A 144,179-nucleotide genomic window follows, 5' to 3' on the forward strand; every position below is an offset into this window, starting at 1 on the left:
TCACTCACTAAAACACGTTTCGATTTCTTAACCAATCTCCGGAAGAGCATACGCACTCTCTCTCTCTTTTTCTCTCACGCTCTTGGGTGCTGCTGCAATGTATCCACGGATTTAATCCACGCACGTACACACTCGAATGACAGCTCACGTCACACCCGAGAGCACCGGATGCTGTTGCTGCTGCTGATGATCGCAGATCTACGGCTTGTCAAAGCGCTGTGCTTCCAATCAATCGCTCGGGACGCTCACTCGATGACGCACGACGGCACTCACACGCATTCCGATCTGGTGATCTCGAGTAGGGGGCGCACAAAAAAAAGCCGACACGATAATATTCCAACAACCGCCACACCGCAAAAAGAGGGGCCCACAAACAACACCAGCTGCTGCTGTTGCTGCTGCTGGGTTGCTACCGGCGACGATGGACAACCGATCGCGGCTACGGTTGCTTTGATAGTGTGCGCGAGGGACACGAGAAAACGGCCAAGAAGCGCGCGCGCGCGCGTGTAATTATTATTCACTGGTGGTTCGTCCCCCCCTTTTTCTGGGCACAAACCCCCTCTGTGGGGGATTGTTCGCTGCTCGCTCTTTCTTGCTCACGTGCTTTCTATCGACGTCGTCGTCGTTGTGGGTTGCTGCGCTCTCTCGCTCTCTTTCTCTCTTACGCATGCAGACTCATTCACGCGCGTTCATCAAACCATAAAGCGGATCAGAAGGGCGACGCGGAATCACCGGACCACCAATCGAACGTGGAACTACACACGCGTCACACACACACACGTTCCCCGCCGAAGCAGCAATGATGATGAATGATGCTGATGATGATGACGGCGGCTGGCTCCGGTTTTGTTTAGGAACGAAGGGGAGAGAATAAATTTGCCTATTTACGACCAGCTCCGGTGGCCAGTTATCGGAGGCACATAACTCGTGGGGGTTGTTCTTTATGTTTTCGGTTGTTTCCTTTTGGCTTGCTTTCTTTTAAAAACTGTCCGTCGCACACACGCTTGTTTTCGTTATGCTTCTGCGATCCCGGAATCACGGGGTAACATTAATTCCAATCGGTCGTTATTATGTATCCGCTGCACACACACGCCAGATAAGCAAACAATCCAACAGGAACAGGAGAAAAGAAGGTGCCGTGCCGTGTGTTTGTATTTTTTTTCTTGTTTTAGGGCGTGAAAAATAAACCACTCTTCAAATCACCGCGCATAAATGAAGCACCATAACCCACTAACGCACGCAATTGCGACAATTCCAAAGGCTACGTGGATGCGAGAAGAAATCACAAAAAAAAACTCCCCGCACGCAGGATAAGACAATTCCCGCTCGAATAAACGCACAACACTATTTCTCTGCTGAGACGCGCCGCGCTGATTCACGCTCACTCATGTGGCCCTTTTCGAAATACCACAGAAAAAAAAACCTTTGCACGAAATATGCACCGAACTCGTCCGCGTCGTTTCGCACGTACACCGCTCGCTCTCTCTCTCGCTCGCTCTCCTACGCACCCGTCTGAATGGCAAACGACCAAACCGCGCACCAATAATGACAGCAGCAACAAAAACAACAACACGCGCTGTGGTCACTCACTCGTGTCGAGTATTTGGCGCGAGCACCGTGCTGCACGTGTATGTTCGAACGGTTCGGTTTCTGGTGCAAGACTGCGCGATCCGTTTATCACGCGGAAACCCCCTGGGCTGGTGGTTGCAATGCCACCCAACAGACGACGACGACGACGACGACGACGACGATGATGACGACGACGGCGGGCGCCGTTTCAAGAAGAAGAAAGAAGGCAACACCGTGTGTTGTCCTGTCTCCCGCGACCGGCCGTTCTCAATCGCTCGCTCGCTCGCTCTCTCACTCACTCACGCTGTACGCACACTTCCGTTAGCGGTGCAACAAAAACAACACGCCACCTCGGCGAGACGACGGCGTGCTTTGATGAGCACGTTTCGTGTGCGTCTCGAGTTAATACTCGCGCTCGTGTTCGCGCTCGCTCACACGCTCGCTTTCTCGCTCACACAACGGAGTATCGCGAGGGTATCGCGCTCTCTTCCGGAGGCAAAACCAAAGCAACGCGGCAGACGGCGCGGGCCGCCACCACTTTTCTCGGGGCACTTATGTTTTTGTTGCCGTCTCTCGCGCGTGTTTTGTTTACCTGCTCACTCGAGCTCTCTCTCTCTCTCTCACGCGCGCGCGCTTGCTGGTGGCTCGCTCTTTTGCTTGCACCGTGCTGTGCCGCTCAACTTGACTAACCTTTCCCAAATCGCTACAACACCATTAAAACCGCACACTTTTCTGCTCGTTGATAGATTAGATGCACTCATTCGCTCTCTCGCTCTCTCTCGCGCGCACACGCTCTCTCGCTTGTTCACACGTGCACGCGATGAAATCTATCCATCTGCCGCCAAGTACTGGAGTGTGTACGGCTCCTGTTTCTGTTTTCTGTGCCACACATCGGCTAAGCTGACCAAAAGAAAAAAAAAAGGCACCGTCGATGACGATGATGATGATGCTGATGACGGTGCCAGATGGTGCTCTCTCTCTCTCGTGTTTTCTTACTCTCACGCGTGTTGCACCAGCAAGCGGATTGTTCTTAGGCGACATGCAGGGCAAGGCAGGGCAGGGCAAGGTTGTTTGTTTACTCACTGCCTTTTTTTCTCCTTCTTCTTTTCACCACCTCCTCTCTCATGGACCGTCCCTCTCTCTCTCTCTCTCTACACCCTCACCTCTTGCTCCTGCTTCTTGTATTGTGTGTCGCGCGCGCGTCAGTTCCGCTCACGTCTTTGCCCACCGGCTCTTCCTCTCCGCCTTCCACCCGATTAGCCACCCTCCGTACGTCTTTCCAACCCCCTTTCGATGACGGATGTCGAGATGCGCTCGTGGTGGCGTTTTCTCTCGCACCCTCCCACCCATCCCACCCACCCTTTGGATCTTTTGAGACGATTTCATTTTAATCGCTCTCGCTCTGGCGCATAATTCGGTCGCCGTTGTTCCCGTTGTTCCGATCACACTGCAACAATAATGAAGCGCTAAGGTGGACCGCCTCTCTCTCTCTCTTTCTCTATCTCTCTCACTCTTGCCCTAGGTGTACACGCCGGACATCTCACAGCCAATACATAACAAGGCCACGGGTGCGCTGGTGGCGTTTGTTTCTTTTTTTCTTCTTCTTCCTCTTTTTCTTGTTGCTTTCTGTCGCTTCTTTATCGCCGACGAGTCACTGGAGACGCCGTTCAAAAGGCGCACACACACACACACACACGAGTGCGCGGTTACACGCACTTAACCGATGGGTGTGATTTGCACCGTTTTCATTGCCCGAAACTGGATTGGGCTGTAGATTTGCGCTTTTGCATACATTTATAAGCTTCTTTCGTGAGCAAACCCTGACGTCATGGCCTACTTCTTCTTGCTCTTTCGGCCATTACACGCCACACGCGCTCGCATTGTTTTCAGCTCCCTGCTTGTTCTTTTCGCCAAACTCGACGTGAGTTTCCCTTTTTCGGGTTGTGAACGCGCCCTTCGAACCACACGACAGCAGCTGCATCGCGGGCAAGGGATGCACCATCACCTACTGACCTCTCACTCACGCTCTCGGTCTCCCTCACGCGTGTGTTGCTTATCGCGTACGCGAAGGATGCGCTTGAAGGACGCGCTTCCTTTCGCGTATGCTTCCGTGCGTGATTGAGCTGGGTGGTGGTGGTCCCACGGTGGGTGGGTGGTCATAAACGAACACCACTACCGATACACGGATCCGGTGGTCCTTTTTTTTTGTTGTTTGCTCGAAACGGCCCGTTTTTTGGCACGCGACTCAGGACTCTTGTGTCTGTGGTCGAGATTACCCGCGATCGATTTTAAAGTTAATGCGCAAAACAAAACCACCCCTATGCTCGACCTCGCCCCTTCGGGGTGTTTGTGTGTGTGTGTGGGTGTGTACGTTGGATCGCTTTATTGTCTGCTAATGACGAGTATTCACGCCAATTTCGAGAGGGCAAATAAAAATGCACCATGAGTAAGAGCGGAAAGTACGCCGTTCAAAAGGTTATTCTTTTTCTTTCTCTCTCTCTCTTTCTCTCGGTCTGTTTTCTTTTCACCCCATGCCAGGTCCATGACGGCGACGGTTCCATTCCCCTTTTCCTCTCGCTGACCCTTCGAGACACACCGCTCTCGTATCGATAAATGAACAAAACGACATCTCGCACACAACGCTAAAAATCCTCCCGTTTGCGACGTGTATTTGTCGCCGCAGATGGATCGGATCGCCCCTGATGATCACAGCAGCCTTTGGTGGGCCTTTTTTTCTTTTTCCCATTGCCTTGTTTTCATCCCTGCGACTCTCTCTCTCTCACTCTGTCTCATCCCTGCCTACGGTGATTCGTGAAGACGAGAAAACGAGTCACACCAAATAATCCAAGCAATCACTTCATCATCAATGCCGCGTCGAACGGCGGGCTCTTGTTTTCACGCGCACGCAAATATGCAGCACGCTTCCTTATGGGGCCTCGCTCACGCATACACGCGCACGCACGTATGTGACCGCACGCAGCATTACATGTTTTGAGCTAATTGATGGCGGAACCCGCGCGCGCGATGACGCGTCAAAAAGGAGCCATTTGGGGGTTTTTCTTTCCCGCAACCGGGCATTTCTCTCACGCTCTCTCACTCTCTCTCTCTCTCGTTCTCGTTTTTGTGGGTTAACCGGGAGGAAGAAAATTCCTTAAACGCGGGACAAACACGATGGGATCATCACCACACACAAACACACCCGGGTGGGGGAATAAAAGGGCAATGAAAAAAAAGAATAGAAAGAAACCCTCCCCAAAAATCATGTGTCAAGGCAGTGTTGCCAAATTCGATTAGTGTCGTTCAACCGAGATCGCATCCGTCATATTCCGTTTACTTTTATTTTTTCTCTTCCGTTTGTTGGTGGGCTTGTTATTCGGTGTTTGCTTTCTTGCGTGTTTTCTCGCGCCGTGTTGCTACGCCGTGTCTTTCTTCGCGCCGAGATTGCTTCATTTTCAACCTGCACGGGTTTTTGGGGGGTTTCTCTTTCTGCCTCGCTTCGGGAATGGAGAATTTGTTTGAGGTTTTCTTTCATCGCCGTTTCGTGTCCATCTTCAGCCCCGTGGCCTTCACGGGGATGGGGAAAACCCTCCTCCCCCCCCAGCGGCTTCCTGGGGCGCCATTTCCAAGGGCTGCTCGAGCTGCACACATTCTTACCCCGTTGGCAAACAAACAAACAAACTTTCCACCCGCTCGAAGCTCGGGGACAGCCCCGGGGGTGGAATTCCGCAATTATATGAGGGCGAAAAAAAAGCACCAGAAATGAAAGCATAATAAACTATACTAAACGGGTTGAACCATGCGTGTGTGTGTGTGTGGTTTACCAACAATTCTGAAGGACGGTACTCCGTGGGTGGGATTCAATCAAGAGTGAGAGAGGGAGACAGAGCACCTTTAATGGTAGAATTAGGGAAAAACCCGGGTGCTCCTCCGGTAGCATGTCGTCCTGCCAAAGAAATCGTATCTTAATTTTTTACCCCGTCTAATACCCCTTATTCCGAAGCGGTTTTCTATGCTACTTTGAATTCCCCCACTCTGAACGGAAAAAACGGCAGTCAAAAGCATCGACTATGGCGCACTTTCACGCGCTCTTCCATCGCTCGGCAAAAGGCGCAAAAACCACCATTTCCCCGCTGAGAAAACCGAGCAAACCGTTGCCAAAGATCAATAAATAGATAAACCGTTAACTCTATGCTCTATGCCAGACGACCCATGTTTAATGCGAGCGAAGTACCACCACTACCACACACACACATATACATACGCATGCATGCGGGCTCGCAATCGCTCATTTTGCGTACGTGGTTTTTGTATCTATATATATTTTTCTTTTGCTCACTTTTCGCTCCGCTTCCGGTTGAGGAAAGCAATAAACTACCGCATACACAAAAAAAAACAAACAGGAGAAGAAGAAGATGTTAAAACAGTAAAATACATCACCCCATCCACCGACCATCTGGTGAGGTGAGGAGCAGCTTGGTGGAAAACAATTTTCCAGCTGACGGTAAATTTTCAGCAAACACGAGCGATAAGATGGTGAAATGTTTCTTCACGCGGACGCCCCGAAAAAGGGCGCCCAAGAAGAGGAAGTGGAAACGTTCTTTTTACGCTACGTTTTATCAGGTGTGTACGATGAAGGGTGGCGCTTACGCTAAACTACTCGCGTAGCGCGTTCGAAACACACGCATACTAACGTCACTGCTCGGCTCGTGAATCGTCACCTACGCGTGACGTGCGGCAGAAAATGTGAGCTGTTTGTGCTAATTTGTGCTCTAAATAGTCCACTTGTGCGGGTAGTAGCTTTTTTTTTATGGTTTTGTTTGGGACGATAAAAGAAACGATATGCTGCGAGAAGGCAACACCGTAAAATCCTCCGCAAGAACATTCTGTTGGCTTTTGATTTAATTCGTGGAACAACTGCTCGGAAGGGGAAGAACTCTGATGCAGTTTCTAACTGCAACGATCTACATGTATCGGAGAAGCTAGAGAGGCGTCAGTTTTTGTGCTATGCTTGCTATCGACAGCTGTTGATTTCTGCGAACGAAAACGGGAAATGATGACTTCATCGCATATTCTATGTTCATCGAATGAAAAGAAGATCTTTCTCCACATAAGCATGAGATCAAACGTTCATTTTTTCTTTACCATTATACAAGTTAAAATGGATACAAGACGATAAGAGCTCATGTCTCTGCTGCACGAGTTAAAAGGAATGTTAACAACACGTATTAAAAAGGTTTACAAAACACCCTGCTCATAGATAACTCTTCCATGTGAATTTATTCGCTTTTTTTATCTTATCCACAGCGCACATTTACATAACTGCGTGTTAGATTGTCTCGCTTAATGCCCTCTTATTCCGCGCCAAGCGCATACTCATCCGGCACTTGCAATTCCAATGAGCTGCTCGTCTGAAATTGGCTAAATCAATTTAGGGGGTGCCTATTTTTAAACCGCAACTCCCGGCCCAGTTGGCACCACCACCGGGGGGATTTTTTTCTTCTCCGTTAGTTCATCCTGCAACCACTGCGGCACACTTAAATGCGCCACGTTCAACATTCATCATTAATCTCGGGCTGGTTTTAACCGCGGTTGTAACGAGCAAACCGATGGTGTAAACCGATAGTGGGGTTTTGTAACATATTCCGCCTGCCTACGCCGGTGTGTGTATTTGTTGGGTGGTTCAAATAACGAAAGAGAGAGACGTTCGATTTTCTTCTTCTCGCCTTTTATCTTCACTATGTAACTAATAATCGGTTCATGCGAGAGCCGCCCTTAGCAACAGAGGGCTCACTCCCTTCTTATCGTTCGTTCTCCAATAGGCCTTCCTGGAAACGAATGCCCACGATAAAGCAATGCTTCGGTGCTCTTGGGATTTTAGTCGCGGTTTTATGCTCCCCACCACCGTGGGCAGGTTTTATGCTGCAACTTTTTAAACATTCGTCATCGATCGAGCGCCTTTTCGGCCATCGGCTTTGGCACTCAAAATGTAGATACATTTTAGCACAACATTCGTCATGTGCTGTGGCGTCCTTTGTGCCGGAAACAAAGCCCGATGAGTCGTGCTCGGGGTGACTCATTGGATTGAAATGCCATGCCTTGGGTGCGAGAACGGACAGACGGCTGCCAGAGAAGCCAGGTGACATAATCGTCTCATTTAGGTCCTGTTCGCTGGAAGCAAGATATTCGCGTCAATCGAGGTAGGATTTTACACGATTGAGAAGGGAAAAACACGACGACATCGTCAGCGGAATTAGCTTGCGTTCGGATAAAGCACCCGGAGTCGCGAATCGGGGAGCAAAAAAAAAAAAGAAAAAAGATGGCTGACGTGGAAGCTGGCGGAGATTCCTAGCGAATCATCCGCTCACGTTAATCATCCCCTACCTGTGGGGGTGGGCTGATTTCAAGGAAAGAAATCTCTCGGTAGTGGAGCGTAATTTGCTGCTTAACAAAAGAATGGCAAAAAACACACACACACACACACACCCACACAATGAGCCAACGCGCATCAATCGATTCGGGCACGTCCGAGGTTGGGTAAATTAATTCCACTCTAAAAACCTGTTCGAGGGCGCGCACCATCCACGGCCAGGGTGGTGTTGGTGTGGCGATTTACAACCACCCCACTCAACCACCCACCTACCCGACCGGCGCAACCTGCTCGATATACATACATGGTGTCGAGGTAATAAAGAACAAATCGAACCGCGAACGCGTCTGAAATCGGTTTCTTGTGCACGCGAAACCGACAAGGCCATCGAGGGGGTGGTGGGAGGGGGGTGGTGCGAGGGTGGGTGAGAAATTGAAACAAAAAAAGGAAGAAGACCCCATACACTCGCTCAGGAACGCGGGGTCACGAAACGGAAATATCACCCCGGAGAGGAGAGAAATAAGAAGCAGAAAAACGCGTCCATCGACCGAAGAAGAAGAAGAATGTCGTCACGAAAGGTAGATCCGGTAAAGGGTTGCGAGGGTGGAAGGGGAGGGGGGGGGGGGGTCTGTGGATGTGATACGACACGGGAGTAGGAGCAGCAAAAAAACGACACCTTTCCGCAAAGACCACCCCTTTTCGGCTACACCTTGCAAATGGCGAGAGCAAAATTGACCCGCGAGAGCTGCTAAAAAGAGAGAGCGAGCGAGAGAGCGAGTGAGCGAGAGAGAGAGAGACTGACCGAAAGGACAGGGAAAAGAGAATGTCCGCAGCATAAAATGGGAAGATGGGGCGACATTCCAAACATCAATCATTTCACCTTTTCGATTTAGCCAAAGCAAGCTTCCCTTACACGCGACAGTATGTGTGTGTGTGTGTGAGAGTCTGACAATCGATGCTCTGTTGGTGGGTGGCGGCATTGAGATTTAAGAGGGAGGGGGGGGGGGGGAGGGAGAGATGTCTAGAGGGTGACAATGAGCACGACGTGGAGGATGAAGGAAAAACCGGCAGGAAAGGGTCAGCAATTCCGAGCAAAACTTACCCACCGAGCGGCAGTGAGTCTCGGTTTTATGTGACACCTGTCAGTCGTAGGCGACCTGCGATAAATGACATCACCTGTGACAATTACAGCGGGGCGAAGGAAATCCCTTACCGGAAGGATTCGTTTTGTACGCGTGTTAAATTGCTCACGGTGTGTTGATGGAGTTGGGCTACGTTACGATTTCAACTATCAAAGGAGGCGGCTTGGTGTAGAAGAAATTAGACACAACGTTAAGTGCGAAAACTGCTCATATTCGCTTTACATCTACGAATTTGAAGCCATGATCCTTACAGGGCAGAACGAAAACAGCAACGTTATAAGAGAAAACCTAATGAAGCTATTAATCAAGGCATTTTATTGCAACGAGTTGCCATTGTTTGTTTACGAAGCAATGTCATTTTTATCTTCTTTACTGGTCCGCTCACAATTGAGCACGTCGTAATGACATGGCCTACCTTTCTATGCTTAGCCAAGACTTTCATGACTTTCAATTACTCGTAGCTGGATAGTCAGTCCTGAATGTCATTTTATTAACCTAATTCCTGATGCTTGTTTAATCCTAAAATTCGTTTCTCGAAGGGTTGTTTCTCGATTTTGAACAGTCGCTAATTGCACCGAGAACATTTATTCGTTTTACTTTTCCTTACCTTACACCTATACTAAGATAAACTTAAAAAAATCATCCCTTACCCAACAAGAAGCCCTCGCTGCAGACGAAAATGGGCACCTACTGTGCATCCAGTAGTACGGGGCTGCTAAGTTGTCATAACATAGCGGCATAACTCTTCACTCCTGTGCCACCCGGCCTTGCCTTTCATCCCACCACCCCACCGCCAACCCCTTCGCCTTTCCACCACCCTCTCTCTCGACGCCTGGAAGGAAGGGGAAAATCAATGTTTGCTCCCGCTTCACAATCGGCCAAACCTTGTCACGGATATATACATTACCAGCGAGAGAACGAGGATAAACCATGCCATCCCTATCCAATCCATCTCCCGGTTTCAGTTCCTCCCGGTTCCACTCTCTTCCCCTTTCCCGACCCGACCGGTTGGATCCGTCATCCACCACACACACAAACACACGGTGGGAGTCTTTCGCTAGGCACCCGCTCCTTCCCACCGTGACAAAGTAGTTTCGCAAACTTCCTCCCTGCGTCCCTTCCAAAACCCCCCACTTCCCCTGGGGAAGGGCCACACTTTTTGGCTGCCCGTTTGGGGGGGGGCGGGGGCTTCCATCGCGCGCGCACAGGTTCAATTCTTTTCTGGTCTCTTTGCTGGGTTGTCTGAGGGGGCCGTGGGGAGTGGGACAAGAAAAAGGAGCTGCGGAAGGGGGCGAGCCCTCCCTCTGGTGGCCCGGAAACGGGAACGGAATTTAATGCGCTCAACCTTTCCCGCGCCCGCGGTAGGCCAAGTTGAACCATCGGCCATCTCTTTCCCTCAACCCCCCCCAGTGGGTGAGGGGGGGGGGCCTTGACACCTCCCTTTTCACTCCCCCCCTCCGTCCACCATCAACGACCGGGTATGCTGACTTGTTTTACATTACGACCCCACCGAAGAAGCTGCAGAGGGTGATTTGTGGATGGAAGCCTCCAAACGGGGGGGTGGGGGGGGCGTAGGGCGTGCGAGTGAAAGAGAAAGAGGATAGCAAATTGGGGCCACTAAGAAAATGAAGGTGGCGGCTCACACGAGCCGCGCTTGTGATGTGGTAGTGTGCCGTATCCGATTCCGATCAGGTTCCCGCCGCGTTCCGATGTCATTGGTGGTGTGGGCGAAGGGCGGAGGGGTGCGGGAGAGGGTGGTGTGTGTGGGGGGGGGTGAGTTTATGGTTAAGGGATGATAGGTCAGCATTACAGGGGGGGCTGCTCTTATGCTGCTGGAAAGTCCCCCTGCGTGTGTGTCAACGCAAACCGCAAAAATAATGCCACCCCAAGTGCATCTTTCTCTCTCGCTTTGTAGCTCTCACTCTTTCTCTCTCTCTCTCTTTCTTTACATCTCGCTCCATCTCTCTTTCTCTCCCTTTTGGGCGGTAAACGGCCAAGGGATCGGGTCTCACTTCCTGGAGTGTGTGTCCCCGCGCGCGACGGTGGAGGGTGGTTTCATTTATTTATCTATTTATTTATTTATACCCCCGGTGTGTTTTCGTTTTTTTCCTCCTTTCCGGATCCGGGAAATGATTTCAGGGCAAAACGGGTCGCATTTAACGCGAATGCGCGTGGCCGAACACTTTTTAATCATCCACCCCTGGTGGGTGTTGTGTTTTTCTTTGGTGTTTTCCATTTGTTTCTCTCTCTCTCTCTCTCTCTCTCTCTCTCTCTGGAGTGTTCCTTTTGTATTTTTTTTTCACTAGGGAAATGAAGGAAAGCATTATGGTTTTTTTTTGCATGATTTAAATCACGTCCATACACACTGTGAATTGGGGACAAAAGTGGGGTGATTTTGCTTCCCTTTTCAGCAGTAGTAGGAATACGTATAATTTCCATACGTTGCTCTCTATTTTCTCGTTTCCTTAGAGGCTCACAGATAACCAAGGGCCAGAGTGCAGCAGCCCCAAACCACCGCAACGGACTCGATGAACCGAAACACGAAAGCGGCAGGAGAAAAGAAACAAGAAGAAAAACCCTCCCGTCGTCCAGTTGGGGCTTTATTTATCATCTTTTCTTGCTCCCTTTTGCGCCCTATCGTGTGTTTTTTTTTTCTGTCTCTTCGTTGCACCTAACGCCTATTTTACGTTTCATCTTTTTTGTTGTTGTTGTTGTCCTCGAATGCAGCCAGGGGGCCGATTTTTCCTTCCACTTACCAAAGCAACCTGTGCGAAACCACCACCCGTTTTTTTCCAACTCCTCTCCCCTGAAGCGTTCCTTCTCACTCTGGCGTGCTGCCCTTCGAGCGATGGATCCGAAGCCATCCCCATTCGATGATGATGATGATGATGATGATGATGCTTTCCGCCTGTGTGACCTTCTTCCGTTTGTTCGTGGCGTTGTTGGTGCTTTTCTTTCTCCCTGCGGTTGGTGGCCTTCTTCTTCTCGCCTTCTGCGCCCTTTCCGTTCACCTTTTCGATTTTGCTCGAACCGACCGGAATCGGATGCGGAATGCGCGAATGCTTCTTATTTTAATTTGATCGAAGCGCCTTTTTTCATTCGCTCTCTTTCGCTCTCGCTTTTTCCCATTCCGGGGGGTTGGTTGTTAGAGTGGTTGAGTCGAAGCTGTGTGTGAGAGAGAGAGAGCGAGAGAGTAATGAAGGGAATAAAACAAGAACAAAGTGAAAAAGGAAGGTGAATGGCGTGTAGCGGAATGCCGACACGAAATGGCAAGAAAAAACGGTACATTATTCTAACGAACGCTGGGCGTTATTGATTATTATCTTGGGCGAGGGCACATGAAAGAAGAAAAAAAAAACGCAAGCTAATTTATGGAAAATTAATTTTATTGCGAACGAAACCAAACCGAACGATCGGCAAAAAGGGCTCCCAGATCAAGGCAGGCGGTGGTTTCTAGTGATGGTCCGAGAACAACAGGAGAAGGAACAAAAACACAAAAATGTAGAAGAAACCGAAGAACCCAAGAAGCTGCAATCTTCGTACACACGTTAGCAGGGAAATTACGTTAGCTTTTTCCCAAGCCACCCACCCCCGGGGCTTGTATTTTCCGTTTTGCTGACCGGCACTTGGGTTGTACAAAAAGTTTCCCACACCCGTGTGCCACATGGGTTTATCTGGTCTCCGTTTTTACCTCCTTTTTTCTCCTGACTCGCATCTTCGCAAATCCTGAGGCCCTTCGCCCCCCGTAAATCGTGAAGAATCGCCCTTCACGAAAGCGGGAGCCGTATAATTTTTATTATCACACTTTTTCCACAAGTGCACGCTCGTCGGCGCCGCCACACTTCTCGATTCTCGTGGGGTTCTCTTTCCTTTCCAGAACCAGGCAAGAGCGAAAACGAAACAGAGAGAGAGAGAGAGAGAGAGAGAGAAAAGGGAAAAAACCCACCCTTGAGCGGGGAAAAACCACCCCCATTTATCCACGGCGACGGAAACTACAGGAAATCGGTGGCAGTAAAAATGCCTACCCATTTTGTTGCAGCAGGCGCCGTTGCTCTTGAGGAATGGGAAAGTTTCGCATCCGGGTGGGCGGAAATCACGCCAGCAAGCGGGTGTGTGTGTGTGTGTGGGAAAGCCACACTTTGGGAATTTTGTTCGGTCAAACCGGGGAAGAGCGCCATGTGGCCAGGAAGGACTTTCCCGTTTGCTGCTTCCGTGGCGTGCACAAATTAAACGTTTCAACCCGATAAGCGCCTTCCCGGAGCCGGTTAGATGAGGGTTAGAAGGCAAAAGGGGAAACAACCGAACATCACACACACACACGCACAAATAATCAATTCGATCGGGCACGCAAGCATAACTCACTACTTTAATTCCCATTATTCGATAGGGGTTGGGCTTTTTTTCTTTCGGGTTTGATCCCACAAATCGGGAACTCTATTTTATTTTCCGCTTCCGAAGTCCCACTCGATCTCTCTCTCTCTCTCTCTCTCTCTCTCTCTCTGTCTCTCTGTCGGCGAGATAATACAACATACCACCGAGACAAAAGCTGTGTGTGAGATAGAAGAAAGCTAGTCGGGCAAAAAAAAAAAGGTTATGCCTCTCGCTATTTATTGTGCCGTGTTCTGCTCCTTCGTGGAGCAATTTAGTGGACCTTCCTCCCTTCTCTTTGGGGGTGGGGGTGGCAGAAAAAAGTGAGGCACCCATACACACGCGAATCGCGCGACCTGGTGTAAAAAAGGTGTACGAGCGAGATGGTGTGAATATGCGCCGCGGAAAGAAGATATGGCCAGCGTGGTCGTGTTTTTCGGGGTGGTTTTAAAACAAAACGGAAATGAAACCGTTTCTAACGATTCCACCTCTTCCTCCACCCTCCTGTTCAAGGGGGTGGGAGGGGGAGGTTAAAGGAGCCGAGGGTGGCTGGGGGATGATTTGAACCACCAAATGGGGGTTGGAGGGTTGATTTCGCATCCACTTATGCATGCGAGCGCGGGCACATTAATACACGCTCACATGCACACATTATTTCCCGAGACCACTCACCGTTCCGGTGCGTCTTTTCCCTCCCCCCCTCCCCCACCCTTACTTCACCCCACCGGCGGGGGGGGGTTGCGTGTGACGCGAACGAATCACGCATACCGTGACAACAGGCGCAAAAGAAGTACACCAAGAAGCGATCGGGAAATCGACACATAAAACACAAATTAGTTGGCCATGATGCATCTCTCTCTCTCTCTCTCTCTCTCTCTCGCGCGCGCGCGCGCCTACGGCAGGTTAAAACAAATGGCTTGCGTTAGAGGGGATGGATGGTTGGGTGCACGCAACAAACAGGAAAAACAAAAAAAACAGGACGCTCGCGTGCTCCTCTTCGATTTGTACGCAAAGAGAGCGCAACCCCTGGTGTCGGGAGAGCACGCTTACTGATTAAGGGTGCAAAAGTGAGAGAGAGAGAGAGAGAGAGAAAGGTAAGATAAGATATGAACGACCCGCTGAAGGTGGGATTCCGGGTTACGGGACACCCCGCGGGGTGAGTAAAAATATGTATGCAAAGAACACCACTAAAACAACGCCAACACAAAGAGGACGATGTTGGGAATCAAGTTTTAACGTTCCATGCCTTCCGCCCCTTTGCGACGCGTCTAGCCTTTGTCATCATCATCATCATCAACACCGTCATCATCTTCATCGGCGCCGTCGTCGTCGTCGTCGTCGTCGTCGGGATAATGTGGGAGAATTTCCCTGTAAGTAGGTGGAAGGGGAAAGAGAGCACCACCTACCCGTTAAATCCGCCTGGTAGCAATTGCCGGCTTCCCGTTGCCCTGCGGCCCTTTTCCATTTACCCGTGAGCGAGAGAGAGAGAGAGAGAGAGAGAGAAAGGTGCGAGTAAATTACGGGAAGAGGGAAACACAGGTATACTGTGGGACGAGAAAAAGAGAGAGAGAAAGAGACCGTGTCGGAGCGAGAAGGAGAGTGATTTCCCCGCCACATCGAGGTGGAGATGAAAATGCGCGAAAAACCAGAAGATATGTATAAATTGGGCTGTACATATTGGAAGCATGATGGGAACGATCGTTCCGTGCAGTGGCCGAGTTAAAGTAGGCGCTTGTGGGTTTTACGGCAGGTCGGTCGTTGTTGTATTCGAACCCTTCGGTGCCGGGTGTCCTTTTTCCACGGGGATGGGTGTTTTCTGTCGTTTGGGTGGAAGATTCTTCTTGAGTTCTTGTTATGTTCAAGTTAAAAATGCTCAAGAATCTTCTTAATTTGACTAAACTAAAGAAACTGTTTGTTGTAATGTGTGTCCTGATGACACATTTAAAGAAGAACCGTTTAAAATTTTATTACGAAGCTTTTTAAACCGACATGATAAAAGGATTATAGCTTTGCCTTCAGAATTATTAAGGAAACATGTTCACGGAACATCAAGATGATTTAAAATCTTTTGGATCTTATATTTGAAACTTGTAATTTTTACATAAAATTATGCAAAATAAATTCGGACATTTAGAAATAATACTTTTGATTTTTTTATCTATATCAAGATGATTTGAATTCATTTGGATCTTATATTTGCATCATATAATTTTTAAATGGAATTTTGTTCAATAAATTATTCAAATGAATGAAATGAATTGATTTGATACATTGAGAAAGAATAATTTTAGATCTTATATTTGTATCTTATAATCTTATAATAAAATTTAATTATATATGTTAAAAGAATTGAATTCTTTCGGATCTTATATTTCTATCTTGGAAATTTTAAATTAAATATTACTCGAAAAATTGTTCAGTTGAATTGATTTGAAAATTAAGAAAAATGCTTTCAGATTTTTTAATAAGTCTTAAAGTTAATAAAAGTAATTTTCCGTTCAATCATCTCTGTAAGAATCGTGTATCATGACAAAGCCCTAACCACAAATTAGCAAGTAAGTGGCTCTCTATTTAGCAGTTAACATCAATCAGATTATCAATCTACATCTGTTTGCCATTTAACGGCAATAATCGCAGCACTTAAAATGAGTCACAATCCATCTGACGAGGTTTACCGGCTCATTCGTATACAAGAAATTACTTCACTTTAATCCCTTCACCGAGCGTGATTCACGCCAACCAAAGTCTTTAATCTACGATGACGATAGCGCGATACCAACCCCAAGCATATCTCGCCATGGAAGCAAAATAAATGGACCACCAATGCGTGTTGTAACCCGCACGTTAAGGGTTTACCGGCAGGGAAGATGCGAGAGAGGCCACCTTGGGAGAAGTCCGAAAACCGGGGCACATTTGAATAGTGCGTGGACACGATGGAACCGATCCGAATTTGGATTTTGAATTTGCGACGAGGTTGAACCGAGGAATGCGTAATGAGCTCACTTGGGAGAGAGAGAGAGAGGTAGATAGTGGTTGAAGGGGGTTAGAAGGGCATGTCCCTAAACCACCCCACCACCCTGCGCGAGAAACAGAACCATTTCGCATTGTGGCGTGCGCAGCTGTACACGCCAACATCGATACGCGTGCTTTTCCCGTGCTTGAAAAGTCATGCTTTTTATTGGTAGCATTTATGCGCACTTCGTGTGTCATGTGGCCCGCCTGGCCGATGGTGAGAGGGTGCTCTAAGTGTTGGTGTACTTCCTGGTGGCCTCCCCATGTCCTGCCCTTTCCTCCTCTCTACCACTAGGCACCCATCCAGCAGCCCCAGAAGATGACGCCGCGGTTGCTCTTCCGATTGGCTTTCGGACAATCGGGAGAACACCACCACCCTATTTTCACCCTCCCCCCCACCCACCACCCACACGCCCTTTATTTTTCCCTCTCTGTCACACGTTCGACAACGGGATGCCAAGGTTCTCTTTTCTTGCGTTCATATCTCCACAAACCGTTCACCCCCCACGAAAAGGTTGTGCCGCGGGAAGTGAGCGACTTATGATGGACTGCTGGAGTGGGTGGGTGGGTTAAGGGTGCGACTTGTACCTTTTTCTCTCACTCTCTCCCTCTCCCTCTCTCTCTCTCTCGGTGTGCCTTTTGCATGTCCCCACGGGGTCGAACGATGGCCACACGAATAAAAGCCCACTCGCCTGGGGCTGCACAATTGTATCTCCAGCGACTTGGTGGCCCTTTTTCTTTCGCCGCCGCCTTCCGCAGGTCGCTGGTTTTTCTCATCGAGATTGTTTTAGTGTGCAAGTGTGTGTGTGTGTGTGACCGGGTGTGCACGAGAGAGAGTGAGAGAGGGAGCGAAGGGCTGTAAATGAGCATATCGAACAGGAACGTTATTTAGCTGTTTATGCATCTGTTATCCGCTCGTGGGAGCAAACCGCCTGGGAGGGAGTGGGGGGGAATAGGTCCGGAGGGAACTTTCGAATCCATTTTCAATTCACCCATCCCTCCGCTCTAGGGAGGAGGGGGGGGGGAGCGTGCAAATAATTTTGTGTGTGTGTTAAAGAAAAGGTAAAAAGAAAGATACATAACCCCAGCGGCAGCTCATCGCAAAACGGCTCCCGCCTGTGGGGTCTTCCTTTGGGGTAAGGGAATCCCGTTCGATATGCCCCCCACACCACACACACACACGTATACATATTTTGTGTCACTTGTCACGTTTCGCTCGTGGCCCTTTTTTTGGTTGCGCGCACAAAATTTCGCAAGGTGTGCACGGGCGCGCGCGCGCGCGGGCAAACATTTGTCCACCGAAAAGGTTGACGTAAATTATGCTCAAATTTCAGCACCTTTGTGGGTGGGGGAGGACTTGATGCTGGATGAAAGGGGAGAGAAATGACGGGGGGAAGGGCACGCGTGATAAGACGATGACGCAGGCGAGCAACTGATAAGGAGTTGTGGCTTCTCGAAGGGAGGTTGCTAACGCAATCACGCTTGCACTATTTAAACGTCATCTCCCGCCAAGGTTAGAAACGTCGAGTGTGCGCGTGTGTGTATGTGTCGCATAATAGGTTGGCTTGTTTGTTAAACTTCCCGTCCCTCCCATCTCGCTCTCAAACCGATGTCTTAACCTCGTATTGCACATTAAATTACGCCCATTTGCAAAACAAAACAAAAAAAACCCGGTGCAGCGCTCTCTCTAAGCAACCGTAAAATCCACCCTAGCAACACACACATCCACCCGCTCGCAGTAGGCTGCTTATTTAGTGCTTCTTTTTTTTTCTTCTTCTTCTTCCTCTCGCCATCTTTTTTTCGGACAGCCCAATGCCACGTTGGGTTTCTCCTGCCCGCGAAGGGTGGTTTCTTTCTTTGTTCATCTCCAGCCGGCCATTGGAGCTACTTTTTCAAATCGATCCCAACATCAATCTCATCCTCCCCTCCCTCTTCTTCCTTCTTCCTGCACCCCCGCCTCCCTCGTTAGCGCTACTTATGTGTGGGTATGCCTCGAGAGACACGGGAGCGAAACATAAAATAAAATCACTACCAACCTGGGGGGGGGCGAGTTCAACGAATTATGCCGCAGGCGACCGCAGTCCCACCTAAGAAATCATCCCCAAAATCGTGAGTGAGCGAGAGAGAGAGAGAGAGAGAACCCTCTCGCCTCCACCCACTTCTTAGCTCCTGATTCACCTGACCGGTGTGTTTCTTCTGCACCCCGCGAAGTAGGGGAAAGTTTTTGCAGTTTGCAACCCACCAACAATGCACGCTCACCTGCACGGGTGCATCGCGTGAATATATCCTACTTTCGTGTGTGTGTGTGTGTTTGCGTGTTTGTGGACATATATATGCATGAGATTGCCTTTGTCCGCGTCGTGCGCATCGGCAGCCGAGCATACATCATGCTAACATCCCCTTTTTGGGGTGGTTTTTCTTTTAATCGCGAAAAGAAGCGCGCACCGGACGGGATTTCGGGAAACGGCACATCCTGGGCACGACTATCAACGCACAAGAGCGTGTTGACTCCGTCCGGCACACGGCACAGGGCACACTAGAGCGCTGTTTCGCTCGCACGCACGCAAAAACACACCCGCGACAAACGCAGCGCGCGCGAGGTCATCGCGTGAGTGACATAGTTGCGAAAATCAGGCGGCCGTTTGTGTGGTCTCGCGCGCGCACACACCAACAAAAATAAATAAATAAATACCACCCGCTCCGCAGGCCCACAGGAGCTGCTGCTGCAGCGGAAAACAATGCAACCGCACGTACGGAGCGAGAGAGAGAGAGAGAGAGAGAGCGCTCGAGTGAGTGAGTGAGTGAGAGCGCGCGAACACGTTAAAGGGTAACTCAAAGCATGATGAGTGCTGTTTTAGCTCGTTGCGTTTGTCCAACACAACACTCAACAAGCCCCAAAACGGCCAGTTCATATATTTATAGCCCCATTTACATTTCGCTTCTCCGTTTCCTTTAATGTACTAGCGCTGCCCTTCTCGCTCTCTCGCTCTTGGCCTCTCTCTCTTTCTCTCTTTCTCTTTTACGCTGCATTCTGCGAGGCCGCGGTCGCTTTTTGTGGTGCATTTGTTTCGCCTGCATGCCCACTCGAAAAACCAACTACCGAGTGGGGTTTTTTTTTTTTATTTTCGCGCATTTGCCGCAAGAAGAACGGAGCAGGTATATCGGCTTGTTGGGAGAGAATTTTCCCACCCACCGTCAGTGCGCCTCCCTGCATACCTCCCCCCCCCCCACAACGTTGCATTTTGAACCCCCGTCAAACGGTGGCGGTGGCATTCGCGTTTCTTGCGCGATCTTTTGCGTCAAAATGGCGCCCACCACCCACCCTTCTTTTGGTGGGCTGAATTTGAATTCGCTTTCTGCTCGCGTTGTGTTTCCACGGGGGTTTGGTGCCTTGGGGCGTTAGTGTTTTTTTACGTTCGTTTTTTGAAACTTTACTCGGCGTTCAATTAAACATGATTTGATTATCGATTTATTAAGAATACGTATAATGCAGGTAGCTGGAGACATTTTTCAGCGTACACAAAGAAAACTGTTGCCAAAGTGGGAGGTCCTTCAACAACAGGGAGATTTTGGCGTCATTTTTTCCCATCCTTCTGATGCTTGGAATCCGAACGCATTTAATTGGATAAGAAAAGATAGCAGACCACAAAATACTACATCTTTAAGTGAATTATAATTGCTGTTGAATAACTTTTCTCAGCTCCCAATTTTTGATAAAGAAGTATTATGTTTTGATTGCCGATAGAGAGACGAAAAAGCAAGAAACTAACTCTTACGATCTACGAAATCTTGAAATAAATCAATTCTAAATCAATCCTATTATAGCAGTCTAGAGTTTCCAATTTCAGGAAGCTCCGATAAACCTATTTCAACCATTTTTGTTTTGCTCAATTATATGCATCAGATTACCACCTTTTAATCGCACGACACGAGTGCATGGCTTTTTAATTTCCCTTTTTCACCATCGCGCTCGGTTTTTTGGCGAATTAATTTTAAAATAGATTCCAAACCCACGCCGGTGTCTTTCGCTCGCCGTGGATCGATTTCTAAATAAATTGTCTTCAACGCTTGAACGCGCGTTGCGAGTACCTAAAAATAGTGCGCACACCCGCGCGTCCTCCATCGTCCCTGTCATCGCCATCATTGAACATCATCATCATCGTCATCATCATCATCTTCGGGCAATGCGCGGTCAACGCGGTATCGTCCTCTTCCAACCGCCATTAACGACACAAGTACACTGCAACCAGGAAAACTACGGGCCATCGTGAGCCATCCACCCTGTGGGAGGTCGGATTGGGTGGGTGGGTGGATGGGCGGTGGAAAGCCAACTGTCTTTTCCACGCTGAGGGATTAATGGCTTTGGTGTGCCCACGGGCTTAAGTGAAACAAGAGTGAACTAGGCACATAAACTACGAATTGCCACTTCAAGGACAGTCCGCATGGTTGTCGGCAGGGTGAAAGGGGTTGGGGGTGGAGGGGGTAGTGGGAAGACACAAGCATCCAAATTGCACCTCCCTTCGCTGATGTGCCATCATTGCGTTTTGTGTATCCAAATGAAGGCTAGCAAAAGAAGGAAAAAAAAGACGGAGTACCACATTTTATCGAATCAACATCGCATCAACGGAGAGCGGTTTAGAGGCTATCTATGGCAACGTTTTTCTTTCGAAACCCATAAAAAACATACACACACACACACACACTTGCACGCAACCTTCGAACCCATAATGCGCCTCATTCGTAAAGGTCACGTCTCACGGCAATTAAACCCAGAACGCTGGAAGCTCGTCAAAAACTGAACGAAAATGAATAATTGCTAATGTTAATGCGAAATGTTGATGGTGATAAAAATAGCAATATCGTTTATAATAACAATAGCAAAAGCGTATAAAAGATAATGCAAAGAGAAGCGAAGGTCTTGAATTTAGATGCCTTCTGAGGGGCCGAAATGAAATGACATGGGGGTGTATGTACTTGGGAGGTTTAATAATTCATGTTTTAACGATTTAGTAGCTAGAATTTGTTCATAAAAAACTCCCATTTTCTCGCGATGCGCAACCAATCGCTTGACACGTAGCCACCGCGTCACCGACGTACTTGTTCCCAATACCTTCCTTCGTTTCTTTTTCTTCTTCTTCTTCTTCTTCTTTTTCTCCCTCGTGTCTCACTTCACCCCATCTCCACCCCACCGAGGATGGGGCCACGCGGCAAATTGGCCGCGATGCGCGCGCTCTCATTTGACTCCGATTCGATTGCGGCTCTCGATTGAGTGGCACCCTCCCCGCGTGTCCTTCCACCCTCCCCCACCCGCTTCCAAAACATCCACCAAAGGGTGTGGGAAAGGTGTCCGGAAGGGCGCGGACCGTTTTCATTTCGGATACAAACACAGCTTAATGGAATTTACACGCATACTCCAATGCACGATACAAAACACGATAGCCGCTCCGTTTTTCCGTCCTTTTTGCCCGTGCTTAGCTGGTGCTATCGTTCTCTCTCGCTCTCTCTCTCTCATCCGCTCTCTCGCTTCGTGACGTACGGTGGGGTCTTTAGCGGTGCGGTCATTATTGCTGCTATTTATTTTTCCACCCTACGTCTTACGGCGATGTGCCCCCTTTGAGGGCCATTTTCCAGGCCATTCGTCTGAGGTGCCGTTCCCTTTCGGGGCATTCATCTCGGGGGTCCATCAGCGCGTCATCGCTTCTATGCAAAAACAATAACAGCAAAAAAATAAACCAGAAAGAAAAAGAACTACTGCCCGCTGGTGATGAAGCGCAGTTTTTATCGACGAGGGCTGGATACGCTCGAATGGGCATAAATTATCTCTTCCTCCTTTACCACCCACCCCGTGTATGTGTGTGTGTGTGATTAGACAAAACGAGAAAGGGAAGAAGAATGGAGAACCAAACGCAGCGCATTTAAGAACACGAAAACGCGAGGGTAAAAGGCATTCGAACGTGCGCGCGCGCTACCCATTAAACCCCATTTCCGATTGCTGGTGCGCCATAATTCGACTACCAATACAAGCGCCAAATCGAAACCGACCAAACTTCCTGCTCTCGTGCACTTCACCCCCCACCCTGCGTTGCATCGAAAACAACAGAAAAAAACCCTCCCGCGCCAGCATAACAATCTCGCGAAGCATGAGCACACGGCTAGCGTAGTGAGCTGTTTTGTGTGCGCTTGCCTTATTAGTGACAGCGCGCGATAGATTTCTCGAAAGAAGCTCCCCTATCTGGTGGCGAGAGAGAGAGAGAGTGTGAGAGAGCGAATGAGAGAGGCGAAAATGCGAGGGCACGCGCGCGATCGGCTTTCGGTGGCGAACAAAAGCAGCCGTCGTCACGGCTTTGACAGTAGGAGGTGAGAAGTGAACGTAAACATCATCTCACCTATTCATGCTTTCACGCTCACGCCGGATCGTTTAAAGTGGCCGCTTCAAGTGCGCTTCTGATGGTGCGAGCGAGAATGGCAAACGTGAGAGAGAGAGAGAGAGAGCGAGTGAATGGAGAGGATGAAGAGGTTTTCCGGAGGCATTGGAAACGCAGCGGGGCTGATGTTTCTTCCCATCAGCGCGTATTTATCGCACGGGCGGCCTGGTGGTGAGTGAGAGAAGCGCACGGAGCATCTGGAACCCTCCGTTGTGGATCGTGGAAGGCGATCTTGCGCTTGATTAATAAAGCCATCGTCCTCGTGGTTTGTGCGGAGATGTGCGGGTGGCTGTCTGGGGGCTGGGGCACGTGAGCTTGGCGAAGGGAAACTTATCATCTCACGAGGCGAGCGAGTAAGTGTATCTCCCTTCTGTCACTTGGCGCCAGAAAGAGACGGCTATTGGCCGCTTCAAAATCGCATCTTCTGCATCGCGAGCCGTTGTGTTTTATTTGCCTTCTTGATGGCTTGGAAATTATTTCACAACCACGCGTTAAAGCATGAAGAAAATCACTTTCCTTTGCTCCATCAGCCATTATCCGACGGCTACTGGTTTTTTTTGGCCGCTCGTTGCAGAAGGGTCAAAAGATGATTGCATTTCCTCATAAAAAAGCCACCCGCCTGCATTTTGAATATCAAATTGATCAGGTGACGTATGATTTTCTTTCCATGCTTTTTTTTGTTTTGCTCGAGGAAAATCCCATGCGCCTGAGAAATGTAAACAAAAGTAGCTCACCAGACGGCAGGTCACTCACCGTTATCCCAGCTCTCACTCTCTCTCTCTCACTCGCGCGCGTTTGCTTTTCTCTTTCTCACACACGTTTGCTCTTTCTCGGTTGAGAGCGATGCAAGTGAAGGAAGAAAAAAATGAATGAAATCCTCTCGCATTCCTGTACACACAATATCAAGGACTGGGGCCTGTTAGAAATGATACATTTTACATTTATCGTGCTTCAACAAAGAGAAATGTCAATCAGCAAATGACACATGCGCTTGTTAGTGTACTTCATGGTGGTAATCAAAACAAAACGCTTGCTTAGATCGCCCATTTTCAGAAAATAGAATGCCGTTTCGATACAATTTTAACCTTTTACCATATCGAAAGAATAGACACACGATCGTTTCGTTTTCTTTCCCCTCACTCGCGCTACCATTTTTTTTTGCTCCATTTGCGGGCCTGAGCGAGGTTTTACGGCGATTGTGTACCGCACGGGGCGGCCTTCCTTTTCGCGCGTAAACCCCCCGCGTACCTGTTGTACCGTCGCTAATGTTGCTGCTGGCGTGGCCACCCAACATAACGGGGACCTCGTAAAGTGTGGCTCTCTCTGTCTCGCGCACGGGCCACCAAACCAGAGGACGCCCGTTTGACCTATCGGTCGGTGCTCTTTTCGCAATCCCAATCGCCGTGCAACTCCTTAATTAGTTGGCGCGCGAAGATTACGAACGAGTAATGGCCGCGCGCGAGTGGACCACGTGCGTGAGAGAGAGTGAGAGAGCGTGCGCGCGTGTGCATCAGTGGCGTTGTTTTCGCCTCCGGTTAGACGGATTGGACTCCATTTTGGCGGGGAAACCATGCTCCCCCCCCCCCCCCCCCGAATCTTCGTGCCCCATGATTTCCCTGTGAAACGGTTTTCCAGCGCTTTTCGAAATCGAGTGGCGCGAATGCAAGCGCCCACATTAAATATGTTACTCTCGTTCTCTCTCTCTCTCTCTCTCTCTCTCGCTCGCTCTCTCGCTCTCTCGTCGCCTTGCATACGCTCCGTTGCAGCGGAAGGGAGCGATCCCAAAGACACGGGCGGGGTGGAAAAAGATTTTCCCACTCGGACCCATGCCGTGTTCTCTCACTTATGTGTCCCATATCCGTGGTGGGGCGGTTGGTTGGCGGTGGGTGGAAAAGTGTACTTTGAAGGCAAAGGCGCGCACACACACACACACACACATTTAGCCATTCGCAAAACCGTGAAACGATGCACGGAAAAATCGATAACGAATTGAAAGTTTAACGCTTAGTGAGGGGGGCGAAAAAAGGAAATTTTGCAAGCGCTCGAGTTTTAGCAACGCTTTGTTTTCTTCTTCTTTTTCTCTTCGTGAGTCATGGAGAGTGGTGATGATCTTGCGGAAGGAGGGTGGGGGGTGGGTTCTTTTACACCTTCAAGCCAAGCCGAGTGGTCAATCAATCAGCGTTAAATTATAAACGCCAAGGCGGCGCATCCGAAACCGACACTTTTAACTGTGTTGGTGTTTGCGGGGATAACCAGGGGAGAGGGTATCGGAGGATGCGGAGGTGCCCGGAAAGAGGTCACGCCGCGTCACATCCTGCCCGTCCAGGCACGTCCCCTCCAAAACGTCCCATGGAACGCCGGGCAGATGAGCATTCAGTGGGAAGGAAAAACCCATAAATTTCCTTCCGAAAGCATCGCGAAGAAGAGCCACCACAGTGTGAGCGAGAGAGAGCGAGAGCGAGAGCGAAACAAAAAAGGACGAGAGCATTATGCACACGCTCTCTCACCACATGCTGCGCGCGGGCACAAAAAAAAAAGATGGTAATCGAATCGAAGTAGCCCACGAGATGGAACCGGATAATTAGACACCGTGGAAGCTGATCTGGGAGAGAACGTAAAACGGCGTGACGATCTCTCTCTCTCTCTCTCTTTCGCACTCGTGCACGCGCGCTCTCTCTCTCGCGCGCGCTTGGTTATGTTTATCTAGCCGCCGCTTTTGCCGCCACTTGAGTGACGTTTTCGTTAAATGTCCGCGCTTTGAAAGCGCAAAGCAACACTTCATTTGAGAGGGGCGCATTATTTGCTTGCCGCGCCCCGCTCGCCTCAGCTTTCCCTTCCACCTGCCCCAACGATGGGCCCTTTTACGCTCTGGTCTGATCATTGAACGGCGCGCGAGTTGCACGTGTATGTGTGTGTTGAATGGGTCGGAACAAAGGCAGGCCAAAACAAAAAAAAGCACACTGGGAATAATAATAATGATATGGTTGGCTCGTAACCTTGCCTTCTTCTACCGCCCTTCCTTCCACCCTCCTCCCCCTCCCACCCGACATCTAACACCCGGCCACTGCACCCGCGGGCGGGCTGGGAGAGCGACCTATCGAAAAACCTACATTTGCAGCGGGTCGAATGAAATCCCGCTCCGGGAAAAAGTCGTTGTTTGTATCGGTTAAGAGAATTGGTTTATTATTGGCCGCCATTCGGGTGGTTTTACTGTGTGTCGTCGTGTTAGCGCAGCGCCTTTATGCTGAACCGCTGCGATATGAAGCGAGCCAGCCGCGTGGTTTCGGTGGCGGCCATATTCTGGTGGCCGCTTGCGCTAATTGTATTTTATTTCTTTACTTTTCTTTTTTTTTGCTCAATCCCCATTTTCCGCGCTTTGGTTGTACAAAAATCGATACTCAAAACGATAGCGTTGTGCTTCAATTTTTGGGGGTGGTGGGGGTGTTGATTTGGGTCGTGGGGAGTCGATTATGTTTGGACGGGTCCCGTGGGGAGGGTTTGGAAAACAACACAACCACTTCGGTTGTTTTAAGTCAATTAAATACGTTTAAATGCTTCCATGCAGACAGGCCGGTTTGTTTTGTTAATCTAGTGCATTTTTGTCAGCTCAAATCAGGCCGTTGAATATGATATCACAGCACGCAAAACGTACGCTAAATTGAATTTGTCATCTTGATCATCAGCTTTTTACGTGCGCTATCTCACACATCGAAAAAAAAGGCCCACTTCGCGCAAGCAAGCAGCGCTCATTTGCGTGACTAACGTAAATATTTGATTAACGACCATGCCACACCATGCGCCACTACCACCAGCGGTCTAAAAGCGCCCGCACACGCACACACCAGTGCGCGATTTCTTTATCTTTTGCCACCGAAAACCGCCACCGTGGCAAACATGTCGTCCCCCTTGACGGGATCGCCATCAATGCCATTATGAAACGATGATGGTTTCCTTCGGCGATTTGTGTGTGAGGAAACGCGCAAAAGGGAGTTTGGTTGCGCGCACCCTAAAATGGTGATTAATTGCACGGTGAATCACTTACACGTTGAAGCCACGGAGATGGGCCACCATATTTAGGCACCCTCTAGGGTTTTTTTTTCATTTCGGTTTAGCCACAAGTCGCATCATAGCCGCCGTTGGGTAATTCGACGATTGTCCGCAGCGATAAGGGGTGGGAATTGTTGCTAGGAAACGGTGCTTTCGGTGTGTTACAAAACCAGCATGCCTCCGATGGTGTAAAACAACATGACGTGTGTTTTGCGCTTTTTCTCTCTTACACTCTCTCTCGCGCTTTCTCTCTCTCTCTCTCTCGCGCACCGCACAACTTCGGAAGCAAAAAGAGGTGGTTGCTTTTTTTATTCTTCTGCCCCCTTTTTGTTTTTTTTTGTACGTCGTCAGGTCAAGCGTCATCGGCGATTATTTTAATGTGTTCATTTGCGTCTTTGGTTTCACAACGTTAGTTTCGATCGCAATTTACGTTGGGCACCTCGTCGCGAAAAGGGTTACGTATTCGGGGGAATTTACCTCGCGTACTTTTAACTCCAAGCAAGCGACGCCAAATGCAAACGATAATGTGATGAAATGGACAGATTTTTTATTCCACTCCCTCTTCGCAAAATGCATCCCACTTGCATCAGCCGAGTGGGACACACACTTTCCGGATCGCAAAAGAGTATTTTTAGCTTGCCGGAGAAAATAGAATTCTCACTCCCTTCGACAGGCTCACTTAACATTTTCCCTCTTTTTGGGACGGAAGTTTGTGTGCTCTCCCGGCCGTGCGGTCCTTTTCGCACAAGGACTCGCATCGGGGAGTGCATAATACACCAGGGAACGCTTCAGTTGCCCTTCGTTTTGGTTAGGGGCAAAGGGGACAACCATTGTATGATGACGATGATGATGATGATGATGGTGATGATTCCACACGGGTTGCTTAGTTTGATGTGCTTGACACCACCGAAACAAGCCATGAGAAACAGGGAAAACTGCCGCTTTATGAGGGGTTCCAGAGTGTAACTGGGTAGTTTAGCTGATCCGTTTCAATAGGGGACGCTTACGTTTTGACTGCGAAAGTGTCCTCGTTAATTGGGGTAATATTGAGCGAGAAGCTAGTGCATTATAATACAATTTGCCACATGTTCTTTGTAAATGTATGCGTGAAGCGTTTTGTGATACTAGCTGATTACATGCGAGTCACCCTTCAATTTTTAAATCCTTTACATTGTGACCTGATTATTGTATCGGCTACGGGTTGGTTTGAATTGCGTAATATGTGATAAATGTAAATATATGTTTCTTAACAGTTTCCTTGAACATGTGGTGTGTTTTTGTTTTTATCGTAATGCATTTACATAGAATGCTCCGTGATATTCAAATGTGAATTAGTCGAACAAGGATTATTCCATGAACAATTTGAAAATAGAGTCATAATCAGTTTTGATTTACTAAAAATTGGTCATATTTTAACATTAATGTGGGATCATGTATAACAGGGATGCTCGATTTGTACTTACCGAAAAAGTCTTTTATTCCGTATAAAAGTTAAAAAAATGGAAGTATTCTTGAATAACTGATACTTTAAATGAATTACAAGCAAATATAAGTAATGGCGCCATATGTTGAATAATCTAAGAAAAAATCTAGATTAAAATACGCGTGGAAACATTATCTTCCCTCCATCTCCAATTCTAATTCTTATTCTCATTCGCAAGTTAGCCCAGAATAATCATGGGCTTACAGAACAAATTTCTAAAAAAAAATTTATAAAAACAAAATTTAAAAAATTTTACAAAGTTTTTTTTAGTTTATTTAGCCCTCAATACTCAAATGACCACAATGTAACCTATAGTTATGAACAAACGCGTAACGCCTTGCAGGGGTGCTTCAAACCCTAGCAAAGAGATTCGTTAGCTTTGTTTGGCGATAAATAATACATATTATTTATCTCATTTAGTTTAAAAAATCGCATAAAATTGCTATTGATTATGACATTTCTTATCAAAAAGGATTCAAAACATCCTCTATATATCTTAATTTCTTGCTTGCGTACTACGGTATTCTTTGTTGAATGCATTGTCGATATATGAATTGTCATATCAGTATGAATTTGAATAGGACACGTGTAAAAAAGGCCCACGATGTTCATTAATCTCGTTGCTGTTACCCGCTCTTACGACTTAAAAAAACAGATTGAGCAGAAATCCAATGCAGTTATCATTAAAACGTGTAGTGAGATTTATTCATAGATCATCTTTAGCTGGCATCAATTATTCTATGGCTTATGCAACTATATTTGATAGAGCCGCAAAGTGAATTAAAATTGCAATCCTTGTGCGATACAATAACCAATATTATGGTGGACGATAAAACAGATTCATTGTTTCTATAATGGATGGCTCCAAATTGAGTTTTCACATCACTTCTAAGGATACAAATCCCTAATTGCTTACAGTTCTTCGTGAGTTTTTGATGCACTTTTCGATTTAGCTGTCGGTTTTTCTGGCGGGAAGGCCCAAAAGGATGAAGGAAACCCGCTAACATCGCGCTCTCGTTTCACAAAGGCCGAATAAGACGAAATGCAGTTACCGATAAAGTGATTCGATCGTGCCAGGATCGCCAGGTCTAGATGAGGATTCGCATCCGGTTGACGCACTACCGTTACGTCCATGCGTTTCAGTGCATCGTTCAAATCTGCCAGCATGTGATTACTATCGGAGGCTACGAAAACGGCTTTTATCGGATTGTCTGGTGTTGTTTCTCGCTGCAGCTTAATACGACGCTTGAGCTGTCTCACAATGGTGTCTTTCGATGGCATGCACATTTCCCCCGTAAGCTGACCGTGTTCATTTCGGTAGCCCAGACATTGTGGAGACGAGAAGAGATTAGAGCTCTCCTTTACATGCTCACAGGCTCTCACCCAATCGATTCCATTGCGCAAGTGAATTCCGATAAAGGCGCCTTTGGGCAGCGCGTCACGAATAAACTGCCTGGCGTCGTTTTCGTACTTCACGGACCATTTTAGGTACCTATGAAGTTCGAGATTTTCCTGCTGCGCTGGAAAAACCGCAGGAGCTCCGGTAAAGGCGATTACTGGCCATTTATCAGCCGGATACTGTTCATTCCATCGATGAGCCATTTTGCGGTCGTGATGAATGTCATAATTTAACTTCGGACCAAAGAACTCCGAATCGACGAAATCAATTTGAAACGTGTCCCAGAACGGCCCGAATGGGTTGCCGCTTTTTGCGTTACATCCGTGACCGGGGCTTCCGTCCAGACTCATACGCTCGGTGTAGCAGAATGAAACACGCTCCTCCGGAGGCCACAGAGCAGGAGCAAGTTTTTCCATAAAGTTTTCCATCGTTATAACGGGATGAAAATCTTGCAGCGGGCTCACTTGAAAGTAAGTATCAAACGGTACCTGGGTCGATCGGGTTTCGCCTTTGCGGTATTCTACCCATGGCGGAAGAACGAGTGTTCGGTTCAAGCCCTTCGCAAATCCCAATGATCCAAGGAAGTGATCGGCTTGGTTACCAAAACGACCTGTTCAAATGAGGATACAGAAACGATAGAATAGTTGTATTGAAACTGGTAAGAACTCCTGTTTTTACGCCAAACCTGCTTGCAGGCTAGCTGTTTTTACGGTGGATTTCACAAATATTTCACTTACCCATGCACGGACAGTACATTACGTATCCATTATCGTCTACAGTGATAGATGTAACATTTCCCAAAAGGTTGAACAGCAATCCTATAAAGTAAATAGTTCCAACACATGCTTTTACACGCCGGAAAAAAGGGAGCATTTTAAAACGCTGGCGTACAATTTGAAAACTTCGCGTAAATGCTACGCTTCTGTTTGTTCTTTTTCTACTTTTCTTTTGCGCAAGCCGGTATCAACAAAACAGTTGGTTGTCAAGCGAAACCAAAACAACGTCAGCCGGTCAGCACATAGTGTTGCCAGTTGGTTCGTCCGTTTTCTGGTATTTAATTATTTCTTTCATGTTTATATTCTTTCACAAACAATATACGATACACGAGCCACGATGAATTATAGTACGCGCTATGCCTGCGTTGGTTATCTATTTATACCTCATTATAAATATCGCTTTGACAATAATAGAAGTAAGGAATAATTTTTATAATAAAAATGCCTGTAGCGCTAAAAAAAACAAGGATAACTATACCACAGCTTTCGGGAACTTAATTTAGCCCTGGAACCAAAACTTCCTACACCGTTTCGAGCCGGCCAGAGCAGCAGGAGCAATGCTGAACCCCACTGCCGTAAGGAATATTCGCCTCCTTGATGTCGGTCAGAAGCGAAAGGATGCGGCCAGCCGTTTCGGTTGGTTTTATGTGCACCTTTGGTAGCAATGGCGAGTGATTCTCGCCACCGTTTGTTTGTGATGTTGGCGCAACATGATGTGCAGCAGCGTCACTATTCGGCGCACCACTTAGACTAGTATTACTCGCAACAGAGATGGCTTTCGTGTGGTCATCCCCACTGGTGCTGTTGACACGTGCCGGCTGGTGATGGTGAGCAGCATCACGGGGGGTACCGCCTTGTTCGTGCACTAACCGATGCACGAGATAGTTCAGCTCCTTTAGCTTGAGTCTCATCATTTCACGATCGTCGGCTAACTGCTGCAGCTGAAGATCGCGCTCCATGTCTTTTTGCTTCAGTAGCCTCCTTTGCTGCTGGTAGAGCGTAATATATTCACCGATGGTTTCGGTTTCGCCCTGCAGCTGCATCACCAAGTGTTCCAGTCGTTGTTTTTCTTCTGTTAATTCCGCCACCTCCAACATGGTACGCTTGAAGCGTTGCTGTAACTTTTCCATTGCCTCTGCGGTGGGGATGCTGCTTACAATGGATGATTGCTTATCGACTGGACCACAGGACCCCTGAGAGGTTCCATTTGGCTCTCCTCCAGCGTCCTGGGAGCGATCTTGCTGGAATTTGTTCAACGCCTTCAGCAATTCTTCCTTCTCCCGTCGAAGTGTTTCGATTTCCTGTCGGTAGTTAGCATAATCGGACGGGTTTGAGGCCATTTGATCACCATTTACTACCACGTGTTGCTCGCCAGGGACGGTTGCATCGTGCAATTGACGACGAAGATCTTCTGCCGTTTGTTTCTGTACTTCCAGCTCCCGCTGTAGCGTGGATGCATCGTTCGAGCGGGACTCGTAGTACCGTAATCGATCGATTTCCTGATTCTGCTGATAAATTTGCTTATTGAGCTCGGTATTTTCGTGTGTCAAGCGAATCATTTCTTCGTCTTTGAAATGCAATTTCTCACGAATAGCAGCTAGTTCCGATTCCAAGTTACCGTAGTTAGCTTTCATTTCCTTTCCAAGGTGAAGCTCGGTTTGCAGTTTGTCAGTTAGGTTTAATTTGTCATTGCTCTGTAAGGGGAATAAGGGGAAAAATCTCATCACACAATTGAAAACATAATTAACATGAAATCGAGTAGAGAAAAGAACTCACAATTTGCACGAATGCACGCTGCATCTCTTCGAGTTGGGATTTTAGTTCCTGGTTTTGTGTTACTGCGCGAGATGCTCCAACTCTTCCGCTTTCGATCTCTGCCAGTAATTTTGCGACGTCTGGCTTATCCAATTGCAGTCGCTCTACGGTAAGCTGCAATGTTGCTATTTGCTCCTCGTATTGCTTGAGCTGCATTTCAAAGTTAATTCGCTGTTCTTCCTTCGAGGAGTCTCCTTTCTAGAAAAAAAGAGGTCAATTAATCTCCTAATAAAAAAGAGGCTTATAAAAAAATGGCTTTACCAGTAATTCCGCTTTTTCGTGTTCCAACTCATCGCAGAATTTTCGTACAGCTTCTAGTTCCGCTTTTAGCTTTTCATGTTCATCCAACAGTTTCGTTTCCTCCTCGCTGGGATTAGATTCATGCTGAGCGGCATAAACTGACTGCTGTTTCAGCATTTGCTGCTGAATTTGTCGCTCCAGCTCGTTCGCAAACCGTACGGCCGTTTCTTCACTTTTCGCTAGCCGGTTGTTTTCGTCGGTGAGCTCCTGAATTTTCTCAGCCAAATTCGTGATCTCTTTATTCAGGTGCAACACGTAGTTTTGGTACTGTTGGTTGCTTTGATCCCTCTCAGCTCCGATCTGCTTTACCAGCTCTTGCAGATCCTTAATCTGCTGCGCTTTGATTAGGTTCTGCTGTGTGAGTGATTCGATTTTCGCATTAAAATCCTGTCCATCATCGGAGGTCAGCTGATCAATACGTATCTTCGCCAGTCCCAATTCGGAGCGCGTTTGTTCAAGCGTTTGCTGCACCTTTTGATATTCGTCATTTCGCACCGTTAATTTTTGTCGAAGTTCAGCTATATCTTCCTGTAGGTCATCGCGCAGCTTGCGAAAACCTTCTGCTTCGCGTTGACATTCACCAACCTGAGAATTGATCGTCTCTTCCAGCTGTTGAAAACGCTGGCTCTGACTTCTTTCGCTGCTCAATTCCTGCTCTAGCTTACGTATGGCATTGCTCATTTCTTTGAGGCGAATTTGCAAGGCGTCATTTTCTGATGCACGCTCCTGGATGAGTTGTTTGCATTTTGCCAACGATGCGGTGAGTTCCGCCTTTTCACCTACAAGTACCCCTACCGCTTGGCTTTGCATTTGCAGTTGCTCCTGTAGCGGACCCAGTTCCGCCGTCACACGTGTGCTATTTTCTAGTCGAAGTTTATCAATTTCGATCTTCGATTCATCCAGGAGAGATTGGTTGTTGCGTAATCGCAACCGTAACTCATCGTTTTCTAATTTTTCTGCGTTTAATTGTCGTGCCAGATCCGCCTTTTCCGATTCCAATTCGAGTATCGTATTTTGGGGCCCAAGGTCAGCACTTGCATTGGCGATGAGATTGCCTATTTCATCGGATATTTTGTTGATATTATAGAGACTGGCATCGATTGGCGGGTCCGGCTGGCGTGCTTCCAAAACCGGCGCTGCCGGTGGTACAACTGACGATGAAGTTGATGTACGCTGTGGGTCGCCACTTTCGAACAAATCTCCCACATCCGGTAGGTTGGAAAAGGTTGTAGCACTGTTGTTGAAATAGTTGGAAATCGAAACAACCGATCCATCGACTGCTGTCGTATTCGGCTTTTGTTTATCGAAGTCCTCGGAGGAAAAAACATTTCGATTGAAATCATTTTGGAGCGGTATGTCCGCATGAAGATTATTGTTAGTCAAGGTCGGCACCAAAGACATGGGTTGGGTGGTTGGCATTAATGATGGTCCGGTGTCCAATGCGTGTGGCTGACTGCTTGTTTCCTGTATCTGGCTAGGATCATGATCTCGCTCCTTCTGCCGTGCCTGATACTGCTTGAGCTGAATTTGAATGATTTTGTAAGAAACAAAATACTATCATTACTCCAAGCTGACGTGTCAGATTGTTTGCATCTGATGTTACACTGTCATCAAACGCAATTTCGCACGAAACAAAATAACATTATCTGTACGACTCAGTTTTGAAGCTATACAAGCTCCTGAGTTGGTACAGCTTTCACACGATCGTGAGGAAACATTTCCATGTAATTTTCGTTAATTTGCAGGCCTTGTTTACCTTTTTTCGTGCAGCAGCGATTTTCTCTGCCTTGTCTGCCATATTTACACACTTCTATTTTACGTGTTGACGTTTTGGAAATTTTTGATATTTTGCTGTGGCCAAGGTACTTGTAACGAGATGCACAAAAGTGTATCTTCTATTTTGTTACGCAGCATTAATGAAAAATGGCTATCATGTAAGTGATTATTATTTACATGAACCGAACAAAAGTTAAATTTGATGTTTTACGAACACTGCAAAGTGGAGGAGAATATGGTTAAAAATAAATAAAAACCCTTCGGTAACTAGACCGGACGGCAAAATGATAGTAATAAAACCAGTCGCATAAATACGACCCTGGATAATTGGTTGTCAAAATGTGTACGTCAACCGTGGCATGCAATTTATCTGTAGCGTAAAAAGAATATCGTTTTCTAAACCGAAGGTTTTCATTAAAACAGCGGTGTATTTCATCATTCTTGAGCTTGAAAAATGAGATAAAAATTCAAATTAGTTTTTTTTATCTTTCAATCGCGTCTCATGAGTTAAGTTCGAAAGAGAAAGAGATCAATTCGATGAAGAAAAAGTATTCGCGCGCAGTGTACATGCGTTCATGTGTATGTTCCAATCAGCAGGATTTCGCGTAGCAGAATTTTGCATCTTGTGCTGAATATTGCCGATGTTGATAGTTTGGCGGACAACATCAACGTGGCGAAGAACGGTCAATCTAAAGAGTGCGGTTCAAAAAGTTCCAAACTATAGTAAACAAGGTATCGCTCATCTATTTTCCCTGTGACGCAGTGTGAATCACCGATGAGTGACCGCTACGCAAAGGAGTGAATAAAATATTGATGATAACACACAGATTTCGATTGCAAAGTCTACGTAATCCACGTGCGAATTGCGCCTAGCACCGTTACCAGCGAGTCGATTTATTTGCAGCAAAAAAAGCCGTACTACCAGTGAAGTGTAGCGGCGAGCGTCCCACAACCCCCTCTTATCCTTTACTCTCCGGATATAAGTGTAGTTCCGCGTCCACAATCGCAGAGCGGGCGTGTATGTGATGTGAAATTATGTAATTTTATAGCTTCTTTTCTTCGCTCTATCTTTGCTCTCGACACACCGCTCAGCTGGTTGTTTGTAAAAGTTGAATGTACGCGTAAACTGCTAATTGCGTGTGTGGCTGGGGGGCAGGCTGGCGGGAGTGTTGTGCACGGTTTATCCTCCAGTAGTGTAGTTGACGATCCGAAAACGTGTCAGTGAAGTACACGTTAGTGCAGATTGTCAGTTTGAACGCCTGGAGTTGTAGCAATGTTGTTTTGGCGGCACAGCAGCGGTTTGCAGAGCTACCCATACTGATAGCGTTGTAATAACTATCGCAATATAGGAAGTGCGCTTTGTGTTTTGTTTGTCACGCCAGTCGTATTCAGTGTGGTTGACCTATTGGCAAATGTCAAATTGCGCTCTCCACGCCGACAGTCCTAACAAGGCTCATGTTTACAACCGGATTTCGTTAGGAAAGTGATCCGCTTTACAAAAGCGACGCCTGATCTTGCCATTGTAGCTTAATCAAGCCTATCAAAGTGCTCTAGTGAACGAAACCGCGCCGAAAAGGTGTATGTGCTAAAAGCGGCAGCGTAAAAGGATTGCATGCCGTGGGAGAGCAGCCTGCAAAATAGTGCGTATGTGAACGTCGGTCGTCGTTCTAAAATCCAAGTAGCCTCAGTAAACTATTGCGCAACGTGGTGATGTGCTGCAGCATTTGCATTTAAATGGATCACACTGACGGCTAAGTGCGGCTGGATGCACTATTAACACCGGTACGGTTGCATTTAATTGGATACCATCGGGTATAATGCCGAATAAGGGTAGATCGCACAAGAAGTTTTACGAAGGAGTGGCGATTACTAACGACGAACGGGGCGCTGAAGGGAACAGTTTATGTTTGATCGCTGGCAGTGGTTTTGGTTACACGCTTCACGCCCGCGGCGTTGAGCAGTGATGACAAAACGTTTCCCACTTGTTTCGAACCCGTGTATGTACTAGCGCTTGAACAGCATAGAGAAGCTGGTTAAAAAGAGTGTATTTATATCGTATACAAAGTGTGCAAATTTTGTGAGTAGGTGAAGGAGCACACTCACTCATCCGCTGTGTACCGTTTTGCAACATGACGGCATCGGCCAGTACAGAATCTTTGTCGCCTCCCGGCGCAGAGCGCATCAACAATCACTACCACCATCAGTACCACGGCTCGTCAACAACACAACAGGACACATCACAGCAGCCGCAGAACAACCATCAGTCACCGGTGCGATCGCAGCAACCCAACGTGCCACAGAAACTTCCTGCCGGTATGTCTGGTGGCTTTGCCCAGCAACATCCGGTGTTGTCGGCCAACGCCATGAAACCACCACCGCGGCCAACGGCGGCATCAACAGCGATGTCCGGTGGTGGAGGCTCTAGGACGAAACAGTCCGATCGCACCTCGACTACCTCGCTACCGTCGCGTGTTTCACAGATGTACTACAAACATGGGCTGTTTTTGTCCACTTATCCCACGACAGCTACTAGTTTTGCACTTGCCATCATCATCTTTTGCTGGTGAGTTTGAACGACATACGTGTAAAATGGGGATAAATTTCAACATACATATAAATCATTGTGCTTATAACATACAATTAAACAGCGAACATACTCGACTAAATTGCAGATGAGATGATACTTAATTTTGGAATGAAACTGTAAACTTAACATTACTTCATCGAAAAAAAGGATGATTTAGTACCAACTGATAACTAAGAGCAATAATCATTTAATGTTTGAGGACTCACAGCATGTCCTGCTCCTAATGGAATCAACCTGATCTTTGAAACAGAGCGTAACAGCAACGATTTGTGTGCTTTCTATAAATTTGGGTTTTGATTTTCGAACTCATAAGTTTCATGAGTATAAATTATCGCTACTGCATGATCGCAGAAGCTTTCGTAACATTGTAATTTTGAGTATAGACTTTTTGACACGTTTTTTTTTCGAAAAAAGGCAACTAAATATTTTCCTCATATTTCATGATTGAGCTGTACTTGGTGCGAATAATACTACAATATGATATAAAGATATTTTATGTTTTAGGATGAATGATTGAAATAGTTTACAATCCCAGGATCGTTTAAAATCGCTCCAAAAATGCTGAGTTGTCAACAGCACCTTCTCATAGGGCTTGTTAAACTGTTGTTTAACATTTAATAGGCGTAAAAAATGTGTCCCACGTGGTTTGTATTGCCACTGCTAAAAGAGGCGATATCAAATTTTTACACATATACGCCCGTAAATGGCCATGTTCGGCATGATTCAAAAAGAGTTGCGCGATAAGCAGTGCAAATGTTTTTGCAATGTTTTCGAGTTCTAGAGTTTTCCAATTACGGAAGATTTTTTATTCGATTTCGATACTTTAGTATGCTCTTGCAACGTACGATAAGAGAAGTTGTAAAACATAGGAAAAATGCCGTTAAAAATATTTTTAGTTTTTCGTTTGTTTTAAGCTGCATATTCAACAAATATGATTTCAAAAACCATGTGCAAGAACCGCCTGCAAGATTACCTAAACGAACCTGAGCCAGAGAGCGGTTATCAAAGAGATACAGTACCATTTACGGAGTAGTACCGGTACTTTGTTTTGGCTTTCCTGCTAGTCTGCCATCGTTCCTGTGTGTCGGAAGGAAGAAACCTGCCACTGCTATCACTGAACACCGTCACGTTGGTTCGACTTTTGCCACACGTCAAACGTGCTGACATTCGAAAGATGCAAATTCACCCCTGCTTCCTCCTAGCACGGTCGTGAACTGAAAGTCTGCGCTCAGGAAGGAGTGAGCCATTTGCATGCTAGTTTTGCTGCACCTAGCATATCAATCTAACGTGCAATCAAAATGGAAAATATGAAAGCACACACAGTATTCCGGAATTCCTTTAATAGGCACTTTACCATATGTGTTGTATTGTGCTTTATTCCCACTTAACGTTTGATTGTGTTTGATCATGTAAGATCATTTACGAAAAATCTTAAAAAAATAGAGAAATAATATATATACACTGTTTAAACGAGACATAGCTCTCGCAAACTTTTTATTAGCATTAATGAATCGCCACCTTTAAAAGTTATAATGGCTGTAATTCTCATAAGCAACACGATTGAAGGTGGTATCTGATTATCTGCATTTGTGTCTGTGATGTATTTTAGCATTTCTATTTGAATTGAGTGTTTGCGCAAAGCTTCAGAGCACGTGTGCGGAACTTTAACCATCTCACATGCCAAACCATCTGCTTGCAATATTACATCGTTGTTCTTGTTTACTTTACCGACCAAACAGTTATGTTAAACATAGCAAACAAAACGTGAAGTTGAAAGTGATTCGTTTTTTTTGTTCAATTTGCTTCACACAAACTCACGTCCCATCTTGTTGTTGATGTGTTCGCCCTGCTGTATAGTGACTAAATTGACCACACTGAAGGAGATAAGATGCCATTGCCATTGGGAATATCTCAAACACATTTTATTTATTTATTGTACGATGTTTTTTTTGGTTTGTCTGTCAAAATGATAATGGCTCCACGGACACAATTGACCTTGGATTTGTTTCCGTTTTAGGCGAAAGGTCATCCTTCCGCGAAAACTAGATGAAATTAATGGACTTGTGTTACAGGCGTTCACAATCTTCGAACACGACCATGGCCATGACCAGTCACGACTGGAAAACGTTGGCCGGGTTGATGTGATAAAGATTATTATGAAACTCTGTTGCTGTTTTTAATAGTTTTTTTTTGCGTTGACTTTCTCTAGACTTTCCGTTACATATATTCTTAGTTGTAGAAAGGAACTAACTGTTACATATTGCTTCAACTTAACAGAATCGTATGATATAATCGTAGGCGATTTACAGATTGCAACATCTTTTGACATACTTTTTTACTCATGTATTCATTTTTTATATCTACTTTTTTGCAATTTATCTGTTTATCTTTTTTTCTATGTTTGGTAAAGTTTTTTGGTAAGGACATTCAAACAATAAAAAAGTACCTTCATGGAAAACAAAACAACTATTTTCGCTCATGCTAAATGTTAATGTATGCCAATGATGTAATTTTGTTTATTGGCAGTTGATCTGAAAATAATTTCAAAAGAATGTTATTATTATCTCTTAATTATAAGAAGTTATCATCAATTCTCTTATTATATTTTTTGTTTGTTTATTGCAGTTATCCACTCTTAAATATTCCCTTGCCGGGAACGATTCCAACCAAAGTGATATTCCCCTACACTGAAAGCATCAGCGATAATCTGCACCTTAACAACGCGAATCTAACGAACGAGTTCTACAATCCGTTCAGCTTCTCCAGTGGCAACATGTTCAACATCTACAACATCAGTATGGAAACGCAGTTTCCCTGGGCCCGAATAGATCCGTTGCTGTATGTGCAGCAAATCATATTGCGTACAAGTGTCGTCCCGTGGGAAGACGATCTGTTACTGACCGACGCCTTCCGTGGACCGCTGTATGAAGTGTTCAAGTTGGTCGAGATCATCCGTAACCACGAGGATGACAGCAAAACCACACTGGGAAATATCTGCTTGCACGTGGAAAATGTTAAACGTTCCTCACAACAGGCTCTATTTCCTGAGTACAACTGTTTGCTACTCTCGCCGGCTAATCTATGGCAGCAAAACATGCAAAACTTCAACAAGGATAGCAATTTGCTGAACACCGTCTTTGTCAATCATGTAAGTTGTTCTTTATACTCCAAAACAAGAAATAAATCATGTTTTATGATCATTTTTTCGTGCCTTTATTTTAGAATCTTCAAAAGTCAAAAGTTTCGAATGCAGAAATGCTGTTTGGTGTTCCATTACGTGACACTGGCGTGAAGCGATATCCTATGCGAGTGCGACCGCGAATAATACAATATGCGGTCACACTGATTCTCCGTGAAAACAACCCGGCTTACATCGAATCACTAAAGAAAAGGCTGACAGAGTCATACCCGCTGCATCAGCAGGAACCGTCGGTTGATGGTGACAGTTCTAGCACGGGTTCGGCTTCACAACCGCATCCACAGCAATCGATCATGTACATGTTTTATCCAGGCGAGTTCAACTGGAAGGAGGTGCTACCCCAGTGCATCGCGTTTTGTGTCCTGTTCATTTATGTGTACTTCTCCGTACGGAAAATCGAAGCCATTCGATCGCGCATCATGCTGGCATCCTGCGCCGTGCTGACGGTCCTTGGCAGCTTGCTGATGTCGCTGGGATTGTGCTTTTTCTTCGGACTCACCATAAGCTTCCAGTCGAAGGGAGTATACCCGTACCTTGTCATATTGGTTGGACTGGAGAACGTGCTCGTCATCACAAAGAGCGTTCTCACGACTGATAACAATCTCGATGTAAAGATACGAGTTGCCCAAGGACTGAGCCGAGAAGGTTGGTCGATTACCAAGAACTTGTTGACAGAAATCACCATACTCACTGGCGGGCTGGCAACATTCGTGCCAGTCATTCAGGAGTTCTGCATTTTCGCGATGGTTGGTTTGGTGTCGGACTTTCTGCTGCAGATGCTGTTCTTTGCCACCGTACTGGCGTTGGATATCAAACGCGTTGAGTACAGTGCGGAGGTGCGCCGATTGCCAAAGATGTTGTATTTTAACAGTGATTTACGGCGTGGAGCCGGTGGCAATGGTGGAGGAACGATGCCCTCTCGAGATGCTAGGAATGGTGGTGGATCAATTAACCGCTCCCGGTCTCACCCTAAGCTGACTGGATTGGATCAATCCTCAGGGCACCAGAAGAACGGATCCGGTACGGGGAAGGATGTAAAAATTCCTAAGCGCCTTCGAATCGTCAATTTTTGGGCAAGGACGCGTTTTTTCCAGCGTGGATTTATGATTTGGATGGTTCTGTGGATTTCAAACATTATCTACAACGCGGGTCTGATAGAGGAGTTGTTTGTTATCGACAAAAATCTCACCAGCCACGAGCCTACGTCTTTAGATGGATCATCTCGGTTTGATGGCGTCCGTGTGGACGTCCACGAGCTTGGAATTGCAAGCACAGAATCCTACGCTGCCCGGGCGCTCGAGATGGATCGATTAAACTATCACAAACTTCCGGATGCCAGCACGCTGGGTGGTGCAAATGGAGCCAGTGACAAGGGAGGAGAACAACGACCTCTCAATGTAACGGAGCAGCTGCATCGTTTGAAGCATCCTGATTATGAAACGGTGTATCAACTATCGAACTTCCACTGGGCGTCAATATTGAAGCAGTACAACGTGTCTCTCAGTGGTCGGTACGTCACCGTTCTGCCAGCTATAAAACTGTCCCACGCCGTTAGTCCTCAAACGGCAATTCAGCTGCGAAATGCGGAGGAAAAAGCGCCACATCATTTCCAGTGGAAGGCACTGGCCGTAGCGTTAGATCCTTTGGACTTTAGTGATACCGATACGGGAGACGGATCGCATATGCCCATCGGAAATGCACCGTTCTATCCAAAAACTCCTATGGAAATCCTGCTTACCTGTCTACTTCTCGGGGTCAGCACTTTTATGGTAACTTATACGATGATAGTGCTTTACCGGTGCGTTTGTACTCGCAACTATGCCGAATGGCGGGCAAGTTGGCACGAAAGTGACAGCGAGACGGATTCAAAGCCGGAACAATACTTGTTGGAAGGAGTCCCAATTCAAGTGAACGGTCACGCGCATCGAGTTGAATGTCTCGTTACGGATGGTAATATGATCGCTAGTTCGTGCCTTCAGGGACAGGTTAAGGTTTGGGACATCACTAACGGAGAGCTGATGGCTGAAATAGACAGGCAGCACTACTTCGAACTCCAGCAAGTTCGTGTAAGCTCATCATCACCTCAGACACCTCCATCGCCGTCCACGACGAGCACTCCACTGGTTTCATCAGGTGTAATGCTGCGTAACGACCATGCCGACCACATCACGGGAGTACAAGAAGTACTTCAGGCTGAAGCAAACGCTCCCAACTCCAGTTCACTATCAAGCGCAAACGTCGGATCTGCTTTTAAGTTGAAGAAGAAGCTTCACTTTAACTTCTCCAGCTTGGACAACCCGGCAGCGAACACGTCATCGGCTGATCCGAAACTTTTTGACTTCCAGGCGCAATATGAACGATTTTTCACTTCCTGTCCACCGCCAGCGGCGGGTAGAAGATCTGTTAGTGGTGACTACTCGTCCATCGGAAGCCTTGCTGGTGGATCCGACCTTCGGAATCGCTTTGCCCCGAACGGATCGATATCTTCGTCGTGGGCAACAGAATCGCACACCTCGCTGGAAGACCCGTCTGCGAACAACCACTGGATGGCTCGGCCCACGGCGTTATCCAGCGAATGTCCACGACCACCCGGAAGTCCAAAGCAAACCCATCATTATGTGTCGCCCGTATGGTGTCTGGATTTTCTCGACAATCTCATCGTCATTGGGTGTGCGAATGGGCGGTTGGAATTTTGGGAAGGAAGCAGTGGTAGTTTTAAGGTAAGCACATACGAGAATAACCCCAGGTGAAACAATGTTACTAACCATGCTGATGAATTTTAGTGCATTCATGAGGCCGAACCTTTGCACAACAACGGAGTGACCAATATCAAGCTGACTGGAGATCGCGTTATAGCTGCCCGGTTGAGTGGACGAATCGATTTCTTCCGGCTGGAAACGTACACCCAGGGAAGGCAAATCGATTGGGGCTTCACGTCTGCCTATCGCAGAAGTATGAACAAATGTTGCAGGATCATTTTCAATAGCATCTATTAAATAACATATTTTTTTCTTAATTTTAGCTCACATCCGTACTGGTTCAGCTGGTAGTTTGGGTTCATTACAAGCAGCCATGGGCACAGTTGGGACTGGTCCCCATTCCGATTCAGAGGAATTACGTTGTCTGCTAGAGTTCCAGCACTCGGGACATCAACAGCCGGTAACTTGTTTGGAGGTGGCAGGAAACACCGTCATGACAGGCAGCCAAGACCATACGCTTAAAGTGTACCGTGCCGACAACCATCTGCTGTTGTATACGCTACACGGCCATTGTGGACCCATCACGTGTCTTTTTATCGACCAGTGGCAACCTGAGATGGCCGGATCTGGTTCGCAGGATGGATTGCTTTGCATGTGGGATCTCACTACCGGTAAGGAAGAAAAATCTCCATTCATTCTTTTCAATATTACAATTGTGTCCTTTTTTTGCAGGTGCTTGTATGTACAAAATTCAAGCGCACGATGATTCAATCGTTGCTCTCGTTGGTTCACCCAGCTACGTGATATCGCTCGGATTAGACGAACGAATTCGTGTCTGGGATCGGTTCCAGGGTCATCCTTTGAACACCATTGCTGTGTCACATGCATATTCTGCTCTGGTGATGTTAACACCTTCTCTACTCGTAACCGGCAAACCAGGTATACATTTTGAGCGAAGGTTATGTGATTTGCATTTTCCTTTCAGTGCATGTGCTGGCAGAAAATCTACAATGTCAATTCTTACATTTCAGGAGCACTGGTTGTATGGGATGCTCGTAGTGGTGAGGTTGCCCGGGAAGTTAAGTTAGATTGCTCCAACATGCAGCTTTGTCCAAAGGTTATGCTCCCGGCATGTGGTTCGGTGATATGCGACTATGGAAGCCAGATGCGCATTGTCAGGTTTCCACTCGTCGCCGCCGATAAGTGCGACTAATGTGACGAATACGTACCGTCCCAGCTTACAAAGCCCCCCTTACAAACAAAACTCACATTGGGGGTGCTACTTTAACACGTTCCAAAAAAACAGCAACTCTTTTTTATGGTCTATTGCGAGTGTGTGGCTCTCTAAACTCTTATGTTCCTTCGGAAAATCTGTCCCAGCCATTGTTAGCACTGTGTCTACAAAACACGAATGCACCATGCGTATCGTTATATTTTGCTTCCCTGGTTTAGGATGCACATAGATTATAAGTCGATTGTAAGACGCTTGTTAACCTTTTTGCTTCAGCGCTATCTGTTCACATGGCTCGACAAAATCGTTCAAATTCTCTTGCTGTAGGCAGTTATTTTTTGGCGTTGCTCAATCAAAGTTGTTTTGCCGTTCGTTTGATATCTAGCAGCTCAAACACATGCTTTAAATATCGAAATATTTGAGATTTCCTGGTTGATTGCTGTTTTAAGGCTAGACAATATGCTAGTAGTTTAAGATATATTTTATTTTAGCACAAGACATACACTCACCTACACTTGACCTTACACTCAAAGAGCATACGTCGATGCAAACCAATGATACACGGACACATGTGTAGAAAGTGTTCGAACGACAGCTTTCCATAATTATAATCTATAGAACGCGAGAGGCTGAGTGTTGCCTTTTAAAAAGGCACAAGAAATGTAGCAAACCAAACAAATACAAATCATTGTAACGTGAGCGTGATAAGAATAGATGCCTTTTGCCTAGTGGCCCGCTTCTGCCTTGTAAGCAGGGAGGGCTTCAATTACAAACGGAAATTGGTAAGCTAAATTGTTTAGTGATAGCATGCTCAAAGCACCTGTGTGTGTGAGAAAAAAAACAAGAGTGAGTGCAAGGATGCGTATTTGACGAATCGGGAAGCCAAAAAACAAGCAATATCGCAAAGGCAGCGCTAGTAGAATAGCACTCAAAGCAAGAACAACGGAGCGCGAACAGGATTGGGTGGAACGTGATTCAAATACACGAAACAAAAGAGAGATTAGCACTATTTTCATTAAATTATTGAATGCCCTCGTACTAAGTAATATATTGTTTAGAATACAGTGTAAACAACACGATCACATAAAGGTACGGATAACAAAACAATTAAGCTTGGAAACAAAACGACCAAACATTTGCATACATCAAAACAATGCTAATAATATGAAATAAGAGAATACAAACTTAAAGATGTCAATATTCTTATAAAAACAGCTAAAATTTGTGTTTTTTCTGCAAGAGAATATCTGAAATTATGAGATTTTATGTGCTTCCTGCTATTGTGGTAGAGGATTATAATGAATTAGTAAAAAATCAGGTAACTGTGCATTTTCACGAGTGTATTAAAGATTTTTACATTTTTTTGTAATCTTCTCAGTGAACAGATAATTTATTTTATTTAATTCAATTTAATCTTGAATGTTTAATAACGGCCAAATAATGATAGCAGATGAAAGATAGTTTGAAAATGACATTAATTTGATCACGAACTGGCACAAAAGTGTGGGGAAATGTTACATTCCGATGTTACAGAGGGAGACAACTCAATCAAGCATCCGAGCGCCTCTTCTGTGACTCATAGAATATAATCGTTCAATCCTAACCAACGGGTTAATGGGTTTCCGATGTCAATACAAGATCAAATCGTTGGTAAGAAGTTTAACTACACCCATATCTCATTCCTAAAAATATCTCAATTAAGGAACAAGTGAGATTGAAGAAACGGCTCCCTACCGAATATTTAACAACGTGACACGCATTTTCAAACGCTGTTCGAATGCATCACTAATTGATTCATCAATTGATTCACGGCGGCATCGTTGCACATACACCATTTGCATATGTGTTATTCCTACGATGTAGTCTACCGCCTGAATTGTTCGCATTCCATCACGCTGGATAGATTTCTGTACGCTGTTGATCACGATCATACTCTGATCTCCGAGAGGTGGGGAAGTTATATTTTTGTCCTGAGTAATTATAGAATTTTACGTGAGTATGAAATATTTCAAATTTGCTAAAAATCAAAATAAAGGAAGTAATTAACTGAATTCAAATGGGCAAATGATTCATCTTCAACCCACATCTTGGTTGAAATGAGGGTGTAGAGATATAAATTGAATTCCATGGCGATCTTGAGGGTTAAACAATAGTTTTCTTCTTTTAAACGTTCTTTTATATGAACCTTCGTGTCCGAAACGTATGACACTTGATTTGCCATCCATTTTTCACTAAAGTTTCTTACGGTATGAGAAACACAGTCACCGTTTCTTATGTATACGAATGACTTGTAGAATAATATGAAGCAATCCATTGGGTTATTCCATAAGTGGTTTATGACCACAATCAGTACCAAAACGTTACATAGTGCACTGGAACCGTACACAATGGAGGGGTTGAAGACGCTTGGCTAATGCACACTCCCATCTATAGCTCTAAATAGGTGCGCCTACTCGTAATCCTGCATGTTTTGGTTTTATTCAGTTTTATTAATTACTATTATATATATTCACTTTATGATCTCTGATCTACTATCTTCTACTCCCTTAACGGTCCTTTATAAGAAACAAAAGCGTTTTTTGTTGCAACAAATATTGGATTTATATTGTCCGTATAGGTCCTTATATATATTTTTCTATATATACCAATATATATTTTTCTTATGATTTCTTCTTTCAACTAGATTCAGTTGTTTCTCAACATTAAGAAATTTCTTAGTTTTCACGTAATAATAGTATAGCCCAATAAACATTGAAATAACAGCTGGAAAAGCAATAAACGGGACAGTTAACATAGGCATTGATCCCAACTTATTTATCTCATCTATTGAAAACATTGATCATTGAACATTGAAATTGATTCTCTGAAATAAATTCCACTCGGATGGAATCGGGCAAAACAGCTAATTTCAAAATATTCGTTAGAATATACAGCTATTGAGCGATATGGCTCAAATATGGCGAGCAACTGTGATTCTCTCCTCTCCCAGCTCCAGTTGCGGCGAGTTTCAACACTCTCTTTGTCTTCTCTTTCTCTCCCAAAACTCGATCGTTGCATCTCGATCCAGCGAGCGGTTTGGGCCGATTTCAGAGCGCGCTTCACTCCGGCGCGAGAGAGAGAATGAACCGTGAGCAAACGCTGCCAAACGCGGAGAGCGTGGCTGGGCGACGCGACCCGTTCGATCTCGCAGCAGCATAAAGCATAAGCATAGTATAAAGTGTAAGCAAGTATAAAGAAGCATTCGTTCGCAGAAGGAGCAAACTCCCACAAGAGCCACATTTGCACAGCCAAGCGGCAGTATCAGCAGCAGCAGCAACAGTAACAGCAGCACTAGCAGTTTTTATTCCTGCGGGTTAGTGTTTTACCCATTTTTATTCCATATTCCTCCGGGCACCCCTTTAAACGTGGTACAGTTGTGTTAAAAAGGCGGTTTTTTGTGTGTGTGTTTAAAAGGAAGTGACGCGCGCGTGGTGCTGGTGGGCTTGTCTTCTCTGGTTGCAAGCGAGTTTTTCGTCTCGCGTTTTCTGTTAACTCCCGGTGTAGATCCGGGTGTCGGTTCCCGGGATCACACAGAGGACGGAGCATCAAGTTCCGGGGGTGCTAAGTTAGAAAGCCAGCCTTAGATTCGTTCGCGTTGGCAAGCGGCTACTTTGATAAGCTACAGTTTTGGGTGCATACGTTATTTGCAGTGGGAGCGGTCGTCGTGTGATGTGCAGCAACCTTTGCTGGGTGCAGACATTTTCTGTTCAATCAAAACACTCTTCTTTGTGCTCGGTAACAGATTGGTGGTGCTCTGTAGAGGCTGACGGGACGGTGTTGGTTTATTCCCGTTCGAAAAAAAAAAGTAACGGTTAAAATACTTCGGCTATAGAGAACCCATTGGTTAGTTTGGTGAAAACGGTGCTTGAAAACGAATAGTGAGGAACTGTCCTGTGACCAACGTTGCTGTGTTAACTAAAAAAATGAATTCGTTAGTCTGCCAGTGTGCTTTTCCGCGAGTGAAGTGCAGCATTTGATAGAAAGCTGTTTAAACTGCCCTTGTACCACTGATTTGTTGGTCGAGAAAGGCAAAAAGGAAAAGATCAAATCGAACGGTCGCACTTTTTCGATCTTTGTTGCGAGATTTCACTCGCATTCAGCCTACTCCTGTGAAGGATGAAATCTTCAGCGAGTTCTCGAACCAATTTAGCTTGAATTTAATTTTATTAACATTATTTATGACTTCGCAATATAGGAGCATTATTTTTTGATGTGCCTGATGATGATTCCCTTTCTCGTCCTCGCCAGTGCTTCCATTATATTCCCGCTTGGATGGTTCAGCTTCCTCACATCACAGTAGGCAACCTTGTTCTGATGTTTCGCCTTTCTCTCTTATCCTTTGCAGAAAAAAAGTCGACGAACAGAAAAGACGGGAATTGCAGTGTGCTTGTTTTTCCCATTTCCACACCTCGGAAGTGCATATTTTCCCGCACGAGTGCGCGCGTGTGAGTCAAAGTGCCAAGTGAGTCCTTCCAGTAGCCTGTAGTTAGGGCGTGTAGTGCGTTTCGGTGTACCGAACACAGCCAGAGGCCAACTTCGACCGCAAGTCGGGAATTCAGAAAGGAAGGAAAAAAAACAGTCCCAAGCGTTAATCAAAATGTCCGCCGAAACCGAGAATAAGCCCGTCGTTGCCACCGGCGAGGAAGAGAAAAAGGCTGAGCAGCCGGCCGTGGCCACTGCCGCCGCCAGCGCTGAGGCCGTTGTGGCCGCCGCCGATAAGGCCGCCGGAGACGCAACCGCCGCCGCCACCGCCGCTGCCACCGGTGGGGACGCCGATAAGAAGACGGGCGAGGAAAAACCGGCCGGAGAGAATGCGACCGGTGAGGGCGGTGACGGAGCGACCAGCTCGGATGCGACCGCGGCCGCCCCGGCCAAGAAGGAGAAGGAAGTGAAGCCCACCGTGCACAAGGCGAACTTCGAGAAGGACGTGGTGTACCTCTACCAGTTCACCCGCACGCCCATGCTGCCCTCGATTTCGCCCTTCTGCCTGAAGGTGGAGACCTGGCTGCGTTTGGCCGGATTGAAGTACGAGGTAAGTGAACGTTGTTTGCGTGGGAAGGGATGTAAGAGAGGGGATAGAGGGCTTCGGTGGATGGTGGGGGGTTTTGTCGCCATTTGCGTGGAAAATAATCGCCATCATCCCCTGCGAAACCCTGGTGTGCGATCGAGAAATGGGAGGCTCCCCCAGTCAATCAAAATCACTCGACACGGGACTGTAAACGGGGCATACGGGTGCAGCAGCCGCCGATGGGTGTTGGTCGGGGAAACGGTAAAGGAAAAGGGCCACAGATTCTGTCCGCCCGGAATGTGGGTGCTGGCTGAAAGGTGCGGAGAGAAAGAACGAGAGCGAGAGAGAGAGAGAGCGCGTGAGCGAGAGCTAATGATGAGAGTGCAAAAATGGCATCCCAGCATCCATCTTTGTTGGTTTTTTTTGCCTCTCGGGATGCGTTTCCGCGGGTGCGTTAACGGCAGAAAAGCGATTAAATGTACGAGGAGCTTTTCCCACACACGCGATTCGGGCGGAAAATGTTCACTCTCAATCGCCACGGTGCCTGTGTGTGTGCGTGTTACCACGCGAGTGTCCTTCTCCTGTTTCAGTACCTAGCAGGCGTTGTTCGTTTGCGAGTGCGCTTGTGTGTGTATCACGACTCAACGCAGCAGGCAACGCATTCCAAAAACGACGCTTGCTCCTTGGTGAATGACAAAAAAACGCGAGAGCGTCCCTTTCGCCGTGCGTTAGTAGTAGTGAATCCGCGAGGCAAAACCCATCGCCCTGGAGTTTGAGATGATTCTTTTGTCTTGCATGCCTCCCGTTCGCTCTTTTCCCGTTTCCGCTCTTGCTCTTTTTCTCCTCTCTCTTCTTCTTTCACCCTCTCTTTCTTTCTTTCGCTTTGTCGCTGTTTTCCAGGCCTCGGCTCTTGGTCAAGTATGCACCCCAACATGGTTGACGGGGATTGAAGATGGTGTGTTTTGTTTCTTTCACTCGCTATGGTCCTGGGTTGACGACTCCGGGCGTCGGTGGCTCAAAGCTGCCGGGTTGCTGCTCGTGAGGTTGTGGAAAATCTCGCTCTCTTCTCGCGGGTGGGTGCATCGTGTTTCGCCCACGTAGGGATGCGAGAACAACCTCCGGAGATGGCTCTCGTTCTGATCTCGCGGCTTCCAAACGGTTGCATTAAAATGCGTGTAATGCGAGAGGTGAGAGCGCGTGCAAGCAACGCCTTACAAAATGTGCTTTATTGCGCTAGTTTGGCTTAAATTAGTTCGCGATATCCACAATATCTTATCCAAAAAGTATCCAAACGACATGTTTTTTGTATCGTGCGTTAAATAGTTCATTTCAAACCCAACACGCGACAGCCCAGTTTTCGTTTTTCCCTTCTCATATTCCACACGCTATTCTGGCAACATGGCCACATCTGGTTCACAGCTTGCGAGAGTAACGGCTCCAATTCCCTGACCTGCAGCACCAGAAACGGTCAGCAGGTTTGCACAGGTCAACTGGCTTTTAAATTCATTTTGAACCGTGTGTGGTGAATGCGATGCAGAAATCATGGTTTCTGCACGATTTCTAAAAAAACCACACACACATGAGGACGCTCTTACGCGAGGTGTTCGTTTCGTTTTCCCATTTCCCACCGTCATCGTTGAAGATGTTCCTCCTCGATGTAGAGAGGACCGATTCAACAACCATCGGTCAGTTTCACCCGGCGTTTTATTTTGCTGGCGTAAATTTCATGCCGCGATGGAGATGCGCCTTATTTTTGATGTTGTTGTGTTGTGTTTCATCGTGGATTTTCATTGGGCACGCTTTTCAACCGCCCCCTCCCTCCCCCAATCATCTCTCCCACCGACCTCTTCCCACCAAACGTTGTCGGCATTTTTATCAGAGCGTGAAAAAGGGAAAGCTCTCGGGGCGGAAAGGCGCGCCATTAGCCATGGTTGGTACATCTCTTCGGCTGGCCTAGACAGAGTTTCATTGTTGTGTGGGGCAGCAGAAGCATTTTCCCCTCATTTTCGAGCCCCAATCGGAGGGCGGCGGCCCTCCTTCCGATAATGAAGGAATCAACAATTGGTTGCGTCTCGAGGGCGGCCTTTTCTAGCCCATCAGCCGCCTTTCGTCGTGACTTTCGCTGGCCACGAGCCATTTTTGTGACATTTCTTCAAAATGCTCCTCCTAAACCGTGAAGGAAGACGGCGTTTTCTGTGTTGTTGGCTAGCGTTCAAGGCGAATCGGTGCTAGGGAGAAGCAAGCAGACCCATAAACCGGTAGAACGTTTCGGTAACGACCTTGAGAAGGTAGCTCCGTTTCGTGGCCCAAAACGGCGCGCGGCTGAGGGCTCGAAGACAGGTTGCGAGAAGTATCGTTTTTATTGTTCCAACCTCAGACTGCTGGTACCGTGGCGCGACGTCGCCTTTTAAATGCCCGCGTATCATCATCCGGCCCTTTGCCCGTGTGCCCTTCCACAATCGCCACACACACACACACACATACACACACTGTACATTCGTTAGCTGCGTCTTTATTTACATTATACACACCTTGGGCGACGGCGAAATTCCTCCACATGCACATCGAGGAGAGGTGGATAGGGCAGCAAAGGGAGAATGAGACTCGTCTGGAGAGCCGCAAACACAACCGAACGAGCTCATCCAAAGACGAAAGAATAATAAAAAGAATCTAGGGGATGGAATCTCCGACCGGTGGACGCATTTAGCGAAACCAAAAAGGCGCGACCTTCACGAGACGATCCCGCTATATTACCCCTCTGCGTAGGGCTACACCGCATTTATTCTAAACCATTTTTATGTCTGCCCGTTCGGGCGACAGACAGGGGCATATGGGTACAGGTAGCGAGAGCGTGGAACGTGTTTTGTGAATATCATTTATGCTCAAGTGCACGCCGTTTGGTGTTGAGGAGGCCGGGCAGGTTTTCAGAACGGTCTGGCTAAGGATTTGTTTGTCGACCGATATCTTTTTATACCCACGAACGAAGTTTGCTGCCGTTAGGTTCTTAACCTGCCTGTGGTTTTTGATGGGCTTGTGATGGGGTTTAAGGCTCCGTTGGTTTGCCAAAAACTTACTTTTGTACCTTTCTGGCGAACTTACCGCATTTATGGCTTTTTTTGGGTGGTGGCATTTATATTGTGTTCGAACAAGTTTTTGGAACCAAGTACAGTTCTGCCCGACAACAGCCACTTAAATATACGTTTTTTGCATTGTTTCTTGTTACATATATTGGAATGTTTTGTGGAAAATGGGTTTGGCCAACTTTTAGACCTTTCTTTCTCGTTAGACGCATGGAATTTGTCTTTGAGTTTTGTAAAACAAATTCCCTCTTTCGTCATTTTCTTCCCTCAAGCATTTCAAACGCATTGAAAAGAATATGTAGGGTTCTTTTGAATCCGGATCAATAGTTGGCCGGTTTGGTTTAATAAAACTTTGGAACCTTTGGAATCGGTTTCCCATCGAAAAAAGGGCTTTCGATTCCGTCTCGAAATTGGTGGTTATAGTTATTATCGATTCAACAAACTCCCTCATGCCGATTGAATCCTACTAGCTAGTGGCACAAAAGTTAGGACTGAGAGCAGGGCAGTTGGAAAATGGTAGAAAAAGTGCAAAATGAAATATAAAATAATTTTTTATACCATTTCTTTAGAAATTTGCTCTAAATGTTTTTTATGACATAGTTTTAAAAATCTTTATTTCGATACTTTTCGTTTGAAAAGAAAAAAAAGTCTTTGCAATTAAAGTTATCTTAAGTATTATATGTCACAATTTGCTTGCATGCGGCATTACTGAAAAATGCCAAATATGGTCTGTGTGGTATTTAAAAGCGATTCGTCACCGTCTCACCGTTGCTTAATACGAACACTTGGGGAAAAGTTTTTTTATAACTTTCTTTATTGCACCCATTTGTTTCAGCCCACACATACGTACAGTTTCTGGTAGGTGTTATTGAACATTTCAGTGCATCCATGCAAATAAATATTTGCAGCTGTTGGTGACGAAATATGGTCCCAGGTGTCTCAGGATTTTACAATTTATGGAAAGTGCTCTTGCTGAAATATGTGCAAATTGAACTTTTGGATACCGTTATAAATTAACTGTCCTTGTCCCGCCAAAGGAAAGTAGCGCTCTTGGCGTTTTTGAGCTTGTGCGCAGTTCGACTTAGTAGTTTTTTTTGTAAATAATCTGCTCATTTTTTACATAACGTACATGAGAAAGTATGTAAAATAATAGTTTAAAAACAGCTCATAGATTTGTACATAATGCTCCACAGCTGCCTAATGCCTTGTGTCTTAAGTTGATAATAAAGCTCGAGAAATGAAACTTAATAGACGCACGAACGAGCAATAAACAGGCAATAAATCGAACGATTTGATAAGACGCGCTTTCCCAAAATTGAGTGCCACAAGTGTCAGAGTGATCGGTTCCCTACTTTCCCCTTCCCTCTCCCGTTCATCAATCGAACCACAGCTACTTATCAAGCCGCATCTTCGTCTTTCGAAAACGCGCCCTCCAGTGACCGCGTAGCATGAGTCGTAAAGGGCAGGCATCGCGGGTGCAAAGGTCTTATCCGTCTTCGGTTACGGGGCACGCTGGAAGACACGTCGACGTTGACGGCGATAGGGCATAGGAAAAAAAGGGTCTGTTCGATAGCGAGGCCGGGAAGTGGGTGATCGGGTTACAAGAGTTGGAAAAGGGTGTGTACGCGAAGGAAGCTACAAGTGGAAGGGCTAGCCAGTTTCGAGTGAAAGTATTTTACCAAACCAAACTCGCTCTTGAGCCCCTTGGGTCATGGCTCAGGCTGGTCCCGGGAGTGAGTGTGTTCTGCGTTATCTTCATCGGATGTCTTCACTCCAGAACCCCACCGTCACTGGAAGGGTGGAATAGGTGCGGCATTTAACGCGAAGCCTCTGTCTTTCGGGTGTTTGTGGCGGCCGGGAAAAAGGGTTTCTGAAGTGAGAAATCAAAGCCCATTTAGATGGTTCTAATAGTGCCGCGAACGTTCCGATAAGACTGGGTGTTAGGCGTGAGATACGTTGCCGCACGCGCACGGTGTTTTCCATTTTCTTTTATCAAACTATTCAGAAGCAAATAGCGCGGGCCCTCTTTTATAGCACGTCGTACTGGCAGCTGAAAGATTAGATGTTTCGTTGGTTTGAATTTAAAGCAATACTACGTTATCACAAGGCGTATATAAAGCATTTTTTCGTCTAGATTTTTTTCTTCAAACAAGTAAAAACGAAATGACCCACTTTCCCTGGCCAATGAATGGGTTCCAATTAATTTTCGGCGTCCGTTCTTGTATAATATTCGTCGGCATAATGCTTCCATCAATCATGCAATTTTTCATTCCATCCCGAGCGGTTCTACATGGCCGGTCAGAGAATTGGTCGGTCTTCGTTAAGGCCATTAGCATGAGCCATAAGCGATTTTATTTTCAAATTTAGAGCAGCACCGCCATCGCGTATGAATGAGATGATCATTTCACACGAGCCATATTTAGTGCCTGAATGAGTAATAATCCACCAAACGGCCGCTTTGGTCATCCGAGGGAACAAAGTTGTCGTTTTTGACGGCACAAATAAAATGATACAAGCTGGGGATGGTTAATAAACACATGAATGATGGTTATTAAGACACTTTTTGGGCACTTGGGTTAAATTGTGATAGTTTTACTGGCTAGTTTCTACATAGACCAGGGTGAATCCCTAATTTGGGTTTATGGAACCTAACTTTTGCATTGTGGATCCCGCAAATTGTGTCCAATTCATGTACATTTATCATTTTATCACTTTTCCAATGTCATGTATTATACACCTAAAGTTTAAAGTTTGATATGTAGATTTATATTCAATCTTTAAATCTATTTGACTCTATTACTAATCTATTTTTAATTCAAAAATCAACATCTATTTATTTCAAAATCAATACCACAAAGTTTTTAACTTTTACTGGTGATTGCAATGCATCTTAACTTATGAAGAAAAAAAATTGAACTGTACTTTTATGGCTGTTTGATGAGACGAAAAGTCATTTTGAAAGTCAAAACCATGTTGTAATATAACTTTGAATTGCCCTGCGTAGCAGGAGTTGTGCAAAGGAGGGAGAAAAAAGTTATGAAAACTCAACCAGCTAACGCAGCAAAAGTGTAATGTAATTCATCTATCGTCGAGGACATTCCATTCCCTCGCCACTCCGACAGATGGCTCGCTGTAGGATGCGGGTGGTATTGAATTCCTTTTGCCCTGGGATAGTGGCAATTGTAAATATTTACATTTAAATAGATGAATTTTCGTTTTTATTGCTGTCGTCTTTTTTTCTCAATTATATTCACGATATGAATTGTAACTGTTTGTCCAGCTTTTGCCGGATATTCGAGCGGTGTCAGTATAAGTCAGAAATTTTCTTACTAAAAATGATTTATCGTTCATGTTCATGTCATGCAAATGTTTATAATTTCAAAAACTTATGAAATGAAAAAATATAGTTCTAGTAGAAAATTTAAGATAAACTTTATTCATTTTTTTATTATGATTGATTCGTTTGCAAAATGCCAAAGATTGATTTGCAGTGTCAATTTTAGCCGCTACGTTATCATATCGAGTGACGCGAACCGTTTATCACACTACTTTCTCCGATCCTCATAGCCATTAAACAGTAAAACCCCTCGCGAGAAACGAAAAATCGGCATCATTCAAGATCTCTTCCGCTCGCGGTGACTTCTCTACGCCACGTCTATCGGTTGCAGTTTTCCGGCTGGCGCGCTTGCATGAGAGCGAAAGCCAAACCGTCGTTGCAGATGGCAAGATGCGGGAAAGCGGTTTTATAACAATAGGCCCGGCAGCGATCAAACATTGCCCCCATAAATAAGCGCGCGTCCGTATGATTCTTCCGCCCGGGGCTGGCCGTGCAATAAAGCAGAAGAGGAAATATGCCCTTCTCGCCGCGATGGGACGAAAGACAGCCTTATGCGCGAGTGAGACGGAAGCGAAAGTCTTTGATAACACCATCAATCGGTGTCGAAGAGTGCACGCGTTTGCTGGGAGAGAAAACCACGCGGGTTTACCCTCAGGGAAACGGAAGAATGCATCGATTCGTTTAGCGATGGTCGATTAATTTAATTTTGTTTCCAATAAATCAATCAATTCGACTCCACCGGAATTGACCGACCGGAGTTGGCTTCCGATAGGGTGGAAACCCGTAACCCGTATGACATGACGGCGAACCCGCACGGTAGTTGAGCTCCTAGGAATGGAAGCCTTAGCTTGGGGTGTTTGGCCGCATCTTGTGTGTTGCCCTTTGCCCTAAAGCCCAATTCTTAATGAGCCCGCCGGCTTTTCTCCAGGTTCACGTACGTTGCTCGAGGGACTGCTTTGGCTGATGGTTTGAACTCTGCACGCATCATAGGCCACCCTACCGGTCAGAAATCATACCGGTTTGTTTGATCGTTCACAAGGCGCGTTCTTTCGGGTCTCGTCTCCCCATCGAAGGCCACTTTCGCTTTGGATCCACCCATTGAATGGGCTCGTTTCAGCAGCACGAAAAGGGCTACCGAGAACAGGGAAAGTTAGCGTGTCTTTAAAGCAAAAATTACGTCCTGCAAGGGTGACCTCAAAGACGGATGCTGAACTACAATGCTTGTGTTGGACCGTACGGGGCCCTGGCTCGGTTGAGTTGACGTTGACATGTTTTTGGATCAATTATTCAATTGATTCAATTCTCCAGAGTTTGCTACTAGCACCTTTCGGTGGGACTGAGAGCTTCTCGCCCCTTTACGAGGCCGAGTGCGTTTGAATCGAATCATAAAAAAACTTGGTTAAGCTGAGTGATAGTTCTGCTTGATGGATTGGGAATTGAATCACAAGACAAATGCCCTTGTAATGATGCATCATGAGTTGTTTTAATATCTGGAAACATTTTCAATCATTCTAACGATTATTTTAAATCGTCTTATGTTACGTGTACATTTTATAGTGCAGTTACAAGATATAATAACAGACTAATAAAGGGTGGAAATTGAATATTATCGGGAAAGTGCAATAAACTCAGTAACAAAACGATATTATGCTTCTGTGTGAAATGCTGAACATATTAAAGCTTCCTACCTCACTGAGGGCCGTCAGAGATGGTTCAAGTAAGCATAAATTAAAAAACAAGGGGTCATAAATAAATCGTCGGCAGCGCTGTAGTAAGACAGCGTTCATGAAAATAATATTTTCCTGTATGCTCATTAAAGCCGTAATTGATTATTTTTTGTTTTGCTCCTCTACTGACTGCCTTCACTGAATCAATACGCGTACCGGGAAATGCATGCATTATGCTGCGCATCAAGCGGAACGCGCCTGGGGAGAAAGTCGCAAAATGGAGCTTCTTTTTCGTTGGAAAAAGTTCACCCTTCATATACGCGCCGCTCTTCGGCTGTTAATCCCATCGGCGGGCTCTTTCATTATTATGTATAGCATTCCGATGGCATAATTATATTTATGTTTGCTTTTCAGCTGGTCACTTTTTTTTACTTTCAATTGATCGGAAGATGCGTCTATAAAGCATCTGACGGGCTAGCCCCCGGTGAAAGGTCAATAGTCTCCCATCCATTCACCTGTATCATTTTTCTCCAGCTTCTTTGTGGTGTCCGAGCGCGTTGGAAAATAGTCGTGCTACGATTTTGAAACCCAGGCGAATCATCGAATAGATGAACGATGATTTTAATATACCGTTAAAAATGTGTTGTAGAAAGCTTCGTTCGGGTTCCATTTTTGTGGAAAAATATGCACCAAACATTGCGGCTTGTTTGCATAACCACAATTCCCCTGTAATTCCTTCTAGCAGGTTGGGTATAATTTTTTAAAGTCTGCTTCCACGGTGAAGTGTTCGAGATGGACACGACAGCCGCCTTCTTACATCACAAACCACCACGCAGACGCGGTTTTCTCTCCGCGATGCCGTTGACCTCACGCGCCCAAGTTCCTCATCTGTCGTGGAAAGCGTGTGGTTGGAGAAAAAATTAAATCCATTGCGCTACAAAAATTTCCAAAGTGGCCTCAGCCACTCCCGTGTGGCTTTGCTCGTCGATCCGATGAATTGCGCATCGATGCCCAAAACTTCCGGAGCGTAACATTGAAAGCATCAGCAGCAGCAAAATGACCACGGAGAGCCTGTTTTTGGTCGCAACACGGTCCGATGTCATCGTCGGCGTGGAGGTCCTCATTCATAAAATTGCAAATGGTTCCGTGGCGCGTTTCGTGTCCCCATCATCTTCTCGTGATACTCAACGGGTGAGTATAATTTGCCTGCGGGCATAAACCAAAAGCAGAAGGCGCCCAACGACCGGGGAAAGTAAAGGGGGGCTTTTCGTTGCGAGAGGCTTGCCGAAATAAGAAAAAAAAATATATGAAAGTGAAATTAAATTGAAGCGTGTTGTGTGTCGTCTTCGCTGTCCGTTTTGTTTCGCTGCGGTCGAGTTATGTGGCGACTTTTTTATTTTTCGACGCAAAAGCGAAGAGCTCAAACGTCGGCCATCTTATGCTGGTGGGGGTGGGTTGGGGGTTGCGCTCCTTCCTCGGCTGTCATAACTCTTGATCGACGAGGACGCGGATATAGGGAGGCGCGTACAAACACTAACAACAAAAATGCACATTTCGTCTGAAGCCCGCTCTTGGGCCTCTATTTTGCATCGTCGTATGATTTTCGTTGTTGCAAACGCTATCTTCTCTGCGATTCCTCGAGCCAGGCCATCAATCACGTCGCGTTCGTCGTCCCTTTCACGTAGCGAAGCCGTGTTACCGTGGTCCTGTCACAAGGAACGGAATCTGTCATACGTCAACGTGTTCGTCCGGCACACGCCCCAAGCCGGCTTCGCTTTTCGAGGCTTTGGTTGTTCCGTGCGAGTTCGCGTGTCGAGCTTTGTGAGGAGGATTTTAAACGGATTGACACTATGAGCAAAACATTTATCACGTCTCAGCCTCTCGTGGAGGGTCTCCAGGGCTTCGTTGAGCCTAAAAACCTACAAATATGCATAGCACGAGCTTCGTAGCAGAAGCTGAATGGGGATGAAGGAACAGCTGTTTGTAAAATTTGTAAATGTTTTGTTGAAGCGGCTTTTGAAGACTTCTTTTTCCGTAACCCAGCCCTCCATCGATATAGCAAACAAAAAGAACAAAAAAAGCTGTGGGTAGGAGGTTTTGTTTTTGTGTTTTTGTTATCTCTTCTTAGACGACCTTGGAGGTTTTCTTGCCGTTGCACTTGTGCCGGAACGTGGGAAGAGTACAGATACACACTGGATGATCATTAAGATGAATAATTCATGCCGCCGGGCTGCCAGTTTATGCCGGTGAATGCAATAATCGAAAACTTTTTCGCCATTTTTTCGAAGCGACACGCACCAAAAACTTTTGAGGATGCCATTCAGCAGCATCTAAACACGCCACCGGGGTGGAAAAGCGTTAGAATGTGTTTGTTTTTGCGGTCCATTCATTTCCGCAATTAGTAATGGCGGCTGTTGAAGTAAATCAGCGTGTAATAAACGTTATTGTTCACTTAACGTTGACAAATGAAGCAACGTAAAGGTACGCTCAAAAATGGTCCCGCGAGGACATGCTATTAAACTGCATAATGTTCCCTGAAACTGACGGTGAACCGCCTTCGTGAGCGGTATTGTGCATTCGTTTAATTAAATAGCAATCAGCAGTATAGCAAATTTTATACTCCTTTCGGTAGCTGGAATCATGCGCGAGGTTTCGCTGCATCTACCGATCCTTCCAGCTCGTTTCTGACTCTAGTGGCTGTGCCAACGAAGGAAAGCTTCCTGAAGTCGTCCAGGCGCTTCTGGCTAATGGGAGGGTGACGGTGAACAGGTCAGTTAATGTTCCTGGTAAACCCCCCCGTAATGACTTCACTACTGGAGGTTTCGTTCGTTCTGTTTTGGGCTCGTTTGTGGCAGCGAGCGAAGCAGAACGTCCGCAATCTCCACTGTGTCGGTGTGCGCCCCACGACGAATCGGCAAAAAGCTGTTGTAATTATGCTCGGGATTATGATGGCCATCAGCGATAATAATTATCAAGATTACGAGCCTTCATTGCATGGCGTCGGTGTGCCGGCGTGCAATCTTAGCGTGGAGGGTTTTTTTTTCTACAGGATCGAGAAACCGGAGCATTATTTATACTTTCTCGAACATTAAAAAAAAACACGTGTTTGGATGGTTTCTAATTTGTCATTGTGAGCGATGAAGACGCTTATGGGTTACCGTTGCGATAATCGTGTATTGCGTGCGCATGCACGTGGGCGCACAAGTTATGGTGAGATATTTCACCCGCCATGGCGCCAAGATCGCGGGTAATCACCTTTCCGTTGGTCCATTTTACGAGCCCCCCTCCCCCGAATTCGATGGTTGAACCAATTTCGGTTCGGTTGCCGGATAAAAATCCCGCTGCTTAATGGAAAATGCATTCTTCGCCGTGCTCTCGTGAACTAATTATTCCGCTGACCTACCCAGGGTGTGCTGGTGAAGATGGAGACGGCGATGTTGGATTTTCTAACCGTTTTTCTTTTCGTGTGGACCAATGGACCAACCGCTTCGAATTGGAGCTCTCGAACCAACGGGACGCGGATCGGGACAGATTTATGACAACCGGAATGCTCGGCGTCGGTGGCCAATGTTGGCGCTTGTGTTTCCGGTCCTGAGTCTCGTGGAAATGATTCAATGCTTTCTTGCGCCCCGCCTCGACGGAGGGTTACACGTTCCGGCGTGACCGCTTTATCTCTGCCAGCTGGAAAATTATCTTCACCTCGAGTGAGAAATAGAAAACCAAAAACAATTTTCGATAATGGAAAAGGAAAACATTTCCGGTGCGCTTTTCGAGGGGGCAGTGGAAATGGGGAGCGAGGGGGAGGGGCTGTTATTGTACACGATCGACAGGCGCAGAAATTGGCCCCCTTTTCTCTCTTCCCCCTTCCCCCGCAACGTGCACAACTTCGCTCCCCTTGGACTAATTGACAGTTTCACGGTGTGAACTGGAGGAAAATTGCCATTTGGAGTGGCAATTTCATTTTTTTGTTACCCTACCCACTGCTTGGCTTATTTTTCCTTTCGCTTTTCCGTTCCCGCTCGCCATGGCTTGATGCGACGGCAAAGCGTCAAAATTATTATATATCGCGGTCCGGAACAGGCAACAATCGTGCCCCGGGCGGGTCTGCAAGGAAACATGCACCTTCAAGATCCGGTCACGCCAGATGCGCGATGGTATCAACTCCCGATGGTGTGTGTGTGTGTGTGTGTGTATGTGGACGTAGATAATCCCGATTTGTGAGCCTTAATGGGGGGCACTGAGCGGATTTTTGCACCACATTTCGGACCACACTCCGGGTATCGCCGGTGAGATCGCAACGGAAACTTTCCTTCGCTGCGCGCATGTTGTGTTTTCCGTTTTTCCTCAGCGAATACTTTCGCGAGAGATTGTGGGGGCCCCGATGTTGTCGGTGCGGTCCATCATCATCAGCATCTGTAGCGGGTAGGGGACTTTCGATATTACTGCAATCATGCACACGCCATGATCAAACATTTTCCACCGCGCGGGCTCACCGATCGGAGGCCACCCCACGGTTCATTCAGCTGGAAACTATGCTTATGCTCTCTTTCTTAATGCACGGGGGCGGTCGTTTGTGGTGCTGCGTTTCGAGCAAAAAAAAAAGTGTATAGAAAGTACGATAAGGCAACGGTGAGCGCGCGTGTCGGGCAAATTGCACGGCGTTTTGTTTTGCCTTCGCTTCGAATGGTGCAAGGGTTTTAAGAGCCCGCTCGTCCGCAGCCGCCCGAGGAAAAGCGAACAGTTTGTGCCATTTCCCCCCGCCCGCCAATCCCATTTCCGGCTTCGGATTGTGCGCCTCCCGGATGTGCTCTCCCGCGGTGACAACCGACCAACCATTCGCCTTATCAAACGAACAAAAACCCATTGCAATCCCATTGCACCGGAGATCGAACCGAGCGCTGCATTTGTCTATTGTGCAGCGTGTGTGTGTTTTTGTTTAATTTTTCTCCACTCATGTTTGTTTTTCTGCCCCATCTCCGGGGAAAGAACTCACCCCTATCGGGGTCGTCTGTCCAGACACACCACAGGCCCCGGGCTTGGGACCCACCGCTGGGAGGCCCGCTTATCACAACACATTAATTTATTACCCCAGACTGCACTATTTTGAATATACACACATACACGCGCGGGCAGGCGCGGTGGATTAGCTCATCCTCAGTTTTGTGCCGTAGCAGCACTAAAAGGTGCCCGTTGGAGCTGGGAGCGGCGTTTGGAACCGTGTTTCGAATCCATTGGGGCTGGACTCGCGGGATTATCTACGGCTATGTGGTCCCCCGTATGTGGTCCGTGTGAGGACACTCAACATCGCACACACATACACGCAAAACACCCTCGTTCTGGGCCCGGTTCGCGAAATCATCCGATGGGGTGTGAGAAGATGCCTGCTGCGATTGAACACACTCACAGAATCATGTCTTCGCTGAACCCAGCCGTTGATGCAAGCGAGGCACGCGTGAAAGGAAGTAACATAAAAATAGGCTCTGACTCATCCCGTCGTATCAGCGGTTATTGCGATTTTTTTTGTGCTGCCTGCTCGTCGCTTGCGAACTGGTTTGCTGCGAGCCAACCAACCAAGGCAGGTCGCCTAATGCTGGTGGCGGTTGTTGTTTTTTACTTTAACTGGAATTTTAACGCTACCACCGTTGAATCATTTTCCCTTTGCACCGATCGGTCTGGTCAGCGGGACATGGCCTGCGTGTGTGCATAATCAGCGGTGTTCGCGGTATTTCGGAACACTAATCATCGTTAATGAAATTTAGTACACATTTTACTATGCAACTGGCTTGTACGGTGTAAAGGAGAAACCTTTTTTTTTTGTTACACGTGTAAATGTTAAATGACACAACCGAGTCTTCGAGGTATCGTGTTGCAAATTAAATCGACCGAAGGGGCCATAATATCAGGGCCTTTCCAATCGCCCGTAATTACCGTTTCTCCGCCACATTCCGTGCTCCCGAATTCGTTTCGATGTCGTCCAATACATACACACAAGTGCGCTACAAATTTCTTTATGATCTTCAACCCTTAGAAGGGTGGACGGAGAGATCTCCGGACGGTGATGACGGTGGTGAGCATTTGTTGCTCGTCGTCTCCAGTCAGACAGTGTAAATAATTGTCCGCGAGCTTTGGGTGATTGTGGCAATATAAATAAATGGCTACGCGGTTGCATTCCTATCCTGACCCTAGCCTGCACATACGCACGCGCCCTCAAGGATGCGCTTCCCGTTGCCCGACGAGTTTGCCCACTCACTATCAATGGAACCGGAGGCGTAGGACTGATTTTGGAATCGAAGATAAGGCATTTGTTGCGATAGCCTCGTTTGACCTCACCCGGGGGGGCTCACGACGTCCCAACTTCCAGCCGTGTTTTGTGATTGTGCCCTGGTCCGGTTTCTCGGTCTAAGGAATGCAGCACGAGCATAAGAGGTCTGGCAGAGGTCTGAGAGAAGGTTATCGTGGGGTGTCAGGTCCCCAGGCTGGCTGGTGGAACGAATAGTTGGTCTTTTTTTGCTGCTACTCTAGACTCACTTCATTTGTATTTTAATATTTTCCTCCTCGCCTGCGTCTGGCTACGTTTACCCCTTGTGCAATTTGAAGAAATTAGTCTCAAGCTAATTGGTTCGCCTACATGAGCCAGTCTCTGGCTCATGGGGGGGTTGCTGTGCTGGAAGAAGGAATGCTGTTTTTTTAGATGTACCTCAAGATGAAGACGACAGTTTTTTTTTAACGTTTAATTTCTGGTCGACGGCGAGTTCCGGAGAGGTCATCCAATCTTTGAGGAGAGACCTCGTTCGCATTGTTTTCGTTCGTCAACGATTGGTCACGGGACGGGAGTAATTGGTTTAGTGTGCGGGCAGGCTTTTTCTTATTTAGCTGTCGCAGGAACTTTATCAAACTTTGCTCCCTCGTGAGCCTGCATATCGTGACGGGAAAAGGGTTAGGTCGAGTTCCGTTTGGAGGGTGAGTGAACAAAAAAAAAAGCAGGAACACAACGCACAGCTATTCAGGAAACGAATGTAAGAGGAGCGAACGAAAAAGGGAAAAAGAAAACGCACCCGCTGATCGTGGTAGGAGTGGGTGGTGATATTTTTGATTAATTAGTCACAGCAATTTTCCATGCTCCACGGGTCGTAGTCTTCGTCGCGGTGTAGAAGGTTAAGTTGGCGTTAATTAAGCATACGACAAGCAGCGGGTAGGGCAACCAAGAAAAAAGGCCATGACCGCTGGCTGCCACACAACACACATACCAAAGATCCGTGCGGTTGATAATGTGAATGCAAAAAACCCCCCCCCCCCCAAAGGTGGGCGTCGTCGATGGTCGTTAGGGTTTTCGTAACGTTTGGCGCATTTTCATGCTCCCGAGGGTGGGTTTTGTTTGCTGGAATAGTTTTCTTGCTATTCTTGCGTAAAGTTTGGATGAGAAATTTATATTGCATCCAAATATGGCACTGTTGTGCGAATTTTGACGCAACGTGGAACCTGAAATCGAACATGTTTTTCCTAAACACGGAGCTCAGGATGCATAGATGGGAGGGTCAGAAACTATGAGAACATCGGTTTATTAACGGTTTTTTTTCGTGCGTATTAGAAGTTAACGGGCTGTTCCTGGCCATATGGAAAGGGAACATCATAATGCGATCATAAAATACCCTCAAGTACACTATACACAGCACCGGCCCTATGGGTCGCGGGAGCGATAGCCGCGTTGTGTGTTTATTTAAAGAAACATCTCTAGCTGATCTATGCTTGCGGAAACGGCCCTTGCTCTGATGTGCTGGAAACGACCGAAGGGCGTTTACCTCGGAGGCAAAGTTTGCCATTTACTGCGTTAGCCAGCCCCAGATGAAGACGTTCCGATGTCGGGCAGATGTGGAAAATGAAGGCGTTTATTGCCGACTCCTCGCACAGTTTTGGATGACAACGCCGTTGTGCGCGCGTTCCGGAATGTGGCATCTCCCATTTCCCAACGGGGTTTGGTCGTAATTCGTTTACCCAACATAGTGTGTGTGTTCTTTTTTGCTGTTGTTAGTTTGTTACTGATTCAATAGCCGTGTAATGAAACCCGTTCGCCTCCGGAGAGCAGATGAAGCGGCCAACTCTCGGACGACGTTCTGCTGCTGGCGTGTATCCATGACGGCATATCATAATGAGCCGTGGTTCTGTGCCATCGCGCTAGCTTATCTTGATGTACGACCACTTCAGAGCTGATTTACTGAACCTTCTAACCGAGGAAGTGTAGATTTTCTCAACTCCAACATGCGCGTAAGGGCCAGAGGGCTAGGACCTTGGAACTACGCGGCGGCAGCTTCAAGTGCCCACGCAGATCAAGTGGTTCTGCACACTCTCTCCCTCGATGGTGGTGTGTTTCGCAAGGGACACACGGGAACGTTGGTTGCGGCACTATCGGTGAATGAAGGTTCACCAGCGAGCGACGTGCACATGGTCATATCAATCATTGGAGTTTTCACATCAGCGTTTAACCGCTTCCCGAAGCATGCTCCGAAGGATGCTGGATACCATTTTCCCTCACCGTTCTCGCCGTTCTCGTTCCTCATTCCTCCCCCAAACCACGCTCTATATAGCCGTTGAAGTGCACGCACGCATTCCACGCAACGCCTTTCGCGCGCACCCCTATCGAGTATTATGCGCGGTGCTGTATGTAATATGTGCTGTTTGGAAAATTATGTTTAAAAATAGCCTTCCCATCCACTGTTGCCATGGTCAATTCTGCTGCCAGACCGCCGTGGGGGGTGGGTAGGAAGGAAATTAAGCTTCCCCAAGGTTAAGGAGAGCAACGGTGAAACGGTTTGTATCGTGTCTTCGCCACCTTTCGGCTGTATCGGTCAGCTCCCCTACGCTTCAGGGTTTTGGTCCGGCCGCACATCCGTTTGGGTAAGGGGAAAGTGCAAAAAAAATAATGGAAAAAATGGCCACTGAATTGCTATACTTGTGCCAGGCATCATCGTGCGAGATCACACTTAGATTGTTCGCTAGTCCGCAAGTGCGATAGTGGACACTTGCGTATATGTTCCGGATGGTACGCGTGTTCGCGTTGTTGCGTTGATTATTCTGGGAAATATTGCACTTGATATTATGAATAATCGCGCGCTGTCTGAACCATCGATTGGAATAGGAAACGTTAGTGTTTGCGAACATAAAGCGAAGTTTATGGTTGTTTCGCACACTTTGTACCGCGCGGGCGATAAAGTGCCGATTGTGGTTTTGCTTTACATTTTATGATACACATTAATGGTGTCTTCTAATGATTTTCTTTTCTTTTCTTTATAGGTAAGTGCGAGAATTGACACTCATTGGTTAAAAAGTAGTACTCTGCGCTGGTATGCAGTAAGTCGATCAATTTATTTTCTATTCTGTCTGTTAAATTTCATTAAATAATGGTTTTACAGTAAAAATGAGATAATCTTTCGCTTCAATAAATAGTACGACACGCGGCATGTTTGATTTTGCTTTAAAGGTGTAGAGTAAAATCATCGAACCGGTACCAACCATTAGACCATTAGACCACCCAAAAGCCAGCTGACAAAGTACATTTGATCGCCGACAGTCGGTAAATATTTACCACCGGCTAACCCCTTTTCGTTTGTTTTTTCGAAGGTGGAAACAATTTTTACGCATGATTAAGTGGTCTTTAGAGTTCATGGAAGCGAAAGTGAGGCGTTCTTTTCGGCGTGTAACTGTGCGCACCCAGTAACGTTAAGGGGTGCTTAATACGGGATGCCGGTTGAAAGAGCAGTTTTGACTATTATTCCGGTTTTGCGAGCGGCAAGCGCTAAAATACGAAAACCATATGCGTTTCTTCGGGCGCGTCATCATGAGCGTTCGCGTTTTCTTTATTTTTTTGAGGCCACCCTGGCCAATGGCAAGCTATTTTCCATCCTGTGCGGATCGGGCTGTAATTTAGGTTCAGCCCTGTGCGCGATACTGTTCGCTCGTGTGTGATGACTTTTGGGACTAATTTTGGGGCGTGAAAGTGTGGTTTCGCATTCAGAAAGATTAATGAGCTCGTGGTTGACAATTTCCTTGGTGTGGTTGGGAAAAGAGCTTTCTTTTTTATTACAAGTTACCAACAGACCACATTCGTTCTTTTCACTTGTCGTAGGTTGTGTCAAAGAAAAAAAGGGAAAAATAGGGCGTTGTTACTTTCCATCAACATGATGCTTGACATGGTGGAAATAAGTAGAAAATGAATGATGTTGTAGTATCCTTTTTGGAATAGAATTTTCCAATCTCCATTGAACGGTGAATGACGTAAAAGTTATTCAAACGACTTAACCTGCTGCAACTGAACATTGTTAAATTGAATTAGCCAATAGCCTGCTGTCGTACGAACGATGTTATCTTACACACTACAATATTTTATATGCCTCGCATCACCCACGAACCCGTGCAAGACGTGATCATCTCGTCGGCAATGAAGTTGGTTCTTACGACTTTGGTCAATTTTTGCATCTCCCCTTCCACGGAAAGTTTGGAACAAGAACACGAGTGGGGCTATATTTAGAAAATCGATACCAATCAAAACTGTGAAAACTGTAGTGTTTGAATTCCTCCCGACGAGCGAAACCACCCTTGACGCGTGATTCGCAGGATTCCCACTCCCGGATAACGTTCGCGAGACAAAGAGATTATGTTGCCAAAACCGAGGCAGCATTGCATGATCCGTTGGCATCTTTTATAGCATGCATGATTGGAAAGTGCGTCAGAAACGTCGAACGTGAGTGCGTGCTAGAGACTAACCGGTTGGAGTTAGTGGACGTTTCATTGAAAAAGATAAAGAGCTGTTCGATCATCTTCATTTGGTTGTCGAAAAATCTCGCGACTGATTATCAGAGGGATGGAAAGTGATTGTGCTCTAAAGGGGGTGGATTAACGTGGTTGTAATCGAACTCATTGGCGTTCGATATCGACGAGGCGGGGGTGGTAGGGTTATGGAGAGGGTGTGATAAACATTGAAATTCGGTTGCGGTCTCATAATTTCACGTACCAAACGTACCGCAATCCAACACGATCGAATTTTCCTTCCCCTACGCGTTGCGTTTCTTCAAGTCGCTAGTTTCTAAAATGTTTCTCGTAGCTCCTACACCGCGTAGTGGCCAGTACTGTGGCCGAGAGAGAGAGAGAGAAGGTAGTACGAAGGGCTACAGAGTAGTATGTGCGCTGGAATGTGTGTTGCTAGTGTGCAACGTAACGTGTCCGTTCGAAGCGGCTGAACGGAGAGCTGGTGAATTTTTGAACGATCGGTCACGTGCCCGATTGAACGGTCGATCGAAAAGAAATGTGTCTGGTAGCGCTACTCTCCACGCAAAGAAGGCGCCCTTGGCTGGGCCAAAACGCCTCCAACGGCACTATTCGATGATAGGGCACACACTACGGCTGGTAAGACTTTAGTGCACTTTTGGAGACGCTGTCTTTTGGACGGTGCTTTTAGGGTTTTGTCCGAAAATGTAATTACCCATAATTATCGCACCATAAGCGGGAGTCCTGGGCCGGACCTGGCGAACGGAGCTTCTCGGTGTGTTCGATTGGCCAGAGGCAAACCGAAGGCTATCCGTTTCTGCCGAATGGTCGGTTGTATGCTGATGAATGCTATCCAAAAATTGCTGAAGCGAATAGTGCCACCGCAGGCAGAATACGTAATGAAATAATGTGATAGAACGGTGGTCGTGTGCTGGCGTAGCCCTTTTTTTGTACTCATTATTTTATTGCATGCTGCGTGTGCATGCGTGTGCCAGCCTTACGAGAAAATATTATCAGTAAATTTTCAATTGCATGTATTGCGCTTGCTACATGTATATCGAAAGTTTAGCAATTGTGTTGTTGAAAAATAAATTCATAAAGCAAGGTTGTTTGTTATGTTTTTTGTACATTGCTTTACATATTTGTACAAGACTGTTTGTGTTAAATTTCACTTTTGTGTAAGCAAGTAGAAAAAATGTATACATATTTTTTCAAAAATAAATGGTGGCTGGTAAAAAACGTATAGCAGATGAGATTAAACCACTTTAAAAATAAAATTTAAGTGTTGTTAAATCTTACTCGTCCATACATAATTTCTACCATTCTACTTATTTGTCAAACCTAGGCACTTAATTTTTACTCAGCCATATTATAGTAGTAGCTTAACAATGATTTGTTCCATCACTCCCAATGACTTGTCATTTTTGGTGCATCAAATTCACCGTGGAAATGGATTGATTCTGCGGCCCTTAATGCATGATTTTCACGTTTTTCTCTCACGTTGTAACAAACGGTAGCACGTCGACTAGCCCTTTGAGGACCCAAGCGCGTGTGGAACGAATTACTCCATTCGATACCAATCAGGCGGTGGCTATATACCGTGTGGAATTACAAAAACGTCTGACCGAAGTGCAATCGAAGCCATTTAACGAGCTTCCAAAAAGACTTCGTGCAGCTTTTGGGCTTTTGGGTTGGTCACTTTTGTGGCCTTCATCTGGCGCCCTTTGCCAATCTGCTGCCCTGCTTGTAGACGCTTCCACTGCGAGAAACAATTCGATATGGATGGGATTTGTCGGAAAAGAAAAATGCCCCGGTTATCTTGCCGGTGAAGGGCACACACACACAACACACAGAAAAAAAAATCAAACGCCAATTCAATAAGAGCAAGCGAAGGGCGAGTCGGGTGTGTGCGTTTCGAGGAAATTGAATTTTCCCTGCCCACCATGGCGCCTTCGGTTACGCACAGGGAGTATCATTTTTCCACACCCCAAAACCCGTGTCTCCCGTGGAGCAGCCTTGGGCCCCTTACTCGGAAAAGGCGTCTGCGATGAAAAGGGATACGCGAAAGTGAGAAGAACGCGCGTGTGTGCAGTCGTGCGTGCGTGCGTGTGTAAGCAGGATGTATCAATCTGCTGCCGTGCGGAAATTGCCTTTCGTGATCGCATCTCGGAGTCTGTGGTGCAATCGACGATGCGCGATGTTGTCGATGTGTGTACCACGAGCAACGTGAGTCCGTGATCGATGGAGCTGCCTGATTAGATTTTGGGGTTAGATTTCCAGCCCCGCCTGCTAGGCTGTGTTTTCTTTCCCGTTCGGTCGCGCATGGAAGACGCCGGTCTCGAGCGACGCATCCGTCTAGGCTCGGGAGTCGGATATTGTGCGGGATTAGCGCATATAGATTGCTCCTCTCATCGGTTGGCCCTCGATTGTGTCATTTCGAGCCGGGTGTTGCGTGCGCAAACCCCGGAAGTGCACATCATGTAGCATGCTAAATCGATCGGAAGCAAAATTAGAGAATCGCTCGGTTGTTTCTGGGCGCGCGCGCGCGTACGTTTCATGGAAGAAACAAAAATGAGCCCAGCCTTGAGATTTTGACATGCTCGAAGGCGAATTGTTAGTGCGCGGCGTGATGTTTGAATTGGGGGGAGGGGGGGGGGGGGACCTGCATTGTGTAAATATTTATGCGAGATCTATGTTTAATAAACCATCTAGCTTAGACCTTTCAAGCGGCTCGCGAGCTCCACCCAGTGGGCGCGCAAAGCCACCCGAGGCGAGATTCGATGGGTTTGGCCCGTTTTTCTCGGGCCACGCGCGCCCATGCGAAGGGCAATAAATGTAAACTATCCGTTGTCCCTTTCGGGTGCGGACACACAGGAAGATTATCGCGCGTCACACCCCGAACCGTGAAGAGGGCGTACGGCAGACGCGCAAGTGAGATGTATTTAGATGATGGCTCCGCTAACTGGCTCCTTTTCGGCGGCGAAAGTGTTGTTACAAACGCGCGCTGTATCAAACCCCGTTCACTGGGGCGAGTTAGAGCTGATGGGGTGTTTGTTTATGTAGCTTCTCGTTGGGAGCTGCAGCAGTGGGCAGCCTTAATGCATTGTGCACCCGGTTGGGGTTTGGATTTTGATCGAAATTTTAAAACGAGCGCAGCTTAATGCTGCATTTTTCCCGGGTGTAATAAGTCTGAAAATGACCGGGTGCCTGGTGACCCCTTTATACGATGAATTAAGCTATTTTCTGTCGGTCGAATACTTGAAGAATGTTATTAGTTACAGTTCGTGGTCCTACGAATTGATGAGGTGGCTTTTTTAACGCTGATTGGAGCTGCACGCTGTGTGTATGAGCAATTTCTTAAATTGCCGTAGAATTGTCACGGGCACAGAATATTAATGTCCTGCAATTTCCGGCAGAACAGATGAGTCAGTCATCCACCCGTTCAAGTGGACGAGAAATTTAGTACAAATTAATAGGCACCAATGCTGTCATTCATACGAGAACCGTTGGTAGTAAAAGATAAACACTGACATTCTTCCATGATGCATCACGCTATCGGAAGGCAATCGATGAGAAGCTGAGAATAAACATCTTTCAACCGGTAGAAGGCAAACCGTATGGGAAACGCAGGCAAAACACGATCCCTTCGCGTCCCGAGTTTTTCTCAAGTGTCTGTGAACTACGTGACAAACTGAATGAATTTGAAGGGCTTGTTTTAAAGCTGCGCATATACGTTTCTCAAGCGCGGGAGACGCTTGAAGCGCGCGTAGAGGGTTGAAAGAAATTCATTCATGAGTTTTTTTTTTCGATGCACTCGATGCACTTCGACAGGGAGCCGCATGTTCCTTGAGAACGGCATGAGCGAGGCATGTTTCCAATCGTGCAATATATATATATTGAAACCGATGCGACCGGAAAAAGGTTGTTCCGTGTGTACCTAAAGGGTCACCATCGCTTCCTCTCTGGCGTTGAGCGATCTTTCACGCCCATAAACTTCACGTGTGACCGAGTTCGATGATCATCACCAGCAGCAGAAATAGCAGCGCATGCACATGCACTCTTGAAGCGGAAAAACCCGCCTCTGGATGCGGTGTATTTAATTTTTCCCCACTCTCGAGTGTGTGGGCGTGTTAATGAAAAGCGCGTCTGCGGTTACCCTCGAGATCCGCATCTCTGCATTCTCCCCTGCACCAGACGGTGAAGGATGCTGCACTGTGTGCAATTGCCGCTGTGAATGCCTGAATGTGTCAGCTCGAGTGTGTCGCTGATGCGGGCCTACGCAGTGGTGAACAATCAGTGGCATTCTTGTGGGGTTTCACCATTTGCTACAGTGAAGCAACAAAAAAAAAGGGTCCCAGGATCGCCAGACGGGCATTTTATCAAGCATTGCGACGATTCTTGACCACCGCCGCGTGGTTCAGCGACTGTGCGACCAAGCGACATTGTGGGAGGGATAAGCTGGTTAATAATTCATTAGACCTGCATCCTGCCGTCTGTGGTGTCGTCTCGCCGCGAAGACGCACGGAACTCGCGTTCGGGTGAAGGACAACGGCGCAAATGTGTTGCAATGGTGCACATCGGGTGCAATTATATTCGCGGCCGTGTGGGGATGAACAATTCGATAGCCTTCTTGTGCAATCGCGCTTCGGAGTGTGGGCCGCCGTTCTTGGGCTTTTAACTGGTCGGTTTTAGTGGCGATAGTGCGTTTCAAGGCTGCTGCAGCTGCGTTGTGGAGGAAGAAACTAAAATCATCACTGCCTGCGATGCGATGAGACCACGTTACACGGTGCTAATAAACATCAGCCACTCTAAGAAAAGAGCATGGATAAATATCATCTAGCGATCAATCTCGAAACTGCTGTCAATGCTTTTCCAGGATGCTCGAGAAAGCTTACGAACGCTGTTGATCCCGTCGTGCAGGTGGCGCGCGCACTTGAGCGATTCCACGCGCTAATTGCTGTCATTTTCGCCTGCAAATTGCAAATCATCGTTTTTAGCAGACGGCAACACAACTCTGTGCACGTGGAAGCGAGGCAGTTGTGCGCTTTCGGACCCGAGAGACGTGCGCGCGCGCGAGCTCACGTATGTTTATTTCAGCTTTCTCCTGTCAACATCAATTTGGCAGCAGCGCAGGGCAGGCGAAAGAAGGTGGGAAGGCTTTCTTTCTGTTTTCCGATTTCATAGCGAGAAATCCTGCCCTCTCGCCGCGACCTTACCACCCATTTTTCATTTGCCTTTTCTCGCACTCGGATAAAAACCCTTTCGTCACTTTTCGCCGCATGTTGCTGCTTTTGTTGAGGAAAAATTTTCACCGGCGCTAGGGGTGTTTATTTTATTTTCTTTAAGCCTCTCGTTCTCTCTCTCTCTCTCCCCTTGCTTTGGCGGCGTCTTCTGATCACCGCATTCCCACGGTTCGGACAGAGTTAACTAAACGGTGGAGGTTCGCGCGTAGTTGCCAGTGCAACTGGGGGCGCCAAAGCTTCCCTTTAACCCGTGTCAAATGATACGACCCCAAAAATAGCGATCACTTAACTTTCGGATCCCGGTGCTCGCCGAGGCAAACGGGGAGAAAACGGTGAGGGAGAAAAAATTCCATTCCTCGCCGCTACTCGCCGGAAAGAGGCGTTGGTAGGATACGTGTCCCGGCGCGTGTGCCTTTCGCAAGAGGCGCTAGTGCCTTCACACGCGGCCGACCATAATCCAGTGCCGTTTCGACGTTCCAGGCCGGCCCAGTAATGTCTTTGTCGCCCCAACGCTATCAATTACCTAATGCTTTATTAATTGAAAGATTAATGGTGCCAGCGTGGCGGTTTGGTGATGGCAGAGTGTTTTAGTGTACGCACCGATGACGATGGGATGCGGAGGTATTTAGACAGCCAAATTTGATGGAAACATAACGGGAGGGCACGATTTGGCTGCTGGGATGTTGGCAGGCCCGGCTTGAAGCACTGGCGAGAATGTACAAACCATTAGTCTTTGTTGACTCTATTGACTCTGTTCGGATTTCTGTGCGAACATGCTTTCTTAGGAACGCATCAAAGCGTTTTTCGTGTAAATGTAAATATGTGCTCTGAAATATCGATCTGTGTGTGCTGTGCGTGTGTGTGAGGGGCGTGGGGGTGGAGAGGAGGTGTATAAAAGGGCATGCAGAGTGAAACCTTGTACTTTTTTTTCTCTTACGCGTGAGTTATTCAGCCGATGGGGTCCAATAAGGGGGGACCGCAAATTAGAAGCAACAGGCACACGATATCGAGCATAATGTATAGCGCAGGAGTGAAGGCAAGGGAGAGAGAGTGAGCGAGGGGGCACAGTCAAACACATAAATATAAATAAAGTCATTATATTGTGGCGCCCCACACTTTCTTACGATTGCGTAAAAAATGGTCCCATAGCGGTGGTTGGAAGCGTTCGGTGGGTAAAGGACATAAAAATACATCGTTAGGGTTACAAAGAGGGCATCAGGATGGTGTTTTATGGATGACAGAGAACAGAGAAAAATTCATTTCATGCTTCAGTTGAGCAAATAATGCCGTAAAGTATTAACTATTATTTGTATTTCTAAGACTGTTTTTTATAGTCATGCAATATAGCTATGTAAATGACGTATCCTCTATATTGTTCGAATAAAATGTAGGTTTTTTACTGATAATTATTATCTTACAACACCGTTGATAACTGTTAACAATTTCCAACCATAACTCTCTTGCCGTTGAACCTTAGCTGTTACTGTTTTTTTTTACATAAAATACACCTTATTGATTGTTGTTTCGATTTTCTCTCGTTACAGGTAAGCGTTAAAGGTGGAATGAACACCAGTTACTTTGGCATGGAGAAAGGAACCGATGTGCAATTGAGGTCGCCGAGACTTTAGCCCAAATGTTCAGCCTGTTAAATCTCTCTTCCCAGGGAGTTGTGCCTTTTTTTTCACTGACAAAAAGCTCTGAACTTGGTGGTTATTGAAAGTGCTCAGCTTAGCTCCGATGATGAGCCCGGCTTTGCGAGCGGTTGCCTTATTATTTGTTTAATTTAAAGAAAACCTTTCCTTCGTTATCGTCAAAACGGGCCAGGGCGTGCGTAAGTAAATTTTTAGCAGATTTGCAACCCATTCCGTTAATGAGCGGCATGCCGAATAGTGGTGTGTACCATCCCCCCTTGGGTGTGTAGCGGGAAATGTTTCTACCGTTCGAAGGGAAATTCGGACCGACCTAACGGCAGACGCGCGCATTGTAACTTTGCTGGACGCTGCCCAAACTGCAACGTAAATTATTGCACCCCAAAACGGAAACGATTACGCGCCCGATTATGCTTTCCCGAGCATGCTAACGCTCACGACTAACGGCTTTCGTGTTTGGCTTTGTGTCACACGTGTGTCGTGTTCGTGACCGGCGTGTGTTAATGTTACAGCCAACGCCAACGTGGCTGCTCGTTGATGCAACAGGTTATTCGATATCTTCTGCCTGCCTTGTAGTCGCTTTTTTTAACGAAAGCTTCCGCACTGTCGCTTGCCGGAAGTTGATGACAATTAGTCAAAAATAGACACACCATCCGACAATACTGGCATTGAATAATGGCAATGGCAATACGACCCTGTGTGTGATGGTGAGGCTGGAAAGAAAAACGGATAAAACAACCGAGCAGTTGGCAATAGTCAGAGACAGAGTGTGACATGGCGTGGTTTGAAGCCCACCAAACACCTGTTGCTTGCGGATGATGAGGTAAATGAGACAGAATGAAATGGCCAATTTGCTGTTTGATTGCAGGAGAAGCCCACGATAAACTAATGGGAATGGGAAAAAAACGAGACAGAGAGAAATCACATACGTGTAGTGTGTATGTTTGTGTGACTATTTTTATTTAAAACTCCACATTAGTACATTTCCTTCTTCCGAAATGACAACCATGATGGTTGGGCGGAAGGGTTGCGAGAGAGAAGCTTGCTGACATGTGAAAATGTGCCGCCGGGAAATGACACCGGTGCAAAAGGTACGGCAAAAATGGTACGTCCGACATACGAGCTGGAATTTGAAGGGAAAACGGGGAAGTAAAGGGCGTATTTTTAATACGCCAAACAATAGACTCGTTGCGCGGCAAGCGACGAACTGTCTGTCCAGCTGCCCATCCGGATGGTTCTCTCTATTTCTCCTTCCGCCAAGCGAATTCCGGTGGTAATGCGCCGATTGAAACTATTCGAGAGAGCCAGCCCCCCTTTCCAGGCTGGAAAGGGAGGGCTTAAAATATGCGATTTGCCGCACGCTTATGCAATTAATTTACATACGATAGCGGATGACAAAGCCACCACCCTGCCGATCTCGGTCGGTTGGTCTACGTGAGAGAGTGGCGAATCCGAACCCGAGTGTGGCGTATGCCAGCAGTGAAGCAGTGCAATTTTACCGCCTGCCATTCACTTGATGAAATATTTTTTTTTTAATTCATCTCTGCGAAAGGCGCACCGTTTGCGGAAGTGTTGTGCCGTTCTCTGCTAGAGTAGCACCAGATGTAGTGTGCACGCTCACAATTGCAAGCAACTATTATGTACGCGTGTGTGGTGTCCGAGATCGACGCACATCGCTCACTAACTGCATCGGCATGTGACTGGTCGTTATATGCAGCTCGGCCGGTGTTGCAGCTATGAAGCAAGCTTAGAATATTCTATGTTAGCTGTTCGAACACGGTTGTGTGCTGCAGGGCAAAAGAGACAAAGAAACTGAGAGATTTGCTCAAGGACCAACGTTTGTTGTCGTTGGGTAATTTGATCGGGAATAGCTTAACCGCGCAATTTGCTTCAGAATAGGACAGTTGAAGAGATAAATAGAAATCAAAAGTGGCATAGTTGTGAAGCTGCGTGGAAGCATCAATTATCAACAGCTGCCGTTAGCGTCAGCTATTAGCATGAAAAGTTATTTTTTGTAAATATAATTAGGTTTTCTAAAGATTGTCATTAGGGAACTATAAAACGAGGTTTTGAAGATATGAGGTATGAACTAGAAATATAATATAATTTCTTGTGGGCCTAAATTTTATATAACAAATTTTAACATTTTTTTATTATATACAAAACGTATGGTTTGATGATTCGATGAAATTTTCGCAGTGGACGATCTGTAACCTCGGTTTCAATCTAAATTTTAAAGTACGGATTTTTAAAGTACGACGTCATCAACTTTTAATGCAATCTTTAAAAGAATGCGCTTCGGTGTTAAGATTTAATCGATAGCTTTCCATATAGCATACGCCAAAGGAATGTGTATTATCGATAGTGCTAGGGACCGCTACTTTGCTTCTCGATTACAATCTTGTGCCAGTGGATTGTATATTGTTTTATTGTTCCTCGAACCAGCGGTTTGTTCACACATTTTGCGTTCGAAAGCGTTCGTATCCATCATCTTCGTAGGTCGGGCATTTGCATCGTTGCATCATCATTAATTGAAGGATGATTTCCCTGTAGGTTAATGAAATCTGCTTACAAGCGCACCGCCAATGGACCTACCCGAGGCGTTGGCTAATAATAAACCAAAACAAGTCCCGTTTTGATAGAGATTGGATGCTCAATCTTAATGCGCAATACTAACCATGTTTGGTGATTCATAGTGCAATCACAGCATCGTTGAAGGTAGATGGATGATATGCCGTCTTTTTTTTCATTGCAGCTCTTTTGGTTAATGCGTTTAGAGGCTAAAATGTGCAACGATTTTATTCCCAGTGCATTTGATAGCTTAAAGCCACTTGCGGTTCAATAGGTGGTTACACTTCAATGACATTGCTGTGACATTGGTGGTTGTAATAAAACTGTGGTTAAATGTTATTGCACTTCATTAAATCACACTGCCTTCTAGTTCAAATATCATCTCTGTAGTATTGAAATTGTTCGATTGATGGCGGGAATAGAGTTCGATTTGTTACTCAAAGTACCTGAGCCGCATAGGAAGTATGAGTAGTTGATCTTATTGCGTTGTGCCTGCAAAGCTATGCGATGAACTTCCAGAGTGGAAAAGAATAACAAACGAGCGGCTCTGAACATGCATCAACAAGATATGCAATAACTCTTAAAACTGTGCTTGCAAACGGGTAATGGGACAAAGCCTAGGGAGGATAATTGGCATGGATGGGAGGTCGAACGCGAGCGCACGCGCGCAACACCGCAAAGAATGCAGTAATCTTATTAAAATGTTTACTTAAACAGTCATCATTGACATGTTCGTGGTGCGTCAAAGCGCACCAGTCGCACCTCCGGGCTCTCCTTCGGTCGTTTTTACCCCCGATGGCGACGGTAGTAGGGATCGCTTTTTAGTAGTTGGTGTTGCACTCGTTGTTGAGATCTGTGGAATGATGGCGGATTGTGCCGGTTTTCTATGCATATTTTAAACAACGTTTGATGAGACGGCAATATGTGAACCGAGTGAAACGCATGGTTGAGACGCGTGATGGCTCTTTTCCGGGATCATTTTGTGTCTCGTCGCTGACAGAAGGAAGCGCACTCACAACGTCGCTTGCGGTCAGATTATATTTATTTTAATTTCATTTTCAATCGCTAGTTCTGTCACGTTGCAGAACGTATAAATTGTAAGCTGGGCAGTTTTGAAATGGAAGGAATTTACTTCGTTGCAAATTTATTGCACCCAGCTTCATAAAATGCTTTAAAAGTTTGCTTCAAACAAATTATTTATTTTTCTTTGATATTTTGAGAATTTTGTTACTTGTAACTATTTGTGGAACCCGTTGCTTAAATCGATGTCAAGTTATTAGTTTCTTTTACAGGTGAAAACATCTAATGAGCGTAATCGTATTGCCTTACATTTTATCTGCTTCGTCGAAGAAAATTGTTTAATTTTCCTTGCGGTATAATGATCTAGGCAATCTTACAGAAGAAATAATGATTTTTCGTTCACTTTTTATCTCGCACACAATACGATGAGCCTTACCTTGTGGAAAAAAACTCAGAGAAAGTAGCCACAAATTGGAGATTAAATATTTTCCACTCCTACACCGCGCGCGGGCTGTTGCGGCGCATTGCTTGAAATTGAAAACGAGTGAGAAAATAGGGACGAAAACAAGCCCAAAATACAATTCCAAACGATCTGTAACAATGAGAAACCGCCGAACTGGTGCGATCATAAAAAAGCGTACCAAATTCCGCTACGAAGCGTGAACACGTGGGTAGGCTTTGGCGGCGGCGTTGGCGTGATGCCTTGTTGGTTGTTTGCTGGTTCGTTTGCCCTTGATTTTTCGTTTGTTTTTACGCTTTTCTCGGTGTGTAACTGACGGCTACTGCTTTGATTTATCCTATGCTACTGTATTATTTTATTTTTTGTTTGCAAATTACATAGATAATTGACAAGCCATCTAGTAGTTGATGAACATTGTTGGTTATAAACGGCATTTAAACAAATGTTTTATAAAGTTTCCTCATATTTTAACGAAGTGAAAAGAAGGTTATTTTACTACCAACAGTTATATGTCAGAAAATTAAACTAATTTTCTCACCATTTCCACCGTTTGGCTGAGAAACAGGACACCTAATTGCGAGTCCATCTAAGCGTCCTTAACGAATCAATTCGCTTATGGTGGTATCGACTTACACGTCCTGCCAATCGTCGTATCCTAACGGCTCCAACAACATGGCATCACCGGCATCCATAACAAGGCCACTCATAAGCTTTCTTCCACTGTGACCCGCTGCCCTCCCTGCACGCGGGTGAAACCGAGGTGTGGGCAGCGTGGAAAATAGGTGCTAACGAGAGTCGAAGATGAAACTAATTAATTTTCCGTGGCAATCGGCGCCATCGCCACGTGGCGCAGCGCAAAACATTAGGCAAGTCATCGAATTTCCGGCGCCAGTTTTGACGGGGACCATAATTTCTACGGTGTGTGCGGTCCACCGCGTGGGCTTCTCCGAACCTAACGCATTTTGTGTGAGTGATAATTGTGGTTTATTATACGCACTGGCGGCGATCCACATTTTTGAGCCTTCCTCCCCCCTAACGACAAGAGGACGGAGCGAAAGTTATGGTGCACCCCATCGTAGTTCGTTTTCGTTCGTCGGAAAAGCGGAAATCGGTGGGTTTGGAGCCAGTGGGGAGTTTTTCACCACATTCCGCCGCCTTTCGAGGTAGCCGACTAGAATGCCTTGTGATTATCATTGGCTTTCGCTTGGAAATCCTCGTTTTATTATTATTGTGCGGTAATTAGCTCGGCGATGGATTTTCGGGCGGCATTTTAACCCTTATCGGTTGCGCTTTCCCGCTCTTGCGGTTTCGTTTGGTTTCACGGGCGTTTTTATGAGGTGAAAAAAGGCGATTATGGCGCTCACAAAATGAAAATTCCGGTTGACCCAAATGTCGGGTCGGGTGGGGCCAGCGGAGGGGGGGGGGAAATGGTTCCCGTAAGCTTTCTCGTAAAGGTGCGTTTGCAAGCAGATGCTCGTCGGAACAACATTACATGATATGGTCAATTTAGTAAACCACATTAGCAACTGCAGGACGAAAAAAAGGAGGTTTAAGTGAATTAGTAACGTATGGTTTACAAACCGGTGAAGGGGATGAAAGAGAGGGAATAAAAGATGTCTGTTAATTCTAACATGAAGTTTAGGCAGAACTTTACAAAGCAGAGTTTTCACTCGTACTTCGTAACTTTTGGCAGAAAATATGCAAATTTCCAAATTTTGAGCTTCATTCAAAAAGATCCGAGTGTTGTGAAATGTACTCTGAGAATGTTTTCCTCGCGCTAACTAACCATAACGAGCTCTCAGCGATGATTACACAAACGAAATGTGCGAATCATCAGGAATGATAACATGATTAGCAGTTATCGAAGCTTCGTGCCATCCGGCATTATACTCGCGGCCGTTGCAGCGATGTCTGGAATGTTACTGGAATGAGGTGCAATAATTCTGATACGCTAAGAACACCCTTCCGGTTACCCATTCACCGTCCGTCAAGGTTGAGCGCCAGGGCCAGGGTTCAACGGGGCATGAACAAATATTGATCCTTTTCCAGCACCCTCTGGCCAGGCGCGCCCGCCTACGTGGTGTTTTTGCGTTTGAAGAGCAAAGCAAACCCTTCATGGGTTGTCCAACCCTCCATCGACGCAGGGGTGGGAAAACCTAGCCCTCGTTGGGTTGGCGCCACCCATCCACACCGGCCACGTTTTGGGTACTTTGGGTCAAACGTGGCGTCGGTTCAACCCATGCGTGTCTAGCTTGGCGCGATCTTCAAGGTGGACCTTCTTGGTTGAAGTGTGTTGTGCCAGAGTAAACAAACCTAACCTGCCTTTGGAGTGATGGGCGACGTGTGCCACACTTGTGGGGTTAGAATAAAAGGGGGTAGAAAAAAAAACTTTGTTTAGAATCCGGCGTCATGCCGGGTGGGACAAATTATTCGTTTGATTAAGGTATTGCAACGATCTAAAGATAAACTAATCCACTGGAATAGCAAAACAAACCTTGTGAACGGACCTTTTATTGTGGTACCTTCGCAATTGTATTTCTGAATTTCAATTATTTGTGGAATTTCATGTACAGTAATAATTCTTTAAACAATATCTATTTCACTAATTGAGCATATTTTTGGTGTCCTAAAAATGATTTTAATTGTCATTATCGAAAGTACATCAAAATCCTCAATACGGTGCTATGCTGCATTATGATTTACACTATTAAAATGATAATCCTTCGTTAGCAGTTTGAGTTTGTTGCAGAGCTTCTTGTCGAATAAAAGCTCAAGTACATTGCACCAAAATCGAAAGTGGCTGGTTTTACATTTCCTGCCTTCTGCAGTAGTAAAGATGCAATTGTGAAAAGCTTCCACGAGAATGCTCCACGCCCGAGCGCGTTGGAAAGCGCTATGCTTCTGTTTATCTCTTCAACTCTAAGGACGAGCCACTCGACGACGCTTTGGGCGTGTTTTCATCGTTAGCCGTGTTTCGAATGTTATCGCAAAACAGAAGCGAAACGAGATCTTCTCCCCGATGCTTGACGTCGGGAGCTTTTGTGTGTGTTTTTTTTTGCTTCTCTCGGTCCTTCGGAGACGAAAAGAAAGGTGAACACAATAACATCTATAGTGTGGAGGGAAAAAAAACCACCGAAATATGTTTTCGACATGCCATTGAACAGGTTTCGACGGCTCCTCCAAACGATAGGGTCAGCTTCTCTCCACACTTTCCACCAGCGAAAGGAATGTCCGCCGGGGCCGTAGCTTTCATTCCGACATTCTCGCTTTCTACCGATGATGAAATCTTCATCCAGTGCAGGGTAAACGACCACCGGACGAAGAGCACGAGCCGGGGCTGTGACACGCATTACGTGAGTTGATTAAAATTACCCAATCGAAGGAGGGAAGTGATGTTTGGTGTTTGGGCTGATGCCGCGTGGTGGCGTATTTTTGTTTTCGTCAGTTTCTTTGTTGTCCGCTCGCTGTCGGCCCTTTGGCGTGCGATGTTTTGTCGACCATCAGCACTGGCTAGGTCTGGCCCTAAACCTTTCGCCAGCTCATCGGTGACACCCTACAGCCGGACGAAAAATTCCATTCATTCCAAGCGTCGTTTCTTGCGATTGGCTTTCCCTTTAGCCGGAGCGAAAGGAAGCTCTCGATTGAAGGGAAAAATGGGAGAATAAAAATAATCAAAAAAAAAATGAAACAAACACCACACGCGGGAGGGCTTGCTGGATTTCGCGGTTGCTGGACTCCCATTCCCGCGTGTCGAAACGATTTATGCGCCCCCCAGCGTTTATGCTGCCGTGCGTGCACGAATGCTTTGCGTTTCTAATTATGCGCCCCCGGTTAGGGCACTCGACCGCGCGCGCGCGCGTTTAGAAGCCGACAAAAAGCCGCCTAAGCGACAATAATGAGGCCTCTTGAGCTCTCGCCCGCTAGGTGATGGTGTCCACCACCAACACACACCGCACGCTTCCGGTGGTGGCGCTCTTTTGCTCATTAAACAACTTTCCGCACGCCAGTTTGGTGGGCGCCTTCAATTATGCAAATCATCGCCGCGCGTGCCCAACCACCCTCTGGTTCTGGTGCGCGCGGTTCAACAAGTCGCAGAATGCGGAAGAAGCTTCAGCGTCCTTAGGGGTGGGGTGGAAATGGGCGTTCTGTTGTGGTGGTGTAGGTTAACGACAACCACGCGACAGGTCGACCAGTAATCAGTTCCGATCTTTTTCAGCCGTCCAGCACCGGTACGGATCAAGTTCGTCCTGACGTGCGGCGGAAGAACAACATTCCGTCAGCTTTGAAGCTACGATCGTGAGGTGCTCGTGCTTTGAATGCACTATTCGGCGTAGATTATCGTCATCTGTAATCATCACATTCTGTGGTCACGGCGTGTTGTGGTACTGCCGATATATGCTCGTCGTGCTGTCGTCACAATGTGGCCCGTGTTTGTGGTGCTCCGGAAACTGGCCTGACCGGTTTCCGTGTGGCCAAGGTCTGTTGTACGACGTACGGATTCCTTACTCCACTGTATTGGATGGGATGATTATTTTTTTATGCCGATTAGATAACGCTCGAACGTTGCGATGTCGCCGTCCCTTCTCTCGCTTCTGGCTGCGATCCGGAAGGGCCTGGGCCACTCCTTCGTTGATCAACGGAGGGGGGCTGTTGGGTGTGTATTAGAGGATATATGTGTAATGATCATCGGTATGTGTGCTTGTGTGCACGCTTTGTTTGCATCGATAATGAAGTGTGTGGCTTTATCGAGGTGACGACGATTCAATTAGCATTTTTTTATAGATCGATGTGGACGAGGTAGTTTGGTATGTAAGTCTCGTTTGAGTCACACACAAAAAAAAAGCCAACACTCTTTTTGGGTTGCAACAGTAGAGTGTAGAAACGAACTTGTGGAGATGTGAACAATGAAAATATTGCACCATATAAGGGAAGGTGGTGGAAATGGATACGAAAAGATACACTCGTTCGCATTCCAGTGAGCTCGTGAATCATCCTTAGTCTTTCCTTCCGGAGGTTTTCAGAATAGTTATCTGAATATCACAGATATTGCACGAATTATTTGCATATTCGACTTATAATATAAAAAAATGCAGTTTTTTTATTACATAAATTCAGCACAATTTCAAAATTGAAAAAAAAGTGATATGGAAACAATGTTCTAATCATTTTTCCAGCTTTCAAATGTTGCAGGTTCAATAAGCATGCAAAGTTGGGTAGTTTATTATGTAATGTTAAATGCAAAAAGCATTTGGACAAATAAATTAATCTATTGCTCCGGAAAGCTGCGAGCAATATTGACTACAAGAAATGGACAATATAATATTACCGTGATGAATTCGAGCCGCTCCATGACCCTATTTATCTAGGTTAGCCCCACCCAAAAGGCGGATGAGTGTTTCAGCGAGTAATAGGCTAAACAAATAAGTAAGCCTATTTTCGAGAAATACGAAGGGTTGCTTACCGGAATCGCTTTCAGGGGTTAGGATTGAGGAAAACTTCTTTTATGCGCCCACGCTCTCTGTGCGATTAATCCCAGAACACCCACACGCACGGCAATAGAGCAGCCCCAGGAGTTGGCTTGGCGAACAGCGGGAAATGGAATCCATTTCATGGGGCGTTGGGGAAAAGCAGAAAAGAGAGTGTGAGAGAGAGAGAGCGAGAAAGTGAGTGAGTGAGAGCAAAGGGCTTGGGCGTAAGCAACAGCGTCGGGAAAAATCTGTTCAAATAAAACAAAAAATAAAAAAAAGAGAGCAACAACAAAAGTGCCACAGGAAAATTGGGCACACACCAATGGAGCTGGTCGTCGACACCAGGAAAGTTCTGAACCGTGTTCCGCATCAGGAAAGCGTCGTCTAACCAACACCACAGCCCAAGGCATCCGGGTTGAGCATGGAGATGGAAAGACGCCTTCCCATTTTTGTGCGATTCGACGGGACACGCTTTTCCATCATTAGAGTAAGGTGCCCTTTTTTTTCAACCTGATCGGGAAAAAGGCATTTAGGGAAAAAACGGTGCGCGGTGTCGGAAGCAAAATCCTGCCACATTCCGTTTGATGTTCCTGCACTGCCCGACGCCGACTCCGGAACAGCTCCATCAAAACCCATTAACCGCCACCCGGTGTTGAAATGAAAATGTGCTGGAAAATGGTTACAGGCGGCGTCCTCTACCGGGCGGCGTCGTCCTACCGGGTGGCGTCCTTACCGGGCGGCGTCCCTGCCGGTGGGCTGTGTCGTTCGTCCTGGGAGGCGTCTTTTTGCCCACTCCAATCCCCAATCTCCAAGCGAACAGGGCGTGCGTCGCTTTTTGCCGAGGAAATTGGTGCCACTGTTGCTAGGCACTACCACCGATGCGCGCCCCAATACACACTCGGGCGTGTGTTTGAGAAGGGCGTGATATTGGCAACGCGCGCGCCTGTTTTGCTCCGGTCCGTAGCGACAGCCGATCAATAAAGTGGAAAACACCCGGCAAGCCGTTTTTCCGCCGGGCGAGCGTGCTCGTGTGCGTGTGCGAGCTTCACACAAGTGCCGAGTGCCTGATAAGAGGCCGCACTTGTGTTTGTGTGTATTGCTAGCGAGAGAAAATCCGAGCTGCCGTGTGTTGTAGTGTTGGTGCGGCGAAAGGACATTCGCTACAGCGTGAAATCTGCAAACGCTCGCTCCCAGCCTCCGAGGGCGCGTGTGTGTGGGCGAGAACGGGAGGAAAACAGGACGCTTTTTCATTTGGGTTGGTGCACGCGTTTTGAACATGAAACGGGCACACCTTTTTGCCGGGAATAAGGCCACATGAAGTGCCATATTTTTCATGTTTAACCATTTTTGCACCAAAACGGTCTTGTTCAAAACCACCTAGTTGAAATGTAATTAGAGATCCTTTTTCTTTTCGTCCGTCACAGCTCGCATGGCTGAAGTTTCCATTTTCTACCATGCTCGAATGTATTTTGAAGCGTAATGAGCGAGCATGCACAAGATTGCGAACAATCATAAGGCCCCCTGATAGGAGCACGGATTTACCGGACAGGGCGTGGGTGCTAATTGTAGGCCCGGGGCATGATCCGGAGTGTTGGTTAGCACTGGTTTCAGCTTGCATGTCTGACTGCACCAACACAAAGCGAACCATTGTAGGATAAAATTAGATTCCAGGAGAATAAACGAAGCGTGGCCCCTTCTGTAGCTAACGCTGAGAGAGCATGCCATGAGCTCCAATAAAGGAACCGTGAGGGACCGCAACTGGAACATGGAGATTGGATCCCTTCCATTCACTCCGTTTCGTATACCGTACGGTGTACGTCCACGACCACATGATCCTTGCAGGTCGACGAACAATTCGTTTGCGCGCGCAATAAGCTCGCTGTACACAGGCGAAGCGAATACAAGAACAAACAGGACGAAGCGCATCGTCTGGGACAAACGGGCGTAACTGTGTTAGTGTGACAAGCGATGCCGGTCGGTCTCGTTGGGATTTTTTTCTGGCCCCCGGTAGCTGTGTTTCCCGCACACGAGCCTTTTTTGGAGCGGGACGCGTGGCTGGTCCAGATTTTTCCTCATTTTTCACATCGACCTGAGCGTTTCCCCGCGTCTCGTGTGCAGCTTATCTCTCTCGGGTGTTTAACCTGTTAGAAATGAGGGGCACGATTTTCGGAGACTTATTTGCCGGTTTGATGCACGTTGTGTATATATGGGATGGAAAATTATTACATGCATAGTGCATTGTCGTTGCACTGAATTATCTGAAATATCTTCGTTTAACTGCTTGACCCAATGGCCTTTTATGTACAGTGCCTTATCAATCAGATCAATGGGATCCTGCGTTGTGTGGCTGTTGTCCAAGTTTGGCAAAAAATATAGGCCAACCGGCACTAATATTTCATAATAGAAAATTATATCTTGTGCAAACTATCTCGTTGGCTCCTAGTATAAAGTACTGAACTAGCTTATGTTTCCATCTAGTTCCTTGTATCTAAATAATAAAAGAGACACGCCTTGCTACGTCTAGCTATGTTTCATTCTCTACTCTCCGCGTATTTTGCTAGGCATCTAGAAACTCTTTTTTTTGCAGTCCAATTTCATCATTCAGAATGTGTGGTAAAAATGATACTTTGAGCAACGATTAAATGGTGCAGCAGACTTCATTTTTTTAACGACACAATCACTTATCTTCTGCAAATACAGAGTTTTGGATTTTTCTGAGATTGCATAGGCGTCAACGTTTTCAACATGAAAGTTTTCGTCATTGCTCCGTTCCCTCAGGCTCGGGCTGTGAGTAAATATTTGAACAAACTCGGGCGGTCAGTGTTCAGTAGTGAGGTCAGGATACACGAAATGCACGCTATAGAAATTGAAACCCGCAGTTCTGTTTGAGTATAAAAAATGTGTAGACATGTAGGTCAATCAATTATTTTTAAGAAAATGTTATTTGACTATAATTAAATGGATGCACAGATGGTCTATTACTTCTAAGCTATATGGAAAACTAAATAGAGAAATAGAACATAATACAATTCCGATTTTTACCGGCATATTCCTCATACATTAGAACACACTTTTACATATTTACATATTTTACATATTTTACATATTTAACATATTTTTCTTTTTCGTTCGTTATTCACAGAACATTGACCATAAGCTGAAGCTGCGTTCGAAGAAGGGACAGCTTCCGTTCGTCGAGGTCAATGGCGAAGAAATTGCAGACTCGACTATCATCATGCAGGAATTGGCCCAGCGTTACGAAAAGGATCTGGATGCCGCCTTGAGCCAGGAGCAGCGTAACATTGCCCACGCCATGATTTCGATGCTCGAGAACCATCTCGTTTGGGTGGTGCTATCGTGGCGCAGCAAGAACACGGAACAGATGCTCAAGGGATACAAGATCAACCTGCAGCACGCCCTTGGAAGCCGTCTGCCGAATGCTCTGTTGAACTTCTTTTTCAAATTCCAGTTCAGCCGTAAGGTAAGCAGACGGAATGGTTATTCTATCTACTTTCGATTTGTGTTCTGCTTGTTGTTCTCTTGGTGTGCCTACTTGCGCCACATTTCACGTACCAGTTCACTTCTCGCCTCACTCATATACCTGCGATTCGAACCCGAAACCAACCCATTTGTGCACTAGAATAACTCTAACGAGGGGTCCAGGTGTAATTGGATCCTGTTCACTCAAAAAATCAACCAACATCCATGGAGAAGCTTATACTTGTCCTGCATGAACAATCAAATCGTCACATTTCTGTAATCCTTTGTGCTCATCCTTTCAAAGAGGCTGCCTGATTTGGAGGAACTCCAAATACGGATTTACACAAAAAAAAACAAAAATCAATTCAAAGAACATTCATCTAACCATACTGTCATGTAGTGTGCACCCGTTTGTTAATCGCAACCATCCGTCCTCTAACGTCTCTAGTGTTTCCAGGGTGCTAAAAAGGTGAAGGCTCAAGGACTAGGTGTCCACAAGCCGGAGGAGGTCGAAGAGTTTGGGCGCAAGGATCTGAAGGTGCTGTCGGAGCTGTTGGCCGATAAACCGTTCTTCTTCGGTGATGAACCCACGACGGTACGTATTTTTTACTTTGCTGATTTGTATAATAAAGCAGTTCAGCTAAAAATTGTCGATCGCAAACCATTGCGAGTTTTTAGAGAACTTTGAAGTAATATTTTGCGCGTTACGTTTTCTCGTTCCAGCTTGATTGCGTTGCTTTCTCCGTCTTGGCACAAATTCATTTTATTCTGGACGAGGTCAAGTACGGATTGAAGGAATTCATGCAGGAGAACTGCCCGAATCTGGTCGGTCACGTTTCGCGTATCAAGGAACGTTGCTTCCCGGATTGGGAGGATATCTGCACCAAGTTGGATCTTAACGCTCACATCCCCAAGCCAGAGTAAGTAGTGATCTAGCAACAAGACTCCCGTGATTCATATTCGAGTTTATGCTTGACACTCTCCAATACGCTACGTTTGCTTTCTATCGCTTCAGGCCCGAAACTAAGGAAAACAAGGAAGGTGCGGATACGGAAAAAACTGCCGAACAAGACAAAAACGAGTCGGAGAAGGAGCTTGAAAAGGATAACTCCAACGAGAAGTCTGAGAAGAAGGAAGAGACGGAGAAGGTGGTGGAAGAAAACAAAGAAAAAGAAGAGGCAGCCGCCAAATAAGCTGGCCCGTAACATTTTCCCACAGCACACTATGCTTTTACCTTTTACTGACGCCGTCTCTAGTGCGAACCCGAAATATCCACCAGCTTCTTCGACGAAGAAGCCGATAAAATTCCACCTACTCTTTATGCAAGGATACATTATTTTGTAGAAAAAAGAAAATCTTACTGGAAAAGATGCGCGAAAACCACCGGCGACTTTTGGGTGGTTCCAGCATAGGCGTGGTCCTGTAGCAGAGTGGAAGGTTTCGTTTCCCTAGGATTGTTTATTTGATATTTTTGTTTTCGCCATTTTTACTGTTCTCTATTTTGATAGTTTCTCATTGCATGCGTAAATTTCAGCTTACAATCTTACCTTCAGATAGCATAAAGAAATACATGGAATGAACATGAACCATTATTATGGTTTAGAAAAAAAAAGAAATACATAATACTGACAGATTGAATAAATGAAATCAGTGCGGTCGTAAACAGATCAGCAGTGGTGGAGTGCGATTGCACTGTGGTAGGAAACAGAAATAACAAACGATTAGAAGAATGTGCCAGCATGATGATGATAACACAGGAAAAAACGCAGTAAAAAGCGACATAAGATAAAAACGGGGGAGAGGGTATTATCTCGTAGGCTGAAATGGGAAGAGAGTGTAGACATGACAGAATCGACGTTTGCGAAATTGGAAAACGTAGACGGAAATGGCCACTGCCGAGTAGTGTTTTGCGTTTCGTACGAATGTTGCCTCCTTCCCGGCAAATATAAAATTACTCGTATTAAGTAAATCGAAAATAAAACAAAATCAAACGATGAAAAGAAGAGATTAGGAGTTGGAACAAAAAAAAAAAGAAATAAGAAAACGAATTGATGATGGGAACAGCGAGAAAACAGGAATAGATATGATGCATACAATACTCAAAAACTTTTCATTTGTGTAAAGATTTTTTGCAGGCGTAACATAAGAATAGACTCAAAGAAGCAAAAGTAGGTAAAAAAACAGTAAAAAGTCAAATAAACCTTTCGTCTGTTCAGTATTTTCGCTGAACAGAAAACGACGATTGCAATGACGATGAGTCAGTTTATGGAGGCGATGCTGTTATGAAACATTTGATAGAGAAAGAGAAGGCGAAGGGATTAGTTGGCTAGCTAGTATGTTTTTTTTTGCAATTGCTCGATTCAATTTTCACCGTCTGTCTTAGTCATCAAACATCTTTGAGTTGCTTTTCATGGCTTGTCAGTGTATTATTGACCAGTAGATGGAAAGATACTTACTTTTACCGTCGACTGGTGGCATTCAATGCCCCTCCTACTTCCCCAAGACACAGGCTCTCTCTCCATCTCTCTCTCCCGAGCTTCACGTGCAAGGAAAGATTTAGGAATGATTGCAAGAAAGATGCCCATGAGCGAGCGATAGTAGTAATTGTACAATTGCTATTGAATATTTTTATATTTTTCTTATATATTTTATATTTATAGTACTTTTATGCAACAAACACATAAATAATGAAAAGGTAATGTATAATAAACGAAAACGTCTCTCCCGTTTACTTTTAAGCTGTTTTTGACGACGAACGTTAAGACTAGGCGATTGATTTTTGAAGGATCACAACTAGCGTTGATGCTGCGAAGGTTGTAATAATGGAATTTCAGGCAAATCTAACCCGATGTACGTCGCAAATCTTTTGCAGTCATACTGGGGGAGAAACGTTTAGTGGTTTAGTGTGCTTTTCCGCTTTGTGCGTGCGAGAAACATTTGTCAGATCCAATCTTGAGTTGCTGTTTCGAGGAACGCATTACGTGCGCACGCGCCTGTTCCATCGGAAGCGGAAGCGTACATTTCTCGAGGGATAGATGAATCGGTTGCAATTTATAATAGTTCAGTTTTAGTTAATGCAACGCAAGCGAACGAAGAAAAAAGAAGATTGTAGCTTATTTTGCTCTATCGTTTTTAGTGGATATTTTTTTCTGTGCTTTTCTATAAAACGTACCATTGTAAGTTGTCTAGCTGTGCGGGAGAAATGTGGTTAGATATTTTGTGCGATGAAATTAATCTTTTTGTACATTAGTATGATCCACAATATGTTAAATGTACGCCGAGATTCTTCAAACGGTTAGTCAGTCTGTGCTAGGAGATAAATCGTTAGAACGATTGGGAGGAAAGAGTGCTGGCTGGAGGGACGCAAGAAGGACAACTGGCCTTCAGGTCTCGTTATAAAAACACGAATACACGTCTTTTTCATGAAGAGATTTGGACAGCGCCATCAGGAATTTCGAAGAAAAGAGGAAAAAAAAGTATGACCCAACAGAAGGCATGAACCCCACAAGATATTCATTGGTCCCGATAGTAAAAATCCATTCAAGAGCAAAACCATCTCAAATTTCATCTAGAACAACGTGCAGAAATGCAACCGTAGGAAAGCGCAACCACTGCAACTCAACTTTATATGAAAGCATGCATACTAACACGAACATACATTCAAACATACATCCATATAAATGCGTACATTTAGGCATAAACATTTGGTGAGCAACATCCAATAAAGGAATCATGGAAGGAAATAAATCGATATGAACCACGACACAATCAGAACGTATCGTACTTTGTAATGGTGGTAAAAACGGTTCTGCAAAAGCGGACAGAGTCAAGGTTGGTATGTTTTTGGTGACTATTTGGCAGCAAGAAAGAAAATGCAGTCGTGAAATTGGGAAGATTCTTCCTTGCAGCGGTAGTATAATTTATTTTAAGATTAAGTTTCATGTTATTTTTCAATATTTTCTACCAAATGGGGGAAGATCTGATTAGATGTGGCAATGCATGACGAACAAAAACTAATCACTGCCAGTAATCGAAAATTGAATTCAATAGGAAAGAATATTGCAAAAAAAAATATGCACAAAATGTACTTTTGTATGAATTTTAATATTTCGTTTTTTAGCAGAGCTAGGAAAGATATAATCTAATTTCAATGGACAGCGATTTTATTCTTACGTTCTCTATAAAACCAAAAACAAACGAAACGATTGTGATTGGAACACTACCGCACAGGACAACAGTTTCTTATATCCTTGCATTAACCGTTCTCTGCTTTACCATGTATTCAGTTTCTAGAGGAAATGCAGAAAAATTAGGAACGTTTAAATACGAAAATTTAATCAAAACCGCCAGAAATAAGTATAACCACGCGAAGGAAAATGTTTTGAAACTCATTTTGATAAACGACCAACTCTGGTAAAAAACAATTGAGGGTGAAGTTTGATTATACATAAGCCATGTATTCATGATGTTTTCCAATCAGAAGAATTAAGTAATCAATTTTGTAATGCAGGCAATCCGTTAAAAATGAACCATTGCCGAATGTCATCGCATAGTAGTATCGCATAGTAATTTAAATTAAAATAGAAAACTCATCAAGAACGACGAACTGTGTGAGAAGAAAGTAAACCATTCTATTGGTAGTTCACATTAATGAGCAGAATATTAGACAAGATTATACATTAGGTAAAATATTAGCGCATTAATTTCTTATATAGCAGCTATTTTTTGTTCCATTTCTGATGCATACTGTCTACATTGCGATATTATTATCGTACCACGGTGCTGGAGTGCTGGTGCCATCGAAGACGAAACAATACAAAAAGTGGATAGTTTGTAAGTGTTGAATTTTTTCTGGCAAGAAAGCCGCTCAGGAGTTTTGCTACAAGAAATTGAATGCAAGTTACTATGAGGTTTTGACAGGATTTACAATCATGGATACTTTGGGGGAAAATTAGTCTTTATAACACCTAAATGAGTCATATTAGTAATTTAAACTGCACACTGTGTACGCGTACACAGGATTGTAGCCAGTATATGGTGTATCTTAGGTGTACGATCGACTGGGTGAGGAAAAATGTATCCCTGTTTAAAACGTATTCCACATATTACTCGAACCAAAGTGCATGCTCATTTCACCCAGTAAACCAATCTGAAGTGATGTGATATGTCGACGTTCTTAGCTGTTTCTTTATGTTTAACATATTACAAATCATCCAAGTATTCTAGCGCCATCTTTTTTCTTGATTAAAATTTCAAAACTGCCGTCGATGCAATTCGAGGCTCCACTGCATGTAATCTGTACTGTATTGAATATTGTCAATAAAGGTATACATAATAGTATCTGTAACAAAATCTTCTCACAGTCATCAGCATCGAAAAATAATTGCAATGCATGAAATAAGTAGACTACAAAAAGATTGCAGTGAGTATTTTTTACAGAAGATTATAATAATCTTATTATAAGCAGTGTTTTTTTCCTATAGAGAATCTTAATAAATATATGAAATAAAAAAAATGTAAAAGCAACTTAAAAAGTGCTAAAACACTCATTATTTAAATATTGTTTACAGCGGTACATGTACTGGCAAAATTTTACGTGTGCCGCTCATTTGCTCTCTATTTGCATCACACAGCTAGTGAAGTTTCGGATGTTGTGACTTCTATATGACTAGACCTAACGTCACAGCTGTTCGTTGGGTAGCGCTGTCAAAATCGAAATCGCTTGTCAAAGTGGCCAGAAAACATGAAAGCAGCAATACTGAAAAAGAAGTGGCGCTAGGCGCTTGTTTGCCTTGTTTCTGTGCTCGTCGGGCGCGGGTTTGCCCGTTAATCGGCGGAGTGAATTTAGGGAAAACGCATTAACAAACCTTTCTGCGAGCTCGTGTGTAGTGCCGCGACCTGAAGTGAGTCAACGCGCCCGTGCGCAGAGGCAAGCAGCCTAGCCCATGCAGAAAAGGCTCCGCTGGAAAGGGGCGAATCTATTGTACCGAATGCGTATTGTTAAAAGTAACGCAACTCGTCTGCATATTCTATCGTGTTAGAGGATGCGCCTCACAGTAGCCGTGTACGGCGCTAGAAGCTGTTAGTAACAGTAAGTGTGCGTGCGCCCGGTAGTGCTACAGTACAGTGCTTTTCTAAAAAAGCAGGCTCGTTGGGAGTGTTTTTTTGCACCGAAGCCCATCATCGAGCCGTTCCGTGCGTGCGCCCTTCGCAAGGCGATTATAAATCCCCTGGGAAAAAGATTAACGCAATATTCAGAATTAACTGGCCTGGCCTGGAGTGCATGTGCGTTGGAGGATTTTCCCCACGCGCTCAGGCAAGCAAGCCTCCGAATTGCCTTTGAGAGCAGGATTTTCTCGACCGGTGGCGCTACGGAAGCACTCGCGAAATCACGTTTACCTGCGTTTTAATTGAAAGTGTGTCGTTTTTTTTCTTCCTCCCTATTCCCAGCTCCCGAGTGAATCAGTGTGCCGCGTGCGTGTGCTTGTGTGACCAGCGCCGTTGGGCGAAGCAATCTATCGAAAAGCGACGGGAAAAGTGCAAATGCTGGCGTAGTGAACCGCCAGGGATGGTGTACCTGGCCCGGCCAGGGATCGCAGAATTCTCGCGCGGTCTAGGCAGAAGGAAATAAAAGCACGCTGACAGCAACCTCCGCTTGATCGGAGCGCCTGCGGAGTGTGCGCGTGTGTGTGTGTGCGCGAGTGGGTGTGTGTTTTGTTGATTCAGTGCAACCGTGCGAGCGACCGCGGAGGAGGAGAACCTCGTGACGAAAACCGGCCCTCAACCAATCTGGGCTGGAGACCGGTTTTATTCGGTGTCCCTCGAGCAATTAGCCGCTAACGGAGCCGCAGGATGAGCGATATTATCGTGGACCACGGCAGCTTGCCGGACGATGTCCGGGAAAAGCTGGCCGAGCTGGAATTGGAACTATCTGAAGGTAGGTTTACTTCCTCTAAGGGCTTCGATTTTTCACCCAAAGCACACTACGATTGCAATTTTCACCGCCATCCTTTCGGTTGCCATTTTCCTCGCTCCGGTCAAGCGGGATAAGCGTCAGACAGGAGGTGTACCGCTCGAGTTTGTTTCAATTTTCCATTGCGAGCCCTGGTGTGTGGGAAACAGGGGAAATTTTGCAGACGGATCGATAATTTAGTGTCAATTGTGCTCTTTGCCGTTGCGCTCGCCAGCTCTCACCATAATCACGTGCTCTCTTCTTCTCTCGCAATCACCCATCGGCGCTCTATTTGCGTGAAATCAAAGCAACCCTTCATGCTCCTTTCGGTTGTCCTGCTGGGTGTTGTGTTGCTTTTTTTTCCCTCCACCAAACTGAAGCCGGGGCAAGGACCTGAACCATGAAAAACACACCGGCTCGCAGGGTGCCTATGTCTCATGGCTAGGAAGGAGCGGTTTTACTTTCTTTTCACTACACGAGGAAGAACAATTCCCTGTCTGAGAGGAAGAGAGTGCCGCAAAAAGGATCCAGAGCGACGAGAGCATCCCATAGGCAATGTGGGGAGAGAAAGAGAGAGAGACAAATTCAGTTTGGCTCCCTCGTTTAGCTGAACAGTCCTTTTTTGGCGAATGATTTTCTTTCCACCACGGGGTAAAATGCCCCGAGAGCGGCCAACGTTTCGGGACACACAGGAAACGTTCATTTTCCACCGGCATTTTGTGATTTTTTTATGCCTACTTCGTTGGCTTGACGACACGGCGATACACTCACCGGGCTCGTGATGTTGGTTGGGTCATGAAAACATAATAATTTCTTAATGGGTCTCAATCGGCGACGTGTGACGCAAATGACGCCAAATGGGCTTTTTCGAAGCATGCGTTGGACGTGTATTTTATTATTTCGACGAAACAGCTCAATCGGAAACCGGCGACGTAGGGCATTTATGGAAGCCGTTTGTTTTGTGGCAACTGTCGTTTGGTTCCGTGGCATATGCTTCGATCATTGGTATTTTCGGGCTTTATGCAAATATCAAACATCATATCAATTTTTTTTACTCTACGTCCTCTTTCGTCGTGGATAATTTACCAAGTTTTTTAAACTATTCAAAGTGGTAAAAGTAATATGCCTTCCAAGGAAGCTGTTAGATGAAACTTAAATTTTATTTAAAGAAAATCAATTCCCAAGCCATTTAAGCTCATTATTAGTCGTTTATTGAGCGTATGTCTGCATTGTTATTCACTCGCTTTAGAGAAAAAAAAAACAATTTCACTCGTATTATGGTAGTATACTGATAAGGTTTTTTTTTATCACCAGCTTTGTACCATTTTCAATTTATTTCTGTAAGCGCATTTGCGTGCCTTCCTCTTAGCATGTAGTCCCGCAAACTTTTTAAAGTACCCCGGTGCTAGCGGAAAAATGACACAGACGGCTTAAATCGCGCTGTGGCCGGAAATTGTCGAGAACAAAAGTACTTCTCCTCGGTGCGGCGCGGCAAAGCAAACACAACTCTCTAATTGGAGTCTGTGAAAACGGTTTCATGCGCGAAATGTGCGAAAGCAGGAAGCGCAAAGGTCACCTCCTCCGGTTTTCGCTCGATCTCGGGGTCCATGTTCCGTTGGGGCTCTTTTTTGTCCCCCCCCCCCCTCCCACAAAGTGAGAAAAGCAGACATTTTCGCAACCATCCTACGAATGAGACCGACCGCTTCTTCCGAGGCACCAGGAGAAAGGCTCCTAGAAGGTCTGACGAATGCGCGTGACGAATGGACAGGTTCAAACAAATGCCGTGCGATAATTTGTGAAATTGAATGTCGCTTCTCCGCTCGTGAAGCTGTTTGTGGTTGAAATTCTAGGAAGCTGCGGCTAGACATGCTGTAATGTGTTTTTTCTTCTCTATAAAATTGGAGAAAAATTTGCTTGAAATTTCCTCCTGGGATGTGCATTTTTACACAACGAATTTAAAGTCCTTTCGTTTCGTTGCATTTGGGAAATGAAACCATTAATATATTGTCAATCTAAAATTCAGAGCAAATCGTTCGTGTACAGTTGGCATAAAGCGACGCAACTGAAGCTACCTTCAGAAAGAGCGGCATCGTTCCATCGAAGCTCGAAGTAAAAGAGTAAACATTGCACGTCGAGTGCTACCCCGGGCGGGTGCATTTCGGTACGTGCACATTTCTCGCCACGGCACAACCGACATGGTGAATTGCACTCTGCTGCAGCAGCAACCCCCCCCCCCATCCCACCCCCTTTTACCCCCTCCCAGCCAGGACACGCAGCAGCACCATGGAGTGGCGGGGAGACCATCGGATTGTTGCGATAATGACTGTTTGTCTGACGCGGAAGATGAAGAGCGAGAAAAGATTCTGCACCACTACCACCACCAGCACGCAGCAGCATCATCATCATCGTGTGCGTGTCGAGGGGGGGGGGGGGCGGGGCTGCAGGAAAAACGCAGCATAAACAGCATAAACCCAGCGCCGCCGGTCTCGACGCGCGCGTCTTTGTCTGCGTTTGCCATCGTCATCGCCGTTCGTTGTCGTTGTCGTTGTCGTCTTGCTCGTTGTCTTGCCAACGAAAAGCCTGCTTCACCATCATCCCCCAGCAGGGTTCGCGCGGAAATGGAGCGAATTGAGTGGGTAGCACTGTGTAGATTTGCTCCGGCAGGGACCGCCGGTATCATCATCACCAGGCGTCATTGCCGCGTCGCCGACGTTTCATCCCACGGACCGAAACGGGGGTCGAAGAGATGTGATGGTGATTCGTCCGCATCATCCGTGGAACCGTACGCGTGCGCATTCATCCCACGGCACTACAGCATTCAAGCGCCCGGGCCAGCAATAGTGTGCGGGCACGTCCGGAGGCCATTTACTGCTACCACCTGCCAATGTTGATGAACGGGGACGGCACGATGATGATGGGGGGGGGTTGAGCTTTCGCGCGCGTTGTTGACGTTTATTTGGTCGGCAGCAAAATGTGAACCACTAGAGAAGGAGGTTGGCGGGGGGAAACAACAAAAAAAACCCACCCCGAACTGCAATGGACTGAAGGAGCAGAACGCGAAACATAATAATTTCCTTCTGACACCACCATATCGTGGCTCGCGGTTTGGTGCGAACCAATACAGGCGAAGTGATTAGCGGTGGATGAGTGGTGTGCTTTTTTTTTCTCTTGAGCTAAGTTGCAGGCGATGCTTATCCTTGAGGGCGTTATGTGGTGGACTAGCTGATGTGCGATGTTGGAGACGTGTTTATTTGCTTTACCTTGAAGAAACGAGCCTCGGCGCGTATGAGCCTCCCGTGTGAGGTGTCCGCTTGCGTTTGTTAGAGAAACTGGTCAGCAGAAAAGTGGAGAGTTGAACAGTGGCGAGCAAGTCGAGGACGACGGGCTGCTGTGGGTCAGCTTAAAAACTTGATGAGTGGTCAGATTCCTCTCCGCTTGTAACGAGATCGGTGCGAGTCTTGTTCTTGAACGCACGCGCGCGCGTCTCCCTGCGCTTCTTATTAGCGGAGCACTTGAAAGCATTCCGCAAGAACCTTGGCGTTGCCGGAGAGTTTGTTCGTTTCCGTTACGAGTGAATGTTGTTCAAGGATGCGGTTTTCCCTTTTTCCATCCTGCGAAGTAAACTTTAAACTTTGGGTTGTTGGATTGATGTGCGAAACGTAATCAGATCAGTTGTTACACGTGTAGGTTATAATCTAGATGCTTTGCTTGATTGTGTATTACAGAATGGGTTAAAAATGATTTTTTTCAATCTTATACCTCAGATTTTTTTTAAATATTCGATGATTCTTATTCTTAATTTTTGATAAGCAATTGCCTATTGCTTACTTCATCTTTCTCCAGGCTATAAGCTTATTTTTTTACTGATTTTTGTTACAAAATAGAATGTACTGTTATGTTTGAGCAACATCATTAAGCTTTATTAATTTTCTTGTTTAATTTTACTAGCAGACCTACGAATAATTTGCTGGTCATGAATCCACAAATAAAGAGGCATTTAATATTATCCAGAGCATATCATCCCAGCGATGTACTAAGCGATAGCAAGGTTTCCGAACTCTAAGTGGCCCAATTATAAAGAACTTGTATACCTTTATTCATGTGTAGATTTTTCGTTTTAGAGCGGCAACATATTTATAATTGAATCCAAACCTCTTTCAAGAATTGTTCATATCCTGTCATTATTGATTCAAATAAAGTAGAAGATTATTAATATACTGAATACATGAAATGTTGGACTTTGATGCAATCATTGTTCAACATTTTATTTCGATTGGACATCCTGAGAAATATGTGGGAAAACGTTGCCACACCTCATTGAGTATGTGTGATTCTGAAGAATTTTCCAAACGGTCTCTAGCTCACGCTTTAAATCGCATTTTGGCAGTTGTCAATCGATGTAAAAAATTGGCTGTGAAAAGATGCGCACGTGGCTTAGAGTCAATGCTTTTTACAACTTTTTTCTACTTGTTTTATGTCGAATTTGAGCAAATTTTTACGAGATACAATAATACACATTGACTACTATTATTTTTCAAAGATTTTTCACGATATGTTCATCACAAATATATGAGGTAAATATGCAAATAGTAAAAATTGACATGAAAATGAAAGTCCCTGTCTTTTCCTGACTTAAATGCTGTAATTTGAATATTTCAACATTATATTGATGTTGATTGAAGCTCATGATGCAATCAACCTTGCAAACCGTTGCATCAAGTAGAATATCGAAAAAGAAATGTCATATATAAGCTTCGCCCAGTGATAGCGAACCAGAGAACGCTTCAACCAGTGATAGGTTCTTCAAATGATTCAAAACCAAAGGTCTAAACTCAGTTCAAGCTCCTTAACAAATCGATAAGCTGCAAACGACGAGGGAAAAGATTTGAAATCTATGATGTTTTGCTGCTAATAGATAAGCGCCGCAGTGTCCATCGACGGTCGTTTATCTTTTAAGCTTGCTGTTTCGTACATTAGGGGTGCACTTTTTCGGTGCTTTTAGTTCGACGCGTTTCTTCACCTCAGTGTGACGAAAAAGTTTATCTGCCCCGGAAGCCTCAGGTCTAACGGTATCGCCAATATGTTTGTGAAACATTTACTTCAGCGTCGTCTGCATTGCTTCCTCAACTGAGTCAGCATAGCTGCTCATCCCCTTCAATCGTAGGGTTGATCTATCATCAGCCGTAATTGAAGGAATGCATATTTACTGAACCGTGTTATTGAGATAATTGCTTTTCGCAGGCCGGAGGTGTGTGCATCGTCGTGAGCTTCACTGCTCTTTTTAAGCGTTCTCTCGTGCAATGGATTGTGTAATTGGGGATGTGCTTTTTTTTTGCTGTTGCTTCTCCTCCCGACTGTTCCATTTCATAAACGCATCACGATCTACATCGCTTCTTGCCGTGTGCGTTGGGTTTCGCGTCCCGAGCGCAAGCTGAGTCTGGAATAGGGCGTTTGAAGTTGGATGAAAATAGGCTGAAGCGAGCTCTGAGTGCGCCGGCAGCAATTGAATCGTATCGATCTTTTCCCAGTTTTTACAGATAGCTTGAAGGCGGGAGGCTTACGTTTGCCTTTCGTTGCATGCGATAGGGATTTACTTAGTAAATCTGCTGTTTTTTTTCCAATGCAAGTGCTGCTTGTGTAGATAATATCTGAAAATGTTTTACTTTGTTTGAGATGCACTCTCTCGCTTTTAATCACTTCATCTGGTACAGTTAGTTTTCCATGGGAAGTTTAAAAACCGATGGTGATGAAATAGTTGTTCTTTTTATTTAATACATAAAATTTGCAGTTTCCGATAAATGCTGTTTGATAAATGCTGGATGCAAATATCCGGAGAAGCTAATCATCGGTTGTTTGAGTTTTTAGATAATTTTTAACCGTTATACCTTTGCTATATTTTTTCCTTAAACCGCTAAGATAGAGCCTATCAGCGACGGCCCCAAAATTGGGGTTTCGCCCAAAGCATGCTGCATGATGACCGAAAGGATAGACCGCATAAATAATCACGGTCCACTGGAAGTGAGATACATTTTTCATAACCCTTTTTTTCTTACAAATACGGCATTTTTCCGGGTCGGTAAACTATTCGTAATCGGCTGTTTCGAGTAGGAAGAAAAGAGAAATCGAGCAAGACATACGCCACGGATCGTTTTATCACAACCCAAACAAAACGAAAAGGGCCGGTTAGTTAAGATAACCGAAATCGGCCCGCGACAGTTTCGTTCGTGTCAGCAGCAGCGGCATTTTGGTCCGAGAAAAGGCTGCTGTTATAGCTGCATGGATAGTTCTTATCCAGATATTTCATTACCAATCATGTTGTTGTTGGCTGTGATCGCGATTTTGCTATCGCGTGGTAAAAAATAGGTAAGAAAGTTTTAAAGGTGGACCATTTGGCTATTTACCTTCCTGGTTATAACCCTTTACTGGGCATGAAGAGGATTTCAATTCGGAAAATAAAATGAAAATCATTTGTCGTCGGCTGAATTTGGCTGCTTACGAAAAACACCAATCCGATGATGTAATGCACAAAATTCCTTATACAAAATCATGAATGAAGGCATGGTGACCGAAATAAATCCCCATTCGGGTTTTCTTTCTCTCCCAAGTCACGCCAGAATATACGATGGACGATGTCGAAGATCTTTTCTTTTTCTAATTTTGACGTAAATTAACCTTAGATCATCGGCTAAGAGGGGCATTTGATGGAAAACATGTTCTGGCAGCTTGAAACGCCACAAGCCTTCGTGCCATCACCTTCCGCATAAGCGATCCATGTGTTTTTTTGGCCCGATCCGGGTCCCGGGAAAGACAGCTATTATTTTCTTGACGCAATCACATTTAAGCTTCGCCATGCCACATATGACAAAAAAATAAAACGATATCGTTGTCAGGTCGGAATGGAAATTTGACATCGAACCCCTCCACCCGAGGGCGATGGGGGACGCATTTTTGGGTGGAGACCTTTATTTATCCTTTGGCCACCTAACCTCTACCCTGCTGTTGGTAGAATGTACCGTTGACAAATGCTTCGTTTCAGGAAAATTTACATTCCGCGTCAGTTCCGTCGTTCCCTTCCCGATTTAGTACCTCCAAGTGGCCACGTGTTCGTTCACATGTTGCGCGTTTTATGCTGGCGTCGCATCGTCGGAGCATAGCAGCGCGCATTTGCCGTGTGGTGGCGGCCCTTAAGCCCTCCCTGGCGGAAATGGATCCAGGGCGGTTGCTCGTGGGTCGTCCCGGCCAACCGCGTGGAGGTCAGAGCCATTCGACGCCATTAAAATCGGAATCGGACCACATCGTCACCCTGTGTATTGTGGTGTGTGATGCAGGCGGGTTTATGTCGTTCCTTTTTTTTTCTTCTTTTTTTCCACCCTCCCCACTATGGGGCGAGAAAAAAGTGTGCGTATGTGTGTGAATGTTGACACTTGATTCACCATTTCCGTCGATTGCTCGGGGTGGTGGTGTAACGGGAGATACCGAAATATGTGTCATAACAAAAGGGGGTTGGATCGGGATGCCACACGGTGGAAAGTGTTGCAGAGAGGTGTCGATCAGAGAAAGTGGTGTTGAGAGGGTGTTTGGGAGAGGAAGGAGATGCATGTGCAGGAGAATTTGGAACCAGTGCATTGCTGCGATGCGGCCTAACGAGGTGCTATGAATGCATTTATGCTGATCTAATTTCAGTTTGCGTTGCATTTTGTACGTACACTGAGCCGGCGGCGCTATTCTGATAAATTGCACATTTGCATGGCTGCTATTCGTGCAACCGGCAATGTTTGTACGTTGATTTTTGGTGTCATTTTTTAAGCAACGTGGCATGCAAAAGCGTGGTTGAATAGCGTAAACATTCGAACAATGATAATGCATCAATGCAAAAAAGTGCAATATTTTTGGATAACCATTTGAGGTTGGTTTAAATTTGCTATCTCTCCAAGAAGATAGCGCAAACTGCCATTCGGAATTGAAAGAGGTTTATGTTTTTTTTTTACTTGATACCTACTGATAAGAAAATTGCTATCATATCAGAACGTAGATCAAATAAAATTTGGTATTAATAAGAGAGTAAAGTTCATACAAAATCATTCAGTTCCGTGAATTCCGTGAAGTTGTGTAAAGATATATATTGATACTCGTAGATAAAGCGGTGAATTATGGTCTATAACACAATATTGCGAAACAGATCAGTCTCCGGTGACACGGCAATATAGCTTTGTTTCGTGCCATTAGATATATTTCACCAGAAAGGTTAGTCCTGCTGTTTTACGCAAAATGCTACGTGTTGGAAATCAATTTGTGGAAAACCTCGTTCCCCATCGTTAAAGAGCTAATCTTTCAACGCCATCACAGAAGGGTGACGCAAGAGCTAGTTGCAGCTTTAGCGTGGCGATCAAATTTGGACTCAAAAGACCAGTTTTGGCCGGGCGCGTTTCCGAATTTATTGATCAATGGAAGACCGGTGAGTGTATCACGTTTCGCATCGACCAGCTATAGCTGTTGGGTTTTATTTTTGGGCAGACATTCATTCACTGAAACCTATCTGTCTCTTTCTCGCACTCACTCTCTCCGGTGCCACTGTGATCGGAAGTGTCCGCATCTGTCGCGAAGGAAGTTGTAAGCCTTTCAACTGATGTGGGGACCGTAGCTCTCTGCATCTTTCTTGTTTTTGTCGTGTGTCACCTTCATCCTGGGGGAGGAAAAAAGGGTGTATTGAATTTCTGGATCAAGCCTTTTGGATCGTCCGAAGTCATGTGAGACCTCCCACATCTGTGTCTGATTCGATACGCATGCGATGCCGGATGCAGTCATGTGCTACGGAAGTGCACTTTGATGCCGGTGGATGAAACCCAAGCCCCCAGCCGAGCGCCATTGGCACACTCTTCACAGCGGTTGCACTTTAAGGTGATCCATATGCACCTGGCACTTTGATTTAGAAACGATCGAGTAAAATTTTCAGATTTGAAATAGCATTTCTTAGTGCTGGAAGATTTATTCGTCATTCAAAAATCAGTTCACAAATTTCTTTCAAATCATTTTGATTGAGGAGTGTTTAAATGTATACTATTATTCGTTAAAAATAATAATAAAGTTAACTTTTTTTTTCCATAAGAGACTTATAGCCCAAAGTTATTTGCCTTATAAATATGGGTCTCATGCACACAGGATGAAGATTTTATATATTGTTATTAGAAATAGAAATATGTGCATGCATTTTTTATAATATTTTAAGCAAACAAATGGATCCTACAAATATTACTTATTTAAGCAAATAACAATATAAGCAAATAGCTAGTTGATCATACAATCAATTAAGTATGCTTTTCTAATTGCTGGTTTTCCAGTTGTTGACACTAACGAGAGTCAAAAAGTATTTATTGCGAATAATACTTTTATTTATTTATATTTATTTATATTTATTTTATGAATAATACTTTTTCTATGCATTGATTGAAAATTCTGGTGGCTTCTGGTGGCGATGCGTACGTGCCTTGAGACGCACCTTTTTTCACAATAAATGATTTGCATACGCGTGCACGGTTGGTCCCAAGCGGCATAAGCTTGGTCGCTTATTTGTTCGTCGTTTGGTTTGTTGATGTTGTTCCCGTTGTGCCTGTCAAAAATATCATGCAAATACGCGTCAACACAACAAAAAAAAGGTGGTATTGTTTGTACGTTTGCTGGCTTCTGTTGGCAATATCACGCATCTCCGTACGGCTTGCTTGTTTCATTTACAAATGTTCCGATCGAAGACGAATGCCACGCACGCTGCTGGGAGCTCGAATGCGGGAAGATACGGGACCAAATGGGTGTTTACCCTAGCTATGACAATGACACAATTTAGAGAACGGTTGTGCACGGCTCTTATGTCACCTGAACTACAACGAGCGGGAAAAATATATGTACTCAACAGTTGAATGCAAAGCGTTTCTGTTGGTGGTAAGGAGGGTCGTGCTTTTTTTTCGAAAGATGATTTGGCAGCTACCTAAATGTTAGATATCAGTCAAGCAGGGAGCCGAATCGAAACAACATTTGTGAAGGCTTGGACAAAACAAAAAGCCTCGTGTCGAACGACGTTATAGCGGGTTTTTATGTTGCTTTTTCGTTTACGAGCCGTGTGCAAAGGACACGGGACAAATGAGCACATCGCTTTTCCTCTTCTTGTGCGATTCGAAGATCGAACCGGGGTCGGATCCATTAGAATAGTGTGCCCGCTTATGTGAAGCGCCGGTCGAATATTTTCACATCACATAATTTATGCGCACCATGTGGGAGGAATCGAAGCGAGTGTTTGAGATTGGGCGACCCAGAAAAAATGACGCCAAAAACATGGTTGACTAAAAATCACCATTATTGAAGGATGCCCTTTTTTCCCTCTCGTTTTTCGCTGCAGTGTGTATCGATTATTCGCGCATGGACCATTATTCGGTACAGCAGCCGGAGTTTGTACAGCGTTTGTCAATTTACCGCCCTATCCTGTGGGTGCTGAATGTGTTCCAGAACTATGTTCAGTCGATAAAAATGCTTTGGATGGCGTGAAGCATTTTTTATTTAGTTGGCATTATGTGTGCTCAATGAAATGAAAGGTTAAAGAACCATTGGGGGACATAATAGTGAGCTGTTTATTTGTTGGGGAATTTGCAGAGAAGTTGCATCCATGAATATGATTTGTTGTAGGATTGTGAAATGTGGTTAGAATATTATACTATACCAAGTTTCATAACCCCGAATGCTGCACGTACAAGTATATCGAATGTAAATGAAATAGTGTTACGATTTTTGAGTTGTATTTGACTTTCAATAAAACAGTTCTAGGTTGTTTTGAAATATAGTATTTTTTATTATTTTAGTAATAAAATCTATTTGTTTAATTTTGTCAATAAAAATCTTGCATCACTTCTCAAAATGGAACGGTGTTAGTGGCACGTTCACTTTTTCCCATCCTATTTCGGTTTAATTTGATCAAAAATTTACTTGGATGGCCATGGAAAACTAAGCTGTGAAGCATATAATTTACATTTCCGTAGCTAGAAACCAACACTATTCAAATCTCATCTTTTTTTTGTTGGTGCAACACATTACCAACTTTGTTACACATGCATCAGCATACGTATCTCTCCACACGTTCGATGTAAGTCACCTAGTTTACGGGTTTCGGTTCGAAATCCATTGAACTGTAACCGACGGTTGGTTTTAGTTTCGTTTCCGCTCGATAGAGCCCCACTTAGATATACTGGTCCCGCTTGGTGGGGCTTAGTTTTTGCATATTTAGGTTACATTACGAAGATGCGCTACGTTTTGCTGGGAGAGGCAATTTTTGATCGATGATCTTACGAGGAAGGCGTCGAAGCTATAAATCGATTGATGCCCTTTTTTTCGGGCGAAAAATTCCGTTTCTCTTTGTTTTCTAACAGTTGAAACAAAAGAACATACATTGTTGTGCCTTTGATGAAATTTTTTTTTGATTGGCTGTTATATATTAGTTTGTTTTTGAAGTTCTTAATATCTCTGAATCTGAATGGAAAGCGATGTATGTTTTTCAATGTTAGTATAATATTCCCATCACTCCAGAGAACATCTATGAAATAAGTTACTTCTATGCAATCAATCTACTAAAACTAATGTTTAATTTAATTTGAAGAAGAGCTATTGATTGGTAACTCAAAGTAAAAATTAAAATGCATCTATATTTTTTGTTTATTAGGGTTTTGTTACATCTACCAAGTCGTTGACGATATTGAAACGAATTTTGTCCAACTGTTGCTTTCAATCGTCATGTCATAGCGTTCACTGGCATTACAGACAGTTGTGGTTAGGGACCTTTCTTACGAATTTGCATTTCATAAGGGTAGCCTAGGGTCTCCGGTTGTGGTGTTCCGGTCATTTTCCTCCATTGATTCGGTTCCGTTTGATTCGAGGTTGGGAGTTTTTCCCACCTCGCGCTACGCCGGAGCTCCGTTTGTGTTGTGTGCATGTAAATTTGCCGATAGCTTTGGGGGAAGAAAAGGAAAAAGAACACAGGCAGATCAATCGACTGATAGTCCACTACCACTTTGCTGCCGGTTTGACCTCGTTCGTTCGAGTATTAGACGAAGCAGGGAAACGCACACCGAAATCGAAAAAGAAAACTCCGATAGACGTTTCCGCTCATGAGGGAAAGGCGTTGAGTTTTTGCTGAAAGATCGTCAGCCAAAACCGAGGGTGGTTGCGCCTGAAGAACGCGCTTTAGGGAGGTTTGTGCACGTCAGGAAGAAAAAAAAACCTGTTCCTCCCTAAAAGCCCACCAGGAGGAGAAGGGAAAAAGAAGCGGAAGGCCAATCGTTGGCAGGGAAAGGAAGTTGGAGGCTTTAGAAAAAAAAAACGAAGTGTTGCCTAGGCGTAACAGACCCGAAAACCGGTTCCTTCCGAGGCCCCAGAGTCCAGGTGCCTTCTAAGCGAAAACTGCCAGCAAGCATCCCGTGGCCGACGTTGCGTTCGTTTTTTTTTTGGTTTTTTCGTTTTCTTTAGAGGCTTTTTTTAGGTGCCCCCGTGTGGGTACTGTGGCTGGACGACGCAACATGATGGCACGCGGCAAGCATAGCGATTAAGGAGGCGCACGCGAGCCAGCTGGAATGAAATCGAAATTTTGCCTCCATCAAGAGAACTCCCAGTTCAGGTCGATGCGTCTGTTGCTGGCTTGTCTTCAAGTGTCTCGTGGTGGTGTCCTTGCTCTAGGATGTCTCTTCCTGTGTTTTGTGTCGGCATTTGCGAATCGTGTGAAGTTTACGGACAGGCTCGTTGATGGGATCATGCGGAAAACATCGTTCGCCTCGGAGAGTCATCCCCGTCGAAATGGGATTTCGTCTCGCAACGGAGACGTTCCGCGAAATGCCTTGTGTGTGTCGCTGATGGGGCGTAGAAAGTGGAACGCATAATGTCTCCTGTATCTTTAGCAGACGGTGACTCCTTCTGCACTTCAACGAATCGTCTGTTGTATGCCTGGAAACCGTCATGTGGAAGTTAGCGCATGAAAAAGACGCTATATCCTAAATTGGTTGCAGTGACTGATTAGCTGGCAGTGCAGTGTCTATTCCACGCTGTTTGAAGCTTATCAACACCGCCGTTGGAATTATCGAATGCGCTTGTTGTACATTTCGCGGTTTTGAAACGAACAGATGACACTGCGCATAAATCTTAATAACCGTGAATCATCGTTCGAGATGGTACTTGCCAAGGCGCATTTTGAACTCCTGACTGCTGGAACGAAAGCGGGCTCCCTTTCACTTGGCTGCGGAATGGATTGTGTGTAAGATTAATTTAAGACCCCTTTGGGATGCGTCTGCTGCGATTTTTCACTAGCGTTGTATGCATTTTTTCTCCGCCAATGACACACCGACGGCTCGACGGAACGAAAGTGCTTCCTTCGAGGGATGAACGTGTACGAAGGAAAACAGACTAATCTTACGGCGTACGATGATGCGCAAGATGTTTCCTTCCATTTTTCTGTTTTCTTTTTTTGACTGAGTAATGAGAAGCAAATTAACGTTGACGAACGTTAGAAGGCGCATCATTCTGCAGAAGGCCCATAACGAGCTATTCGTGTTTTGATGTTTTGTTTTCCATCAGTCGGGTGGCGTTTTCTTGATGTTAAATTTTACATTAATCTTTCTCACTACATTGACACGACAGGTGCATGGTTTTAGCGAGTGTTTTTATCCTTTTTTGTCATCGGCGCTGCTACTTTGCGTCTTTATCTATCACCATATTTGGAGGGGTTTTTATAAACATTTCGTTACAAAGCGCAATAAATGTTGTCGTTAGAGGTGTGTGACTAACATCCTTTCGATATCCGGTAATGAAAGCTAGCTAAGAAACTGCAAATTTGATGTCTGACTCACTCCCTTTGGATTTCTTTGGAAAGCCACTTGCCAGCGATGTGTTACGTTTAATCCATTGGATACAAATCGCCCACACGCCTTTGAAGCTGCTGCATGCAAAATAATGTTCAAACGGTCACTGGGTGCATGCCATATATTTTTATTATACCACAGTAAACGAACTTGAAAGTTTTGCGTAACAGGCTTTGCCCGTGGGCTTCACAGCGACGCCAAGACGTCGGCATTTTCCCGGCCTGAGCTGCATCTGGTGCATGCGGCTGCTGCACTTTGCTGTCGCTCTACCGCATTCCCGACGGCGTCGTGCCGGGTGTTATTATCAAGTAATGAGCCTCTAGAAACCGTTGACATTACGTCTGAGTAGCTGGGTGGATTTAGTGTATCCCGAATGGACCTGTTTTGCGATTGCTAGATCGTAAGTAGGGAAGCATAAACCCGATCAACTTGCTTCGGGAATTGGTTTATTGGGGATCAGGTGACTGGATAAAGGTGTGTTTGCTGAGAGTATTTGCAAGACTTGCGCTATAACTCCAGGTGGAGCAAGATATTACAAGATCCATTGGCGTTTACTTCCTGCAATGGGCTGGTGTTACATTCGTTGTTAAAAGCTACTTCTCGAAGTGATTCCGTTTCGAGCAGCTGGTAGCGCACCCCCGGGTTTGCCATTTCAAGTAACACGTTGGATAGTGATGTTTTTTTAAATTTATTATTACACCGCGCAGTAGCGAAAGGGCGCGCGCAAGCAACTTACTTATATTCCCGCGGCCGTGCCCCGGACATGATGATGAACGATTATCGTTCATCGCGCTTGGCTGCGTGACTGCACGCGTGAGCATTCTGTCGCACATTGCCCGCGGTGTCGTGGACTCGCTAAATGCACTTGCCCTCCGTTTCTTTTTTCGTTGTTGTTACTCACACGCTCCGAGTCATTTCCTACCGAGCAGCCCATAAACTGGCCGTGTCCTTTGTCCTTGGCGTTGGTGCGAAATGCAACTGCGCTTGCATATATCTGTGCGAAAGGGGAAGTATCTGCGAACCGAACGCGTTGCGTTGCCTAATGTGTGAAAGTTTGCATATTTTAGCCCAAGGAATTAAGATCGCAGGAATGTGAAGTCGCGTTTGCGGTTAAAAAATGCTACTTTTTAAAGGAACACCGTTGTTGTGGCGCGCATTGAAGATGTCTATGTGCATCATGTTGCCCATTTATACTGCTGCATTTACATGGAAGCAGCTGGTGGAAGGCACGAGACATGTGTTGCGTGTGGTTTATATATTTTTTATACTTTTATAAGTTCGCTGATAAACTTTGGGTTAACTGAAAAATATTGCTGGTAGTGGAAACAATGCAACAATGCATTCGGGAACCGGGTAGCAAAGCGATACTAAACTGTTGCATTGAAAGTTTCCTTCCTAATTTGCCATTTTTTCGCATGGCTATTGGCATTTCACAACCATTTTCCATAAGGACCGTTTCGTCACACTGTGTTTTCCTCACCCCCAAGAGGTAACTCAAGAGCGCACATTTGTGGCAATATTTGCGGTTTGGTTTGAGGTTTTGTTGGCCTCCCACGAGCGCGCTAAGGGAGAAGGATTGCATGAGGCAGCTTCATGGCGGGAGGGCGTCTATTTGTGTTCTATATTTAAATGCGCGTACGAACCCTACTTAGCGGCCGCCGAATGCATGCCACGCGCTGACTGAAGTGTCTTCGAAAATGGCAGCCATAAAACGATTAGCAAATCCATTCCGTGCAGCAACAGCAGCAGCCTGTTCCTGCGTGTTCGTGCCAGTGTGGCATTCCGTGAGCTGATCCCAATCGGTGCAATACAAACTGAGTTCGTGTATGTGTGTGAGAGAGCTGTGCAGCATCTAAGCACCATGGAATTGTTTTCTATTGCATCTCGGTGGCACTCGGAACGGAGCTTCAAGGTCACGAAAACAAGAAAAAAAAAAGACCAGCAAGACAGGAATGTCGTGACTTTAGATTGACAGCATCTCGAATAGACCCCGGACCAAATGGTTCCCGTTTCCACGGTGCCGTTTTCAAGGTCGAAATAAAACATAGAACCTCCTCGCTGGGAGAATCGCCATGTTGTGGACACTTTCCGGCTCGCTTGTGCGATTGTTGTGCGCTGAAACAAAAACCAATAAAAGAGTAACGCCAACGGATGGACTTTCTAGCGGCCGTGACATTGGAGTCTATAAAAGAATGGCTCCAAGCTGGTAGACAAGGCTCGTCTAAACGAAATCGTTTATGGCTTCCGTTCGGTGAGCTGTTTTATTGCCGGATGGGTCCGGAATTCTTCCGGCGAACAGCTAATTGAGAGGAATGGCGAGTGTTCGGGGTGAACCTGTGTTCGGTGGTGTGTGGTGTAACACTTATTAATGGGATTAAATGTTTAATTATATCACAGGTAATACAACCCGTTGATTGTCTTTTGGTAATATTGGCCATCTTTTTTTTCGTTGCAGGTAAGGCAAGGATAATGAAACAGAATGAATATACATTTTATTCAATATCTTCGGTTCCTGGAAATCATGTAATGTACAATTTTTATTATCATAAACGAGTAAAACCAATAATTTACCTATACCCAAATGGAAAAATTGGCGTAATTTGTCTTTAAAAACTTTTATTTATTCTCGTTTAATATGTTGTTGACGTATTTTTAAAAATGAAAAAGACTATCCATGTGTTACACTTTCACGTTTATTCGTTTTGCAATGCTATACTATGTTTTAAAGAATGATGTTGATCTTGAGCTTACTTAACAAATCATTCTTTCGTCACACTAGCACATATTATATATATTCTTCCTTTCCGCCATGAATCACGTTGAAAGTGGCGCAATTTTTCACGTTTGTCAGGATGTGGTTTATCCCTATTTGGGAAAATCGTATTACCTATGGCAGTCTGCTGTACTGTTGGCTTAGCATTTGCTGGTGCTGTCGTATCGATGTCATTCGCCGGCGGGATGATCTCATCGAAGTGAAGTGAAAACAACACATCCACGTACACATGCGCGTACTGCACAAACAAGACGTTGGCGTCATGGTGGCTTCTGTGGATAAGGGACTGATGAAAAACGATTATCATCCCTATGTGTATTATTACTGTCGAGCGTTGCGCGAACATATCGTGATGGAGCACTGAAGATTTCATTTAAAAGGTTTGGTAGAAAATACATAGCAATATTTTGTTAGATATTTCCCCAGTAACAAATGCAATAAATGTAAGGCGAATAAGTGGGGTTTTCTTGGATTTCATGAGTTGCTTTAGTTTTATGTTTAGCCTATCGCATTCAGAACGGTCATGAGTGCTAAAGTGTTCGACTTGAGTGGTCCGGATGATTTATCAATCATTTCCGCATTTCCAATGGAACCCATCACCAGGTGGCCATCTACTGTAATATTTACTCACCATCAGCAGTTGACATTTCTCATCAACCCCCTGTGCATGCGTATGTATGTGATGGCCTAAAAACCAGCAAAATGTGTCCGCGTGTGATTCAACAAGGTGAAAAATGTTGGCAGCAGGCGATCCAACGTGTGATGCAGTTGAATAACTGCGTGCAGAATGCAATTGTCGTTGGCGTTTCGAGTGCGGTGTGTGATCGATGTTGACTTTAACCGTTATGCTGGGCGCACTCGAAGTGCGCGGTCCAGCAAAAGGAAGGAATCAAACACAGCAAACTGAAGAACCATTCCCCCCGGGGTTGTGGTATGGTCGAGAGGGCCTTGCAAAATGCATTCTCGTTCCGTGGGCGCAAATCGCCCGTCCCGCTAATACACGCCCTAGGATGAAGGGCGAGTAAAAAGCTGCCAGAACACACGGTGCTACCGGCAATGGGCATTTGGAGGCCTACGATTCCTATCGCGCAACCGGGGGCAACATTGCGGTTTTGCGCGATAAAAGCGCAGGGGAACCCGTTTTGACGGTGATGTATGTCGATCGCGGGCTTTCCGATGGTTGAATTGGTTGCGAAACGGGCTCTGCAGGAGAGAGAAACGAAACGTGTAATGAGAGTAATGGACAACCGTCATGAAGAACCGCGCAGAATTTACCGTCCTATCAAAGGTACAATAATTAATCATGGTTTGCCGTCTGTGGATGGGATAGCGTAAATTATCTATAGATCAATTTGAGTCATTTATTTAGTGCAAGAGGCGTGTGCAACGGATTGTGATGGCCTGGAGAAGAAAGAACCCCTTAAAGCTATTTTTATAACACACGTTATGGGTCTAAGTCTCTAAAAAAATGTGTTGTATAAAGTGTTGTAGCAAACACAACTTTGTGGAAAAGAAAATTGACCAATTGGTGGACATATCCGGTGCAAAACAACATCTTCCCGACGGTCTGTGGCATGCGCCATCGTGTTGTGGTGACTCATCCCTTACCTTCAGGGCGATCAGGGGTTGAGTAGAGCGAAAACAAAACCTGTCGGACATTGGAGATTGAGGTCCGATCGTCCATCGCGCTCGCTTCTTTACCTTTACCCGTTTTCAACGTTCGATCGCGCAACAGCTCGTCGGTTCCAATCGTCGGCTTGTGGCGGTGTTATTTTTCCATCAACCCGCTGTTTTGTTTTCTTCTTCCAGCCAGCCAGCCGTGTGGCTTTATTTGCGCACCCTTCAAGTGTGCCCAGCTCTCGAGAGTGTGCAGTTCGCTTCCCGATCACCCCAGCACCGGTGTGATTCATCAGAGGGACGCTTTGATGCTCTTTGTTTGTGGCTGGTGGTCATTTGAAGGGGATACCATTAGAGACGGCCCTTGTGGGGTGTTCTCGGGCAAAAGTATGTACCTTCGCGCGCGGCCATCGTCCTCCATTCTAGATGCACGAGATACTGGCGGCTTTGGAGAGCCTCCTGAGCGAGTGCTTTTGCATCAGCCCAGCAAAACCACGCAAAAGCGATGCTCCCTGAAGAAGGCTTTTCGGTCGTTCGTCTCGGTAGAAATCTCGATTCTGTCCAGCGGTAGATGAAATGCTTTTCAACTTGACCAGTGCGACCGACCAAGTCGATCCGGCTCGACATACTTACAGGGTGATTCATGCAGAAACAGAACCTTTCGATTAACTTTTTGGTTGGCTAGCTGGTTTGTGGAGTGCAGAAGGAGAGCCCAAAATGCAAAGGTTCCATCGCGAGGTTTCATGGTGGATGCACCGAAGGGATTTTAGGGCAATGAACGAACGATCCGTGATGGAAGTACGATTTACTGGGAAAATGAAACCCATTTCAAGCATCACTGCGGGGTGAACGCGTTCAATTGTGAGGAAGCATAGTTAGCATTCTGGTATTTTTGCGCATGGATACACCATTCGGGAGTCCGTTTGTACTGCAATCGGGAAAATTGAAGCTGAAACATATCAATTTATTGTGGATGTACTTTTTTGCATCCAATTATTTTTTCTCTCTCATATGTTTGTATGTAGCTGTGCAAATACTGTGAGCCCCTGGTGCATTTTCCTGCTCATAATTACGGATGTTTTATTTAAATTAATCTCGCGCATATTGATTTCGAAATTGCGTTGTGGAAATTTTCAATTATGCCACGTCATACAGAGCTCGTGTGCGCTTTCCGATGGTGACTTGCGGGTATCAATATTCTATGAAACGCATGTTTCGCCGTCGTTGTCACCATCGGCAAGCGCAAAAGGGCCAAATATGGGTCACCGCTGAGAGCAAATTAGTGGGTCCGTTAAAAGCGGATAAGCGAGAAAGGGAGAGAGTAAAAGGAAACCTACAAATGGTCATGGAGCGAGTTGCATTTAGGGAGGAGGAGTCGTTGAAAGTTTTCGAAACGATCGATAAAGCGTTATGGTGTGCATTTTTATGTGTGTGCAGGCTTTTCACCGAGGTTCTTCCCCAAAAACGCAGCAGCCACCACCGCCATTGACCATATCTCGATGGGTTTTATTAGAGCGTTTCTCGCTCGACCTCCACATGGGCACAGGGGGCTTATAACGAGCGTGGTCGAAAAACCACACGAATATATGTTTCAAGGGTTCATAGAGCGTTGTGTGTAGCGGCGCGATTGTCTCGCGTGGGCCAGAAGGGATCGTCTCATGGGGGACCGATTATTCTGTGTATTCCCTTCACGCGAAAGGGGTTTGACGAAAGCGCGCCCAGTATCCCTTCGTGCTCCAATTTCCCCGTCTTTATCTCAATTGGTGGCCATATGTAGAGGTGCTGCCGGGAAAGTGACAGCACAACAGCTCGGTCGTGAAGCGACCCGAGAATCATCAACGAAAAACCGGGTCACATCTATTATTTATTTATTGGAGTTAAATTCTTTGATAACAGTTGATACTTCTGCAGCTGCATTCGTGTAGGGCTTGAGGGTGTGGCTCGGTGGGAAGACTCGCGAACGTGCGAACAATTTCGACGAGTGATAGCTTTTCGGAAACGTGCGGTTTGTGGGTTTAGCTGATTTAGTGTGAAGCAAAAGTTCGTAAAACTCAACGCCAGACATCTGAAGATGGAGGTTTGCGTTGAGAATGAGCATCATGATCTGAGGACGTGCCTAATCTCTTACGATGAACTTCTCATCGCTACTCGTACTGGGTAGGGGTATGGGACTAGACAAATTGAGTGCTAGATGGTGTGGGTTAATTTTCACAACCGATTAGAACACAAGTTTATGTGAAGTGATATGATTTTATGCGTTCGTATACTATATATTTTTTGTTTAAATATTTAATCTTGCTTACATTATTTTTTACCGATCTTTCTAATTAATGCGTTTCAATTCATTGTTATAGCATCATGCCTTCGCTCTCTCTTAAGATGTTTCTTTTTCAAAATCATCTTCATTTTGCGATCTGTAAATCATGAGGTTGATTCTGCTAACTAAAAACTATGACGCCTGCTCAGATTGCGTGTCATTGAACGCAGCTGACATTTGCTTTGTGGTTTTCTTTCTACAACACGCAAACACTTCTGTTTTCGGGGGGTCCCTGAGTCATCAAAACAAAAGTGCATTCTGCTCGCGTCGTAAATGTGAAGCTGTGCACCGAAACTCGAAGGTTGGCCACCGTGTGTGCGTCAACAGACGAAGGAACGCTTTGCGCCCAAGGTTTGGGTCGTTGGAGTTATTTTCACCACACGACGTCACGGCACAAAACAACCGAAACACGCACAAAAAGCAACCCTCGCGGGGTTGACTGATCGTCGGACGTAAAAATAACTCCCCAGTAAAGCGTCGGTTGCTCAGCGAAGTGTCAACGAATGTCAGTTGGATCGCGCTAACGTGCTTACTAATTTACGGACGTACGGATTAGACGTACACCAGAGAGAGAAAAAGAGAGAGAGAGCGATAAGAGTGCGAATAATACATTCCTACCGTTCGGTTTGCCAACAAATCACACCCCTCAAGGCGTCAATGTCAAGCGCTTCTTTTCAAAGATGGAGCAATGCAACGGGAGAGAGACACCACATAGGGCTTGGTGGAGCTTGAAAGGTTCATAAATATTGGGAAATAGACACTAGGGGGTTTGGGAGTGAATCTTCCCTTGAGAATTGGGAATGCGGTTATCTGTCACAACACATCCCTTTCCCGCTCGCATCGCCTTTTGGGACGTTTGTCAAGGCTCATGCAATCAACCGGTGGGGCATAGTTTTCAGGTCAAGTGTCGCTTAATTTAGCAGGCGCTTAAATGCTTTACAATGCGTTAGCGTTAATCCTAGAAGTAACGGGTGAAGAAAAGAGGCGACACCGCTTCTGGCTATCACATTTTATTCAGCAACACCCAAGAGTGCTTATGGATCGAAGAAATCAAATGGAACTGAACGATAGAGCAGCACAAAACTTGATGGTAAAAGTGCGAAGGAGCGGCTCAGTTCACAGACAGTTTAGTAGATAGGTTCGTTTCGAAGTGGAACCTCTTGATAATCTCGGTTACACTGGGCAAATGCAAATGTGATTAGTTTGAGGTTTTTTTGAAAAGAATATCGCATGTTTTAAAACGCTAACACGTTTGGTTTGTTGATCTTCAAACTATTTATTTGTTAAATCCATAAAGCTGATAATAGTTTACGTATCAGCACACGTTAAAACTTTGGCTTCTACATCACACCGCGCGTGTATTGGTGAAGATTGCTTGCTTCAGGATGTGAGAGGAGAATCAAAATCAATTTTATTGCTCACGCTGGCTCGTGTTCCATATTTTATAGCGTAAACATGATTACGGTTCTAGTACATAAACATTTGCTCCCCAAGCGAGTATCTAAAACTGTGCAGGAAAATGCATTCATCGCATACCAATGCGCAGAGCGTCATCGGGCCCCAGATCTCTGTCGTAATCGTTTGTCGGCTCCGCGGCAGGTCCAACGAATCGGGATGCAAGGGCAGTATTGGATGTAAAGGAGACCCAAATCACTTAACCGAATCTTCCGTTCCGGTAATTTGTGTGGCTTCCAGTTTCGCCTGCTGCCGCCGTCTCTCAACATACGCTCCGAAACCGCGACACCACCGGGCTTCTTTTGCTGCACTTGCTTATGTTTGGTCTCGACGTGACTCTCGGCGTGGTCAGCGCGTCCGCTGGATTGGGGCGTGATTTTAGTTAGATTCAGTTACTGTGCAGAGGGTTGCCGCGGTCATCACCCTACGACTCGAATCTCGTGCCGTCCGGTTGTGGTGTGCATGTACAACTTTTTTTTAGGTGGTTTACCGTATGTGTTCCTGTACGTTTGTTACAGCACTTTATTTCTGTAAAGCTCGTAAAAAATACATGTATCACACTGTGTGTACGTGCATGTTTCTATGTTTACAGTTTAAATAAAAAAATAACTCAACAAAACGCACGCCAATTATCTCACGTTTGAACATTTTATAATGTTTAGTTTGTCCAGCATTTTGCGCATGTAAAAAACTAATGCTTGTGAAGGAGGAATTGCATCACATTACGAATAATGCGTACGTACAAAAGGCAATTGATTGGTGTCAGTTGAAAAGGGTTTTATGATGCCAATTCGATATTTGTTGCTTGCACTATGTTCAGTCTTATCGTAGCGTAATTGAGTTTTTATACTAATAGGATTATTAATGCGAATGAGCTATCGGCATGCCATTTTTGAAAATAGCAAGCATCATTTTGCCATCTTTTTGATGCGCTTTCAACGATGGTAGACAACATTGTTGCAACGGCACAGTCTCGAAGGCCATGATACCTCTGCAAGCAGTCAACGATACCGGAGAGTAAAGATGCAAACAAATTGTACTACTTTGCCTTCCTTTAGCCCGTATTCGGTGAATCTGATCACTTTTTTACCATGGCATCGTGTGCGCGTCGTCGTTTCCAGACGGAAACGTTCATTTCAATTAAATGCCGACGCGGCGAAATAATTTTCAATTTCCATCGGCAATTTTTCCGGTCTTCTTGAGGCTTGAAAAGTGGCTGGAAGTGAACGAGCGAGCATGTAATGGATTTAAAAAAAAAACGCTCTAAAACCAAACGAACTCGGCTCCGAGTGCATGTCCTGGAGACGAAGCGAGTAAAGAACCAAATAAAGCTTAAGATTATTGCTCGCGTTTGTCAAATGCTGTTTTCCATTCCAGGCACAGGAAATGGGATGGAACCATGAGTAAAGTGGAACAGGCAATCATGTATTGATGCTAAACTTCCTGTTCTTTCATGTTTGAACTTTCTCTATTAGTAAGTCTCATGAGGTCTTGACGATGCTTTTTTGCATATTTATCTGCAGCTTCGTATGCAAATTATGCTTTAAAAATCGTTGTCCCCCGGAGGCAATTGTTTCCTTGTTATTTTTGCCACTTCGTTTTGAGAGATACTGTTCCATAAGGAAGGATGTGTAAAAAGAAACATACGATGGGAGAAGGATGCGTGCAGTCAAGAAGCGCGTTGATGAACTCTTTCAATTCCATAAATCGATGAGATATTGCCGTCAAAGTACCGCATTCAACAAGACCGAATCAAGACCGGAAAGACGGTATTGATAATTCTGAGTTACGGCGTGTGCCGCAGAGCGCATGTGTAAGACGAAAGAAAAGCTTTTGCTCCTTTTATGCTCTTATACCTTCACCGTTCAGAAGCACTCGTCGGTAGTGATTGGCCCTCGGACCCATGTCGAAAGCAACCGTCGATCGTAGGTTCTACCAACAGAAAGCAACCTTCTGACGAACATTGAAGCTTGAAGCTCGTAAAGAAGCATGCTCATAAAATGCGATGCAATAGGACCGCCTGCATCCCTGAATGCAAGCCACCTGGTTCCATCTTTTAAACGGTTCACGATCTCTACACAGACAGCCACAACTAATCGGATTACATCGATCCGAGAAGATTTCGGGCGAGAGAGAAAATAAGATTTTAATCAAATGGAAAGGTAGCTTTCCAAAGCACACACACACACACACAAGATAAGCGTGATGTTCTCGGCAGTCCGGATGAGGTGGCACGAAGACAAGATAACACGTTTGTCAGTAGGACGTTGAGCCCCATGGGTTTGAAGCTTGTATTTGAAATGGTTAGAACCTTCTAGCCTTCTCCGCTTTCACGCTGTTTGCCGGCTCCTGACGCGGGAATGAAGCTTGAAACATTAATCGTGTGCTGCTTCCATTGTGCTATCGGCGACAACGACGCTAGTGACAGGAAGGTTTCGTTTTGCTTCGATGTAAAAAAAGGGAAAGTAAAGTAAAATGTGAACGATCCTTCGTCCGATTGAGTTTCAATGATACATAAAATAATGCTTTTCATTGGGGATAGAATCTCCGATGTCATTTCGTTCGGGGAGTATTTTTATCAGTTTCTTAACCTATCTTTGATCAAGAATAAAAGTCCATTAGTTCTAACTTGATTGATAAAATGGCTGTACGATCACATATAATGTCTATTGCAATGACTATCGATCAAATGAATCCAGTGAACTAATGGTTAAACCTGAAAAGAGTCAATCTTCACCATAAACAGTAGCATAGCTTGGAATTTCAACTAAAACATTAAGTTAGCTACTGAAAAAAACCCCTCCAGATGCAAATTTCATCCAACTCCGATCAAACGCTGCCAATATGTGCTTTTGAAATGTCGCCCAATTATCCAATCAGCAGCTTTTCCGGACCGAAGCAGCAGCTTCCGGTTCGAAATTGAACAAGATTAAAATCAGCGAAATCAAACATTTGCACGGTGCACAGCTATTCGACAGTGAACAGGCTTGGCGATGGAATCTTATCTCGTGCTATAAGAACGATTCCTGTTTGTGATAGAAATGCGATTGAAACACCCATGTTGGCTAGCGATCCTTTTTGGGTTAAATGGAAATTCTTTTAATGAATTACAAATGGAACGGTACATATTTAGTTTCATTTTGTAGAGTGATTTTTTCGTGGTAAATCCTAGTTCTAGGAAATTTTGTTTTCTTATAACGTAACGGTTAGAATGTAATATGAAAATGCAGAAAGAAAAAGGAAAGCTCTCATTATTTGTTTTGCGTTTCCACGGGAAGTAAGGCAACCGGACCGTTCTTGTCTGCCAGCGTTTGTAGAGGTTTAGACGTCGTGATCTAGTTCTCTCGGTAACGCCCTCATGCTCAAGTGATGTATATTTTTTTGTTGCAACTCGTTCCAGATTCCACTCGCGCACTATATGCTATTGTATTACGGTGGTTCGCCCAGTCGGCGGGCTAGCCATGGCCAGTATTTCAACCATTTTTATTGTTTCCCACTTTCCGCAATGGGGGTGGTGTTCATGTCGGTGGTAACATATTTAGTCATAATTATACGGCGAAGTGCAGAAGCTCCTGCCAGACAAATCGTTTTAAGCGCAATGGATACACACCTTTTGCGGCCTTCGTGGTTCGCAATGCGACGAGAGGAATATTTTCGATTCTCTCGGCCAAGTGTAGCGGTGGGAGTCTGTTTTGTCGATTCATTCGCGGGATTTGAGCGGGAAGAAAATGTGTAAATATTTTCCATTCTAAACTCGCGCTCGAGCTAAACTGACAAGAGTCACATGCTTCGCGAGAACTGGCCTTGGGGGATATGCTCCTGGCAACTGGAGAGCAGTGGGACGGCATCTGCAAAATAGCTAACCCGCGCCACCGGAGCGAATGGAAAGCGATAGTTAGCGAGATCTAAATATTTGTGCAATTCCCAGGGTCTACCTTCCCTGCGCCGGAATGATGCGAAGCGTGTTCTGGGATTTTAGCGTCCAGCCCGAGGCCAACCAGCGGGTTTGCGAGCTCCATATGGGAAATGTTGTCTTATTACTTAGCGGAATCGTGGTTTTGTGCGTACCGTACCCGAATGTGTACCAGTGTTTGCGTTACGATTATTTTTCCCTCCACTGCAGCGAATGTAAATTTAACGCAACCACGGGTCAAATGTAGAACATGGCGATAGTTAATTGATTGGCCCACCGACGGGCCTCAGGGGCTGAGAAACAGAATGTGTGTCCCATTTTATCGCGATAGCACGCCCAATTGACTGCCGGTTTTATATTGACCATTGGCGGGACATTTTCACAGTCGGTCTATCACGGATTGTAAAGGGTCCGGGTCCGCGCGGTGAGATCGTTCGGAAGGGAAGAAAATACGCGTCTTTTCGGTGGGTAAGGGCGGTTCAACAAGATGGATTTCCTTCGTCGTTTGGTGTCCTCCACCATCCGATGCTCGACGATGCGAAGATGTGACACAGAAATGCTCTCAGTTGAGTCCCGGTTCAATCGCGCAACCACAATCCGACGAGCCGGTTTGATGAACTCGTTCGAAGACGATCTATGGCGTTTGTGCGACCGGCGGGAAGGCGATTGTCACTTTAATCTAATAACCATTTCGAGCAATTTAGACGCGTCGAGGAGGCGAGAAAATTCACATTTCACGCCCAATCGCACGATTGACTAGGTCGTGCACTTTTACTGTCCGGTTCGTATTCGTTGTCTGCATTTAGGTTGTGGAGGAGCTATTCATGGGCATAGCAATGACAACATGACAACTTTTACTATTCTGGTTTCAATGAGCTATTGAGTGTTACATAAGCAGCGGTAAATAGGTTCTAAATAGGATTGAAGAGTTAAAAAGGTTTCAAATGATACACTTGAATCAAATTGAATCATGCTTACATTTATTTTCATCATACAAAAAGGATCTCCGTAAAAGAATGTATTAGTAAATTAATCAATTTATAGCAATTTCATATAATTATGACATTGGTAAAGTCGTTTAAAACAAATAGCATTGATATTTGAAAGTGATTATTCGTTAAAGAAACACATTGTCTTTATAGTAGCATATTAAAATGGATGAACGAAGTTGATTGATTGTTTTATATCCGGTAGCTAATGCACTCGGGCAACAATACTGTGGGTGTAATATAGAACGTGTTGAATGGCCACCAAAACATACTAAACATTGCGGAAATAACAACCGTTGAAAGGCATTAATTACTCACTTTGTTTGACCTCAAAAGCGTTCGTTAGACAACTCACTTATTTTGTACTTGTATTTTTCTTTCCCTGCTCGCTGTTTGTACGACAAAAAAAAAACCTGCAGGTCATCTAATAGGTCTATCGTGTCGTTTATTGTCGTAGCGGTAGAAAATATCTCTCCCCAAACGCGCACCCAGTGTGTCGCCCACGCCAGCAGAATAGCAATTACGATTAGGAAAGAAAAGAGTGTCCATTTCACGCGTCAACGAGGTCACCAAGCGATCGTGAAAAGAAGGCACCTCCGGGGGCCGTTGGTCTGAAAGAAAGCACTCCAAAGTTCACACAATAACAACAATCGCGCATCGAGCAACGACTACTGGACACTTGACAGGTTTCCATTGGGGAGGTTGGGGCACGCGTTAAATCACCCCAGAGATGAGTAGGTTCTCCCGAGGTTTCGGGAACGGTTCAAATCGCACCCAAACGACACTCTTCGGCCATCGATATGAGTTTATTATTTTTTTCGTAATTTGTACCAGACATTAGAAGGTGTTTAACCGAAGGAAGGAAAAGGCGTATAAGCACGGCATGAATGGGAGCACCGCCCGGTTGAACGAAAGCTCGATAAAACGCCTTTGTATGGAGTACAACCGTGCTTTGGTCAACGGTTTTCCCGGCTTTGTCGTGCGTTTGATTGCGTGGCTTTGAGGGCATGCAATGCAAGAAGGGCTGAAAATGAAATAAAACAAGAAGGCGGCGGAGTTCGGTTCTCGCCATGAGACACCGAAACGCCGGCAAACGGTAAAGGTGACCGCGTACACGTTTTCGAGTCCATTCCTAGACGTTTCTAAGCGCCGTTTGCTTTTCCGCGGAATTCCCGCATCATGTGGGCTTTTTTTTACTCTCCCCCATGCACGGGTGTCGTAATGTATGTGTACTTAAACCGTCTGATAGAGTGTAATAGGTGCAGGTGTGCGGGTGGTTGTGGTGTTTTTTTTTTCTAAGTGTAGCATAAATTCTCAAACCACAACCCCGATAGCGGCGCGAGGGCCAAGTGTTTTATTCGAGTTTTTCCGGCGGTGCTTTTGTTTTTCCTTCAGCCCGCTGTGGGAGCCGCTTCCGATACATGGAGCACGCTTGCGACAGAACGTAAACGTGTACAACGCGCTGGTAACGAGCTGTTTTTTTTTCGAAAGACCACAAGGCGTGTGCGAGTCAGGCTCGAAACGTGGAATCAGAATGGCCCCGCGGGATTTGATGCTTGTGTGTGCGCGCGCCCGTGTGCGCTTTCGTGAGGTATGAATTGCTTAATGACCGGAATTGGGGAATTAGATAGACACTGGTAGGCAGGCAGACAGGGAAGGGAACCTTTCAGAGCGAAGGGCCGAGATTCTCGAGTGGGAATGGGTGGAGACTTTTCCAGCTAAGAGGGTGGTGGACCCATGAAGCAATTGGTAGTCCGTTGTGCAACGAAATTTCCCATCGTTGTGGTTTTGCTTCAAGCGTGAATCGTTCGGTTTGGGTCATGAAGGTAATACAATGATCGTACCCAAAAGTGACCGCGGAAGTGTTATTGAACTACCCATGCGCGGTTGGGTGATTATTAATTACGCAAAGACAACTGCTCGTGCACCTAGAAGCAGTGGCCGCCGTTTTTCCGGTCCCTTGATGTGTTTCACTAGAAAGTGGTAAAACTCTTCAATAAAATCGCTCACCTAGAAAGGCTCTCCCAGGAGGGTGTCGTAAATTATTTTCGAACAAAATGCGGCCCACGGATGGGACGCGAAAGCGAACGTGCAACGAAAGTAACACCCCGTCTCGTGGGGACGTATTTTTCAAAGCCAATAGACGGGGAACGGAGGTGTTTGTCTAGTTTTACTGGGAGAGATTTATAAGACCGCTCTTCATCATTGCGTTGTCTGGTAAAAATATACGTTCTTTTTCCTGCGTTTGCCTCCCTTGTGTTGGTTATTTTAAATTTTACTTTCACACTAACTAAATACATTAATTATCTGCTTTACTGCTAGACGGTTCCCTTTTTTTAGGTTAGAAATTGCAAGTATTAGCTTTCTCTTGGTAGATTATTCATGGTGTGCATAGTACTGAGTTGTGAATGTTTTGCAAATTTGATTAATCATAAAATTTGGAAGGAGAACGAGCGTAATGATAAACGTTATTAATGTATGAGAAGAATGTAGATTTTATTAGTTTTTAGTACAGGTAGTGCAAATTTTCGCTAGTTGACTCATAATAAAATGCATTGTTCATAGTTTAATCTTATTTCTATCACGATTTGGTGTCGTTATCCATTTTAGCAAATTGAGCACAACTATGCGCTGGCTGAATAAATTACGTCTCGTTCCTTAACTGTGACTAATGCCGAAATATCGAATGGCTATGAGCAGCATTTCTCAGGGGAGTGATTGATTGAACTTGAAAATGATCTCTCATTCGGTTCGGTTTAACTCGCTTCTTGCAAGCGGGGGTCAGAAATCTTCGTAATACTTTTTTAATGACACTACAAACGAGCGTCTAATAGTTTGCCCCGGGAAGAGGGAACTCATGCTGCTGTAATTGGCATCTCTTTCGCCGGATGGTGCCAGCCAATCTGCGGCCAACAAAATTGCAATTTGCGATGCAACGGGAGAGAAAGACGACAGGCGGCCACCTTTGGCGTTTATTAGCCGCAGGAGTAAACAGATGCTTGCGCGATTGGCCCTGGGGGTTTTTATTTGGTTGACTCTTCGCCAGACGGTGGTCTGTGAGGGGTGAAGATTGCATGCATTACAACACGGGTGTAGACGTGGTGCATATTTTTATACACTCGTAAAACATGCTGCCCGCTGGACGTTGTGGTCCGAGACGTTGTGTTCAACATATGCCGTTCCGAGTGAACAAGAGGATGTGAAGTTTGGACACGTTTTCAAAGGCAATCGGGGAAGGCTAATGGCATGCAGAGATGCTTGAATACTCCTGGTAGAGTGTTTATTATTGCATAAACAATCTCCACAAGTGGCACTCCACCGAAGCACCCGTAATCGATTTAAACGATACGCACGCCTCATGTTTGGCAAATCAACCCGAAGTTTCTCGTATAAAATGTCAAGCAGATAAAAAAGTTTCTTATTTCACTATTAGACACACTTTCGTCGGACTATGAATTAATGTCAATTTTTCATTCCTTTCTCGTTTTAGGTACGTGATTATGCGGCCGTTTTTTAGAGACACCACGAGAGAGACAGAGCCGTCAAAGTGGATCTATCCAGCTCGCAGCACAAAAGAAATTACACTTTACATTATCATGCTGATGGACCAGTGGCTAAAGGGCACATTGCAAATGGGGTTTCTGCGAGCTGCTGTAACGCCGCGACACGGGTGACAAACCCTACGTTGCCTTGGTCGTGGCATACCGTGGCGGTTCCATGCATTTGATCACCCGGTCCGATCCGAATGCCATCCGCGTGACTGGGTGACATCGACCAAACGGGTCGCGACAGTTGATTGAATTGGGCTGTGTGTCGTGTGAGAAATGGAATTTAATACCGCACGGACCCGCGGGAGGCTACGAGGAAGCTGGGATAGAAGCATCCCTATACATTTGCATAGCCACTTGCCCCGGCATACTTTATTGCTGCCCGATGTGTGGTGGTACGCTGGGGCGCGCTTTTGCACCCTTTTAATGGTGGTGTTCTCTCTGTGCGTGCGCTTTTTCTTTTTATTTGCATGCTTATAATATATTACAATTTTTCAATTTGCATTGTCGACCACTTAGTGTGGTTGGTTCCTGGAACTATGGCGGAGTAGGGATACCCATTTCTTTCTATCTTAACTAAACGCTATACCCGTAAAGGGGTGTATGTTTGTGCGGTGGTGGTGTTCATTTAAAAGAAAAAATGTTAGCAAGGCTTAACAAATAGGTGCATTTATATTACCACCACAGCCGGATAACCGTGCGCATTGCGTTGGTGTTTATTTATGGGGAAATATTTTTCTGAGTTTTCAATATGATTTCACCGTGTATGACCGAGCTTTATGGATCAATATGAAGAGCCGTGCGGTTGTGAGGGATGTCCTAGAAATGTGATGCACTTTTACCGCCGACAAAGTGCATTGCACACAGCGAAGGCTACATATCGCGGCTATTTATCGCCCATATGCCAGGCGGGTTTGAATGATGAGTGAATTTTAGTTCCACACCAAGCCACCAGGGACAGCGCATTTGCGTTTGTCCTTTAATTTTATTACATTCTTGTCGTAACAGCTCAGGCAAACGTGCATACGGCGGGGGATGCATCTAGCGTCTGATGTGCGGTCTTGACGTTGCGGTTTTGCACTCTGCCTGTTTCAGAGTGCCTTATACCACGCAGAGTGCAAATGCACAGCGTTAGTAGGATGCGTATGAATGCTAATTTTGCTCCATGCAGCGAAGCAGAATATGGATGGCAATTCTCCCACACGAGGAGCAGCTCACAAGCGAGGATAAATAATAGTTCTTTCAGTGCAGATGCGTTGTCTTTATCATTCGTTTTGCTCTAACCGTTTGTGTAACTTTGTGCGGGCATTATATGGTTGCGGTTGGTTAGAAGAATTGTTATGCTAAATTTTAAAATAGCAACTCACCCACTCAGCCTTCACCAACGGATGTTGATCAGGACTGTGAATCGTTAGATTGCAGTGCAGTGTAAACAAATGGTTGATTATTTTGACGGCATCACCGCGGGTATTCCTTGGGTAAATACTGCGAAATTAATAATGATGGTGTCGGTATCGATTTTCGCGACCTACTGACTAGCACGCGGTTATTCTGAGGTTTCATGGTGTGTTGGAATGGTGTCTATTATTTATCAGCTGCCCAGCTGGTCGTGATGTCATTATCGAATTTGTGCGGTTGCATACTCTGGTTCCGTGTGTTATTTATTTAGGGAATTACGCTTGCGAGGATGAGCTGGCATGTTCGGGTTAATGCTAGTGAATTATTCGCACATTAATTGTTAGCAGTTTAAATATTGGAGACAAAAGAATGAATTGAGAATCATTTGGTATAATTAGCTGTATTGCAAGGGTTACAAAACTTGCGCTGAATTTGATAGTTCAATAATATTACTGCTACTAATGGAAAAAGTTTTAATATAGATATATTCTAAATGTTTAGTATGCTATCGCACATAAATTTTTATTTTAATTTTCCTGATTTATTTTAGTTTTTAATGATTCTGTGCATTAATTTGTTACATGCTTCAAACGTGGTTCGATTCATGTAGCTGGAAGCTCATTTCCACCATTGGCAGTGACTATTTATCATATTCAAAATCGATCCTGAAATCGATGAATTCGGTCACACAGCTGCAGTCTGATGAAAACGCGCGCACTTCCTGCCACGCTCGCTTTTCGGATGCTAATTTGATTAATTATACCAACGATACTTTCACCAGCGACCACACGTCGATCACCTCTTCTATTGATGCCATAGCCTCCGCCCAATGCATAACGATCGATTATAATCGGTGCGGATGATGTTGCATGTACCAAAAATGGGGTGTGTTCTTCCTGCTAGCCGAGCGAAGGTGAAAAGTGATGATTGATAGACAAGACGGCGTGGAATAAAAATTACCGCTCAGTTGTTGATCGCCATCGGAGCTAACGGTGCAAAAAAGCTTTCCGTTCCATACCGCTCGCGCTTACCAAGTGGCGAAGGGATCAAGATTTCGGTGGCTTTGTTTCGGGTGTCGAATGCGGATTTTCACTCGCCAAAATTTTACCAGCAAAGGCATGGGCGCTGAAAGTCATGTGGGTATTTTGTTTTATTTCTTCGTTTCGTAACCACACTTTATGGGCCGGTGTATGCTGTCGGTTAGAGGTTGTGAGTTGCCGACCACTCCTCGCGTTCGTAGGTCGAATGTTTTTTTTCTCTTTCATCTGGTTGTTGTACACACGTGCGTTAATGTATGGTGGCCCAGCAAAGCAAAAAAAAAACCATTGTGTGAGAAGAGGTGTGTGCTGTTGTGATCTCCACCGTCTGATGATTGTTGATTACTCAACATGCGGCCAGTATCAAGATGTGCGCATGGAATAATTCCACCCGGCGGCCCATGATAATCCGATCGCAATTGCCCAGTTCCGGTACGCGATTTGTTCGGTGGGGTTGGTCAATCGGCGGAAAAAGTGATTATAAAAAAGGTCGATAAATTTGTACCCACACACGGTACGATCGAACGGGCTAGATCATTTGGAGCGTAGCATTTGGGCGAATTCCGACCGACCGACCGTTGGCGTGAATTAATAAAATTTTATTTTATGACTGCACTTTCGAACACACAACGCATGTACATATCGGTTCCAACGAGTAAAACAATCTCACCCGCTCCCACGCATGGAGGTTCGTCCCAGCTGGACACGGCTTTTTGCGTGTGCTTTTTTGTATCTCGACTTGACATTGGGCGTGTTTGGCCCAATTTATCGAACCAACGAACCGTGATCCGCGTTTGAACATTGGCCTCGGGGTGGTATTTGGCATCGCCGAAGGACATACGGAGTGAGAGGGTTTCTTTTTAATTGGGAGCAATTAAACGACGCCTTATCACGGGTGACACTTTCTATTGGGTTTGACCTCTAAGGCTCGGATTTCGGAACGGAGGTCTTTGTCTTTGCGCACAGAAAATGGGATAAAGTGTAGGGTGATGACGCCACGTTTTAAAAGTGTCTGTTATGATTTAATCAGGCAATCGTGTGTAGTTTTCGTTGCGTCATTGGAATTTGTTGAGATATGACCACGAAAGTATGAGAAATCAGTAAAATAGAATGCACACGATTGTGTTGAAATAAATCAGGTTAATAATGATGTTTCTGGCTGCAATCGTTCTGGACCTTTCTACGTATTAGGTGTTGTCCTTAAGCGTTCAAAATGTGAGAATTGAAATGAAACATAATTCATCCTTATACGGCCAGGCCGATTTATAGGTAAACCCTCTAGCTTTGGAAGTGAAATTGTTCCGTCTAGACTTTGAAGTAATACAACTCTGAGTCATTCTGCTGCTCGTGACGGGAGTCATCGTACGCATTTGTAAATGAGCGATGCACGACAAATGCAGCCCTGTGCACTGACCCATCGATTGTTGGCTGAAACCGGTTGCTCGGGAAAAGCGTTTGCTTAGAAAAGCAACCCACAGGTACCGTTGGGTGTCGACGTTTCGGTCGCATTTGCTATGCACACCGCGCATAAAACCCTGACGTCACCCAACGCGCTAACGAGCGTCTGAGAATTTACAGTTTGGCCGCTACTGGCTGCTTGCGTAACTTCTCATCCGGCGCAGGGAGTTTTCGGTTAGCGCATTTATTGATGTAAATTAACCCTGGTATCTTCTCTCCCTCCCTTTGCTACTCGACCACACGCACTGACGGTTCTAATAGAACACGGGAATGGTGATGACCCGGAACGGGAACTCAAGGGAGCATGAAGACCCAGGGCTGGCGTCCACGCCTCAATGTCACCACCGGAATAATTGACGGTGTCAATGTGAAGGTTTTTTCCTTTTTTTGTTTGTTTACTCCCAGCGAGATCAGAATGGAAAATGGAGTCGCGTGAAGTGTGCCAAACCTCGAGCAGGGCCAGCCCTGAACCACGTTTCATTGTCCACGTGACCTGGGTGGGTGAGAAATATGTACAAAAGAAGCCACAAATGGGCAGCAGCCACATGGACCCGGTGGACGATGGCCCTGTACCGGGGCTTGGTGTTTGGTTTGCAGCGAGAATGCGGATACGCGTGGTTTCGGAAACGGAAGCCAAACCGGAGGGTCGCGTCGATGCGCCTGTAAATTATGCTACCAGGTCAGCAGCTGCAAACGTTCGCGTGTAATAATGTGACCCACAAGTCGTTGGCGCACATTAATCACGCCCGATGCGCGATATGTTCTGCGACACAGGATGCTTATGCGCGTGGTGTGCACCATTCGGTTGATGAGAGCGTGCAGGTTGCTGCGCTGTTTGTGTTTTCTACTTCTCCTCCCCCACACGCGGGATAGGGGGTGGTTGATGTTTTCCAAGGCGGGCGGGGGTGCGCATATTTGGGCAATGAAAAAGCGATGTTACGCAAGGCGCAGCTGGTAGGGAAACTGTAAATATGGGAACGGGATGAAAACGTTTAAATTACACATCACAAATTGCGTGTGGCACTTGGGCGGCAACTAGTTTTGTGTGCCTACTCGAGGAGTCGAGTATTATTTGCACTAAACTCTCGGAGGAAGCTCTGAATCCACAAGACCGAGCATACTCACGCTTTGCTGGATGAAGTTCATCATTTGTTATGCACGTGTTTAATCAATAAAATTATGCGGCAGAGTACGTTTAGTGTGTTTAGTTGTTTGACAAACTGAAATTTTATGCAACCAGGCTCTGGATTAGGCCATTGCACGTGGTGTTTTTGGTGCGAAAGATCACACAAGCGAATAATGCAGTAAATAATGTAGATGTGAATCGATTTCTCAGTGTTTGAAATGCTGCTCGAAGGAATGCAGCTGGGAATGGTATTTAATGCTTTTCGTTCTTACTTCATCCAGCTGGTCAACGATCTCTTTTGTCGCCATATTTGTTGGCAGGAGAGGAGGCAGCACGTGCGCGTTCGGTTTGTGTTCGCTGTGAGGAATGCTCCAAAGCTCGCCTGAAGGTTTTGAGCCTTGAAATGACTCATAATTCATGCAAAAGCAATCGCACAAAACGAAACACGACGTCCACCGACGTTGCACCATGCTGAATTGTGTGGCCGGTTTTTATTTGTTTTGTTTTGCTTTTTGCTTTTCGCTTTATATGACACATTTTATATTTGGCAGGGCGAAAAATAAAAATGTACGCTGTGGGAGATATTCCTTTGTGGCCGTATCCCGCGAGATGAAGCTTTTGGAATCTTCAACCCGACTTCATGCAACACTTGTTGGCACCAAATTCGTGCTCGGGACAAGTTTATTTGGGTGTTGGTTTTACCTTTCGCCCAGTGCCGCAATTTTGGTTGGATAAAAAATAAAGGCCACCTAGCAGATGTGATAGGACAGTCATAAAGAAGCCCGTTTCCAGTGGAGTGAGCCTTTTCGGTGGTGGTTGGATAAAATCCTGTGGCACACAATTTTCTTTCGGAAGGTTTTTTTTCTCGCTCTTTCGTTTCATATTCACGCCCAAAAACCGTTCGAAAAAGGCATCTCCGTGTTCTTTCTCTCTGGTTTTTCTCTGTCTCGCTCTCTACCCGCTTGAATTAAGGACAACAAAGGAGCAGTTTCGTATGACATGCATCGCCGCACCGGGCAAGGGAACATATGATGGCATTTGGTGGGAGCCTGGCTTTTTTCGATGCTTCTGCTGTTGCTGCCATTGAAGTAACTCGTTCTCCCGAGGATGATAGGACCGGGAGAGGACCCGATCGTGAAGATAGGACGCATGTCTCCGCATCTCCACCCTACTCCGAGATATGTCCCTCGCACGCAAATAAACCACCATCTGTGATGGCGCTGCCTGGTGGAATTGGATTTCCCGTGCGTTGGTGTTCGTGTTTGGAGCGCACGAAAAGGGTGTTTTTTTTTCGGGGGAGAAGACAACCCTTATGCCCGCGCCCGTTTGGTGGCATGAACTTCGTTTGGTGGTGCTTGAGGTCAACAGACGTTTAACATTCCTGCGTGTGGCTGTGGCCGTTGCATTGGGCGCTGCGGTCCATGTCGATCAACGCGGGAGCATCCTGGCATTTGAGAAGAAGCGAGGAAGCAAATTGGGGAACAAAATGTTCGTCAGCTTCACTAGCGCACACACATGCACGCGGGCTTAGTGTACATTGACGAGATAAATCAATTGCAGCAGCGTTGATCACGGGCTCTCTGGCTGTTTGCCTGTTAGCGCCAAAATGGAGCCGTTTGGTGGCTCTCCGATGATGTCTGGGGTGAGGATATTTTGATTACGGGGCTGGTACCAGTGGAAGGTTTTTTCTTCTTCTTGCTTTAGTGGACGGAACGGAATTGATTTTTTACGCGTATGTTTATACTTGAGATGACATAAGAGTGTGACTAGGTTTGAACGATGCCAGAAGTAGGATCGTCAGACATGCGTTGAAATATGAGCTAGTGTACAGCTCTTTTAATAGGTCTATGACATAAGGAAAAAAATGTTTCTATTTTCGGAACAATGGCATTGATTGTTCATCATAATTTTATGCGCGCCGTAAAATATGAAATATTGTTCTGATTTGGTATGTTTTAGCTAAACAGAAATTAGCGGATGAAGTCATTTAGATTTATAGTTTACTTGAACAATCATAATTCTTGCAAAACGTCCTCCCAACCGTTTGCTCACATTCTCACAATCACGCTCTATGTATGGAATGTTGCGAAACACTCAAGGAAAGCAGCCCGGGCGTCGTAACATATTTATGATCCGTAGGTCATCGCATGCATGAACGCGGGTGTACTTTTCTCGTTTCCACATTTCCAGCTGCGGTTCGCTTGTTTCTCAACGGTCAAATTTCGGCTGGCTCTTCTGGTTGGGAGTAAATAACGAGAAAAAAAAACTTCATTCTAAACTTGCGCCGTACGATTCACAAGAGAAGGTTAGTAGCGTGTTTCTTCGGTGGCAAGACAGATGGTCATTTTTCACATGATTCATTGCAGCCGCGCAATCGTTCGGATGTTGTGAGCATTGCTAATGGAGCCCTTAAAAGTTGTGCAACAACGCACGGCTTGTGAGGAATGAGCAAATGATCGGTCGAGGAGGAAATAGTGCAACTTTTGCAACGGGCTCAAATTTGCTACCGCTTAATTTATGGAAGCAGACCCAGAATCCATTAGCTAATAACGAATAACGTAACGGGTCGAGGGCATTATTCCAGATGGAAGTAAAACGTAAATAATGTATGCATGCCGGGCACGGACTAAGCATCGCCAAACTTTCTTTCGGGTGTATGTTGCAAATTAGCATGAAGATGTGGGACTGCTTTTTTTGCAATTTAAGAGCATCATTTTATCGCTGTCGGTTTTATTTTTTTTTTCTGAAAGAAGTAAGATTGACCGCCGCCTTAAGCTGCCAGAAATCACGGCTTGGCCACGCTTAATATTATCGTAACTAATCTTAATTGATTTGATTCTGACAGACGTCACGGCTTTCCCCACGCGGCCAAGGCACATTCGAGGAGCAGCTTCGTCACGTTGCTTCTCAGTTCTTCATTCACTTTCACGCAAATGTGTTGTGCAATCGGTTCCGGGCGGTCTGGTTGGGTGGTGTTTGGTGCAAGAGGAGGCATGTCGGTTGATATGTTGACTCATTACACGTGCTCTTTCTCTTTGGTGATGTTTTAGAATCGCTTACCACGATCGCTGTGTGTTACCGAGGCGAGCACATATTTTAACGAACTTAATCCATGGCGCACGGTTAAATATGAATGAAAGCAACAACAAAAATCTCGACCGAGCACGCTTCGGTTGGTGGTGTTGGTGATGAAGATGAAGTCACCGCTTCTTGACCAAAACTCCGGATGACGAGTGAAAGTGACGGCGTCTTCACGCATGCCAACCAAATCAGCGCCTCGTGATTGATGTTGATTGGTTGTTAATTACTGCACCACTTCGAGCAGCCGGTTGCAGTTGCTGTAGGAGTGTTGAAAAAAAATTATGTTTTTTGTGGTGAATTTGGTTTGTTACAGAATTTGTTTCTATTTTTATTTATCTCATGATTGATTTTAATATTATTTTATTAATGTAATAAAAGTGTTTCATAGTGGATTTATGAGTCTCGGTTGCATTTTAGTTATGCATGCCTTTAAAGACAATGAACTACGTTGAAGAAAAATTTCAATAATATCTTAGCTAGAATACTAATTAAATTAGTATAAATACAAATTGCATGTTGGCCATTACATTGCTTAATTAGCTGATGTTTTCATCACAATGTTGTTTTTTCCTAACAATGATCATGTCTAGTTAGGTCATATTTGCTGCAGATTAGCGGGGTATATTTGGCAACAATATCTATATAAAACATTGATTTTTCTTGGTTGATGAAATCAATCTGAGACAGTCTATCTCAGAAGTGGGTCGACAGACAGCTGTTAAAGGGACCTGTTAGATTTAGCAAAACAGAACGTCGATCACAACCGAGATTCGTTGCAGTGTCCGGTGTGAACCCAAAATAGTTTACTATAAGTGCACGCCCTTTCAACTGGCCTGTGTGTATTCGTGGTGAGGTACTGCGTGGTCGAACCTTGCGGTAACGCAAACCGCACAACCCAATCGTTGGTGAAATATGGCACTAACATTGGGCTAAAAATACAAATCCCCATTGCCAGGACGGTGACGTATACTAAGCCGCACTTCGTGCGCTCGGTGTCAAGCCATCAACCATCACGTCATTATCGCTTGCATCTCTTTTCGGGTTTTTTTTTGTTTAGATTCTCATCCTTTACGCTATAAACAGCACCCGATGTATGGGATACAAAGCAAATAAGATAAACGATGCACAAGATAAGCAAAAGAGTGATAAATTAATTAACTTCAATTGAATATTGTTTGTGTTCTCAAGATATTATGTTTCATACAATACAGAATGATGATACGTAACAAAATGAGAACTTGTTAGTATTTCAAAATATGTAATAATTTTACAAAATTTAAATAAGTTTTTTGTTAATAGCAGTTTAAACACTCCTTTATCTGCTCGAAATTTTCCGCTCGCAAAGCTGCTCGAAAATATGATCATGCAATGTGTTGCCTGTTGCATACATATAGGCGTAACGATGTTTTCGATGTGGATGCAACTTTTTTTTTTATCTATTATAGGTCAATTTAAATGCATATTATTGCATTACATCATTTTCCAAACCATTCATTGCATTGAAAAAATGCATTATTAAAATAGTTTATATTCATATACTTGACAAATGTAAATATTGATGACTTTCTAGTAGATTGATACCTTTAAAAAAATATCATCGCAATTCATCGAATGCTTACCGGATCTTAAATATCTTACAAAATTAAAACACTATTTCATAATCATAAGCCATTGTTGCTATAGAACAATTTAATGAAATATAATGAAATAAATGTATCTTGAAAAGTGTTCATCAGAAGGTTTTTAGTTCAGTTGTTTGTTTTTTTATTGTTAACATTTTAAAATGAAATTGGAAATGTAATTCTTGAGAGTAATAGCAGCACTTTTACAGTCATGAAACTGATACAACGATAACCATGAACTGTGCGGTTCATGTTTAATTCTATTCAATTTTTCTCGACACCTGCGTTGTCCAGATTACCCTCGTTGTTTTGGGTTGCCCTCTGTGCGGGAAAAGCAATTTAAAGCATTATTCTTGCAATGCGCTGTCGTATCATTCGGACAGGTATTCACTCGAAACGCGAATGATAAAGAATAAGGTAACTGTACTTTTTCTGGCGCTCCGTAATGTTGGAATTCGTTCTTTTTCGAACATTGCTTCTTCTGACGCCGAGTAACTTTCTCTCGAGAAGTTAGTCAAGGGTGCCTAGTGCGAAATCGTCGCATTCTTTTTTGTCTGCTCTCGCACACTTGAGTGCCTTTGTTTAAGGCTCTGGATGGCAACGAGCTGAAATTAAAGCAATATAAAACACTCATTACAAACGATGTGTTTTTGTTTTCTCCATCTGGCAACGGTTCGCGTATTTCAAGCGATGTTCGATGCGTGCGAAGAAAATGGCGAAGTATATCTCGAAACGTTCGAACCGGTCCTTCACGACGCAGTGCTGGTTCTACCGACTGTATCCATGTGGTGCAGAAGAACGCATGCGACGTGTTTCTGCTGGTTTCGCGGGAGAGATTTTGAAAGTTTTTGATTAATTAGAAAACAGTTTCTTGTGGCTGTGCTCGCGCGATCCTACGGGGAAATAAATATAGCGGCGCCTCGTTAGGACTGTCTGACAAAATGATGCCGGGTTCATTCGCGGGGTGGAACTTGCCTCCGTTCCATTACATCATATCAGAAGTGGATGTAATGCGCCCGGCTCTGAAATATTGCACAGTTGGTTGTCTGTGGAGGCGTTGGTAAGGAACGGTACTTAAATTTTTAAAAAAATTCATCCAGCCATGTTCAACTCTCTTGTGGTCTTAGCAAGAGAAGCGTGCTTAGCTGGAAAGGAAGATTTATTGGCTCCAATAAAAACATCATCATTCACGCCAACGCAGAAAATTTTCCCCTAAAAGCAATCGAATTCTGTAATTTAATTGATTTCAGTTATTATTCGGATAGCTATTTTAATTCAATATGTAGAATTTGTTTTTATTTAAACAATGTATTATTTATATATTTATGTCAATTTATTTCATTTGAAAAATATTACTAAATCTCTTATTAAATTATATGCTTAAACTATGGGAATATCTTTGATGCACTTTGATGAACATAAACTTATAATAATTTTATAATATTGAATCTTTGCTTTAGTATTTTAGAATTAATTTAACTGTACAACAATAACTAAATTTATTTATTTATTTTTCTTTCTGTTTCATTACAGGTAAATGAAAAATCTATCCTTTACGACAACGAGCATATCGAGCAACATACGCATGACATAACATGCAGTGCTAGATCGTTCCATATAAGGTGACCTGGCACTCGCGGGGGGTTAATTAAAATTTACTTAAAATATCTTATCCAGCAGAGCCCCACTGCGGAGGTTCTTTAATTTGTGTCTTTCTAGGGGCTCTTAAAGTCGGCTCGTTATCGCGCGGTACGATATGGTAAAAATAATGACAAATAATACCACTTTACTGCGGGGAAAATGCAAGCCATAAATCGATTAACCCACCGGCAACCTAGCTTTAGCAGTGCAGCAGCGTTTGCAGGTGCATTTGACGCATAGATGTGCATCTGCAACATCTTACTTCGAATTGGACCTAAGTGGTGTCTAATTAGTTTTCAGCACCTCCGATGATGTGTTTGCGCTGCGCTGGGATGCTTCCAAAGCGTGAACCTTGCGATCCGTTCGGGCGATAGTGAACGTTTCTGGTTTTTCTCTTGACGCTCTTAGCTGCTCAACTCACCTGAAAGGCAGCTCTTCGTTGGGTATGTTCAGTGGATCGATTTCGATTAGACAAATCGGCGTCGATGACAAATCGCACGCCGTCAAAGGCCGGTGGCATAGGCTTGTAACTCCTGACACTAGGACAACCTTCAGCGCTTTTCTGAAGATTTCCCCTTTTAAGGAAACTGAACTTAATCAGCCACCGTGCTAAGGTCGCCATTGCGTTACGGGGCGGCGCTTTATTGGTTTTTGAGTGCACACCACCCATATACGGGTAGGGGTGGTCATCTTTCCGTCCTTCAGACAGGCGGTGGTCGAGTTTGTGGTTTAGCGATCAGTGCCTTACGTTAGACCGATAGACATTTTATGCGTCCTAATGTGTGTGTGTGGCGAGGTGATGATGGCTGAAAGAGGTGCTTTTTTAAGCAACTGTCACGCACCTGATGGATGGGTTCGGACTGGACATACACCTCGACGCTGTGTGTGCAGCATATTGCGGAAAATAAATCTATCCTCCTTATTTGTGGTTGTGAATTAAAAAAAACCTGCGGTTGGAAGGACTCGTCCTTGTGCTAAGTTGACAAATTTTGGTCGTTTGGAACGCAATGGGACAAGTTGTAAAATCATATCCAACGGACGATGCAGTTTGAAATTGTGATTCCGTAAAAAGGAGGGTTAATCGATTTATGGCTTGCATTTTCCCCGCAGTAAAGTGGTATTATTTGTCATTATAGGTTCATTATGCCATCACAGGCGGGTTTTAAATTGCCCCATCCATGTTGTTGGCAGATTATTCAGTAAGTAGAGCGATGGCCCAACCAACCGGCGAACCGAACCCCGATGCACAATTCGTCTCATTGATTTCGACAAGTGTGAGGCTTTTGGGCAGCTTGAAAAATGTACGCCACCGCGACGGAACCTTCATTTTGTGGCCTCTGCAGTGTTTTTTTTGCTCTCTTTCTGGGTGGTGGCTGTTGTGCATGGGCAATGTTTGGGCACCTAATGTTAGGGTTGCTCTTCGCTTGAAATACCGTAACGAGCATCGATTTGATACGTCGGTATTACAACTGTGGTGTTCGCTTTTGAACGAATGCTTTGTTTCGTGGAGATATATGTTGGTCGGAGCCCTGGTGTCGTTGTTACATATTGGTAACGTAGGATTATGCAACTTGCACTAAATCCGTCTGCGTTCATGTGTAAAAGTTAGCTGCGGTTTCTATCTGGACATTTCCATGTGGGAAAAAGTTACATGATATTAGAATACATAGTGAATATTGAATAAACTAATTCAAGTTATTTAAATAACGCAATGGATCGATTGGCTATCAATCAATATATTATTAACCAAATACTGTAATCAATTTCTCTTGAAAATAAGTACAAGAAATAAAATTAATGATTGGCATTCCAATTAATACAAATGTTAAATACATAGCATAGCATCGCTATAGTTTCATTTGAGTTATTTGAGTCAAGCATCAGTGGTCAGTGTAAAGAAATGAATGCAGTTGTATATTCAAAAGCTAAAAGCTATTGAAACGAACTTATGATTTGGAATTTTTTGTTTCGAGTCTTAAGAGAAACACTTTCAATAAGCATGTTGGGCAGTTTAACGCATTGCATGTCGCATATTTCTCCTAAGGCATCCAACAAGAAGCTAATGAAGTTATAAAACATGAAAATAAACAGCGCGAGATGGGGTTGGCTGGTGTTTGGGCTAAAGTGAAAATACGACTTATCGCTAACAAGGAAGCACCTAGAAAACACGCTCCAAATCGAAGAACGAAGGAGCAAATGGACGAACGAAACGAAATCACAAATAATTAACGTGCTTCGTTCGTTCACGATCATGATAATGGGCGACGGTGTATGACAGAGTGGTTCGTTCTCGTTCTTGACGAGAGAGGGCACACTCTTTTTCAACGCCAACAGTCGTTGAAGAACATCGGCACGAATGTGACTTCGAGTGGGGCTTTTTCTCGAGAGAGCGTTAGGGAACTGACGGTTGGCCCCCACAAATAAAATGGGTTTGGAATGGATCCAGCCACAAAATCCAGCTGAATTTTAATTAGGTTGCCATCGCATGCCGAAAGGTCGTAAACACCCAGCGAAAGGTGTCATATTTTCGGAAGATGCAATGCCATACTATAGCAAACTGCAACATCGAACAAGCATCCGGGGGTGATGGAAATACGTTTTCACTAGTGCAAGGCGACGTTTGGAAGGAAACTGCCTGGATAGAGCGAGAAAAATGTTGCGAGAACTGGAGAAGTGATGGCAGCAAAAGCAAGCGCACCCTATGGAATGCGGTGGCGTTGGAGTTTTAACGGCAGTTGACAGGCAGGAGCGATAATTCATAAATTTTATGAACCCATTAAAGTATCGAATCGATGGTGAAGAAGTCATCACGCGGAGCTGGTCGAAACTACGGTGGATTGAATTTTCGCGCATGTCGTGCGCGGCAGGTTCTTTTCGTTCTTCTGTTCATGAACATTCTGTGTGGGGTTTCGAGATTTCGGATTGCAATGCTAATTGCTGCCGATTGAGTTCTGCTGTCCGATCGAATTAAGAGCTGTGGAGGAAAGTTAAAAAGACATAAAAGTTTATTCTTTGCTGCTCTGGTGCTTTGCAATTTGTATTTTAATTACGTTGACTCGTTTATACATGTTGATTAAGTTGTCAAATTCTCATTACACACGGAGCAGTAATTTGGAAATTGGTTAAAAAAATAAATTTAAAAACTCGAATAAATGATTCTAATTTAATTTTAAATTATACCAATTATTTTGAAAATTTTTATAGTTTTTGCATATGTGTTTAGCACAAATCAAGTGCATAAATTGAGTAATAATTATGTTGCATATTCTATACAATATTAATGTCATACGTTTGGCTCTTTTCCAAAGATCAACACACAACTTGTTTCTTTTCTCAATAAATTACGTCAAATTAGAAGGGAGTAAAGGGAAAGCAACGCCAAAACTTGAAAACGTAGAGTTCGTTGATTTTTCGTTTCGGTCGATAAAACTGCCATTCGTTTCTTTTTAAAGACGAAATTATGGTCAGAGGTAGAGAGATGGGTGCCTATTTTTCGATATATTATAAATAAAACCGTCTAAATGAGGGGAGTGCAATCGATCGAAATCGATTATCGTGTTCTCTCTCCTATGGCTAGGTGCTGATTAAAGGTTGGAAGTGTTTTTGTTTGCTTTTGTTTAATTTGGTCGGTGATAAATTGCTTATGAACGTAATCGAGCAGAAAATGACCGTTTAGAGTGGACTATAAAGGCTATTCGAACAACGTTTTATTCGTTTCAGTGCATATGCAGCTTGCTTTTTAGTGAAGCGGGATCGTTTCCGATTTCCATTTTTCTGTGGTTATTCTAGTGCCTAACATTGTAAATTGCTATTATTTGCCTGAAGAGCTGTTTTTGAAAAACTGTATCGTTTTTGCCTACCGATTTAGTAAAATCAACGGCCACGCACTTGCCCCGACCTGAGGATCAGTGCATCAGTTAGCTTTTGCAGCAGGTTCTTTCGTCGTGTTGGCATCACGAAGCATTGGTACTCTTAACCTGAAACCGGTTCTTATTTCCTTAGCGACGTCACGGCCTGAGAAGAACCTTGTGCATTTGCGATATTCCAATCGGACAGGCAACCTGTTTTGTAACTTTCCTCTTCATCTTCTGTCCCGCTCGAACGTGCATTTGTCACTGCAAACTGCGAATGTGGCGGCTTGCTCGAGCATCTTACATTTTTAATGTTTTCCACCTTTTTTGCAAATACGTTTGCATGTCATTAGAATATGTCTATGTTGTGGAAATGATAAACGTTCTAAACGTTGTGTCTATTATAGAATTGTGTTGCTATATATCATCAAATGACATTATATTCATCATATTGGTGTGTACTTTAACGAATAGAAACTTATTTTTAATGGCTATTTCCGTTCGACCAATATTTACAGCAAATTGAAACAAGTCTTAGGTGCTCGATTGTACATCATGAACTACTTTGATTTTGTATGTCTCATTTTGCGCAAACCTTAACCTCAAACCATCCAATCTTGTTAACTCTTTGTTGTTCCATCTTTGCATGATTCAGACTTTTCCTCTTGACTTTTAAATTTCCTTCTGTTGCATCAACGATAAATAAACAAATAAATACATTGTCATACAAGCACAACTGATAACAGCCTTTGCCAAACGATAACCAACCAATGGGAAATTGCTTAATGCACGTTTGACACTCAATACCGCTCATTTGGGCATGTTGTGGATGTCATTAATTAGGCCTGCATCGGTTAGCAGCTCCACGTGACGGAAATGCATCATATACCGGGGCGTGACGCTTTCGATTGAAATATGACTTCAACACGCGCGCGCCTTCGGCTCTATCTTGATGCCTGTCGCTCCACCGATTAGCTTTAAAGGCACGATGAAAATGTATGCGGGGAAGAGCGTTTCTATTTTTAATCGCTAGGAAATGGGTAGCGCCTCCAGCGCGCATGACAACGATCCTTTAGGGGTTTTGTGTATGTGTGTGTGTATGTGCACACTCTTTTAAAGAAAATCATATTGCACTCAACTGGTAGAAACTCGGCAGCCACTCGGAAGAGGAAAATAACAGACGGGAAGCAAAAACAGAGCGGCCCTTCATCGGTTGACTTCACATCACGGAAAGCTGCAGTCGTCAGCTAATAACCGTCTAATCAGCTTCCCTCGGGCGGGCTTTAGTTAGCTGCACTCAGCAAATCGACGGTACCAGTGGGGCCCATTGAATGAGCTCTGCAACCCTTCAGACAATAACTACTGGCGTCTGTACAGCAAACAGCACACTTTAACTCCCGGTCGCGATGCGTATCGTGCGATTCCGCGAATAGTTGCGAGGAAAACAACATTGTTACGCAACAACAACGCCAGCATCACGGTCAACAACAAGAGAGAAGAGGGTGCGCGATTGGGGTGCAATAAAGTCGCGCAAAGTTGATAAAAAGTGTATCGAAATGTGAACGATTTCTGCTGACGAAATGAAGCGGCGAACGACGATGGCACATTCGAAGGCAACGAGGGCAAAGAAGAACGAAATTCACCATTGCCCAGTGCGGGGTAGCAACCATTTGGGCTGTGATAGCCGTTATTAATTTCGATTTCATGATGCTTGTTTTTTTGCCGTTTTTGTAAACCGCTACAATCAACCAGTGCTTTAGTAAGATCTCCCAGGAAACTTGCTGCGGTGGCTTTCTTGGCCGCCGGTGTCCCTGAACCATCGATCGGAGCTGTGTTGATAGTTGAAGGTCGTCCGAAATTAATTCGAGAAGATCTAATTTTGATTGAGTTGTGTTTTTTCAGCAGGGTTCGTGGCTCCATGAGCGATGGTGACTGCTTTTTTTGGTTTTATTGCAGTTTTTAATCGCATTTCGGTGCTTTACGTATTTTACTTAAAAAATATTGAATTGTTTTTGTACTTTCTGTATGTTTTGATACACCTGTTCTCAAAGCATTAGCTTCCTGAGGAGATATTCGGTTAATAACGATGAGTTGAAAGCCCCTGCTTTTTCATGCTCATGGAAAATCACGACCGTTTGCACGATGTAAACTTAATCGTTTGGAATGATACCTAATTGGCTGTCGGAAAACTGGGGTTGGGATGGAAATTATTAGTTTTCGGGTTTTTGTCATCATCCAAACGGAGTTTCCAATTACCAATGACAGCAAAAAACCAAGCGACTCTGCCGATAATGGAGAAGATGCTTCGTAAACACAGCTTAAGAAGATGGGGTCGTGGGATTTTTGGGAATAAACGTAGCATTAAATTAGAAACCTCACCTTGACACGCATTCGGAGGCGGACAAATATTTTCCCCCAGACTTGGCCCACCCCACGTGTCCAATGTAACAATTTTCGATGCCGTAAGAGATGCTGCAGAGGATTTACATCGGTCGTTGATTATTGTTTTCCTCAATTTCACACTTTCCAGATCTTTTTTCTGGCCGTTGCTTTGTTGTCTCAGGTGCACTATGGCCTTGGATTGAAAACTATCAATTTGCGGATTGTCCGTCTGTTACTTTTAATCAACGTTTTCCGTCTCAAGGAAAACAGATGGATAAACCAGATAAGGCTAATTGCACTGCCTGAAATAATAAAAGCGTGTGTGCAATATTTTTTTTTCGAGTAGCTAAAAGCAGATTAATGGAAACAGATAATACTTCAGGCATAAAAATCGATTGAATTGTTTTTTGACTTTTCAATTGCTGTTCTGGGACGAATGTAGGAAGTTTAATCAATTCTATGTACGCGTTAGCTTCAAATGGTCCATATCAGCTTTAAAGATTGCCTTAATTGTAATTTTTGTATGCTCGTAAATAATGCTCAAAATAAAATATAATTAAACATTTATCCAATTAAATAATTCTCATATTCGATACTGGTTGTATTCGTGGGTATTGTTGATTGTATGGTTGATTTTTTTTATTTCCACTATAACACTTGTTAGGGGTGTTTATGAAATTAAAACAAATTATATAGGTTGCGCACCTACTTTAGCCAGCTTACTAATGGCCTTCGACGATGCAATATCCTGCAATTCCCTGTTGTCGGCAGCCGCGGTTTGAGCCAAAAGAAAACTTTCAATTTCTACCGCACAGCTCGACCCAGATCGGTGGGATCGAAGCCATGAATAAAAAAAAGGTAAAACCCCCCCAAATTCCCAAAGAAGCAGTCTCCCAGAGCGTCCGAATCTAGTTGGAACGGTCTAGTTGGAGAGGACGATTACGTCGTGACTTTATATAAAAGTGCCTCGAAAGGTTGTTGGTTTTACTCGACTATCATCCCTCGAATATCTTTCTTTCTCTCTCGCTCGCTCGCTCGCTCGCACCCAACCGTGGCAATCGAGGGGTGTTGGTTTTGGTGCTCGCAACAAACAACTCACAATGGACTCGGTTTCGGCTAGCTCTGGTCATAGATTACCGCAAGGCATCTCATTAACATTCG

At 45.1% G+C, this 144,179-nt stretch overlaps 4 protein-coding genes across 5 annotated transcripts; 2 read left to right on the top strand and 2 right to left on the bottom strand.

The window, feature by feature from the left end:
* Positions 1-29,325: 29,325 nt before the first annotated feature.
* LOC128726777 (GDP-fucose protein O-fucosyltransferase 1) lies at positions 29,326-30,685 on the bottom strand. Its single transcript, XM_053820608.1, has 2 exons — positions 30,550-30,685; positions 29,326-30,422 (listed from the first exon to the last, which is right to left on the bottom strand). Exons 1-2 carry the CDS (start codon positions 30,683-30,685, stop codon positions 29,326-29,328), a joined length of 1,233 nt encoding a protein of 410 aa, XP_053676583.1.
* A 245-nt stretch (positions 30,686-30,930) lies between these two features.
* On the bottom strand, positions 30,931-34,501 carry LOC128731532 (golgin subfamily A member 2-like). The gene is made up of 4 exons (XM_053824657.1): positions 34,460-34,501; positions 32,665-34,224; positions 32,365-32,601; positions 30,931-32,282 (listed from the first exon to the last, which is right to left on the bottom strand). Exons 1-4 carry the CDS (start codon positions 34,499-34,501, stop codon positions 31,110-31,112), a joined length of 3,012 nt encoding a protein of 1,003 aa, XP_053680632.1. The 3' UTR covers positions 30,931-31,109.
* A 2,107-nt stretch (positions 34,502-36,608) lies between these two features.
* LOC128726788 (sterol regulatory element-binding protein cleavage-activating protein) lies at positions 36,609-44,177 on the top strand. Its single transcript, XM_053820619.1, has 7 exons — positions 36,609-37,042; positions 39,692-40,214; positions 40,289-42,985; positions 43,049-43,217; positions 43,288-43,635; positions 43,697-43,903; positions 43,996-44,177. The coding sequence occupies exons 1-7, from the start codon at positions 36,609-36,611 to the stop codon at positions 44,175-44,177; spliced, it is 4,560 nt and encodes a 1,519-aa protein (XP_053676594.1).
* Positions 44,178-47,429: 3,252 nt separating this feature from the next.
* On the top strand, positions 47,430-90,214 carry LOC128721227 (failed axon connections). 2 transcript variants are annotated; one of them, XM_053814959.1, is made up of 6 exons: positions 47,430-47,547; positions 48,580-49,266; positions 87,638-87,976; positions 88,424-88,570; positions 88,699-88,895; positions 88,991-90,214. In XM_053814959.1, exons 2-6 carry the CDS (start codon positions 48,832-48,834, stop codon positions 89,166-89,168), a joined length of 1,296 nt encoding a protein of 431 aa, XP_053670934.1. In that variant the 5' UTR covers positions 47,430-47,547; positions 48,580-48,831; the 3' UTR covers positions 89,169-90,214. The 2 variants fall into 2 exon arrangements, with proteins under 2 accessions (XP_053670934.1, XP_053670935.1); XM_053814960.1 differs by having other exon boundaries at positions 88,433-88,570.
* The last annotated feature ends 53,965 nt before the right edge of the window (positions 90,215-144,179 follow it).

This window comes from Anopheles nili, chromosome 2, assembly GCF_943737925.1.
Source record: "Anopheles nili chromosome 2, idAnoNiliSN_F5_01, whole genome shotgun sequence".
NCBI lineage: Eukaryota > Metazoa > Arthropoda > Insecta > Diptera > Culicidae > Anopheles > Anopheles nili.

Excerpts from the sequence above, each read along its gene's own strand:
- LOC128731532 (XM_053824657.1), bottom strand. The coding sequence starts at position 34,501 with ATGGCAGACAAGGCAGAGAAAATCGCTGCTGCACGAAAAAAG. Across the intron at positions 32,602-32,664 it reads ACGAAAAAGCGGAATTACTG|AAAGGAGACTCCTCGAAGGA; the intron begins GTAAAGCCATTT and ends CTTTTTTTCTAG. Across the intron at positions 32,283-32,364 it reads AGCGTGCATTCGTGCAAATT|AGCAATGACAAATTAAACCT; the intron begins GTGAGTTCTTTT and ends TTCCCCTTACAG.
- LOC128721227 (XM_053814959.1), top strand. The coding sequence starts at position 48,832 with ATGTCCGCCGAAACCGAGAATAAGCCCGTCGTTGCCACCGGCGAGGAA. Across the intron at positions 87,977-88,423 it reads AATTCCAGTTCAGCCGTAAG|TGTTTCCAGGGTGCTAAAAA; the intron begins GTAAGCAGACGG and ends TAACGTCTCTAG. Across the intron at positions 88,896-88,990 it reads GCTCACATCCCCAAGCCAGA|GCCCGAAACTAAGGAAAACA; the intron begins GTAAGTAGTGAT and ends CTATCGCTTCAG.
- LOC128726777 (XM_053820608.1), bottom strand. The coding sequence starts at position 30,685 with ATGCTCCCTTTTTTCCGGCGTGTAAAAGCATGTGTTGGAACTATTTAC. Across the intron at positions 30,423-30,549 it reads AATGTACTGTCCGTGCATGG|GTCGTTTTGGTAACCAAGCC; the intron begins GTAAGTGAAATA and ends TCATTTGAACAG.
- LOC128726788 (XM_053820619.1), top strand. The coding sequence starts at position 36,609 with ATGACGGCATCGGCCAGTACAGAATCTTTGTCGCCTCCCGGCGCAGAG. Across the intron at positions 40,215-40,288 it reads ACACCGTCTTTGTCAATCAT|AATCTTCAAAAGTCAAAAGT; the intron begins GTAAGTTGTTCT and ends CCTTTATTTTAG. Across the intron at positions 43,218-43,287 it reads CACGTCTGCCTATCGCAGAA|CTCACATCCGTACTGGTTCA; the intron begins GTATGAACAAAT and ends TCTTAATTTTAG.